Source organism: Gorilla gorilla, chromosome 13 (genome assembly GCF_029281585.2).
Source record: "Gorilla gorilla gorilla isolate KB3781 chromosome 13, NHGRI_mGorGor1-v2.1_pri, whole genome shotgun sequence".
In the NCBI taxonomy this organism is placed as follows: Eukaryota; Metazoa; Chordata; class Mammalia; order Primates; family Hominidae; genus Gorilla; species Gorilla gorilla.
Genome location: NC_073237.2, coordinates 27,074,674 through 27,212,972, shown reverse-complemented (window position 1 = coordinate 27,212,972; position 138,299 = coordinate 27,074,674). Strand labels below are relative to the sequence as shown.

At 46.1% G+C, this 138,299-nt stretch overlaps 7 protein-coding genes and 1 pseudogene across 19 annotated transcripts; 2 read left to right on the top strand and 6 right to left on the bottom strand.

Annotated features, from left to right (window-relative positions):
- Positions 1 to 30,296: 30,296 nt before the first annotated feature.
- On the top strand, positions 30,297 to 48,975 carry NPR2 (natriuretic peptide receptor 2). 4 transcript variants are annotated; one of them, XM_004048004.5, is made up of 22 exons: positions 30,297 to 31,793; positions 32,616 to 32,821; positions 38,348 to 38,461; positions 38,755 to 38,890; positions 39,122 to 39,216; positions 39,442 to 39,574; positions 39,803 to 39,887; positions 40,375 to 40,495; positions 40,658 to 40,732; positions 40,938 to 41,015; positions 41,234 to 41,338; positions 41,463 to 41,534; positions 44,795 to 44,954; positions 45,114 to 45,269; positions 45,349 to 45,517; positions 45,676 to 45,822; positions 46,304 to 46,427; positions 46,611 to 46,679; positions 47,792 to 47,966; positions 48,038 to 48,136; positions 48,400 to 48,491; positions 48,624 to 48,975. In XM_004048004.5, the coding sequence occupies exons 1-22, from the start codon at positions 31,127 to 31,129 to the stop codon at positions 48,687 to 48,689; spliced, it is 3,144 nt and encodes a 1,047-aa protein (XP_004048052.1). In that variant the 5' UTR covers positions 30,297 to 31,126; the 3' UTR covers positions 48,690 to 48,975. The 4 variants fall into 4 exon arrangements, with proteins under 4 accessions (XP_004048052.1, XP_018888860.1, XP_018888862.1 ...); XM_019033315.3 differs by having other exon boundaries at positions 40,366 to 40,495; XM_019033317.3 differs by lacking the exon at positions 40,658 to 40,732 and having other exon boundaries at positions 48,624 to 48,970.
- SPAG8 (sperm associated antigen 8) lies at positions 47,326 to 51,542 on the bottom strand. 2 transcript variants are annotated; one of them, XM_055351589.2, is made up of 7 exons: positions 51,371 to 51,542; positions 50,425 to 51,268; positions 50,126 to 50,300; positions 49,879 to 49,924; positions 49,681 to 49,795; positions 49,489 to 49,551; positions 47,326 to 47,589 (listed from the first exon to the last, which is right to left on the bottom strand). In XM_055351589.2, exons 1-7 carry the CDS (start codon positions 51,412 to 51,414, stop codon positions 47,569 to 47,571), a joined length of 1,308 nt encoding a protein of 435 aa, XP_055207564.1. In that variant the 5' UTR covers positions 51,415 to 51,542; the 3' UTR covers positions 47,326 to 47,568. The 2 variants fall into 2 exon arrangements, with proteins under 2 accessions (XP_055207564.1, XP_004048055.1); XM_004048007.4 differs by having other exon boundaries at positions 47,326 to 49,374; positions 51,371 to 51,541.
- A 679-nt stretch (positions 51,543 to 52,221) lies between these two features.
- Positions 52,222 to 54,525, bottom strand: HINT2 (histidine triad nucleotide binding protein 2). Its single transcript, XM_004048008.4, has 5 exons — positions 54,161 to 54,525; positions 52,906 to 53,046; positions 52,707 to 52,811; positions 52,528 to 52,600; positions 52,222 to 52,407 (listed from the first exon to the last, which is right to left on the bottom strand). The coding sequence occupies exons 1-5, from the start codon at positions 54,239 to 54,241 to the stop codon at positions 52,316 to 52,318; spliced, it is 492 nt and encodes a 163-aa protein (XP_004048056.1). The 5' UTR covers positions 54,242 to 54,525; the 3' UTR covers positions 52,222 to 52,315.
- A 1,717-nt stretch (positions 54,526 to 56,242) lies between these two features.
- FAM221B (family with sequence similarity 221 member B) lies at positions 56,243 to 68,057 on the bottom strand. 4 transcript variants are annotated; one of them, XM_004048009.4, is made up of 8 exons: positions 67,680 to 68,057; positions 66,002 to 66,152; positions 64,773 to 65,370; positions 64,442 to 64,585; positions 59,089 to 59,199; positions 58,397 to 58,594; positions 58,090 to 58,209; positions 56,243 to 57,706 (listed from the first exon to the last, which is right to left on the bottom strand). In XM_004048009.4, exons 3-8 carry the CDS (start codon positions 65,368 to 65,370, stop codon positions 57,669 to 57,671), a joined length of 1,209 nt encoding a protein of 402 aa, XP_004048057.3. In that variant the 5' UTR covers positions 66,002 to 66,152; positions 67,680 to 68,057; the 3' UTR covers positions 56,243 to 57,668. The 4 variants fall into 4 exon arrangements, with proteins under 4 accessions (XP_004048057.3, XP_018888858.2, XP_018888859.3 ...); XM_019033313.3 differs by having other exon boundaries at positions 58,575 to 58,594; XM_019033314.3 differs by lacking the exon at positions 58,397 to 58,594.
- Positions 68,058 to 68,121: 64 nt separating this feature from the next.
- On the top strand, positions 68,122 to 93,742 carry TMEM8B (transmembrane protein 8B). Of its 6 annotated transcripts, none has more exons than XM_063696250.1 (13): positions 68,122 to 68,179; positions 73,656 to 73,845; positions 74,206 to 74,413; positions 80,416 to 80,549; positions 80,808 to 81,076; positions 81,679 to 82,004; positions 85,266 to 85,359; positions 85,548 to 85,671; positions 85,759 to 85,901; positions 86,107 to 86,285; positions 92,140 to 92,286; positions 92,454 to 92,570; positions 92,818 to 93,742. In XM_063696250.1, the coding sequence occupies exons 5-13, from the start codon at positions 80,857 to 80,859 to the stop codon at positions 93,151 to 93,153; spliced, it is 1,686 nt and encodes a 561-aa protein (XP_063552320.1). In that variant the 5' UTR covers positions 68,122 to 68,179; positions 73,656 to 73,845; positions 74,206 to 74,413; positions 80,416 to 80,549; positions 80,808 to 80,856; the 3' UTR covers positions 93,154 to 93,742. The 6 variants fall into 6 exon arrangements, with proteins under 6 accessions (XP_063552320.1, XP_063552318.1, XP_018888850.4 ...); XM_063696248.1 differs by lacking the exon at positions 68,122 to 68,179 and adding an exon at positions 68,444 to 69,171 and having other exon boundaries at positions 93,293 to 93,742; XM_019033305.4 differs by lacking the exon at positions 68,122 to 68,179 and adding an exon at positions 68,444 to 69,171 and having other exon boundaries at positions 92,822 to 93,742.
- A 4,567-nt stretch (positions 93,743 to 98,309) lies between these two features.
- LOC101127774 (olfactory receptor 13C7-like) lies at positions 98,310 to 100,775 on the bottom strand. The gene is made up of 2 exons (XM_004048034.5): positions 100,727 to 100,775; positions 98,310 to 99,271 (listed from the first exon to the last, which is right to left on the bottom strand). The coding sequence occupies exons 1-2, from the start codon at positions 100,773 to 100,775 to the stop codon at positions 98,310 to 98,312; spliced, it is 1,011 nt and encodes a 336-aa protein (XP_004048082.3).
- An 8,026-nt stretch (positions 100,776 to 108,801) lies between these two features.
- Positions 108,802 to 109,740, bottom strand: LOC101148218 (olfactory receptor 13J1). Its single transcript, XM_004048011.4, has one exon. The coding sequence runs from the start codon at positions 109,738 to 109,740 to the stop codon at positions 108,802 to 108,804; it is 939 nt and encodes a 312-aa protein (XP_004048059.2).
- Positions 109,741 to 113,989: 4,249 nt separating this feature from the next.
- Positions 113,990 to 116,541, bottom strand: LOC101148585 (NADH dehydrogenase [ubiquinone] 1 alpha subcomplex subunit 5-like; annotated as a pseudogene).
- Between the last annotated feature and the right edge of the window lie 21,758 nt (positions 116,542 to 138,299).

Here is a 138,299-nt window from a genome sequence, read left to right as displayed (position 1 = left end):
AATAAGGAGGCCTCAGGTTACCAAGACAACTGGAGCACAGGAAACTGTACGGGCTCAGTGCTCCCACAGGCATCATGGACTGTGACTATGCTGGCTTGCTTTCTCCTTAGGGACTCAGCCATACTTCCTTTTCCCCATCCCCAAAACTACCCAGACTGGCAGATACTGAGGCCCAAGCCACAGATCCTGATTTCACAGACCTGGTAGTAGATTTATGGGGTGGGTAGGATAAGGAATGGTGAATGAAGCTTTCCTTCTAGCATTGATATTTCATGTCATTTTGGTGATAATTGAATTTGTAATCATGAGAACTACCTTTCCCTGGGAGTTGGTTGTTAGATGCAAGCTTTGGAATCAGGATGCTTATCTTTATTTATTATGTTATTTATGCCTGCTTCACTGGACCTTGAGTCTTAGATGTTTTTGCATCCCTAGCTAAATGTCTTTACAATTTGCTTTGGGCCAAAAGGTTTGGCAATCTACTTCTAGTACACTGGAAGCAGCTAATGTTCAGTAAGAAAAGAATATTTTTAGGGCCAGGTGCAGTGGCTCATGCCTGTAATCCCAGCACTTTGGGAACATGAGGCAGATGGAGTGCTTGAGTCCAGGAGTTCAAGACCTGCCTGGGTAACATGACAAAACCCTGTCTCTACAAAAAAGAATACAGAAATTAGCCAGGTGTGGTGGTTCACTCCCGTAGTCTCAGCTACTTGGGAGGCTCAGGTGAGAGAATCACTTGAGCCTGGGAGGTCGATGCTGCAGTGAGCCATGATTGTGCCACTGCACTTCAGCTTGGGTGACAGAGCAAGACCCTGTCTCAAACAAACAAACAAACAAACAAAAAAACCCCCCAAAAACAAAAACAACCATATAATGAATTTGGGTTCTATTTACACTTAGTTATCAAAGCTAGTCATTTTTTAAAGGAGGATCATCTGGCTTGATTAAATTAAGTTTCTTTAAAGCCACAAATAAATGAAAACCTACTTGCACTTAGATGCTTAAAAATACTGACTCTGGCTGGGTGTGGTGGCTCACACCTGTAATCCCAGCACTTTGGGAGGCCGAGGCAGGCAGATCACTTGAGGTCAGGAGTTCGAGACTAGCCTGGTCAACATGGTAAAACCCCCATCTCTACCAAAAATACAAAAAATTAACCAGGCATGTTGGCACATGCCTGTCATCCCAGCTGAGGCAGGAGAATCACTTGAACCTGAGGCAGAGGTTGTAGTGAGCCGAGATCAGTGTGAGATTCTGTTGAAAAAAAAATTCAACTTGATCCAAAACAGGAGCAGGCTGCCTCCATGGTATATTCATGTCATGCCAGAGCAAGGGAGAATACAACGAAATAAGGCAGACGTGATAGCTCTCCTCAGACAATTGAAGGACTGTCATGATGAAGGAGCAATTAGATTTACTGGTTTAGTTCCAGAAGATAGATTAAGAACTTTTATTTAATGATGGAGGACAAATTTTGGCTTGATAAGGAAATTTTGACTCATTTGAGGACCCCAAAGTGGAATGAACTGAATTGTTAGGCAGTAAATTTTGGCCATATTGTTCATATAGAGGTTAGATGACCGTTTGCACAAGGGTCGGATGAGGTTTTAGACATTAAATTGGGTTCAACCTGCAAGGAGAAGCAGGCAGATTTAGGAAAAGTCAATTCGCCCTTTCCGTCATGTGATTCTGTGGCACTATTAAATTCATTATTATTTTTCTAGGCACCTCTGTCAATTTTACCCCCTCAAGTAATTGATAATAGAGTTGATAGTAAAGTCTTTAGAGATTTCTCAAACTTTGTTCCTCAGCCCTCTGGAGATTTCTGAAGGATGCCTCAGAAGTGGCTGAGAAGGGTGAAATGAAGGCTAGCTGGGGCTCTGAGCCCTTTTACCTATGCTTCAACCAGAACAATCTTGCTTTTATTTGTTTTACAAATTAAACGTACTGGCTTCCTTGAAGATTTTCTCTTTAACAGAGAAAAAAAAAAAACAGTTCTGCTGTTAAAAAAAAAAAGTTAAAGGCTCTGATATTTCAAGGTGTTCCTTTTATTGACAGGGAAACTGAGATATGGAAGAAGTGTCTTGCCAGAGGTCACACAGCTAGTAAATTTCAGAGCTGGGATTCAAATCTAGCTCTTCTAGTTCAAATCTTTTGTTTCTTCCACTCTACAAGTCTGCCTTGTTGGAATTCAGTGAAAGCTTCTCTCAATTCTACTGGCCACCACTGTAATCCAGAATCTCATTTCTTCTAATTTACTATTCTGTATTAGCCACTTAACTAGCCTCCTTGCTGTCTAATTCTGTTCTATATTATATATACTGTTGCCATTTTATTCTTCTTGGAACATTGTTTTCATCCTGAGATTTCCCTGTTTAAGAACCTTCTCCCTATCTCTTAGAACTTTTCAGGCTAGCCTTGTGTTAGCATTCTTTAGGATCCTCATTGTTCAGCTGAATGTGAGCCTAAATCCATCCTATTATGAGTAATTAATGGGCTATATAATAGTGAGATTAACGGAGTCCCTCCCTATTCCTAGACTTCACCTTTGGCAGAATTTTTATGTGTACAGTTTTAATCAGGCATGACAAGAAGATACAAAAGAAATAGAAAATCACAGCCCATAAAAAGCAAGTTACATAATAATATGAATAATATAATCCTATTTATATCTCACATGCATGCATTTTTTAAAACAAGAATGAGATATATGGAAATTGCCTGGAAGAAAACACATCAGACTGGGCGCGATGGCTCACGCCTGTAATCCCAGCACTTTGAGAGGCCAAGGCAGGCAGATCACCTGAGCTCAGGAGTTCGAGACCAGCCTGGCCAACATGGCGAAACCCTGTCTCTACTAAAAATACAAAAATTAGCCGAGTGTGGTGGTGTATGCCCGTTATCCTAGCTGCTTGGGAGGCTGAGGCAGGAGAATCGCTTGAACCTGGGAGATGGAGATTGCAGTGAGTCAAGATCTTGCCACTGCACTCCAGTTTGGGCAACAGAGTGAGACTCCATCTCAAAAAAAAAAAAAAAAAGAAAAGAAAAAAGAAAAAACTCATCAGACTGATGACAGACATTAACTCTGATAAGAGAGATTGAGAAAGGAGAGAGAGGAGGGGAGGAAGAGGGACTTCCTTTTTTTACTCAGGAGGCTGAGGTGGGAGGACGGCTTGAGGCTAGGAGGTTGAGGCTGTAGTGAGCCATGATCATGCCACCACACTCAGCCTGGGAGACAGAGTGAGACCCTGTCTTGAAAATAAAATAAAATAAAAAGAAGAAAAAAAAAGAAGAAGTGAAGTGTTTTGTTTTCCCACAGTGGAGATCTTTTGAAGCATTATCCTTTTGGGAAAAGGTTAATTTCAATTCTTAGCACTTGGTCTGATTTTTAAAAATTCGACTTAAGCTAATGATGAGAAGTGTGCATATTCACACTCTTTAACTCCTGTGGATTGGATAACAAATTAATCTCCATTTCCACTGGACAGAGAACTCATTCTTCTGGTATGTTTCAGAAGGCTAATGGAGCAAGGATAACCTTATATTACCAATGGGCTGCTTAATCTCTATAATGATTTGTTGGCCAGCTACTATTGATAACAAAAAATACCTTTAAATAACTGTTTCAAAATACTTTTTTCAACTTTATTGAAATATAATTTATATACAGGAAGATGTACCCATTTAAAATGTACAATTCAGTGAGTTTTAGCAGATGTATATACCTGTGTAATCATCTTCCCAGTCAAGATGTAGAACATCTCTGTCACCACCCCACCACTGCCCCCAAATTTCCTTATTACCCTTTGCATTTACTCCTCACTCATTGCAATCCACACTGATCTGGTTTCTATCACTGTAGATTTGTTTTGTAGAGTTTCATGTAAATGGAGTCACAGAGTATGTATTCTGCGTTTGGCTTCTTTAACTCAGCACACTGTTTTTGATATTTATTCATGTTTTTATGTATATTAATAGTTTGGCCAGGCACGATGGCTGACTCCTATAATCCCAGCACTTTGGGATGCCGAGGTGGGCAGATCATGGGAGGTCAGGAGTTTGAGGCCAGCCTGGCCAACATGGTGAAATCCTGTCTTGACTGAAAATACAAAAACTAGCCAGGCGTGGTGGTGCATACCAGTAGTCCCAGCTACTCAGGAGGCTGAGGCAGGAAGATCTCTTGAACTCAGGAGACAGATTGCAGTGAGCCAAGATGGCGCCACTGCACTCCAGCCTGACAACAAAGCAAGACTCCGTCTCAAAAAAAAAAAAAAAGAAGTCCATTTTTGTTGCTGAGCAATAATTCATTGTATGGACATACAGCAGTTTGTTTATTCATTCATCTGATGATGGATATTTGGGCTGTTTTCCACTTTTTTGGAAGCTGCTATGAACACTCACATTGAAGTCTTTGTGGACATATGTTTGCATTTTTTTAAGATAAATGCCTAGAAGTGAAATCTTAGATCCTGTTGTAAGTGAATGTTTTACTTGATAAATAAAAGACTGCCAGTTTGGTGCAGTGGCTCATGCCTGTAATCCCAGCACTTTGGGAGGCCAAAGCAGGCAGATTGCTTGAGTCCAGGAGTTTGAGATCAGCTTGGACAACATGGTGAAACCCCATCTCTACAAAAAATACAAAAATTAGTTGGGTGTGGTGGCCCAGGCCTGTAGTCCCAGCTACTCGGGAAGCTGAGGTGGTAGGATCATCTGAGTCTAGGAGGCGGAGGTTGCAGTGAGCCATGGTCTTGCTTCTGCACTCCAGCCGGGGTAACAAAGCATGACCCTGTCTCAAAAAAAAAAAAAAAAAAGTTACTGATTTATTCATAAAATAAGATAAATTTTTAAAAAAGAGAAGTGCCATACTGTTTTCCAAAGAGTCTGTACAATTTTCCACTTACCAGCATTATATGAGAATTCCAGTTGCTTTGCATCCTTGTCAGCACTTAGTATTGTCAGTTTCTTTCTTTTTTTTTTTTTTTTTTGAGACGGAGTCTCGCTCTGTTGCCCAGGCTGGAGTGCAGTGGCATGATCTCGGCTCACTGCAAACCCCACCTCCTGGGTTCACGCCATTCTCCTGCCTCAGCCTCCTGAGTAGCTGGGACTACAGGCACCCGTCACCACGCCTGGCTAATTTTTTTATTTTTAGTAGAGACGGGGTTTCACCATGTTAGGCAGGATGGTCTCGATCTGACCTCGTGATCTGCCCACCTCGGCCTCCCAAAGTGCTGGGATTATAGGCATGAGCCACTGTGCCGGCCTTAGTATTGTCAGTTTCTTTAAAAAAAAAAAAAAAATCACTCTAGTAGGTGTGTAGTGCTGCCTCATTGTGGTTTTAATTTGCATTTTCCTAATGTTTAATGACATTGAGCATCTTTTTATGTGCTTTCTTGTCACCAGTATCTCATATTTGGTGAAATCTATTCAAATTATTTGCCCATTTAAAAAACTGGAATGTTTGGCTTCTTGTTACTGAGTTTTAAGAGTTCTTTATATATTCTGGATACAAGTCCTTTGTGAGTATATGAATTAAAAATATTTTCCCCTAATTGGTGGCTTGCCTTTTTATTTTCTTTATAGTGTCTTTTGAGGGGCAGAAGTTTTAAATTTTGGTGAAGTCTAGTGTTTTGCTTTTTTCTTGTATGGCTAGTGTTTTTTGTATCCTGCATAAGAAATCTTCCCTTACACCAGGTCACAAAGATTTTTTTCCTACATTTTCTCCTATATCTAAAAGTTTTATGATTTCAGCTTTTACATTTAGGTCTTTTATGTCTATGATCCATTTTGATCGCATGCTTAATTTTGTTTTCACTGCACAAAAGACAGTAGGAAAGGAAGAATCTGGAATAAAGATGACTGCCTCTTTCAAAAGACAGGTTGTAGAATAGAAATATTAAACTTTTTTTCTGTGTATTATATTATCTTCATCTAATATTGATTAAGTAGTAACTGTTCAGTAGTAAAATATATATAGATTACCTACTCTGAGTCAGGCACTGGAGATACAGTAATGAAAACACTAGACAATGTCCTTGCTCCCTTGGAGTTTATATTTGAGTGGGTGAAATTGTGTTTTTATTATAATGAGCATCCATTGTATATACGGTAAAGTCAAGAAAAATGTTGTTGCCTCTCTGTGATTTCTCAAAACCTCAGTTGAAGGAAGCATTTTAGATTGTTGGTAATCTTCTTAATATTATTGTATGATAGAGCATGAACCTCTTTCCAAAAAGAGTCACTGATCTGCAGAGAAAAGGGAATCTGGGGCTGCATACGGCCAACTATAATACAATGTGTCATGTGATAGAGCAGTACTGCATGCAGAATCCTATCAAATGATCTCATGTTCCTGTTACTGTTGAGGTGTAATGACCAGCCTTAATGCTCTTTTCTTTGGTTTAAGCAAATTGGTTTTTTTTTTTTTTTTTTTTTTGCCAAAAGAGTTCATTAATACTACATTTAGAGAACTCTTAGATCTCTTTTCTGATAGCCAGAGGACCAGATACCTTCTATAATTAGCCATTCATGTGTTCCTTAAAATGAGTCATACTATGTGTTAATGATACCACCATTCTTCAAGCCACTTCAAGTATCAAAAATAAGTTCCATTTACTATTAACATTTATAAACTAATACCAATATTAAATAGCCAAATAATAAATAGGGTTAAATCAGAGCAGGATGAGCTCTATGATCTAGTCTTGGATGATGAGTAGGATTTCAGTAGATACAAATAAAGAGGGCAGACTAATTTATATTGATGGATTTGAGGAAAAGGATTACATCAGCAAATACGTTATTCATGGCTTGAGTCCTTTATCATCTATCCATAGCAGACATCATTAAATTCATCATGGCATTCTTTCTTGCTGAGCCTGGACATAGCCTGGTAAGACTAGAACTAGATAATAGGAAAAGAAATGTAGACATTAAGTGGCCATTTGTTGTTGTTGTTGTTTTGCACTCTGTCACCCAGGCTGGAGTGCAGTGGCACGATCTCAGCTCACTGCAACCTCCGCCTCCCAGGTTCAAGCGATTCTTGTGCCTCAGCCTGAGTAGCTGGGATTACAGGCGCACACCATGACACCCAGCTAAGTTTTTGTATTTTTAGTAGAGACAGGGTTTCGCTATGTTGACCAGACTGGTCTCCGACTCCTGATCTCAGGTGATCTGCCCACCTCAGCCTCCCAAATTGCTGGGGTTATAGGCATGAGCCACTGTGCCTGGCCAGATTTTTTTTTTTTTCTTTAAGACAAGGTCTGGCTCTGTCGCTCTGATGCAGTGGCTCACTGCATCCTCCCACCTCACCCTCCCAAGTAGCTGGGACCACAAGCATGTGCCACCACTCTTGGCTAATTTTTGTCTTTTTTGTAGAGATGAGGTTTCACCATGATGCCCAGGCTGGTCTTGAACTCCTGAGCTCAAGCGATCCGCCCATCTTGGCCTCCCAGAGTGCTGGGATTACAGATGTGAGCCACTGTGCCTGGCCGTGGACAGGTTATTTTGAAAGAGACATCAGTGAGACTTTATGGAGATGTCTGACCCTGGAGGTCAAGATGTGGGGCATTCCCTATGTGCAACAGGGAAGCCCTTGGCACAGAGACTATGAAGGGTTTCTGTTGCATGCATCTGAGGGGTGCAATAGGTATCACAACCACACTCAGAAAAAATAGTGCCAGGGGAAGACGGTGCAATTTATTCTGCCAGAGGGTACCACTCAGGCTATCTCCAGGCTGAGAGAGACCCTGGAGTTATACTAGCACAGAGCTGGACCGTGGTTGCCAGCAGAGTAAGCAGCAAACAGGGGCAAAGGAACATTGGCCTGGAGATCTTAAGAAGCTGGAGGAGCACTTCCTCAAGGGTTGCAACTTTTTCCTGCTGCTATGAAGTCCCCTTCCCCTGATATATCCAGATCCATCTCAGGTAGATAAGCAGGAGAGGGGTTGCTATCTGAGAGACTGAGCAGTTTTTATTCAGGAGAGTCTGAGCAGTACCTAAAAAGACATTAAATGATCAGATAGGACTATGTTAAACTGGTTTAGGGGCTTAAGAGGGACAATGTAGGCAACTGTGAAGATGCACAAGACCTTCATGTGAGTAGAGGGTGCCCTCAGCTCACCCACCACTTTTGATAAAGTGAGGCAGGACTGAATGTGGAATGAGGCAGGCCTGTTTACTGTGTCCAAGAGGGACTGATTGGGCCCATTTGAGATAAGTTAGGTAGCAAGCGGCTTAGCTGAGCAGGGGGCTAGGTGCACTCAGCTGCAGGGGCACTGCGTGCCCATGTGTACCTGCCTCAGCACCACCAGTGTCACAGCCCTGGCTGCACCCATTGCCAAGGAAGAAAGAACCATGTGGTTGAAACACATCTACTGTACCTGGCCCTGTCAGACTTGGGAGGACAGGTTCTTGTCTTGTTGTCCTTGATGCTGTTTCTGTCAGCATCCACCTGTTATCTCTCCTCACCCTGAGGAGCTCAACCCACCCTGATTTTGTCATTCATTTTTTTTCTCATTCACTCATTCTTTTATTGAGTCTGTTATGCCATGTACTGTGCTAGGCACTGAGGACACAGTATTTTGTAGAGATAAGGGAATAAACACACATGAATACAATGAAGTTTGAGCAATATTAAGCTTCAGAAATATTACTGAGAAAATACAGAGTCTTATTGGAGTACACATATTTGGGGGAACATAGTTTGTAAAGGAAGTAGGAAGGTTTGTGCTGTGATCTAATAATGATTTTGAGGTAATCAGATGAAAAGTCGGAAGAAAGTTTCAGGCAGAAGGAACAATATGTGCAAAGATGAGAGAAATTAAAGGAACAAAAGTTCAGTGTGTCTAGAGTGTAGAGGATGAGGAAGAGGGATGTGACGTGAGATGAGGCTGAAGAGAGGCAGGGACCTGACCATGGGGCACCTTGAAATTCAGGATCAGTTGTTTGTATTTCATCCTAAGCACAATGGGAAGCTATTCAAGAGTTTTATGCAGAGGATTGACTTTGCCAGCACTGCATTAAAAAAAATTAATTTAAAAATTTTAATGTAGTTCAAATCTGCATGTCTGGTTCATTTCAGCTCCTTCACTGCCAAACCTGGGGGCAGGGACTGCTTCAGTTTCTCCGCCTAAGATTCTTACCAGTACTGCATTTTGAATGTTTTATAGTGTGGATTGGAGTGGATCAACACTAGATGCTGGGAGACAAGTTAAGGGATTGTTAATTAGTCCAGGTGAAGGATGATGGTGGTTTGAACTGCATAGGGTAGAGGTAGTAGAGAAGATAGATTTGGGGCATATTTTGGAGGTATGTCCAGCAAGGCTTAGATGTGGAGAGTAGTGAGGGAGATGGAGAATTCAAGAATAACTGAGGTTTTTGGCTGAGCACCTATGTGGATGATAGTGTCCTTTGCTGAGTAGGAGAACACTGGGTGGGAAGATATTTTGGAGGAAAATCATGTGTCTTGTTTGGATGTTGAGTTCAAAGTTCTTACAAGACCATCAAGTGAAGATATCCTGTGGGCAATTAGATATATGATTTGAAAGCTGATAGAAATGGACTGGTGATTCATTCTTGGCACATAGAAATTGGTTATTGGAGCAATGGGCATAGGTATTACCATGGAGAGAGAGAGAGAGAGAGAGAGAGAGAGAGAGAGAGAGAGAGAGAGAGTTGAGTGGAAAACGAAATCTAGAATAGATCCCTGAGGATCATCAATCAACCCAGGGGCAGGTAGAGAAGGAATGGTCAGTAAGAGACTGAGAAAGAGCTGCCAGCTGGTTGGAAGAAACCTGGACAGTGTGGTGTCATGGAGGGTGTACAACTACAGTCAGCTGTAGGGGAGTGTTAGAGTGTTTGGCTGCACTCCTGGAGATGCTCAGGTTACTTATAAGAATTGAATGAGTGAGTAGGCTACAGAGGATCAGAGGAGCACACCTGGAGCTCCCAGCCTCCGCTAAGCATCTCCCTAATAAATAGAGCAGCCTTCTGCCTGTCAAATCTGAAGAAAACCTGAACTCCAGGAAGTAGCAGGGGTTCAGAGGAAAGAGCAGGTACTCACACAGGCGTATTGTATCTTCAAGGTAAACCTTTAACCTGGTGAGGTTTGGTAGGATCAGAGTGAATTTCAGTCTCTGGATCTGAAGCATCCCATTAATTTTGTTGCCCTTTTATCATTTCTAGAAGCTGAACTTACTTTTTTCTCTGTCTTTGCCTCTATCTTTGCCCCTCTGATTCTCTAGCCCAGTTGATTCTCCTTGGATCTTGATCTTGGTTTAGTTTGGCTAGCACTCCTTTTCTGAGGAGTAACTTCCATAACAAATATTTATAGTAACCCCTCTGCTTGGCTGGCAAGTCCCGGAACCTGTGTCCTTACACACTGTCCTAAAAAGCAGTCAGCCCGGAGCACAGCCAGCTTTATTGGCCTAGATATGATTAGATGCTTCCTTTACCCCTTCTGGAGGTGTTAGTGGTTCTGAGCCTTGGAAGTTCTGTTCTCCTTAACCATCTCCTTCTCTCCCGTTTTGCTTTTCTGAAACATATTTATTAGCTAGATGTTAAGGTTAGCAGTTCTACCTTTCAGTGAAGATTGATGAAAAATTAGCCCAAAATTGCTGTCTTCTAATTCCAAAAATCTATAATCTCTATGTTCTGTGAATTGGGTCTGAGGCTAGCTCTTAGCTTATTTCAGGACCTAAATTTAACATACCCTGGGTTTAAGTGGTGGGTTGTAATTTCTATGTAGGAGAAGCTTAAGGAGAGAAATCTGATTGGAAGAGAAGGGAGGCAGTTAGGTTTGCCTTAAAGCTGAGTACACAAGAGTAATCTGGCTGTAATCCAGCTGGCTGGGACTGACTGCCAGAAAAATTAAAAAACAAAGATGTGATTGATAAAAATGTGTACTTTGTTCATGTAAGTGAGTTTTAAAAATGTAGACTCTAAGACCTTTTTTCTCTATCTTCCGTTTGCCAATTATTGCATTTACATAGTTTCTTCCTTCCTTCCCCAAACAAGGTATAGCACCATAAACCTGAGAATTTTAAACACATGCTTTGCTCACTTTTTTTCTACTTATGTATTATTTTTATTTGGTTTGCTTTTGGGGGAGGGGAGGCAGGAGTTGCCATTTGTGCCAACAACTCTTTCTCAAATCTTCCAAGCAATCTTTTCCTTGGGGAGTTGTACTACACAGTTCTATTAATTACTGTTGTGCAATATTGAGATACCTTACATATGTAGCAACAGTGACACATATGCCCACACCCAGTGAAACAAGGTCATTTTCTACTGTCAGTTATATGCATCAAGGTGACAGGTGATGGCATGGTTATGGATTAACTCACCAAGGAAATGAGTGTGGAAAGAAGAATGCAGAAATCTGAGGACTAGAGCCTGGAGATGGGGAGCTTCGAGCTCAGAGGAAGAAGAGGATCTTCATCACGGGGAGACATCAGCTGGATATTGAGATGGAAGGATGACTATGAGTATGAGCTATTATAGAAACCATGGTAAGAGTTTTAAGTAGATGACAGTAACATCAAATGTGACTGATGTGTAACTGGAGGAACTTACTGTCATATGCAAACTAACAACTCCACTGTATTCTTCTTCATCCAGATCATTTGTAAAAATTTTATACTAGAGGCTGGGCACGGTGGCTCACAGCTGTAATCCCAGCACTTTGGGAGGCCGAGGCAGGCGGATCATGAGGTCAGGGGATCGAGACCATCCTGGCTAACACGGTGAAACCCCATCTCCTAAAAATACAAAAAATTAGCCGGGCGTGGTGGCGGGTGCCTGTAGTCCCAGCTACTCAGGAGGCTGAGGCAGGAGAATGGCGTGAACCTGGGAGGCGGAGCTTGCAGTGAGCCGAGATCGCACCACTGCACTCCAGCCTGGGCAACAGAGCGAGACTCTGTCTCAAAAAAAAAAAAAAGTTTTATACTAGACTATTCAACAAATATTTTTTGAGCTGCATACTAACTATGTTGGGGTTGTATAAACGAGCTATAAAGTTGTGTTTTAAAGTAATATGTCTTCATAAACAAATATGCTGGTAATTTATACATAAAACTCTCAAACTTTACTGGTGTATTTGTTAAGTGGAGACTACAGACCTATTTCAGTGACATTTACAAAAAGTCCTTTGGTATTCTTTTATCCTTGTGGTACCTTAAAAAAAACCCATATATAGCTTCTTATTGCAAAAGTAATACATAATTATTGAAAAATACAGCCAGGCATGGTGGCTCACACCTGTTATCCCAGCACTTTGGGAGGCTGAGTCAGGAGGATCACTTGAGCCCAGGAGTTCAAGACCAGCCTGGGCAATATAGTGAGACCTTGTCTCTACGAAAAATAAAAAACAAATAGCCAGGTGTGGTGGTGAATGCCTATAATCCCAGCTACTCAGGAGGCTGAGGCAGGAGGATTGCTTGAGCCCAGGAGGTTGAGCCTGCAGTGAGCCAAGATCGCACTACTCTGTCAGCCTGGGTGACAGAGTGAGACCCCGTCTTAAGTAAAAAGAAATAAAATAAAATAAAATAAATATATATGTATAAATTCTAACACATACTATTCCTAAAGAGACAGTCACTCTTAATATTTTGATTTATACTGTTCCAGGTTTCCTTTTTCTTTTTTTTTTTTGAGACGGAGGCTGCTTTGTCACCCAGGCTGGAATGCAGTGGTGCTATCTTGGCTCACTGCAACCTCTGCCTCCTGGATTCAAGCGATTCTCCTGCCACAGCCTCCCAAGTAGCTGTGACTACAGGCACATGCCACTAGGCCTGGCTAATTTTTGTGTTTTTAGTAGAGATGGGGTTTCATCATGTTGGCCAGGCTGGTCTCGAACTCCTGACCTCAGATGATCCACCCACCTTGGCCTCCCAAAATGCTGGGATTACAGGCGTGAGCCACCGAGCCCAGCCCCAGGTTTCTTTTTAAAAATTATTTATTTATTTAATTTTTAAAATAAATAAAAGAGACGGGGTCTTGCTATGTTGCCCAGGCTGCTCTTGAACTCCTGAGCTCAAGCAATCCTCCTGCCTTGGACTCCCAGTGTTGGGGTTGCAGGTGTGAGCCACCACACCTGGCCCATATTATTATTTCTGAAGATGTTTTTATATGTGAAAAAACAATCCATTGTTATTTCAGTTTTATAGCCACTTTAAAAAATGTGTATTGGTGCACAAACTTTATTCTCTGATGATAAATTTCATTAAAACAGTAAAAAATTATTATAAGTTGGTTGAATGAAGTGAATGGTTAATCTGGGTTATTCTGGTTTTGGTTGAATGTGCATGGGACTCTGAAGGGGTCATACCCCAGTTCTACCACTGCTGGGTCCTCAGGAGACTCAGCCTCAGCACCTTGCTCCCCCATGGCAGCAAACGCCTCCCTCCCTAAGAGACTGACTGTGCTCAGCTCTGGTCAGGGCAGGCTGCACAGGTCTTTTGCTGGATGACCCGGTAGGCAGACTAAGTGTGTGCCTTTAGGGTCCCAGCAAAGCAGTGGTACTAAATAGATTTGGAGGAAAGGATGTTGCTGTGTTTTTAAAAACATGGAAGTACTTGGCCGGGCGCGGTGGCTCACGCCTGTAATCCCAGCACTTTGGGAGGCTGAGGCGGGTGGATCACGAGGTCAGGAGATAGAGACATCCTGGCTAACACGGTGAAACCCCGTCTCTACTAAAAATACAAAATAGCCGGGCGTGTTGGCGGGCGCCTGTAGTCCCAGCTACTGGGGAGGCTGAGGCAGGAGAGTGGCGTGAACCCGGGAGGCGGAGCTTGCAGTGAGCCGAGATTGTGCCACTGCACTCCAGCCTGGGCGACAGAGCAAGACTCTGTCTCAAAAACAAAACAAAACAAAACAAAACAAAACATGGAAATAGTTACTATGGGGAAATTTGAATTTATTGATTTTATTTTTATTTCTTTTTTGGAGGAGGGGAGTACTATAATCTTTTCAGTGTTTTTGGTTTTTATACAGGTCAATTCCCCTCTTTGACTCATCCCAAATTTTGGTGGGGGGGCTTCAGTCACATCCTTGTCTTTTTCAGTAGCCTCCTCCCCATATTGTCTCGAGGATTGGGAAGCAGGAAATTTATAATACCCTTTTCTCTCTCTTTTCTCCAAATTCATTTTCTCTCCTGTGTTCCTTTGGGAGAAAAGGGAAATCAGTTCTGTCTCTTCACTCCTCTATATTACTCCATCTGGATGGACCCACACTGATAGCAGTGAACCTTGAACTTGGCAGTTTTGGAGTCAGGGTCTTTGCCCTCAGTGCAGTAAATTCATTTTTTTTTTTGTTTAGCTGCCAGATTTAGGGTCCAAACAGGAAAACAGAACTCACTCTAAGCATTTAAACCAGAGGGCATTTAATCCAGAGAATTAGCTGGCTGTGAATATGGTGGAAGAGCTGAGAAGCCTTTCAAGGGAAGGTGAGGCAACGCAGGGGAAGATTAGCAACCGAACCTTCTATTCTCCCTAGGCTGTGGGAAGGAGGGGAAGTGCAAGGGGCGGGGTAACTTAGAAGCCGGAACTTTGGGGGCCTGTTCTAGGGAAGCTGGGGCCAAAGGGTGCCTGTCCAGATGCTGGCCAAGGCTGGGAGAGAAGGGGAAGAGATAGTCTGGCTTCTCTCGTTCAGTTTTCTGCCAGTGCCTCCCTGACTGAGCTCAGCAGGAAGCCATCTGTGGAGGGAATGGGAAGGAGCGCCACCATTTACTACACACGCTTCCACATAAGCTTGCGTTTGTCTCTTCCTAGTTAGTACACTTCTTAAGGATATCGAACTAAGTTGAACAGTTTCTGTTTTTTGGTCATATACTACTGATCAGCTCTTCTTATTAGACTTTTCAATGAAGAGATGAAAAATTTGAAAACCTTTACACAATGTAAAAACAAGCAAACTCTTTTAAAAAAATTTTTGCTTTACTCTTCCAGAATATGGTCCCAAACTGCTGATGGTGGGATGTAGTTCAATTTTGGATATGACGGACCCCTAATAATTACCATAATAATGGACATTTATATAATGCTTTACAATATACAAGGTGCTTTTACATTTATTGTTACTGCAAATAGGTCTTAATCTGGGGATCTTGGAGCCTGTTTATTTGACCTCTAACAAGTTAGCTTAAGGCCTAGATTTGAAAGAAAAAAACAGTAATGCTCTTTTCTTGTTTTCCTCTGAATTACAGATGATAGGCAAACTTCTTTGACCTTTTTGTTAGACAGCTTAGCTACCCTCAGTAGTGGGAGGTGTTCTTAGCTGTCACTGGTGGGAGAGGCTGGCATCAAATTACTCCTCTGTTTTTCTCTCTTGGTGACCTAGCAGGTGTTTAGGACAATGACGACTACTCATGTGGAACCTTTGCAGTCATATAGATCATGCCTGTTGTTTTTGGCCTATTCTCCTTCTTCTTCTTCTTCTTTTTTTTTTTAGATGGAGTCTTGCTGTGTCATCCAGGCTGGGGCGCAGTGGTATGATCTTGGTTCACTGCAACCTTCACCTCCTGGGTTCAATCAATTCTCCTGCCCTCAGCCTCCTGAGTAGCTGGAATTACGGGCGTCTGCCACCATGCCTGGCTAATTTTTGTATTTTTAGTAGAGACAGGGTTTCATTATGTTGGCTAGGCTGGTCTTGAACTCCTAACCTCAGGTGATCTACCTCCCTCGGCCTCCCAAATTGTTGGGATTACAGGCGTGAGCAACCACATCTGGCCCCCTATTCTCATCTAAATAAATATTTTATTTCTTTATTTTCAAAGTGTCATCCTTGGCCCTCAAGGAAGAGTCTAAGTCAGCCCTACAGTTCATCTTGTCTAGTGTTTGATCAAGATTTGCTTTGTGGGCCAGGCGCGGTGGTTCACGCCTGTAATCCCAGCACTTTGGGAGGCCAAGGTGAGCAGATCATGAGGTGAGGAGATCGAGACCATCCTGGCTAACACGGTGAAACCCCGTCTCCACTAAAAATACAAAAAATTAGCCGGACGTGGTGGCGGGCGACTGTAGTCCCAGCTACTCGGGAGGCTGAGGCAGGAGAATTGCTTGAACCCGGGAGGCGGAGCTTCCAGTGAGCCGAGCTGGCACTACTGCACTCCAGCCTGGGTGACAGAGCGAGACTCTGTCTCAAAAAAAAAAAAAAAAAAAAATTTGCTTTGTGGAAAATCAAAATAATTGAATTTATTCTTGGGCCAGAGATACCCCAACCAATCTTAGCTTTGTTTTTATGACATTATACATGAAGTTATCTAAATCAGGTGTTTTTCTTTTTTTTTTTTTGAGACAGAGTCTTTCTCTGTCGCCCAGGCTGGAGTGCAGTGGCATGATCTTGGCTTACTGCAAGCTCTGCCTCCCGGGTTCACGCCTTTCTCCTGCCTCAGCCTCCCCAGTAGCTGGGACTACAGGTGCCCGCCACCATGCCCGGCTAATTTTTTGTATTTTTAGTACAGATGGGGTTTCACCATGTTAGCCAGGATGGTCTCGATCTCCTGACCTCATGATCCACCCTCCTCAGCCTCCCAAAGTGCTGGGATTACAGGCGTGAGCCACTGTGCCAGGCCTAAATCATGTTTTGTGGTTTTTTTTTTTTTTGTACTTGTTTCTTTCATTTATTTATTTATATATATATAGAGACAGAGGTAGGGTCTTGCTATGTTGACCAGGCTGGTTTCAAACTTTGGCCTCAAACGATCCTTCCATCTTGGCCTCCCAAAGTGCTAGGATTACAGGTGTGAGCCAACGCGCCCAGCCTGGTACTTGTTTCTTGTAAGATGTTCTAGTTCTAACTCTTCTTCTTCAGACCTACTGATCTTGGATTATACTTTTTGTAATACTTTATCTTTTGGTTCCAAATGACTGGTTTTCAGAAAAGCCCTCTTAGCTCTGATGTTGCCGTTCTGCCCTTTGATGTTTTTAATCTCCTTGCTACAGCTATGAGGGATTCACCATGTGTGTTTATCTATTAAGAGAAATCCCATCTTTCCCTTTGAGGTCCCATTGCCATCCTTTAAAACATTCAAGATATCAAGCACCCCATATCAATGACATATTTTTATGCTTTCTTGTTTATGATTAAGATTCATTTTTAATTAAAAATTTTGAATAGGTCATACTTGCACACCAGTTACAAAATTAAAGATATACAAAATGGGCGGGGCGCGGTGGCTCATGCCTGTAATCCCAGTGCTTTGGGAAGCCGAGGTGGGCAGATCACCTGAGGTTGGGAGTTTGAGACCAGCCTGATCAACATGGAGAAACCCCGTCTCTACTAAAAATACAGAAAAATTGGCCGTGCATGGTGGCGCATGCCTGTAATCCCAGCTACTCGGGAGGCTAAGGCAGGAGAATCACTTGAACCCGGGAGACAGAGATTGCAGTGAGCCAAGATCATGCCATTGTTCTACAGCCTGGGCAACAAGAGCGAAATTCTGTGTCAAAAAAAGGTATACAAAATGATAAATAATGAAAAAACTCTCTCTTTCATCTTACCCTTTAGATACCTTGTTCCCCTTCAGGGAGGTATTCGCTGTTAACAGTTTCCTGTCCAAAAGCTACGTTTTAAGGCATAATTAAATTTCTGGCCCCTTCTCTAAAGTCCCTCAATTATTAATCATATTAACTCTGTAGAAGGATGTATCACAACATTATACTGAAAAATAAGCTGAATGTACAAAAGTGTTCAAGCAGTCAGAATACTTTGGAATATAATATGACATGTCAAACTGGTGTCTGACACGGATGGCTTCTGGGTGGATGCAAGTCCCTAAATGTCCAGCCTCCCTTTTGTGCATTTGCTTTGCCTGCCTACATACCCACTCCCTCCTCTCAAATGCACAAATAATGCACATTCGCCTTCCTGTTTGCTTTCTCTTAAGCCCAGGGCTTGTTAATCTGGGATCCTTTAGCTCCTAGATCCACGTGCACCTGAAATGATATGTAAAATGTTGTGGAATAATATGTATATGTGCTTTTTATATTTTAATGGGGAAAAGAGAGTATACATGGCTTTCACCTGATGTTCTATCTCCAGTCTATCTCTGTCTTCTTTATTCTGCCTGAACTTTCAAACTCCTGGTTCCTTCTGTCACTCAAAAGATGACTTTGCTTCCCCATTGAGGAATGCAGTTGAGCTCCTTATTTCGTATAACCTTCCCTTCATTTCAATATATTATAGAGGATGTTGAGTAAGGTTTTTTTCTATTGCCCTGGAATTGGTGACTAGGGTCCAAAGCTGGGACAAAGAGGACTAAATACTGCACGTTCTAGAGAGAGTTGCTAATAATTGGATCAGAGCTCCTCTCCAGGGCTTACAAAGAGGTAGCAGAAGTGGCCCTGCAACTTCCAGCCAACCCATACCTTACCACCCCACCTCCATTCCCAGGCTATATAAGATAAAAGATGACTGAAGGGAGGCTGTCATGAGCCTAGCAGGGAGTACTTTTCCCTCCTTTCCCCCCTTAAAGTAAGCAAGGGAGTATGAAAGAGATCTACATGAAAGAGAGATTGATTTCTCATTCCTTGGTTAAACTATCTGTTTAGACAGTGGATTTGTTCAGCTCTGCACCTGTCTGAGAAGAGGAAAGGCAATTAGAGAAAGGAGGAAGGGCAGAGTGAGGGGATAGTAGTGGAATAGTCTGCATTCATTCTGTTTGGCTTAGCAAGGGTATGTGAGTTTCTGTGATCAAAGGGACACTGAGGAAGATCGCCGGGCTTGAGCCATCATGCTGGTAACCCATCCAAAAGGCTGCCGCTAAACAGAAGTTAGGAGGGTTAAAGAGATGGCTTGGATCAGGATTGTCTGCATTAGGGCACAACTCAGTGGAGAAGCCCAGTAGGACCTTCTAAAGAACTCACATAACTGTCTCATAAGAGAGCCAGCATCTTTTTTTTTTAAGATGGGGTCTGTTGCCCAGGCTGGAGTATAGTGTTGTGATCATGGCTTATTGCAGCCTGAATCTCTTGGGCACAAGTGATCCTCCTGCCTCAGCCTTCTGAGTATCTGGGACTGCAGGTTATGTGCCACCACACTTGGCTAATTAAAAAATTTTTTTCTTAGAGACAGGGTCTCTCTGCGTTGCCCAGGCTGGTCTCAAACTCCTGGGCTTAAGTGATCCTCCTGCCTCAGCCTTCCAATGCCTTGGGCTTACAGGCATGAGCCACCGTGCGCAAGAAAGATAGCATTTTGACATCTGCCAAACAACAGGTTGGCATGGTCTGTCAGCAAACAGTGGTTTGTGATAACTACCTTGTTAAATAAAAAGAGAGTTGTTCTTTTCCTCCCTGCCCTCCTCCTAGTTCTCAACCACCAAGGAGCTAAAACCCTTCTAGAGAACCTTCCAGAGAACTAGAAGAGGAGGAGCAGAATCAATAGAAGGGATCATAATTCTTCTCTCCACCGCAGGTTCCTTAAGCCATGGCTTAAGATGAGTTCTGCATTGGACCTGAGACTGGAGTTTTAAGCCATATTGGACTGAGTCTTTAAATAACCAAAAGGGAGCAGAGTGTTATGGACTCTGACCATGATGTTGTGAAGAGGTACAAAGGAGACATTTGTCATGGCACAGATGAAGACTGTGATGGGTGGCAGGTTATGTTTATACCTGACCAAGCTCAATGCTCAACAGGTAAGTTAAACTTATCTGTCACGAAATCTATCCCTGAATCCATTGTCCCATCTTTCCCTGCAGTCTCAGAGGAATTTCTTTTTCTTTTAAAGTGAATCCCTGGCTGGGCACGGTGGCTCACACCTGTGATCCCAGCACTTTGGGAGGCTGAGGAGGGTGGATCACTTGAGCTCAGCAGTTTGAGATCAGCCTGGGCAACATGGTGAAACTCCATCTCTACCAAAAATACAAAACAAACAAACAAACAAAAAACAACCAACCAGGCGTGGTGATGTGCATCTGTGGTCCCAGCTATTTGGGACGCTGAAGTGGGAGGATTGATTGAGTCTCGGGGGATGGAGGTTGCAGTGAGGCGAGATGGCGCCACTGCACTCCAGCCTGGGTGACAGAGTGAGACTCTGTCTCAAAATATGAACAAATAAATAAAAATAGAGTGAATCCCTTCATCCATACTCATATATCCACTGAGAAAACATTTATTTGAATTCTAAAATGTACTGCCAATGTAAGGTACAAAGATTAAGGACAATAAAATTCCTTCTCATGGAATACACAATCGAATGGGGCAGAAAGTACCTACTTTAAAACCAATGTATTAAATTAAATTGAAAAGTGGCCTGAGTAAGCCTCAAAAAAGAGTAATTAGAACTCAAGGGAAGAGAAAACATTTCAGGCTGACAGAAAACCCACGGGCATAGAATAACATGACCCACTTAGAGGACTATAGATAGTTCTATATGTTTAGAAGGCATATGTGGCTGCAGAGGAGGCTGGAGAGGAAGATGGAGCCAGGACCACCTGGTGGGCTGAGATTCTTGTTCTCCATCCTGCAGGCTAGTGGCTCTGAACAGCAGTAGTACTTTTCCTGGAGGGGCATTTTGGCCGGTGGTGGGTGCGCAGGAGATAGTGGGGGCGGGGGGAGGGGGTGGGGGGAAGGCAGGAGGGGGTGGAGGGGAAGGGACATTTTCTTGGTTGCTATAGTGATGAGAGTGGGTGCTACTGGCATTGTAGTAGTTGGAGGCCGCAGATGTTAGACTCTGCAATGTGAGGACAGTTCCACATAATTAAGAATGTATTCCATGAGAGAAGGAATTTTACCTTGTTTTGGTTGTTAATCCTCATACCTTGACACTGGCAATACCTTTTAGGTGTCAAATAAATGTCCTGAATTCGGCATGATTTAGATATCCTGAGTTCTGCACAGTCTTCAAATATTCCACCAAACAGTTGTGTAGGGTGTTATATATAAATATATATATAAATACATCTGTTCTGTTATTGCTTATCCTAACTAACACTGGTGTTTAATCCAGTATCTTTCTTTATGGAGTGGCTTCGGATCTCTTAAATCAAAATTTATTCATTCCCTGTAATTAGATGGAAACATCTAATTACAATTAGCTGAGTGCCTCCTTTGGTGTTCTATCACAGTTATATCCAACCATTTACATATTGAAATACCTGTTTTTAAAATAAGTTATTGTCTTTTATTTCTCTCATTTTATTTATTTTATTTTTTTGAGATAGAGTCTCGCTCTGTTGCCCAGGCTGGAGTGCAGTGGCACGACCTCGGCCCACTGCAATCTCCGCCTCCTGGAATCAAGTGATTCTCCTGCTCAGTCTCCCAAGTAGCTGGGATCACAGGCGCGTGCCACCACGCCTGGCTAATTTTTGCATTTTTAGTAGAGACGGGGTTTCTCCATGTTGGTCAGGCTGGTCTCAAACTCCTGACCTCAGGTGATCCACCCTCCTCGGCCTCCCAAAGTGCTGGAATTACAGGTGTGAGCCACCACGCCAGGCCAGATAAAGCAGACTTTTAACTATTTCATTGAATAAAGTACACCAACTATGAAATAATTTACTTAATTTTTTTTTTTTTTGAGACTGAGTTTTGCTCTTGTTGCCCAGGCTGGAGTGCAATGGTGTGATCTCGGCTCACCGCAACCTCCCCCTCCCGGGTTCAAGCGATTCTCGTGTCTCAGCCTCCCAAGTAGCTGGGATTACAGGCATGTGCCACCATTCCTGGCTAATTTTTGTATTATTAGTAGAGACGAGGTTTCTCCATGTTGGTCGGGCTGGTCTCTAACTCCCGACCTCAGGTAATCCACCCACCTCGGCCTCCCAAAGTGCTGGGATTACAGGCGTGAGCCACTGCACCTGGCCCTTAATTTTTTTATTCATTTATTCATTTATTCAACGTAGCTGAAGTATTTTTGTGCTTGTAAAACTTTTCAGTTTAATTTTCTCTTTTTATTTTATTTTTGATTGACAATAATTATGCATACTTATGAAATACAATGTGATGTTTTGATACATGTATAGTGTGTAATTATCAAATTAAGACAATTAGTGTCTCAAAAATTTATCATTTCTTTGTGGTAAGAACATTCAAAATCCTCTCTTCTAGCTATTTTGAAAAATACAATAATGTTGTTAACCAAAGTCACCCTACTGTGCAAGGGAACACTGGAACTTACTCCTCCTGTCTATCTGTAACTTTGTTGGCCCACCTCACCCCATCTACCCCTCCTGCTTATGCTTCCCAACCTCTGGTAACAATTATTCTACTCTGTACTTCTAAGAGATCAGTTTTTTTTTTTTTTTTTAGATTCCACATATGAGTGAGATCCTGTGGTATAATGTCCTCCAGGCTCATCTATGCTGCTGCAAATGACAGGAATTCATTCTTTTTTATGGCTGAATAGTATTCCGCTGTGTAAATATACCACATTATCTTTATCCATTCATCTGTTGATGGACACTTCGGTTGATTCCATATCTTGGCTACTGTGAATAGAGCTGCAATAAACATGGGAGTGCAGACATTTCTTCAACATACTGATTTCATTTCCTTTGCATAAATACCCACTAGTGGGATTACTGGATAATATGGTAGTTCTATTTTTAATTTTTTGAGAAACCTCTATACTGTTTTTCATTATGGCTATACTAATTTATGTTCCCACTAGTATAAAAGTTCTCCTTTCTCCACATCCTCATGAGCGTTTGTTATTTTTTGTCTTTTTGATAATAGCCATTCCAACTGGGATGCGATGATATCTCATTGAGGTTTTGATTTGCATTTCCCTGATGATTAGTGATACTGAGCATTTTTTCATATACCTGTTGGCCATTTGTATGTCTTCTTTTGAGAAATGTCTATTTTGCCCATTTAAAAAATCATATTATTTGGGATTTTTTTTTGCTATTGAATTGTTGAGTTCCTTATATAGTCTAGGTATTAACCCCTTAGATGTATAGTTTGCAAATATTGTCTTCCATTCTGTAGCTTGCCTCTTCATTTTGTTGACTGTCTCTTTTGCTGTGAAGAAGCTTTTTAATTTGATGCAATCCCGTTTGTCTATTTTTGCTTTGGTTGCCTGTGCCCAGTCCAATGTCATGAAGGGTTTTTCCTGAATTTTTTTCTAATGCTTTCATGGTTTTCAGTCCTTACATTTAAGTCTTTAATCCATTTTGAGTTGACTTTCGTAAGTGGTGAGAGATAGGGGTGTTTATTTATTTATTTAGAGACAAGAGTTTTGCTCTTGTCGCCCAGGCTGGAGTGCAATGGCACTATTTCGGCTCACTGCAACCTCCGCCTCTTGGGTTCAAGTGATTCTCCTCCTCCCTCAGCCTCTCAAGTAGCTGGGATTACAGGCGCCTGACACCACACCTGGGTAATTTTTGTATTTTTAGTAGAGATGAGGTTTCACCACATTGGCCAGGCTGGTCTCTTGGCCAAGCTGGTCTTGAACTCCTGATCTCGTGATCCACCTGCCTCGGCCTCCCAAAGTGCTGGGATTACAGGTGTGAGCCACCGTGCCCTGCCCTGTCTCTATATATTTTTAAAATAGAAGACAGGGTCTCACTATGTTGCCCAGGCTGAATTTGAACTCCCAGTCTCATCAGATCCTCCTGCCTTAGTCTTCCGAGTAGCTGAAACTACAGGCACACACCACCCCTCTCAGCTGAAAACACCCCATTTCTAATGCCAAGCTTTACTCTTCACAGAATATGGATATGGTGGGGAAAGACAGGAAGCCCCATTCATTTAAGGCACTTTGATTCATCTTCACAAGTTTCCCCAGACCAATACTTGATTTATATATCCTTTTTCTTGGTGCTCCAAAGGTTTTTACACCCTAAAATAATTCATCATAATAAAATTTGGCTTGGGGGAGGGACATGCCTTTCTGTTGTAAACTGGGAGGGTTGTTGTCAGCACAACTGTTGTGAGCACAGGTCATTCTCAGGCAGAACAGTTTTGGGACTGAGTACATAAGGAAGTTCAGGGTCTGGAGATGGATTCCCTTAAAGCCATCTGGACAAACATAGTCCTTGGAAAGCCTTTTTGTGCTACTACTGTTTGAAGGCTGCTGCCCAGAGGTTCCCTGAAGGTGCCTCAGGGGTTCTGTTTGAGAATGAGGTGAAAGCAAGGGGTTTCTGGGCCCACCCCCACTGTTTCATCTGGAGCAGCTGGGCTTTTTTTTTTTTTTTTTTTCTGTTTTACGTGTACATTTTCATTTGAAGGAATGGTTTTGCTGCTAAAAATAACAGTGTGAAAAACATAGCCTCCAAGGGGGACAATTTAAAGATTTTAAGCAGTGATGTGACATAATTAGGTTTTTGTTTCAAAAGGTCGCTTTGACACCTGAACACATCGTGGAGGCTGGACTGGAGGGAAGTGAGACTGGAGAGACCCAGAGAGAAGGCAGAGTAAGAACTGGCTACTCTGGGCTCCATCCCAGGGTCAGCATCCACTTTAGATGGAGCCGGGGTTCACGGCTTGCCAGTCTCCACCTAGCTGCTTCTCCCATTCATATTTCCTGCCTGGCCCATGACCACCTTTGCCTTTGCAACCCCTGCCTTTGACTGTTTTTCATCTTGTATATCCAGTCGGCCACCAAATCCTGTTGTTTCTTCCCTCAGATTACCTCAGATTTGTTCCTCTCTCCATTACTATCCCATCATCCTAGATTAGACACTTCAGGCTTGGGTTTCTCCAGGAACCTCTTCACGGTTCTTCTTGCTTTCAGTCTGTCTGCCCACAAATCTTACATCGCCACTGCTTAGCTTCTCTTGGTTCTTCATGACATATTGCAGTACGGTTTTGTACATTTTTGTTTCAGATTTCTCCTCTTCTTCCCAGTCTTTGGCTTCTGTAGAAAATTCTAAGCAGAGCAGAAGATTAAAATAGTGACTAGTGCATTTCCAGTCTCTAGAAGCAGTGATAACCATGTTTCCTTTGCCTCTTTTTATGCCAGATATTTGTAGAGTTAGCAGGACTTAAAAGGCAAGGGGACACCTTTCCCTCTTGCCACTTGCCTCTTGCCACTTTTCCCTCAGTGAAAGATTTTGTGAAGAAGTGGAATTTCAAATTGAGTGGGTAAGATTATTTCAGGGAATATTATATTTGAGACTTCATGCTATCGGATGCTCCCAAGGGGTGGTAAATAACTACTGGGGTTGGTAATAGTGATGAACGGTGGTAATAGGAAAATAGGGAAACAATCTATGTACCTAGGAAGATTCTTGGGCCAAGTGTGAGAGGGCAGAGAAGAACTGGGGCCTTCCTGGGCACTCACAGAGGTGCTGGTCCAGGCCCGGATGGAGCAGACAGGTGAAATATGGTTCACCTGGAGCTTGACTCATCAAGGAAATAAATGTATGTGGTTGCTTCTCCTGACAATTCTTAAATTCCTCTCTTAGGAATCTTTGGCCATCTGTGAAACAATTTCCATGGGAAAATGACTTGTTTGGACTGTATTTTCACAAAGCTGATATTTCTGGCCCTTAGAATATGATACCTGTTTGTCTAAAAAACATATATCTATTCAGGTAAGTTGGAAACTGAGATCTGATTTGAAAACATTTTGGGCTGGGCACGGTGGCTTACGCCTGTAATCCCAGCACTTTGGAAGGCCGAGGTGGGCAGATCACAAGGTCAGGAGATCGAGACCATCCTGGCTAACATGGTGAAACCCCGTCTCTACTAAAAATACAAAAATAAAATTAGCCGGGTGTGGTGGCGGGCGCCTGTAGTTCCAGCTACTTGGGAGGTTGAGGCAAGAGAATGGCATTAACCCAGGAGGCGGAGCTTGCAGTGAGCTGAGAATGAGCCACTGCACTGTAGCCTGGGTGACAGTGTAAGACTCTGTCAAAAAAAAAAAATTTTTTTTTAAAATAATAAATTAAAAAAAATAAAAAAAGAAAATATTTTGAACTTACAAAGATGTGTATGAATTCAAAGTAAAAACCCTTGAACCTTTAAACAACCACAGCAGCGCCCACCCCTGCCCCCTTTTTTTTTTTGAGACGGAGACTCACTCTTTCCCCCAGGCTGGAGTGCAGAGGTGCAGTCTCGGCTCACTGCAACCTCCACCTCCCAGATTCAAGCGATTCTCCTACCTCAGCCTCCTGAGTAGCTGGGATTACAGGTGCCTGCCACCACGCCCAGATAATTTTTGTATTTTTAGTAGAGATGGGGTTTTGCCATGTTGGCCAGGCTGATCTTGAACTCCTTACCTCAGGAGATCTGCCTGCCTTGGCCTCCCAAAGTGCTGGGATTACAGGCATGAGTCACCATGCCTGGCCCACAGCAGCCCTTTGAGGCTGTTGAATATCTGTGAGAAGATGAACTGGATCTTAGATCTACAACCATACTGTGCACTGCTGCGTGGCTGGGAGGGAAGTAGGAGTTGGAGGGGAACTGGAGGTTTGACCTAATTTCAGGATTCTGTCTCTCCCTTATGGGGTTAAAATAAAGAAAGCAGAATTTGAATAAAGTCTCTATTTGCTTTCTATATACTTTGCTACATTTGTTTTTCTACATTACTTTCTCCTTTTCTATTGAGATGTGTTGTGAAGTGTATCTTTCCTGCCTTATTTGATCTACCTTTCTATGGCTGTTCTCTGCCCTCTGTTGGCAGGTTCTCTTGGACCTGTCCGTCTGTGTGCAGGGGACAATTGCATGGAGTCAAAGCCCATTTCTGCTAGTCAGGTCAGCAGAGAAGATATTTTGTTTTCTGGAATTCTGTAGGCCTGGGAGGCATGATCTGGTGTAGAACAAACCTGAGGATCCAGATTCAGCTGCACAAATAGGTTTGTTATAAAACGTTTAATGCTGTCAGTTTGGGGCATCAGAGCCTATCACGAAAATTAGCATGAGCCCGAATCCCATGGTGGTTGCAGAGCTCAACTAGGGTCTTGAGGCACCTTTGGCCTGAGTGTAACCAGGATTAGGATTTCTTTTGAAGAAGGGACAGGGCAGCTTGGAAACCATAGGAGATTCTAGCAGCTGGCCAATTTGATGCTCTGCAGTTTAGTTCCGGATCAGAAATAAGGTGTTTGGGGCCGGGAGTGGTGGCTTATGCCTGTAATCCCAGCACTTTGGGAATCTGAGGCGAGTGGATCACTTGAGGTCAGGAGTTCGAGACCAGCTGGCCAACATGGTGAAACCCTGTCTCTACTAAAAACAAAAATTAGCTGGGCATGGTGGCGGGCGCCTGTAATCCCAGCTACTTGGAAGGCTGAGGCAGGAGAATCACTTGAACCTGGGAGATGGAGGTTGCAGTGAGCCGAGATTGCGCCACTACATTCCAGCCTGAGTAACAGAGTGAGACTCTGTCTCAAAAAAAGAAAAAAAAAAAAAGAAGAAGAAGGTGTTGATTGACCCTGTCCGGAAGAAATTATAGCTGGTATCTGTTTGTGGATTAGAAGAAGGCCATGACAGTGCTACAAAGAGAAAGTTGGACCCTAGCTGGTTGCTGCTTAGGCCAGTAGAATCTAGATTTCCTAGGTTTTCTATGTATTGCAGCATGGTCACCAAATACAGCCAAAATATTATTGCCCATATCAATGACAGCAGTGATAGCTTGGATAGTGGGATATATACATAACCGAAGGTCTCATTTATTTAATATTTTCAGCTTCCCCTCAAACATGAAAAAATAAACACCAAAAGCCTTTCACTGTGTGTTAATAAAAAACCTCATTAGGGGATTTATCTTTTATCTCCCCACTCCTTCCCACTTCCCTTTTGTCTTTTAAATTTTATTTTTAGTTTTTACTTATGTTTTCTTTTCCTTTCTTTCTTTCTTTTTTCTTTTGAGATGGAGTCTTGCTCTGTCACACAGTGGCGCGATCTCTGCTCACTGCAATGTCCGCCTCCCAGATTCAAGCGGTTCTCCTGCCCCAGCCTCCCAAGTAGCTGGGATTACAGGTGCCCACCACCACGCCCAGCTAATTTTTGTGTTTTTAGTAGAGACGAGATTTCACCTTGTTGGCCAGCCTAGTCTCGAACTCCTGACCACAAACAATCCTCCTACCTTGGCCTCCTAAAGTGCTGAGATTACAGGCGTGAGCCACTGCACCAGGCTCCTCCCACTTCCTTTTTTTTTTTTTTTTTTTTTTTTGAGACAGAGTCTTGCTGTCACCCAGGCTGCCTCTATCCTCTGGGCTCAAGTGGTCCCTCCACCTCAGCCTCCCAAGTAGCTGGGACCACAGGTTCGTGCCACCATATCCGATTGATTTGTTTGGTTTTTAATAGAGATTATAGGCATTACAGGCAAGAGCCACTGTGCCTGGCCCCTTCCTACTTTCTAGTTAACTGGCCAATTGGGAGGAAAAGGGAAAGGCAAGATGCTTGAATGTTTAATCCCTAACATAATGAAGAATTGTCCTTAATGTTCAGAATAATGACATATGATGCACTTGTACTTGCGTAGGAGTCTGGGTGACAGTGGTGGCTGTCCGCACCGAGGGCTGCAGACACGATCCGCACCGAGGGCTGCAGGTGTTCCAGAGAGACTCGCCTGGGTTTGGTGGCTATTATATTGTAAGCACAGCTTTCTACAGTAAGTTCCATGAGTCAGCAAAATATCTATAAAGAGCCTCTCCTTGGAGACCATGAAACCTGCATTTTAATCTCTCTTTTGCAACTAAAAAGCCATGTGGGATTGGGGGAGAGGAGCAAGTAAGGACACTGCGACCTTCCTCTCTGGGATTTGGTTTTCAATTATCTTTAAATGAGAGGGCTAAACAATATATTTATATGATTCCTTTTAGCCCTGCCATTCTGTAATTCTTTCAGGAATTTTGTCATTTTGGATTTGCTTGTCTCATAAAACAATGTGTAGTTGCTTAAAAATCAACTATTCTATTTGGTTGACTTGGTCTAAAGTATTTCTCATGTTGTCTCGTCATTCTTTTGACTGTTCCTTTTTTTTTTTTTTTTTTGCCTTGGCCAGATAGGACAAAATTCCTTTTCACTGCAGTATTGGGAGCCTGGAACTAGGGTTACCACCCCTCTGCGTTAAAGAAGGAGCTGTCCTGAGGCTTCCATCTCTACTGGGCTTGAGGCAAGAACATTGTTAGGGACGGCCTGCTCTTGGCCTCTGTGCCCCAGGGATTGCAAATGCATGTTCCTCAAAGGTAAGGGCTGTATCATTCGGCTTTCTTTGTATTCACAGGTACAGCTTGTGCTAGGCAGCCCGTGTTCAATAAATATCGTGCCTAAGGATAAAGTGGCATTGTCCTTAATTTCCCCCACCAAACCACTAGGTGTCGCCTTCATCTCAGGGAAACCATGCCCGTCCTCGCCCTACACACTCCCACCCCACTCCAGGGCTCCAGGAGCGCTCTCAGCTTGTGATTTCTGGAGAAATAGCTTGAAGTGGGAGAGAAACCGTGGCTCTTAGCGCGGGCAGAGAATGGGCTTATGTGCATGTCCTTTATGACAGTTGGAGAAAAATCCCCAAGGTCCCATAGCAGTCCCTCTCAGCCACCATGAGATCATCCCTCACAAGCTGTTCTTGGGGTCAGATTGGCACTCCAGATATGGGGGCCCTAGGGAGAGCTTCCTAAGGGAAGCTGGGAGCAAGGTGGAACCCCAGGAGAGCGTGGATGGGCTTCCACTGCGGGGAGTGTCCCGCCGGTCCGTTACAGGCTTTCCCCAGGCGCCAGCCTGTGCTGTGCATGAGACAAAAGAAAATCGAGGCCCTGACTGAGCAGATGGTGTGGAGGAAGCCGGGCGGGCTGCGGTGGGCCTCTGAGGACACGAGGAGGGCAGGGGGCATGGAGACAGCGGGGGGCCGAGGGTTGAGTCCCAAGCAAGAAGGAGCCTCGTGGACTTTCTAAGGACTGGTGGGAAGTGTAGCGCAGGGGCCCCTGGCTGCTGGAGGGGCCCGTCTAGGGAGCGGGCATGGTCCCCGGTGGAGTAAGCCGCACTGCCGTCGGGAGGGCGCTATGGTTTGCTAGGTGGGGGGGCTGGTGAGGATACCACACGTCTGGGGATCCTCGACTGCTTCCTGGAGCCTGGAACCACTGAGGGACTCAGGGAGTTCAGAGCGGAGACCCAAGAAGAGCGGGCTGAGCGAGGGGGAGAGGACAAACCCTGGGGTCGCTGGCGTGTGTGAGATGGAAATGGAAGGAGGGGCGGCAGGGGGACCAGGGGCGTGGGGGAGACCAGGGTAGGCCCTGAGAGTGAGGGAGCGCCCGGGAACCCTGCTGGCCGGCGAGGCCTTGGTGCGGAGCCCCTAAGTGCTCACCGGGGTGGGTTTGGGACCTGGCGGTCCCGAGCGCCCGGGTGGGGGGTGGAGGAAGGCAGCCGGCGCCGGAGGGTGGGGCCGGGAGGGAGGAGGAGGGGCAGCGGGGGAGGGGCGGGGGCGGGCGGCCTGCCCGGGGGAGTCGCACTCGGCCGCCGGCGCAGCGAGCGGAGACGGGCCGGGCCGAGGCGACCTGACCCGGACGAGCGGCGCGCGCGGGGCCCAGGCGGGGGGCGGGAGGAAGCGCCGGGCAGCGCCGGCCGCCGGGGCCCAGGAGAAGCGGAGCAGAGAGGAGCGGGGACACGGGCGGGGCCGCCGTAGCTCCGGATGGGACCAGCGCCCGGGCCCGTTAGTCCAAGCAGGAGCTCCGGGAGAATCCTTCTCAGGGAGATTTACCCCTGCCTTCCCCTGCCCTCCGGCCCAGGCCTCGCTTCGCTCCCCGCCTGCCCATGATCCCAGTCCTTCCGCGGCGCGGGCACCCTCCCACCTTACCCCCTTGGTCCTATGTGGCGCAGCGCCCTCCTGCCCTCCCGGCCCTTTCAGCTGTGAGGTTCCCCCAGGCCGTTTCTTTGTACCACCCGCCCCCCACCCCCACCCCATCCCAGTCCCAGATCCCCTTTTCCTTCTCAGCTTTAGATTCATCAGGCTTCTTCGCCTCGCACTGTCCCCATCCTGGCCGCAGGCCCCCTCGGTCCCTCCCTCCCCCTGCCACCCCGCTCTCAGTCCTCAGTCCTTGCCCTAGGCTGGTAGCCCACTCCTTGCCCGCCCCCCGTCTTCCTCCCATCTCCCCCTCCTCTCCCCGGCCCCCAGCACCTTCTGCATCCCAGCCTACCTAGCCTACTCCTCCTCTTCCTGGCCCTCTTCCCCAGGCTCCAGGCTGGGGGGTACTCGCGTCTCCCCTGTAGGCCAGAGCAGCCCCAAGTTCTGGGGGCGGTGGGGCTGCTGCTTTATCCCCATGGCGCTGCCATCACTCCTGCTGTTGGTGGCAGCCCTGGCAGGTGGGGTGCGTCCTCCCGGGGCACGGAACCTGACGCTGGCGGTGGTGCTGCCAGAACACAACCTGAGCTATGCCTGGGCCTGGCCACGGGTGGGACCCGCTGTGGCACTAGCTGTGGAGGCTCTGGGCCGGGCACTGCCCGTGGACCTGCGGTTTGTCAGCTCCGAACTGGAAGGCGCCTGCTCTGAGTACCTGGCACCGCTGAGCGCTGTGGACCTCAAGCTGTACCATGACCCCGACCTGCTGTTAGGTCCCGGTTGCGTGTACCCTGCTGCCTCTGTGGCCCGCTTTGCCTCCCACTGGCGCCTTCCCCTGCTGACTGCGGGTGCTGTGGCCTCTGGTTTTTCGGCTAAGAATGACCATTATCGTACCCTGGTTCGCACTGGCCCCTCTGCTCCCAAGCTGGGTGAGTTTGTGGTGACACTACACGGGCACTTCAATTGGACTGCCCGTGCTGCCTTGCTGTACCTGGATGCTCGCACAGATGACCGACCTCACTACTTCACCATCGAGGGCGTCTTTGAGGCCCTGCAGGGCAGCAACCTCAGTGTGCAGCACCAGGTGTATGCCCGAGAGCCAGGGGGCCCCGAGCAGGCCACCCACTTCATCCGGGCCAACGGGCGCAGTGAGTGTGGCCCGGGCTATTTTAGGGTCAGGGGAGGAGGGTCGCTGTGTCCCTAAAGCTCAGCACTGGGGAACTGTAGATGGAGATAGGCATTGAGCAGCTGTATGTGGTGGTTGGGATCAAGAAGCACAAGTGGACAGAGCACCTGTGAGAGGGCCAAGGCTTCATCATGGGAGCTTGTGAACACCTTAGGCAGATGCAAACAAGGAAGAAGAGAGCATGAGGGGTGAAGCCTTGTATCAAGGTGGAATATGAAAACGAGGGGATATTAAGTTTCGGGAGCAATGTTTGTGCCCTAGAGTAGTGAATGTGATTGACAGCCACTCTGAAATGTGCTCTGTCTATGATCAGAGCTACCACCCAGACTGGGCGCCAAGACCCCTTGGTGGTGTAAAAATAATGAGGGCTCCATGAACGGACTCAGGGCTCAGCAGATTTGGGAAAGACAGATAAAGCTCATACTGAGAAATCTGTGCTGTCTGTGCCTTTGAGCCCAGGGAAGGGCAGGGAAGAGTCAGAGAGCAGGCTGGTTGGGTGGGGAGCAGCAAGGGAGGCTCTGGGAAAGGGAGGGGCTTGAGAGTGACAGCTCCCTTCCTCTGGGGTCTGGACAGGCTCTGACTTCTGCCAGATGGTCCATATGGCCCCAGGGTGCTTATGGTGGACTCCAAGGGGGGTGGGCTGGGGAGCATCTGCTTTGGGGTTGATAGGTTAGGGCACTCTCTTTCTTGCTGAAGAGGGACATCCCAGTGATTCAGAGAGGGGGCTGTGTGGGGGACCTGGATACCTTCTCAGGGTGCTCCTCTGTCATGTACCTGCTCCCAGTTGTGTATATCTGCGGCCCTCTGGAGATGCTGCATGAGATCCTGCTTCAGGCCCAGAGGGAGAATCTGACCAATGGGGATTATGTCTTCTTTTACCTGGATGTCTTTGGGGAGAGTCTCCGTGCAGGCCCCACACGTGCTACAGGCCGGCCCTGGCAGGACAATCGCACCCGGGAACAGGCCCAGGCCCTCAGAGAGGCCTTTCAGGTATCATTTGAGCCAAATCTGAAGGAGGAGGGGGAAGAGGGGCTTCGCTGGAAATTCTCTCTCACAAGACCCCAAAGAAACCCTAGGAACCAGGCAGGAATTGTGAGCCACAGGAGTAAAATGAACAGAGGCATTCTGAGTCTAGTGTCACCCTTTCTTACTTCTCTACTTTTGTGACTCTTAGTGTGCTTGCTGCCAAGACTGACTTTGGCTGCCTCCAAAATCCTAAAACCCTGACTTTCCTAAGTGCCAGTAGTAGGCTATATTGTGGGGGAGAAAAGTTCAGGAAAAGATCTGATCCTAGCCCTTGGGTGGGCTTCCACCCTTTATGGAGAGGTGAGGCATCGTTCTGGTACAGTCAGACAAAGTTTGAGAAAGGATATGATTATGTGTCCTGGAACAGACACTAAGAACTTTAGTGGCTCAGAGGAGGAAGAGTCAGTGTGGGCTGTGTTTAGGGAAGGCTTTTACACAGGAAGTGAGACCCTATTGTGACTTTAATGATAGATGTCATATTCATAGTCAGAGTGGGAGAGGAGATCCAAGCATCCTGAGCAAAGAGAAAAAGATAGGAATGGGCGTGTTTGAGAGACCAAGAAGATACTGACCCGACAAGAATGAGAGGTTCACTTAAAGGAGATACAGGAAATAAAGTTGCAAAGGTAGAATCAGATTAAGGAGAGCTCTAAGTCTTAAGGCACTAGGACTTGAATTTGGGGTCCTTGACTTTTTTTGTGTGTGTGTGTGGAGATAAATATACAGTAGTGACAGAATTCAGGATTAGAAGAGGGGGAGACCTGGGGCAGTGAGACCAACTGTAACAGATTAGAAGGGGGTGAGGTGATATGGCTTGAACTCGTGTGATGATAGCAGGAATGGAAAGAAACGCATTTCAGATTTCAGAAAATTTGTGGGGAATGTTGGCATGACTCTGTTCATTTCACTCCTGCTCAAAACTTTCAGTGACTTGTGTTCTAGAGAATAAAATTCTGACTCCTTATTGTGACATTTAAGACCTTCTGCAGTCTGTTCTCAAACCACTTTTTCAGTCTCACCTCCTGGTACCCTCATGCTGAGAACTGCAGCCTACCACGCCTCTGAGTTCCCCCAACCCCAGGGCCTTCCTGCCCCTGTGCCTTTATGTTCTTTTTCCTTTTGTCTGGAATGCTCTTCCTTCCCTCATCCCAAATATCTGCCTCTCAAAATCATACCCATGAATCTTCCCCTGATTCCCCCGCCACTTTTTTACTAACCTTGCATATAAGTGTTTCCCGTGTATTTATCCATATCCCTCCTTTTTTCCAAGAAGGATTGGAGGTGGCTTATGGGATAACCTTAAAGTCCTTTAAACTCTGGGATTATTTGGTTCTAAGTAGCTGTGTATAAGGGCTGGACCTGGGTGGCCATTCTTCTCCAGTAAGGTTTTATGTGGCTGTGATTATATATTTGGTTGCGACTGACGAGTGTGTGTCTGACTGAGAATGACATAGCTGTTTGCATGCCTGAGAATGAGTCTGTGACTGTCACACTTGAATATGGGCAGTGGCAGGGCAGGTTTTGTTTATGCCATAATGTTTTCCTAAAACAATCTTCTCACCTTTGTCTGGGTAATGCTTCCATATTCTTTAAGACTCATACCAGTTATTTTCCTTTCTAGGAAATGATCCCAGAATCCCTAAGTGGGACTGAATTTCCTACTGTTTTGCTTAACTCCATCTACCATAGAACTAACCATATTATTCAGTCTGTGTTTGATTTATTTGAAGGCTGACTCATTTCATTAGTATTTACTGAGCACCTATCATATCCAGGAACTGTGCTAGGTACTGGTATGCAAGGGAGAGCATAACAGACTTTGTTCCTGCCTTTTTGGAGTTTACATTTGGTAGGATGGGCAGGCAATAAATAAGTAAGCAAATAAATACAAATGTAGGAATATATTGTGATTGTTACTAAAACATAAAGAGGAAAGGAATAGAGTGCTATGAAAAGAGAAGAACAAGGGGATTGTACTTCAGCTGGTGTGGACTGCAGAAGATCTGTGACCCTCTCAGATGGGAGCACTCCATAACCTTCCCGGTTATATCGTTTTTCTTTTTGAGACAGCTCTGTTGCCCAAGTTGGAGTGCAGTGGTGTGATCACAGCTGCTCACTGCAGTCTTGACCTCCCAGGCTGAAGCAATCCTCCCACCTCAGCCTCCCGAGTTGCTGGGACTACAGGCATATGACACCATGCCCAGATAATTTTTTATTTTTTATAGAGATGGGGTCTTATCATGTTGCCCAGGCTGGTCTCGAACTCCTGGGCTCAAATGATCTTCTTGCCTTGGCCTCTCAAAGTGCTGGGATTACAGGCATGAGCCACTGCGCCTTGCTGGCTGTATTCTATTTGTGGAAGAAAAGCCTCACTTTCTTCTGTGAGCATTATTGCCCAGCCAAGGGTCCCCAGCATTAAGGGTAGCGAGAGGAGGGATCTAGTCATCCAATAATCAGTTATATCAATTAACTCTCAGTTCTCCCCCTCACTGTGGGCATTATTCAGACAGAGAAATAAAGAGGGAACCTTTGCTGCAACACAAGAGAAGGGAACTAGGCAGCCAGGAATATGCTGATGGGAAGTTCAAGGCTTTGGGTAGGTGGGGCTGAGGGGTGATGAGGTGCCCCACCGCCCCCCCCCCCCCCCACCTTCCAATGCGGAAGCAGGGGAGAGTCTGAGGGAAGTTGGGCAGTTAGCTACAGCCAAGCAAGGATGAAAGAGCACAGAGCCCTTCTCCCAGAGACACTGGCCCTCTGAGGTCCCAGACCAGGCCAGCCTGGAAAAGGTGGCAATAGAGGAAAGGAGGCCTCGACACAGATGCCCACAGCTTTTCCAGGAGGGTATCATGCTCAAGGAAAGGCCCTAGCTCATGCCGTATCGATACTGGCTACTGGGGAGAGAGCTCTGAAATCAAGTATGTTGATATGATTTTTCGCTCCCATTTAGCCACTAGCTGCTCCAGGTCAGGGATCATGCTCATCTTCATATTCCATATGTCTAGCATGTAGTAGGTGTTTAACACATATTTGCTGAATTGAATTAGGGGTGTGTTGGGGAGAGGGGGATAGGATGAGGAATTCACCTAGACAGGAGTAGAGCTGACAAGTAATGTAAACTAGGTGATCAACCAGGATAGGGAAGAAAAGATTGAGTGGAACTAAATAAGCAATGACCAGGCTCTGAGGATCCAGAAGCCCAGGCTGGTCAATGGAGGACTACAGGGTTAGAAACCCAGGCGGAGGTCACAACCTACATGACCAGCATGAGATTGGGTTACACGCAGGGAGCACCAGCGGCAAGAATGGAAGAAAGCACTAAACCAAGGGCTTGGAGACCACTTGTCTCGTTAGGCCACTGTTGACCACTCTCCAGTTGGCCAGGGCAAGTCTCAGTGGGCGGGTCCACAGATAGAAGCAGGTGCCTCCTGAGGGTGCACATTTCCTAGGTGTGCTCCTGGCACCCACCCACCACTGCACCCATTGGTGGCGGACTTTGCTTGTTTTTTCCACCTGGGGTCCACTGTGAAGTGGGACACAATTATCCTCCTTCACTTTCTCTCAAACCCCTGAGCAAGCACAGAAACTGTTTGAGGTTGTGTTTTTTTTTTGGTTTGGTTTTTCATTTTTGTTTTTTGGTACTACAACTACAACTAGTAACCACAGCAAAAACAGTTCTAGCATAGCAGTTTAGGGGGACCATGGGGTCAAAACTATTTAAAAGTAATACAAAGATCTTATCTGCTTTGTCACGCTTGTTCTTTTGTGATTGTGTAGTGAAGTTTCCCAGAGGTTACATGGCATGATGATGTCATCACTTGGACAGCTATGGAAGGTGTGCTTGTGTGTTCTTGCGTTTTCAAAATTTATCAGTTTTAATTTCTAAGACGGTCAATATTGATAGATATAGTCCACATAAACAAACTTTATTTGGGGTCCTTAATAATTTTTAAGAGTGTAAAGTGATTGTGAGACCAAAAGTTTGATAACTGCTAGCCTAGCAAACCAGCCAAACTTAGTGTTGAGAATTAGTGTTAAAAATGTGTTAAAAACCTATCATCAGCCTTTATTGAAATATAAATTGTGTTGAACCTGATCTTTTCTCGCCCTTTTCCTGACTTTTTACATTGCTTGTCAACAATATTCTACCTCTTTATTTTATTCTTGGAACAGGTGCTACTGAATGAACTATTTCAACCCTTTCCTCAGTTGCCTTCTCTTTTTAAAAAAATTTTACCTGAGACTGGGAGAATGTTAGAAGTGTGTAATCAGGCAGCCAAATGCTCTAGAAAGAATAATGATATCTTGAGGCAAGCTGCAGTCTAATATAATGAATGCATATTAGAAATCGACTTTATTATTTCCTATCTGTAATGAATTGATACATAATAGGCCATATGTGATGTGTCTAGTGCAGCGTATCTCTATGGTCCACATGTACTTTCTATGACAAGAATAAACAAAACTGGGAGAAATGACCGGATTTTAAATTATCATTTCACAAAGTCATGTTTCATAAAATATATTGAACTGAAGTCTTTCCTTGAAGTTGTGATGCCAGTTTCCTGTTGGAGCAGAGGTTGGTCTCAGTGACTATGTGGCCTGAGGCAGGGCCTGAGACTGGGAGGTCCAGCAGCTCAGGAAGGGGAAATGTGTGAGACTAATGGGAGCCAAGCAGGCACTTTGGTGAGAGACAGAGATGCTGACTCATGCGCCAGTGAGATGTGTGCATGTCTGAGATCACATGTGTCATTTGCTTACCTGTGAAATGTGTGTGGGCATGTGACTATGTGTTTGTCCCTGTGACACATCTATTACTCAGTAAGCGGGACAGTGCTATTTGTGGTAGGTGTTCCACACATTAAATGGATGAGCACACAGCTTTTCACAGGTGGAATCACTGTCTCAAAGTATTTCCCTCAGTTGTCATAGGGCCTGAAATCTCTGTAATTCACTGGGCGGAGACACTGTGTTCAAGTGGCCGAAATGACAATGTCAGTATTTTACTGATGACATTAACAGTGATTAACATCTCAGAGAGGAGCTGTTAGTGGGTGTTGTCCTTGGTCATAAGCAGATACCCAGAAAGCAAGGGACAGAGGAGCCGTGTGAGCTGTGGTGGCCTGGCAGAAACCTGGATGCTGGAAGGGAGCTCTGGAAGATGTTGGGCTGGGCTTTGGGGATGGGGTTGACTATTATTTGCCAGTTTCCACCTTCCCAGAACCAGTCCTATCTACCTTTCAGGAGGAGTGCCACTCCCTCTTCCCAGATGTATGAAACACAACACACACACACACACACACACACACACACACACACACACACACACACACACACACACACAGAGGTCAGTAGCCCTTTCAAAGCCTTCAGACTCACCTGTGTATATTTTATATCATGTATATTTTACCAAGTTTCCCTGTCCTGCATCTTCTCTTCCCCTAATGCCTATCTTGAATCCTGTTCACTCTTCCCCATATGCTGCTGGTACAGACTGTATTGGTGATCACGTACCGAGAACCCCCAAATCCTGAGTATCAGGAATTCCAGAATCGTCTGCTGATAAGAGCCCGGGAAGACTTTGGTGTGGAGCTGGGCCCTTCCCTGGTAAGTAGATCTCTCCCTTCCTCAGAGTCAGGTCAAGCTTTGGGGAAGGGCTTCTCTCCCAAACTCAGCATCAAGTCTTGGCTGTGGAGCAAGCCCAACTTTGGGGGGTCTCCGCTTCCGTCCAGGATTTTTCCTTCTGCCCTAGGGAGTAGTTAGGAAGGGATGGCACTTTAGGAATAAGAGGAGGGAAGAAAGCAAACCAGAAGAGAGAATAGGTAGAAGGGAGACCCCAGAGAGAGGGGAAGGGGCCTTGCAGGACATTTGGAGAGTACTGCTGAAGTTGCCACCCCCAGATGAACCTCATCGCTGGCTGCTTCTATGATGGGATCCTGCTATATGCTGAAGTCCTGAATGAGACAATACAGGAAGGAGGCACCCGGGAGGATGGACTTCGAATTGTGGAGAAGATGCAGGGACGAAGATATCACGGTAATGAAGAGGGGTCAATGGGGGTCTGAGGGCTGATGTCAGGAATAGAGTGGGCTGAAGAAGAAACAGATGTTAGGGTCACCACAGCTTTAGTGGGGGTTAGTGAATATGGCAGAGGTGCCCACACCTCAAGATCGGGGAAGGGTAGACTCTGAGGGAGCCGTAGGCATGAGTGAGTGGGAGAGGAGCCCAGGGTAGACCTCAAAGAAAGGACACTCTTTTCTGTCTTAGGTGTAACTGGGCTGGTTGTCATGGACAAGAACAATGACCGGGAGACTGACTTTGTCCTCTGGGCCATGGGAGACCTGGATTCTGGGGACTTTCAGGTGATGGGGGAGGAGGCAGGGAAGAGAGTGTGGCCCTGCAAAATCCAGCTTTCAAGGGTTCAGTGGGGGCAGAACCAAAACTACTAGATGAGGGACTTGTTTTCTCTGCTGGCACTGCATCCTGGCTGGGTGGTAGGCTGGGGAGAAAAGCAGCAAAACAGCTGGGGTCTGGGGAGGAGGCTGGTGGGAGCACGCCTGTGGGCCCAGCTTTTTGCTTCCTTACAGCCTGCAGCCCACTACTCGGGAGCTGAGAAGCAGATTTGGTGGACGGGACGGCCTATTCCCTGGGTGAAGGGGGCTCCTCCCTCGGACAATCCCCCCTGTGCCTTTGACTTGGACGACCCATCCTGTGATAAAAGTGGGTGTGTGCAGGGACCGGGAGCAGCTTTCCTCCCTTTGCTTTCCATTCATGGCCTCCACCCTCACTGACCCTCCACTCTTAACTGTGCTTCTGCCTTTACGTCTGCATCCCTCCCTCCTCATTTCTTCCTACTCCCAAGGAGTCTGTCTATGCACCTATGCACCCCGTTCTCCATTCTGCCAAGTCCGCACACAGTCTTCCTCAGGGTCTCTATTTCCCCTTCAGCTCCACTTTCAACCCTGGCAATTGTGGCTCTGGGCACAGGAATCACCTTCATCATGTTTGGTGTTTCCAGTTTCCTAATTTTCCGGTGAGTTCTGGGTTTCTTGCTGACCTACTCCCTGCCCCCATTGCCACACAACCTCTGGCTGAAGCCAGGTGGTCCCTATAACGTGGGATAGGGTAGTAGGTTTCTTAATTTGCTGGTTGTCTCTTAGATCCAACAGCATCTTCCTCTCTAGCCTTTCTCTTTAATTGTCGCTTAGCCTAGGTGTTTGTTCCACTTTTGGTCCTAGACTGGATATACTAACTAGTGTTTTTCAGTGGGGTTAAGATCAAAGGTGAATTTTCCATTGGTCTTCTTTTAGGAAAGAACTTTCACCCCCAATCTCTGTGTTTGTTAGTGGGCATAGGGCATGTGCCAGATATGCCGAGAATGCAGCCTTATCTTCCAGCCCTGTCTCTCCGGTGTAACAGTTGCAGCTTCAGGAGCTGCAGGAAGCCCCTGCAACCCTGCTGTTGGCTTGGGGGTGGCAGGATTCGGCTTGCCAGTCAACTGAGGTGTGCAGTCCTTACAGAAAGCTGATGCTGGAGAAGGAGCTGGCTAGCATGTTGTGGCGTATTCGCTGGGAAGAACTGCAGTTTGGCAACTCAGAGCGTTATCACAAAGGTGCAGGCAGTCGCCTCACACTGTCGCTGGTGAGCCCTTGTCTCAGCTGTTCCTCTGCCTCCCTCTGAGTTCCTGTCCCTTCTTACCCTGGATCTCTCCCAGCACATTGGCTTGTAATGATAGCCCCTGCACTACCACCATCATCTAATGTTCCTTTCATCCTTCCGCCTCCATGTTGCCCTTGGCCCCAGCGGGGATCCAGTTACGGCTCGCTCATGACAGCCCATGGGAAATACCAGATCTTTGCCAACACCGGTCACTTCAAGGTGAACAGTCATTTGCTTGTTCTGGTCCCCACCATTTCATCCTGTCTCATCCCCATCTGCCACCTCTGCCCCTGAACCTCTGTCCCTCATACCCCCGTCTCTGTGCCCCGCTGAGCTCCTGGGCGCTTCCACTGCTCTCTAGCATTTCCTTGTACCCAGAATTTCTGATATTCACTTTCCTTTCCCCTTTCACTACCACCATCAGGGAAATGTTGTCGCCATCAAACATGTGAATAAGAAGCGCATTGAGCTGACCCGGCAGGTTCTGTTTGAACTCAAACATGTATGTAACAGAGGATGGACTCAAACATGTATGTAACGGAGGAGTGGTGAAAACTATGAAATAGTAAAATTGGCTAGATGGGCAAGGGGTTGATTTATAAATGATTTTAAAATCATAGATACAACTAAGAGAAAGGTCCTCTTATGTAGTGGTAAGTTTCTGTATCTAATTTTTAACTCTTTCAATTTTCTTATCCTTCCCATTGTTTTTTCTGCCAGATGAGAGATGTTCAGTTCAACCATCTCACTCGCTTCATTGGCGCCTGCATAGACCCTCCCAACATTTGCATTGTCACTGAATATTGTCCTCGTGGGAGTTTACAGGTGAGAGATAGGTGTAGGAGATTATGGCAGGGGTGGGAAGGATAGACCCAAAGTTATACTGACTCAATGCCGGGTGATAGCTGGTGGGACCAGGACAGACAATCTATTCCATGTCACTTACCAGGATATTCTAGAAAATGACAGCATCAACTTGGACTGGATGTTTCGTTATTCACTCATTAATGACCTTGTTAAGGTGAGTCTTCCCCACTCCTTAAAAGTTCATCCACTTTAAATCACTTCCACTGTTCTTTGATTGTGGTTTTTCTCCTTCTAGTCCTCTGAAAGTCCTGTTCTCTCATCTCCCCTTATTCCCATGGTCTGGTAATAATGGGTAAACAAGGAGTCTGGGGCTTACAACTGGGACAGTGAGTTTTACCTGCCACAAGGAGTCCTGTGCCTGTAGAGAGTTTCTATCTTTCTGTCTTAAATATCTCATGTCTCTTTCCATCATCTCTTTTACCTCTAAGAACTCATAAAATGAGTGGAGTCTCTGAACATATTTATCTCTTGTTTTTCCTGTCATTATTTTACTCTCTGAACATATTTATCTCCTGTTTTTCCTCTCATTATTTTACTCTCTGACCAATATTTGGCATGTCTGCCCTTTTGTTCAGAAAACTGAAATTTAAAAAAGGAACATTTACTAGTAGAACTAAGAGAAATCAAGGAAGATTGTACTAAAAACCTTTGGTACTCTTCTGTTATACTAGGTTTTAGCTATGTTCAAATGACTCAGAGGCCCATGGATTTGTGGAGCATAAAATAGAATCTTGCATGAGTTGGACAGGTTTTCTGAAATAAGTCTCATAGCCAATGAGCATCCCAGTGGATCACCCCACACTGTATTTGAAGCTAGCTTTGGTTTTCTGCTGAATTCTCATGAAGTTATTTAAAAAGTATTTTTTTGGTGTGTGAAAATTTGCTATCAAATGAGAGATAAAAATATTAGTAAAGCCAATGTCATGCTCAACTAGAGGTGTGATGATAAATATAAGACACGACTCTTGAGAGAACAGTGATTTGGTGGAAAAGTGATTTACAACAAAGCCAGAAGCCTAATCCTGTGATTTTTGAAGGCATCCTTTGCACAGTTTCCACACAAGTAAATTCACAACTTCAGAGATTCCCAAAAGTTTTGTTGATACCAAAAGAAATAAAAAGGAAGAGTTCATAGAGATTAGAGTTATGAAGTAAGTCCAGAGCTAAACATTTAGACGGAAATGTTTTTCGTTAGCATATTGAACCTTGTATCCTCTTTCTGTCTCACCTGAACTGACTTGGGTGGCTCCTAGGGTTTCATTTTTGGGGAGCATCATTAAGACTTTTTTTTTTTTTTTCTGAGACAGGGTCTTATTCTGTCACCCAGGCTAGAGTGTAGTGGCTAGATCACTGCTCACTGCAGCTTCGACCTCCTGGGCTCAAGTGATTCTCCCATCTTAGCCTCCTGAGTAGCTGGGACCACAGCGTGTGCTGCAGTGCCCGGCTCATTTTTGTATTTTTGGTAGAGATGGGGTTTCGCCATGTTGCTGAGGCTGGTCTTGAACTGCTGGGCTCAAGCAATCTGCCAGCCTTGGCCTCCCAAAGTGCTGGGATTACAGGCATGAGCCACTGAGCCCGGCCTTTAAGACTGTCTTTCAGCTCCTTGGAGGCAAAGGTTTTTCCCTCTCTGGACCCACAGAGCCAGCAGTTTTAGGCTTCTGCACTGGCTTAGCAGATTTTGTCCATTTTCCAGGTTTACGATGTTCTGCACTTTCTCTCTGATCCAGCATTCCCTCTAGTAGATCTTGTTCCTCCTCTACCCCGACTCGCCCACCTCCCTCTAGTAGATCTTGTTCCTCCTCTACCCCGACTCGCCCACCTCCCTCTAGTAGATCTTATTCCTCCTCTACCCCGACTCGCCCACCTCCCTCTAGTAGATCTTGTTCCTCCTCTACCCCGACTCGCCCACCTCCCTCTAGTAGATCTTGTTCCTCCTCTGCCCCGACTCGCCCACCTCCCTCTAGTAGATCTTGTTCCTCCTCTACCCCGACTCGCCCACCTCCCTCTAGTAGATCTTATTCCTCCTCTACCCCGACTCGCCCACCTCCCTCTAGTAGATCTTGTTCCTCCTCTACCCCGACTCGCCCACCTCCCTCTAGTAGATCTTGTTCCTCCTCTGCCCCGACTCGCCCACCTCCCTCTAGTAGATCTTGTTCCTCCTCTACCCCGACTCGCCCACCTCCCTCTAGTAGATCTTATTCCTCCTCTACCCCGACTCGCCCACCTCCCTCTAGTAGATCTTGTTCCTCCTCTGCCCCGACTCGCCCACCTCCCTCTAGTAGATCTTATTCCTCCTCTGCCCCGACTCGCCCACCTCCCTCTAGTAGATCTTGTTCCTCCTCTGCCCCGACTCGCCCACCTCCCTCTAGTAGATCTTGTTCCTCCTCTGCCCCGACTCGCCCACCTCCCTCTAGTAGATCTTGTTCCTCCTCTACCCCGACTCGCCCACCTCCCTCTAGTAGATCTTATTCCTCCTCTACCCCGACTCGCCCACCTCCCTCTAGTAGATCTTGTTCCTCCTCTACCCCGACTCGCCCACCTCCCTCTAGTAGATCTTATTCCTCCTCTGCCCCGACTCGCCCACCTCCCTCTAGTAGATCTTATTCCTCCTCTACCCCGACTCGCCCACCTCCCTCTAGTAGATCTTATTCCTCCTCTACCCCGACTCGCCCACCTCCCTCTAGTAGATCTTGTTCCTCCTCTACCCCGACTCGCCCACCTCCCTCTAGTAGATCTTATTCCTCCTCTGCCCCGACTCGCCCACCTCCCTCTAGTAGATCTTATTCCTCCTCTACCCCGACTCGCCCACCTCCCTCTAGTAGATCTTATTCCTCCTCTACCCCGACTCGCCCACCTCCCTCTAGTAGATCTTATTCCTCCTCTACCCCGACTCGCCCACCTCCCTCTAGTAGGTCTTGTTCCTCCTCTGCCCCGACTCGCCCACCTACGCCTGGTTATGCATTAAAGTTTACAACTGGTCTTCCTTGGTATATCCAGCTACTCTTGATACCTGGGTCTCAAGTCAAGTCTTCCTAATTAGTAGCCAGGTATCTGAGGCCACCATGGGTGTTATATCATTTTGGTCTTCACCCAAGTTCTGTTCTCTTCACTAATCAAGAAGATTGACTGCCCTCTCCAGGGCTGTCATTTGTAGCTCCACTTATTCCTCTTTTTAAGCATTTTCCCTGTCCCTGGTGGCTGGGTGCCTGTGTCCTGCTTATGATACCAGGAACAGATGACTCTTCTGTTCTTCCTGCTTCCTTGGGTGGAAACTGCAAAGGATGCCTTCCAAAATCAGCTTATTATTTTTGTGGACCCAAGATCTGTAGACAGCTAGCCAGTGCCCATCTCATGGAGAGAGGGTATTCTAAGCCAGATATGATCCAATCCCATGACTTGATCTGTACCCTGCAGGGCATGGCCTTTCTCCACAACAGCATTATTTCATCGCATGGGAGTCTCAAGTCCTCCAACTGTGTGGTGGATAGTCGTTTTGTGCTCAAAATCACAGACTATGGCCTGGCCAGCTTCCGATCAACTGCTGAACCTGATGACAGCCATGCCCTCTATGCCAGTGAGGCCCACCCCCACAACCCACTTTTTATATTGCTCCTCTTTCCACCTAGGGATGGCGGGAGAGGGAGGTGGAGTGACAGTAATATAGGGATGAGCCCAGATGGGCTTGGGGGTGCCCCATTTTGGGGGACCTGGCCAGCCGGTTTCCTCTTTTCAGAGAAGCTGTGGACTGCCCCAGAACTGCTCAGTGGGAACCCCTTGCCAACCACAGGCATGCAGAAGGCTGACGTCTATAGCTTTGGGATCATCCTGCAGGAGATAGCACTTCGCAGTGGTCCTTTCTACTTGGAGGGCCTGGACCTCAGCCCCAAAGGTAAGAGTCAATCCACTACCCACAGCCTCTTCTTCCTGGGGGAACTCTGTTCTTCATCCAAACCTTTGATCACCCTCAGAGATTGTCCAGAAGGTACGAAATGGTCAGCGGCCATATTTCCGGCCAAGCATTGACCGGACCCAACTGAATGAAGAGCTAGTTTTGCTGATGGAGCGATGTTGGGCTCAGGACCCAGCTGAGCGGCCAGACTTTGGACAGATTAAGGGCTTCATTCGGCGCTTTAACAAGTGAGAGGGCATTATGGGGCAGGGGCTTCCCAGGGATAGAAGACTCATTAGTCCTAGTGCATGAAGTGGGGCAGCTGGGACCAGAGGGTGGGTTGGATAGGAAGTCCTGGGAATCTTCAGAATCTTAGAGCAAGTGCCTTATCCTGGCCTCCCCCTAGGGAGGGTGGCACCAGCATATTGGACAACCTCCTGCTGCGCATGGAACAGTATGCCAATAACTTGGAGAAGCTGGTGGAGGAACGCACACAGGCCTATCTGGAGGAAAAACGCAAGGCTGAAGCTCTGCTCTACCAAATTCTACCCCAGTGAGACTTTGTCCCCCTTCCTGTATTTTCTTTTGGGATTCTGCTCTGTTGGGCTCTGCCTCATCAGGCACCTGAGAACTCGCCTCCCCACCCTCAGAACCCTGCTGGCCACAGGGAGCACCCCTGCTTATAGATTATTTGCTGTCATTCTGTCTCCACATCTGCTATGCTGCCTTCTTACTGGCTGCCCATCCCTTCTTAAGACCCTGCTCTACCACGCCCTTGCTTCAGCAAGTGTATGTAAAACAGTCCCAACTTGAGACAGCCCCCATGCACAGGGATTCCCCTCAAAACCCCCCGCCACTTGTGCGCCTTACCTTGCATTAGACTGTAATGTCTTCCCAGCCACTTTCCTCCCTCCCACCTGAAAAGCCCAGCTTTCTTGTTACAGCTTATCTCTGCTGCAGCCACATACACTTTCCCTCTCTCTTCCACTCCTGCTCTCTTGGAGTTTGGCTCATATGGCACCCTTGCTTCCTAGTTCAGTGGCAGAGCAGTTAAAACGGGGAGAGACTGTACAGGCTGAGGCCTTTGACAGTGTTACCATCTACTTCAGTGACATTGTTGGCTTCACAGCATTGTCAGCAGAGAGCACCCCCATGCAGGTGAGAGCCATGGGTGAGAGGTGGCGGGTGGGGTTGGGTGGGTAGGGACCTGGGAAAGCCTCATTGATAATAGGGAAGATGAGTTTGTTCTAGAGTTCCCACATCTTTTGATGGCTTGTGGGTTAAGAATTCTTAGAAATTTGGGCACAAGTCTCAGGGCCTCTGCTTTTCTATCCCTTCTAGGTAGTGACACTTCTTAATGACCTGTATACCTGCTTTGATGCCATAATTGACAACTTTGATGTCTACAAGGTGAGAGCTGAGGCTGCTGTTCAATAGAAGACCCTTTAATAGAGACCCGCTTTGAAACTCAGTCTCCCTGAACCCCACACACCTTACCCACCCCATGATCAGTTTTCCCTCCAGGGTACTCAGCATCCTGGTGCTAGAGTGTACTTCGTAGACAGATGTAGCTCCAGCACTATAATTGTACACTCCAGTCGAATTTCTTGTGAATCCTTTGACTTCCCTAATCAGAACCATCATGAGATTTAGCTCCTATCTCCCTGGAGTATAAATACAGCCTATCCAACATTTCTCTCCAGTCCTCTCCAGACATGGAAGAATCATATAGGATGTGGGTCCAGACTGATTTAGTGGGGTGAGGGAAAATATATTTTAAAAAGTAAAACTTTTTGTTGAAGTTATTGAATTGGATTTATTGTCCTTGGGAGTAAAAATCATCTGGATTTGAATATTGGCTTGTTGCTAACTGTGTGGCCTTAGGTAAGTCACAGAATCTCCCTGAGCCTCAGTTGTTTTATCTGTAAGATGGGAATAATAGATTTGTTGTATGGAAAGTACCTAACATTGTTTGGCATGTGGCAGACTACTATTTAGGGATAACTACTTTATCCCTAAATACTTAGTGTGTATTTCCTAAAAACTTCACTGTGTATTTCCTTAAAACAATGGCATTTATTCTCTTACATAGCTTTGGCACAATTACCAAAATCAAATGCCTGCTTTCCTCCTCTCTGACAGTTTGGGCTGTCTGGTCCATTTCACTGGGCCTGCTTTACCTCCTCACCAGCCTCTGTCCTCTTGAGTTACCCTGTTTTCTTGCTTCCCATTTCCTGATGGCAGAGCCTATTTGTCCATGTCCTGCTGCAGACAGGGTGTTCATTCATTCCGCAAATGTTTACTGAGTATTCACCAGGTGCTGGGTGGAGAAAGAAGACTTAAAGATTCCCTAGACATCTCCTCTCCCCTAGACTCAGGACCATGGCACTTATTTTCTAGTCAATATTCTGGCCTCCAGGATGTCAGGATGATTAATGATGGTGTCCAGCTTGTCTCCCTCTACTTTTTCCCATCCCCTTGGATATAAATAGAGGTGACCTTTTAATCCCCCTCTCAATCAGGTGGAGACGATTGGGGATGCTTACATGGTGGTATCTGGCCTCCCAGGCCGAAATGGTCAACGCCATGCACCAGAAATTGCTCGTATGGCCCTAGCATTACTAGATGCAGTTTCTTCCTTCCGCATCCGCCACCGACCCCATGACCAGCTGAGGCTACGCATAGGGGTCCATACTGGTAAGGCTGACTCTCACTCCAGCCCTAGTCTCCACCTTTCCCAGACTCTCCCAACCTGTTTCTTCTCATAGGGCCAGTCTGCGCTGGGGTTGTTGGCCTGAAGATGCCCCGTTATTGTCTTTTTGGAGACACAGTGAACACTGCTTCTCGAATGGAGTCTAATGGTCAAGGTAAGACATTAGCCCTCAACCCCACTGTTGGCCTCAATTTATCTTGCCCTTTTCTTCTTTTCATAATTCCTCCAATTTCCTAATCTGAGAGACCACAGTTCCTTAGTGTCGCATCCTTGGGCATATTTTGGTTCTAATAGATATGCATTGGGAGCTTCCCAGGGATGGTTGGTCGGGCATGGTGCTATACAGTATCACCAATTCTTTGATTGCCTTTTCTTTGATTCCTCATTCCACCGTCCTCCCCATTCCACCCACCCCAGCGCTGAAGATCCATGTCTCCTCTACCACCAAGGATGCCCTAGATGAGCTAGGATGCTTCCAGCTAGAGCTTCGGGGGGATGTGGAAATGAAGGTGATGGCAGGCCATGGGGAGGGGGGCATGGAAAGGGAGGGTGAAAGTGATTATGGGAATCATAGGGAAAGAGAGGGAGACAAAGGGACTAACATCGAAGCATCTGAATCATGTCCACTCTCCCACTTCCAGGGAAAAGGAAAGATGCGAACATACTGGCTCTTAGGAGAGCGGAAAGGACCTCCTGGACTCCTGTAAACCCCCATTCTTCCCAAGTCAGATAGTCTTCTGCTGCTGGTACCTGGGTGGGCAATGGCCACCACGTCTGCACACACCAGAAATGGACATTTTCATATGCAATGGAAAACAGCCACAAAAAAACCTACCTTATATGGAAGTTGTAGCCCTCTGCAGCTCAGCCCTGTACATATACCTGTCCCTCTCTGGCTTGGTCCCCTTCCTCCCTACTTTCTGTAAATATCTGTATCTAAACCAGAATATTTTGGTCAAATATAAAACAATAATAAAAAAGTTCTGATGTCATAGTGTGGGATAGGGGCAATCCCAAGGAAAGGTTATGGGGTATGCACACAGTGACTCACAGAATCACTAAATTAGCAGTCTCGGGATAAGAGAGAACCCTTTATGTAAAGCCTCTTCAAGTACAGTGAGATTAACTTCCTCCCGACCTCTCTAGTGCAGACAGAAATAGATTCCATATTCCATACCCCACTTCCGTCCTCACCCTTCAGAAAGGAGTCATTCTCCCCCCTCCACCACCCAGCCTTCCTCCGGGACAGGGAAGGGAAGATATTTCTCCCAATTGGTAGGGGTAATTCTCAGGTTCATAGGGCAAAAGTTGCCCCAGAGACAAGGGTACTGGTGTTGAGAAACTGCAGTTCTTTCGGAATGGTGTGTCCAATGTCCTGATGTTACTGACACCCTGGAGGAGTGCCAGGATGAGGATGGATCCCGCTCTCCCCAAGCCAGAACAAAACAACTCTGCCCTACCTTTCCTGCCCCGCTCTGCCCCCAACACTTAGTCACCCTCACACACCGGTAGCTGTGGTGCCCTCTGTATCCAGAAGGTCTCAGGTTGCTCCTGGCGGTAGTCGTGAGGCTGTGAGGGAGGGTACTGAGTAACTCCTGGCCTTCAGCCCTCTCTCTCAACCTCTGGGCTTGGTACTTGGCCACAGCCTGTCAGAGCCCAGCTGGTGCAAGTGGCGGGGGATGGGGGGTGGGTTCTCACCTTTGTTGGGGCAGGAGTCCCTGCTTGCGCCAGCTCCATTCGGTAGTCATGGTGTGTCACAGACCCAACCTCGAAGAGCTTCCTTGTGGGTTCCTGTTCTGCCTGCACCTCTTTACTACGTAGCCCGAGGGGTGTCAAGGCCATTCTCACCCAATTTTTCTCCTCCCCCTCCCTCTTCCCCTTTACCCAATCCCTTACCAGATCTGATGCTGCAGGAGCATCTCCAGCATGGCTTCACGCTTCCCTGTGAGACAGCGGGGGGTAGGCAGGGTGGGGTCTGGTTAAGAAGGAGGCCCAGAAGAAACTAACTTGAGAAAAGGAAGAAGAACCTTGGGGTTCTGCCCTTATATCCATTGGAGAATCCACAGCCCCACCAGAAATTCCTTCCTCTTCTTCCCTCTGACTAATGGACTCGTTCTGGCCTACTCTGTCTCACATTTCACACCTCGAAGTGGCCAATAGACGTTTCCTGGTGGCTGGTATGAGTCTTTCTGGGTGGTGCTGGAGGGCATGGGTGACTTTAGTTGCATAGTCAGCAGTCCCCGGTGTCCGTGTCGGAAGAAAAAACTCTCAGAGCCATCCTGCATGCTTGGGACTTGATCCAGGTGGTTGGTGGCTCTCTGTGGATCCCAAGTTGAATGACTATAATATCCCTTCTGGTATCCACCCTCATGTAAACTACTGCCTCCCCTAAGAAACTGAGGGCAGCCTTCAAGAAAAGGAAGCAGGCCAAAACTTTAATACCTCTTCCTCCCAGTTGTAGAGGAGGCACTGGCCCCGTGGCAAAGTTTCATAGCGAACCATAGGTTTCCCTTTAATGTCTGGGGGTTTCCATAGTCCTCGGGCACCCGTTTCTAAGACTTGCAAAAATTCCCAAGGTGGTTGTTTCTGGGGCTCCCAGGGGCAGTGCTGACTGCAGGAGGTATAGTTAGGGACCCGATCTGCCACCAGGTTTCTGAACCCTGGAGGAATACAGGGGCTGAGCTCAGAGTCAGGGCCAGTGTCTGGACCAGGCCCAGAGGCAGGACCAGGATGAGAGCCAGAGCCATGACCAGGACCAGAGCCAGGACCAGGACCAGAGCCAGAGCCAGGGACAGAGCCACAGCCAGGACCAGAGCCAGAGCCAGGGACAGAGCCACAGCCAGGACCAGAGCCAGAGCCACAGCCATGGCCAGCACCTGAGCTGGAGCCAAGAACAGGCCCAGAGCTAGAGCCTGGAACAGGGCCAGGGTTAGAACTATGGTCAGTTGTAGTGCAAGGGTCCTGAGCAATACAGGAAACATAGACGGGCTGAAAGCCAAGACTCCCATGGGCTATATTGTGGGTAAAGCCGGTTCCTGCACAGGGCTCCCCAAGAAGGCTGGGGTCAGAGGACGGCTCCATGAACTCAGAACAGGGCGCTGGGGTCTTTGTAGATAATGCAGCTGCTTTGGCAGTGGTGAAGGCTGCAGTAGCTGCAGCAGCTGATGCAGCCGCTGCAGCTGCTGCGGTTGCAGCTGCCAGGGCCGACCTAGGACTGTCATCTGAAGAAGGAAACCGTTCCGAAGTGGGCCCCAGTCCTTCGGAGCTGGGCTGTATGTCTAAAGATCTGAAAGAAAGCAAACACGACATGGCTGTCAAAAGCGCAGCAGAGGAAGTCAGCTGACCTTCCTCGTCCCCTTATGCCTGCAGCCAGAGCTGCGGCTCTCACCGCGACCGCGACCGCGATCCCTCCGTAGACTCGTTGGTCCCCATCTTCAGACTCCAGCTACTGGGTTGCCATAGAGACAGCAAACAACTCCTGGAGCCTGCGCAGAAGTACAGCTGGGCGGACTTGCAGGTGGCGGTGGAGGCAAGTCCTCTGCGGGGCGGAAGTCTTCAGCCTAGTGCTGTCAGGGAGGTCCGCTTTCCGGTCCCGGCGGCATTCCGCCTCAGACGGGGTTTTAGGGTTCCGCTGGCTTAAGACCTCGCCCTCCACGTCCAGTCTTTGCGTGCGGTTTTCTAAGATGATGCTTTATGGGGATATGTTGGAAACAGGCACAGGGTTGTGGCATTAGATTACAGCCTACTTGGTGTTTGCTGAGAGGCAAGTAGCTTCCCCTTAGTTTGCTTAGTTCATTCTCAAAAGTGAGTGGGGTCTTTAACAAATGTTAAGGATGAAAATAAACAAACTAGCTTGAGCAAAATGGTGAGACATGGAATAGTGAAAAGGCAGCCGCTTTTGTTTGGGTGTGATTACTCCCCCTCTAATAAAAGACCCTCATATTGACCACCCTCCTCCTAAGCCCCCTTAGAACTGGTTTGACCTCTGAAGAAGGGCCAGGATTGGCTTTCAGTTTCTTCCTACTCATTTAGGCTCATTCCTACTGTTACTTTTCTAGAAGCTTGACCTAGGGTGGACCACTTGTCAAGAAGACTTACATATCTGCAGGCAACATTTAACCACAGGTTGGACCTCCTCAGTGTCTTTCACTCAGACCAGTCAAGGGGCATCATAGCCCTGAATCAGTTTTCTTTCCCCTTTGTGGTATAAAATTTTATATTAAAGACAGGAGAGCATAATTAAGGGAGAACAGTTTTATTAGCATCACAGGGTCCATTTTTCCCTTTCCATCCAAGCATCCAGAGTCTGGTGTCCTTTAGTCAGTTGGCAGGTTCAACCTGGAGGCCACTGGAGCTGCCGGCCCCCAAGTACATGAATGTGCAGATGATACACAGATTGTGCACCCAGCTTCCCATCGTTGATCACTGAAATTGAGCTTGCGGTTAGGGAGTCAGGATCATAGCAGAGGTCGAAGAATGAAGATCATATTGAGAAGTAGGAATGAGAATTCATAGGTGAGGGACCAAGGGCCAAAAGTCACTCACCAAGTCGGTATCCATCTCCCAGGCCCTCAGCCTTTGCTGTCTGCTTGGCCACAAGGAGTAGGTGTCCTAGAAGCTATAGAGAGAGCGGAGGGACATAGGTGGCTTCATTCATAGGGAGCAAGACCTCTAGCTGGGTCCAGGGGCTCCTCCCAGCCAAACCCTGGCCCTGTTCTTCCCACCTGCTGGTCTTCTTCTTCAGCCTGGCTAATCCGAGGAATGGGCTTCTTAGGAATGACCAGGAAGTGCACAGGAGCCTGAGGGGCCACATCACGGAACACAAGACACTGGGGGCAGTGACAGGCCAGAGGCCACGTTACTTCAACAGGTTGGATGGTATCTACAACATTCCTAAGGGGATAGGTCCTAAGAGCACCCCACCTGCTGGTCCTCATAGAGAATGTCAGCTGGGAGGCTCTTGTCCAGGATCCGGGAGAAGATGGTTGGGGCTGCTCCCCCAGGAGTTGCCTGCTGGGCCTTGGCCACTTCATTCCCATCAGTCACACCTGCAGCTCCTCGGACCTGAAGGTGGATCGACCATATTCAAAGGAGGGAGCTGGCAGAAGCTGGGCTCTGATAGTTGTTAATTTCGTCCTTCTAATAACCTATTCATGGTTCCCACCCAGGAGGAAAGTTCCTGAATTTCAGAGCACCAGCAGCAAAGGGTAGGGCCAGAAGGTGCTGGACCTGGTTAGATAACAGGCAGTATTATTATCAGGATTCAGCAGTGCAATTGATTCCTGCTCATGTGTCCACGAAATATAGCACTGTTTAGGGAAAGGATGTAGAATGAGAGACTGGGGATTTTGGTCTCAGTTCCTACCTTACCATACCACTGAACTACCTCAGATAAATTCCTTCTCTCAGCTTCTAATATAAAATAAAGGGATGGTTTCCATAATCTCTTGCGATGGCTTGAATCTCTTTCCACTCTCACCTTGTTAGTACATTTCCACTTATTTCCGTTACTTGTTTTCTGATCTTTAAGCCTTGTCGCCTGTTTTATTTAAGTTTTAATGCAATCGCCCTGTTTGACACTAGTTGACCCCTCATCTGGGTGTCACATGTGACTCTGTGAATTTTAACTCTTGTCCCTTGAATGAGTGGAGGTAAGAGTTCAGCTAAGTGACCTCTGCTCCCCTAGCCCCAGGGAACTTCGGGTAAGGGATTCAGAGAAGGCTGATGTCAGTGCATCACGTTGGGGGAGAATGGGACGGAATGAATTCTCTGACCTCCGAGCCGCTTCTGGCAAGTGCAGAAAAGAGGTTAACACTAGTGCTCATTAGGAGGCCTGAAGCCTGAGGAGGGCAGAGCACTGGCTCCAAGAAGAGAAAGCTCATTTCCTGCAGGGGGCACCGGGCCAGCTGGGCTGCAGGCAGTGGAAAGAAGGCGGCAGCCGCTGCAGTGACCCTGTCCCGACCTCGGCGCCCCGGCCTGCGCAGGGCGGGAATCAGCACTAGCTCGTTCTCCGGAGCCACCAGTCCGACCTCACCACACAGCCCCGGAGCTTGTGCCTCGGAGGGGCAGAGGCCACAGGCAGGAGCTCTGCGCGGCTCTGCGCGCCTTCGGGACCCCCTGGCCCCGGATGGCTTCGGAGCCCGCAGGACCCCCTACTCGCTCCCGCGCCACTTCTCACCTGCCCCCCGCGCACCCCCGTGGCCGCCACGGCTCTGCGCGCCGCGCGCAACCCAGCAGCCAGCACCACGGCTGCCGCCATCTTCCCTGAGCCGCGGGAACCTCTCACCCGGGTCAGCACTCGGCTCCGCGGCCGGCCGTGGGTGGGGACTCCGGGCGCCGGGAAGCGGAGTAGTGGCAGCCGGGAGAGCCCTGCTATCCCATTGGAGAGCGCCTCTGGGCACGATTCACCCCATTGCCTCTGCAGCCACTTTGGAGGCGGGCTCTTTTCATCTCATTGGCTGCTTCTACCAACGCCAGGACAATTTTCCATTCCATTGGCTTCGTCTTCTAGTCCGTGTGAACGTTCTTTTCCCATTGGATCCCCTTACTAGTTTCCCTGTGAGAGAAACTTCCACTCCATTGGAAGGATTAATGGAGCCTGGAGGTGGGATTTTCTCCTAGTTGAATCTAATACACAACCCTGGCTTCTAGGTTGCGGCTCCCGAGTGGGTGGTTCTTTTCGTTCTTGGTTCGTCCTCTTCAGGTCTGGTTCCTATTGGTGCGCGGGGAGAAGGGGGCGGGGCTCCGTCACCTGCTGCAGAAAGGGCTGTTTTAGACCCTCTCACCGCTTTGGCCAGGAGGAGGGCGGGGCTCTGAGGGCATCCGGCGCTTATTGGCTCCAAGAACCGCCCGGGGTGGGGCTAAGGTGAACGGGCATGAGGTGTGTTTTTTTGTTTTTGTTTGTTTGTTTTAACTGGCGGGGCTGATGCGCAGCATTTTCTCCACAAGGGCAGTTTCAGTCCCTTGAGCATTTTGGAGATTTTAATGTACTTATCTAAGGGAAATTCTTCCTTAATTCTATCTTCTTGTTAACGCATTCACTCCATAGGTTAAAAAGTCTGTGGTTTTTGCATTTTTTTTTTTTTTGAGCAGGCGGAGATAGGAGTGTCCTATCTTTGCCGCACAAGAATTATAATAAGCAAAGGAGTATGTATTCGTTGTTCTTTTCTAATCGGAAAAGGTGTGTGATACAGTTAGCTCGGTGCCTGGTGTTTTCTTTTTTTTTCTTTTTTTCTTTTTTCTTTTTTTTTTCTTTGAGACGGAGTCTTGCTCTGTCGCCCAGGCTGGACTGCAGTGGCGCGATCTCGGCTCACTGCAAGCTCCGCCTCCCGGGTTCACGCCATTCTCCTGCCTCAGCCTCCCGAGTAGCTGGGACTACAGGCGCCCGCCACCACGCCCGGCTAATTTTTTGTATTTTTATTAGAAACGGGGTTTCACCGTGTTAGCCAGGATGGTCTCGATCTCCTGACCTCGTGATCCTCCTGCCTCGGCCTCCCAAGGTGCTGGGATTACAGGTATGAGCCACCGCGCCCAGCCGGTGCCTGGCATTACCAATAAGTCTGATATCACATAGGACAAGTTACCACTGTTTCTTTGGTTTTTCTTTTTTTCTTTCTTTTTTTTTTTTAAACACATGACCTGATACATATAGGTGGTCAGTAATTGTTGAATGAATAACATTTGGTGTTTCCTGTCTTTTTTTCATAATATGTAATATGTATTGCATATGATACTAACCCATGTGTAATCAATTTTTCATATTTTTACAGTCTACGTAGATATAGTTTGTATTGGCTGCTTATTATTTCCTTCAATGAGTTTATCATAGTAATCCTAACTCTATTGTTGACTTATTAGTTGAATTAGTTTTAGGTGAATGGTTATCATGGGGCATATAACCACTGTTGGGGAACTTTGCTTCTAGAGATATAACAATCTCTTTTGTATAGCTATATTATTGTTAGAAAATCCTTTCTCCTCTAAAGGGCAGACATTTGATTCTGTGATTTTCCCCAGGTATCCTAGCAGTCCAGATTGCATTCCTTCCCTTGGAGGAACAGATGGCCCCCCTAATTGTGAGGAAATGTAGAATGGCCTCTTCTCTGGGCCCCAGAGGTTGCAGTTCTCTGTGGTGCCTCTGGGACACTGGGAGACCCTAGAGTTGCCCTGGAGAAGGGCGAGAGATAAGTGGATCTGGGATCTAGGAAGAGGAAGGAAGCCAGTCTGGAGGATAGGTGGATACAAAGCACTTTGAAATTAGTTATTTCTTTGGTTCTTATAGAAAGTAGGCAACACAGAGGTTATTCCTGTTTTACAGGTCCAGAAACTCAGCCTAAAGAGGGACAGTGACTTGCCTGGGGTCACAGAGCCCATTACTGCTGGAATCTCCTACTCCCATAAGAACCTATGGACTCCCTAGTCACTTCCCACATTCACTGATTTTGATCCTTGGCCCACAGTCTTCTCTACTTCAAGCACTTATCACCTTCACTTGCCCTCATCTGAAAGATGTTACGCTCTGCAGCCTCTGAACACTGTCTCTTGTACTCCAACCCCTGCCCCTACGTCTGCTACTGTACCTCATTAGAGACTTCTCTTCCTTTAACTGCTCCCTTTTTCAATCTGTCATTTGCCTCCTGGCATCACTTTCTTTCCCTATTGGTGCTGTATGCTCCCTTCACATCCTCATGCCTTCTTTTGCTTTGTTTTCCTGATCTTCCTCCCTGACACCCTCACATCATCAACCCATTAAATATTTGGATTCTCTGCTTCTCTAACTAGGTTCTCACTTCCAACTGTGCCCGAATCCTGAACTACCCACTGATCAGGTTTTTCTCCAGTTCCCTACATTAGCTTTCCCAAACCTTCCCCTTTCTCTTCTTGTCTCCTGTTCCCTACTCTTATCCCTCTCTCCCTGGACCCCAGCCATTGGCCTTATCTCCTACTTCACAGGGCGTATAGAAGCCATCAGAGGGGAACTTCCACAGGTTCTTGTTCCCTGAAACTCTAGGAAGGCTCCATCCTCTTCCTTCATCTTGGTCATAGGAAGTGGTGTTTCTCCTGTCCAGAGCAAATCCCTTCACCTCTGCTTTGACCTCATCCCTTTCCTCCATCTCTGGGATCTTGTCTCACCAGGCATCTCTTCTCTCTCTTCTGGGTCCTTCAAGGTCCTTTAGTCTACTGGCCTCTTCCCCTTTTCCTTCCTACAAAAGTACTTCCTTGACTCCACAACTCCCTCTGGATATTGTCTGACTTTACTTTTGTACTTTTCATCCAAGCTTCTTTAAGAGACTCCTTGAAACTCACTGCTGTTTGACTCCTCCTCCACTGCACCAGTGTGAAACTGCACTCTCCGATGTTCTCAAAGATCTTCTAATTGCAAAACCCAATGGACACTTTTCAGTCTTTATCTTATTGGTGCCCCAACTGCATCTAACATCACTTCCCACTCTATCCTTCTTGAAACTTCCTCCCTTCTTGACTTCCTTGAAGCCACTTTCCTTCAACAGGCAGCTTGAATGTGGGTGTGATGGAGGCAGATGGCCAGATCCAGGCTTTCTCCTGTGTCTAATAGGTGTCAACTCTAAGTTATTAGGCAGTCTCTCCCTGGGCTGGGATCTACCTGCCCCATATAGAGCCAAGTCAGGTTCCAATGACTCCTCTTTTATTGCTGATCTGGGCCAGACTCACAAAGGCCTGTGCCAGTTGCTGACAGTGTCTGTCCCTGGAGGAAGAAAGAGCAGAGGTGAAAGGGTCAGGTATGGGGGTCAGAAGGGAGGCCAGGCTGGAGACCGTGTAAGCCAGGGAGCCCTGGGGGACTAGGGTAGGAGCTGGGAAGGCCAGAGGGCCCCTGTATCTGCAGGGCCTGGAAGTCAGAGTTGCTGAGGATGGCTTCTCAGAGCACAGGCATCTCTGCAAAAGGTACATAGTCTGCTCCTGGGGGTGAAAACCAGTGCAGATGTGGGATGCAGGTAGGTGGGTGGTGGGGAGGTGGGCTGAGGGAACACGCTAGTCCTGGAAGGGATGGTTGAGGATGGGAGTGCCTTCCTGCCTGGCCTTCTGACTACAGACCCTGGAATGGCCCCCTGTCCCAGGTTTCTGCCTCACCGTGAGGCCTCTCTCCTCGTCGCCGGGTCTTCTGGGTGTCAAAGAAAGTCTCGTGTTCCTCCCAGCGCTGGTCACAGGCCGCACAGAGGAAATTAGACTCAAAACAGCCGCAGCAACAGCCTGGGGCAAAAGTGCAGCCAAGAAGAGTTTAGGAAATGGTGGTATCCCCAGGAGCTGACCACATTCTCATCTCTTCCTCAGTGACCGCATGCCCAAGGCTCTCATACCTGCTCTCCATCATTATCCCCAGGCTGCATCCTATCCCCACCTACCCTGCTCCCAATACATCTCTTGCCCTAGAAGTTACCATGATGCCTGCAGGGATGGGGCCCAGTGGCTGCATGTTCTTCGTGGCTGTGTTTGCAGCGACATTGGGCCCTCCAGGCCTTGGGGTCAAAGGTGACCCGTCTCTTGAGCCAGAACTCACCCACCTCCTCTGGGCGTGATGGGATAAAGCAGAACATGAAGCAGCGGCACTGGCTTACCTTGCAGGGCACCGATATGTCTGTGGGATTGGGGATGGATGGTAGGGTTAATCTGATAGGACCTTGCCTTCTCATGCCAACCCCATCCTCCATCCCCACCACCCCCTATGCACGCAGACATGCTTTTTTTTTTTTGAGATGGAGTTTTGCTCTGTCGCCCAGGCTGGAGTGCAGTGGCATGATCTCAGTTCACTGCAACTTCCGCCTCCCGGCTTCAAGTGACTCTCCTGCCTCAGCCTCCTGAGTAGCTGGGACTACAGGTGCGTGCCACCATGCCCGGCTAAATTTTTTGTATTTATTTATTTATTTTTTAGTAGAGATGGGGTTTCACTGTGTTAGCCAGGATGGTCTCGATCTCCTGACCTTTGATCCACCCGCCTCCGCCTCCCAAAGTGCTGGGATTACAGGGGTGAGCCACCGCGCCCAGCCACATGCTCTCTCTCATACTTCCCAAGACATGACAGAGTACAGTTATTCCTCCACACTCGAGAGGGGCTGGTCAATTCTCCCCTACCTGAGATGATCCGGTGCTCTCTCAACAAGTGTCCACAAAAGCATCTGGACTCATCCCCAATCCGGAAACAGTCCCATAGGTAATGGGGGCAGCGCCAGCCAATGTAGAGACCTAGGTATGCAGGATTAAAAAGGAAAAGTGAGAAGTAAAAAAATTCTAAGCTCCCCCGAAATGTTCTTACCTATCCCTTGATGGAGGTGAGGGGGTGGGGGGAACTTACCTCTCCCCACCCCCAGGTATCTTTATCTCCACCTGGAAGTCCTCACCTCTACCCCTTAGATTTTCTTTTTCCTCAGGGTTTTCTCATTACCCCACAAGTGTCTTCAGTTCTCTTCCTACCCAGGATCCACTCCATCTTTGTCAGCCTGCCAGAGATGACTCAAGAGAGTCTTTGGTTTCTGAGCAGGAAGATTATAGATGAAATTTTGTTTGAGGATGAACATGAATCTCACTGAGTTCTCTGTGACCACGGGGATTCTCATCTCCTCTCCTCATCCCACTAAAGCCCAACTTTGCTTTGTTTTCTTGAAGTGTCTAAGGTGAGGGAAAGGGAAGATGATTGGCCAGATGTACAGACAATGGGATTGACTCCTAAGGAGCATATTTATTGAAGGTCCTGAAGAGGAGGAGGAGGTTGGATAGTTCTGGTGCTGGAAGGTAGGAGGAGGGCTTCGTCTCACGTCTCCAGGTTGGTACCTTAATACCTCCCTCTGTGTTCCTGGTGCTATTGTACCAATGCTCTCTGTGTACCTAAGAAGGGCTGCCAAAAGTTCTTCAAGGGTCAGGAGAAAGGGGTAGGTAGCAGTCATGAGTGGTGAAGACCAAAAATTATACATTGTGAGGCTAAGCAAGGAGGCGTGGAAAGGAAAGTGAGGCTAAGAAGTGTCCCTGAGAGTAGGCACCAGCAAGAGATCACAGCCCTCGAGAGCTGGTGTTCAGCAGTGAGGTCTGAATCCCTGGCTTCGTGACTAGTCTTGAGGTGAGGGTGGTGCTGTGCAACTGAGGGAGGATAACCAGATGGCACCTCCAATTCAGATTTTCTCATTCTCCATGAGAACTGAGAGTATCCCAACTTCTAGCCAAGAATCCTGTATGAGGCCCCATGGAATGGGACCTCCAGGTGTAGGATTCTTAGTCCCAATTAAAGGCTCAACTGAAATGTCACCTCCACCAAAAAGGTGTCACTGACTTCCCCTGTCTGTCTGGGCCCCTCCTATTGCCATCCATAGCTCCTTGTGCTACTCCTGTCGCAGTACACTGCATTATAATAGATCATTCCCTTGTATTCCTATTAGTCCATGAGTTCTTCGAGGGAGCTGTCTTTTCACCCGTATCTCTCATCCTAGCACAAGGCCTGGCACAAAATGGTTGCTGAGAGAACGCAGATTGCCTGATTAAACAATTGAGCTCATTCCTTCAAGAGGAAGAGAGAGCCAGTATTCAGGCATAACCCTGAGGTTCCATAACATGAATAAGGAGAGTGGCATCATCTGGTCTTTGACTGTGGTCAGGGCCACGATTCACAATTCCGTGCCTCAGATTAAGTTTTCTTGTCTTACCCATAGTCTGTCAGGATCTAAAGCCTGTCTAGATGTGGCTTTTGGCTTTGCTTCTTCTGTCTTGATGCTGATTGCCTGTAGTGCCAGTGCCCCCTTACACCAGGGAGGCTTTGTTGAGAGAGCAAGGTATAGGCAGTCACAATGCAGGTGGGCGGGAGCCCGGATTCCACTAGAGGAGTTCTGAATTCTGTCTGGAGTAGCAGGATACATTAAAAAAGCAGGAGGTGAGGCCCATAGATCAAGGCCTGCTCGGAGGGCCGGGGGGGAGTCAAGTCCAAGCACTAGTGTAGGAATCAGTGCCCAGCATTCAGATGAAGAAGACTGGAGTTTGAACAGGGAGACTGGCAACTATACTTCAGATTCTGTTACAAGTGTTAGTGCTCTTAAAGTGGGACAATTGGAAGGTGGCTGTGGATTCCAGTGGGACCCTCTACTCTCTGTCCTGATTCCAAACTCCCTTCCTGTTGTGGGTGGACAAGGCCTGGCGGGGGAGGAGACATTATTTGGGATGCCATTTTGATTCTGTCTAACACAGTCCAGTTCCACAATCACATAATCACATTTGCATGATGACATCTCTTTATGCATAGTATGTCTCCATAAAACACACGGCTGTCTTTACAGGAACAATGTCTCCAGCCTAGCCCTCTCTCCTGAGCTTCAGACCCATATAGCCAGCTGTCTACTAGACTCTTGGGCCAGCATGTTTCATAAGCACTTCAAATATCTTATGCCCAATTATTGCCTCCAAACCTGGCTCTCATCCTTTGTCCTCTGTTCATCCAACACATGCCTACCAAGCATCTACCCTTTTCTAGGCATTGAGTTAATGGCACCATCATCCTACTACTTACTTATGCCAAAAACTTAGGTGGCACTCCAGGCATTTCCCTCTCTCTTATCCTATACATCCACTGTTCCAATGGTCAGTTTCACTTTGTTAGCTTTTCTTTTCTTTTCCTTTCTTTTCTTTTCTCTTTTCTTGTTTCTTTTCTTTCTTTTTCGACAGAGTCTCGCTCTGTTGCCTAGGCTGGAGTGCAGTAGTGCAACCTCGGCTCACTGCGACCTCCACCTCCTGGGTTCAAGCAATTCTCCTGCTTCAGCTTCCCAAGTAACTGGGATTACAGGTGTCCGCCACCACACCCGGCTAATTTTTTGTATTTTTAGTGGAGACGGGGTTTCACCATGTTGTCCAGGCTGGTCTCGAGCTCCTAGCCTCAGGTGATCCACCCCTTGACCTCCCAAAGTGCTGGGATTACAGGTGGTAGCCGCTGCGCTCGGCCTGTTAGCATTTCTTGAACCTGTCCACTTCTCTCCACCTAAGCCCATCTACTTCTTTCCTGGTTATGACCAGTGCCTCACAATGTATTCACTTGCCTTTCCATACCTCCTCTCTTAGCCTCACAACTCCAGTCTTGTCTTTCTCCGGTCTATCCTATTGCCAGGGTGATCTTGCAGAAACAGAAATTCGTTCATGTTATTGTCCTACTTAAAACCTTCTAGTGACTCTCAGTTGCCCTCAGGATATAATTCTAGCTTTTAGCTCGGCACAGAAATTCCTGCACAATTCTGCCCTTCTAGAGCACAGCGGGCTCTTCTCCCCACCACTCTATGCATCAGGCATAGTGCATTGCTATAGATTCCTGCTGTGCCTTGCCCTGTCATGTCTCATCTTACAGCACTCTTTACTTGGCCACCTCTTCTTACTCATCTTACAGATATCAGCTGAGAAGTCATTCCTTCCAAGGCTTACTATTCCTCAAGCACTCCAGATAAGATGCCCCTTTTTTTTCTGCTCATGCAGCAGTCTAGGATAACCTTGATTATAGCAATTATTAGAGTGAATTATAATTGTCCTTGTACTTATTGGTATCTCTCATTAGAGTGCCAAGTATTTTGTCTTTGAACCCCCACCAGCATTACCACTTCCATAGCTAGCTCAATGCCTGGCACATAGTTGGTGCTCAATAAATGTTTGTTGAATGAATAAAAACAAAGGTTACACTTGATATTTCTGTACACATCACATATACTGTTACGGACTACCCAGGACTCAACATCCCCACTATTAGGAGGGGACCTCAAATATAATTGTTCAGGGTTGAATGACACGAATTTCTTTATAAAACTTCCTGTTTAAACAGGAAGATGAAGAAGTTCAATCTGAAGAAGAAAAAGAAATACAGTGGCCTTGAGGAGTAGGGAGTAGACAGGAGGTTCTGAGTAGGGGAGTAAGAGGACTGAACACATCCTGCATTTTTTTTTTTTTTGAGACATTCTGTCACCCAGGCTGGAATACACTGGCACAATCACGGCTCACTGCAGCCTTGACCTCCTGGGCTCAAGTAATCTGCCCACCTCAGCCTACTAAGTAGCTGGGGCCACAGGTGTGCACCACTATGTCTGGATTATTTTATTTTATTTTGGTAGAGATAGGGTCTCACTGTCTTGTCCTCACTGTCTAACTCCTGGGCAATTAAGTGATCCTCCTGCCTCAGCCTCCCAAAGTTTTGGGATTACAGATGTGAGCCACCTTGCCAGCCAGAATTTGCAAGAAAATAAGAGTAACCGAATATGTTAACATAAGCAAACAAAATTGGTGGTGGGGTGGGAGGGCAAGGGTGGGGAGGTGGAGGGTCCCTGCATGGGAAAGGGGAAAGTAAATTTCATGGAGGAGGGATAAGCATTTAGAATTACCTGCTTGTCTTTATGTTTTAGGCCTGTCATCATAGCTCTATTCCCATCATAAAGGGAAAGGAAGTATGAAGGACCAAAATAAATGTCATAACATCTATTGAATTCAGTCTAGAAAGACCAGAATCCTTATAGCAGGTCAGGGTGGCCCTCTTACTGAAGGTAATCCCTATAGACATGAATTTCCATAACACAGGTAGGCATGCTCATGCACAGGATGGCATGTTTTTACAAGTTCATCTGTACGCAGCATGCCACTAACAGGACTGTCAAGAGTGCTAATCACAGGCTGAGGCTTGGAATCAGCAGGGCCAGAGGACACAGGTCTCCCCTTTGGTAACAGAACTCAAAGCTTTTGGGTACCCAGCATGGGCCTGGCATGCAGGGGTGACAGCCTTTTAATGGAGTTCCACCAAAGGGACTAAGGTCTTTGTCATGTCAGAACAGCAAGTCTCCTGGGGACTGTCCAGGGTCCTGGGCCATCTCTGCTTTAGGGTCTGTAGGCTCTCTGGGCCCTATATCTGGGGTGGGCCATGACCCTTCTGTTTTTTTTTTTTTTTTTTTTTTTTTGAGGCAGAGTCTCGCTCTGTCCCGCAGGCTGGAGTGCAGTGGCGCGATCTCGGCTCACTGCAAGCTCCACCTCCCGGGTTCACGCCATTCTCCTGCCTCAGCCTCCCGAGTAGCTGGGACTACAGGCACCTGCCACCACGCCCGGCTAATTTTTTGTATTTTCAGTAGAGACGGGGTTTCATCGTGTTACCCAGGACAGTCTCGATATCCTGACCTCGTGATCCGCCCACCTCGGCCTCCCAAAGTGCTGGGATTACAGGCGTGAGCCACCGCGCCCAGCCGACCCTTCTGTTTTTAATAATTTTAGTTCAGCCACCTGTCTCTACCTAGGCTTTATATGAATCTCCCCACTTTTTGTCTGCATCCACCCTTGTATTCCTTGGCACATTTGCCTGCTCCTTTTCCAGGCAGGTGGTATAGCCATTTCCAAAAGGGGAAGCTATCTGCTGAATGTTCAGGTTCCCAGATCTTTTGGATTAGAGGATGCCCATGGGCCTGTCACAGGCCTCTGAAAGGCCACATGGGCTCACCTGTCTGGATGGCATTCAGGGCTGCATCCTTCTCCCACTGGAAAAGATTGTCCACCTGAGCACCAAACTCCTCTCTATGCATTGCCTTAGCCACTTCCACCAGCTCTGTCTGCCTAGCAGGGAACACTGGGTGGGCTGTGTTACCTAGGATGGGAGAGGATGAGTAACCAGGGGGAAGTGAGAAGGCCCTAAAACTAAGAGAAGGGGCCATGTCCAAGAGTAACCCAGTCTCCTCCTCCTGGTGCAAGTCAAGGACAGTGAATAGTGGTGAGAACAGGACAGGGGAGAGGACAGGTACAATTACAGCTAACTCCTTTCTTCTTCTTCTTGCCTAGTTGGTGTCCAGGTTGGGTTGTGTGAGCAGTGCTGTCACTGGCATCTACTCCCTTTTCAACCTCTCCTGCTTCTTCCTCCTGCTTTTCGGTTGTGTCCACTTGGACCTGGGCTGAAGGGCCTGAAAGAGAGTGTTCTGGAAGGCTCTCAGATTCAGAGAGATGGGTAGACCTCCTTGTCCATGGGACCTCATTGGAAGAAGACTCAGAGGAGAGGTCTTCCTTCAGATTATCAGAAGAAGACAGACAGACATAGCCTCGTGATTGGGGAGGAAGAGTAAGGTGTTTCTCTGGCACCACTGAGATGGGACTATCCAATGAAGCCTCATAGGTAGGGGTCTCTGAAGGAGTCTCAGAGGTGGAAGGCTCCTGATGGGTTTCAGGGGAATGGGCCTCTAAGGGGATCTGGGAAGGGGATGGCACCAAAGGGGATTCAGAGGTATGGGGCTGTAAGGGGGTCTCAGAGGTGGAAGGCTCCAAGAAGCTTTCAGAGATATGGTTCTCCTGTAAGTCCTCAGCAGAGGGGTCCTTTGAAGGGGGGTGCTCCTCTGCATCCATGGTGGTATGAGGCTCTTCTATGATCTCATCTGCTTCCATCTAGTGGTAGAACAGGGTACAGGCTTCATTAGGTTGGAAATTGAGGGCCGGCAAGTCAGGGCAGAGCCCAGGGTTCGCAGTGCATTATGGAATTTGGATAAGGTTATCAGTGCAGCTGAGATATAAGAGGGAAACAACATGAACTTTGGGTCCTAGAGTGTGATGCCAAAAGGTTCATCCATGTGTCCAGACCTCATATGGCATGCTGCTGTGGCTTGTTAGGGAGCTGGAACTTAAAGATTGAAAGACTGAAGTAGTTTGAATCCCATCAGTAGATGGTAGCAGGGAACCATGTCCCAGGAAGGAGTCTGAACAACACCACTTGGGCAGTCCAAGAGCAGGGTCCTTGGCATATCCTAAAACCCTGGAGGTCAGACCATGGAGTTCTAGAGACTGGCAATACCAAGCCAAAGTTGGGGTTGGCTCCTGAAGAGTGCAGGGGAATGCTGTCACATAAGGCAAGACACTGCACGCAGCCTGGTTTTGTCTAGGCACCACACACATCCTCCTCCCTTAATGATGTCATTCATGTTCAAAGCTTTAACTACTTCCAGTTGTGTACCAATGACTCCTAAATTCACATTTCTAGCTCAGACCTTTTTCAACCTCTGTACTTCACACTCATACCCACCTGCCTGCTGGCCTTCTCTTCTCTTCTCTTCTCTTTTTGTGATGGAGTCTTGCTCTGTTGCCCAGACTGGAGTGCAGTGGCGCAATCTCGGTTCACTGCAACCTCCGCCTCCCGGGTTCAAGTGATTCTCCTGCCTCAGCCTCCCGAGTAGCTGGAATTACAGGCATGTGCCACCATGCCCGGCTAAGTTTTGTATTTTTAGTAGAGACGGGGTTTCACCATGTTGGTCAGGCTGGTCTTGAACTCCTGACCTCAGGTGATCTGCCCCGCTTGGCCTCCCAAAGTGCTGAGATTACAGGAGTGAGCCACCGTGCTTGGCCCCTGCTGGTCATTTCTAACTGAGTGTTTCCACAGGCAGGAAAACTGAACTTTGGGAATTATCCTAGTCTTCTCCTTTTCCCTTAGACTCCATCTTCAAATAGGCACCAATAACTCTATTTCCTATCTTCTAAATATTCCCCAAATGCATTCTCTCCTCTCCCTTCCAATTTTATTCAAGTTCTCATCATCTTCAGCCTTTGTGTAATAACTTTGCCCCTCTACTTCCATCCACAGCATTTTAATCCATTCACCCATTCTTTCATGGATTTATATAACTTATACTTTTACAATGAGCCTAATCTGATGCTTTTACTGACCCGCTGTGCTAAGCTCTAGATTGAGTTGAGTCTAGGAGAGAGACCGATTAACCAACAATGGCAATACAAATAAATTGATGTTGTTCTGGGGTGAGTCTAGGATACTGTGGGGAGGGGGATATACGTAATTTATCCTGCAAGGATGTAGTCCTCCTTCCTGACCCAATCAGGATCTTTCTAAAGTGCAAGCCCAACACTGGCACTTTGTGGCTTAAAAACATTCCATGACTCAGTCTAAAGGATTAAGTCCAAATTTCTTGGCCCTGGCATTCAAGGCCTGTCATCATTTTCAACACAGCCTGAGGATTCCTGCCTTAACTTTCCGTGCTCCCTACTTTCCCCCCATGTTCCAGAGATGCTAGATATATCACTCCTTAAACGCATCAGAGCCTTTTTGAAGGGGATGTTTGGGAAGGGAATTTAGGGGTAGAGGTAGGATTACAGGGAGGAAGATGACCAGAGTCAGCTAGAGAGAAAAGGGGCCTAAGGGTGGAGAACCAGAAGATGGGAGGTGAGGAAGGGGAAAGAGAAGGGGAGGAGGAAATTGGGTGGAGGAGGAGAGTAAGGATGAAAAGTACAGAATGTGGGCCAGGCATGGTGGCTCATGCCAGTAATCCCAGAATTTGGGAGGCCAAGGTGGGTGGATCACTTGAGGTCAGGAGTTCGAGACCAGCCTGGCCAACATGGTGAAACCCAGTCTCTACTAAAAATACAAAAATTAGCTGGGCATGGTGGCAGGTGCCTGTAGTCCCAGCTACTGGGGAGGCTGAAGCAAGCAAATCACTTGAACCTGGGAGGCGGAGGTAGCAGTGAGCCCAGATCGCACCACTGCACTCCAGCCTGGGGGACAGAGCGAGACTCTGTCTCAAACAACAACAACAACAACAACAACAACAACAACAACAACAACAACTACTACTACTACTACTACTACTACTACTACTACTACTACTACTACAGAATGTGAAGGGACTGAGGGGTGGGAGAAAGACAGATGTCTTTGGGGGAAGAGGGCAAGGGCCGTTGGAGAAACTACCTACCTCTGGGCTTTGGCTTGGTTGTTATAAGTCCTTAGGTCAAGACCTTGACTTAGGATGGCAGGGGGAGGTGTTGATCCTCAGGGAGGAAAGTCTCTTGGTTGTGGATATGCCTCAGCTGCAGGTGCTGAGCGTTGAAACGCCTTGCCTGAAAGTCTGCTATCTGGGAAGGAGACTTGGATATCTGCAGAACTTCGCAAAGGAGCTCTGGCATGACCTGGGGAAGTGGGTAGGGACAAGGGGTCTAGGGCCAATGAGGGAGGATCTTGACTGAAGCCTCCGGAACCCGGGCCAGGAGAGTAGGCGCCGGTCACCAGGGCAACCGGAACGCCTATTAGTCTCCGTGGCAACGGCGGTCTGGTCACCTCCCCGGTGGGTGAGGTCTCCTGAGGGGCTTGCATTGGGCCTCGAGGGGGCGAGCCCAGAGGGTTTACTTCTGAAAAGTGGGGTGTGTGTTGCGGGATCTCTGTGAGCGAGTGTCTGGGTAGGATCTGCGGAGATCTGTGCGTACGTCCGGGGGAGTCTGGGATTGTGAGGATAGGGTTCCTTTGAGACATCTGTGGGGCGGTCGTTGGGGGCTGTGAGGATCTGAGGGGACCTCGGGCTCTGTGCTTGGGGTGAGAAAGGCAGGGTCTCGGGTAGCTGAGGCGGGGGCGGAGTCTGTGTGTCCTCGAAGCCCAGCAGGACTAAGTTGGGGACCAATAGAGTAGGGCGGGGGCGGGCTTTACTGACAGGGACCAATCGAGCCGGCCGGGGGGCGGGGCGTCCCGCCGACGTCAAGTCGAGGCCGTCGCCGCGGGGCCTGGTTATCTCCGGTTCAGCGCAGCCCGGAGTCGCCCAGGCCTGAACTCCTACCCAGGTCCCCGGCCCCCGCCCCGGGCCCGCGAGGACACCGGAGGCCATCCCCCGGGGGTGGGGAGCGGAGCCGCGGGTCAGCTCTGCGAGCGCCCCGCGCTGGCCTGTCCGGCCCCGCCCCCGCCCCGGGCCATGGCCCAGCCCTTGTCCCGGCCCCTCGTCCTATCCCAATCCCCGCCTTGGCCCCCAGCCCCGCCCTCGCCCCGCTTCCCAAATCGGCCTCAGCCCCTGCCTGGGTCCCCATCCAGGACCCCCTTCCAGTCCCTGCCCCTGGCCTGGCCCCGATCCCGGCCTCGGCCCTCGTTCCACCCCCTGTCACAAATCCCAGCCCAGGCCCTGTCCCAGCCCCATTCCCGGTGTTTGCTTAAGGCCCTGGCTCAACCCCGTCCCTTGCTGCAGTCCCCATCACAGCCCCTCCTTCCATCCCACTCCCTGCCCTTTTTCAAGCCCCAGTGTCCAGCCCAGCCCAACCCATTATCTCAGCCTTTGCCCTCATCTCTGTGTTTACCCAAGTCTCTTCCTCTAGTCCCCCCTATCTCTCATACTCTGCCCCTCTCCCAGCCTAGACTCAAGTCTGGGTTTCAGCTGCCGCCAGCCCTATTGCTGCTGTTGCTGTTCTCTGTCCTTGGCCCAGGGGCTGGTGAGTGCAGAAGCAGGGAAGATTGAGGCAGGAATGGGGTTCCGGCAGGGAGGGGTGGGCTGGAGAGATTCAGGAGAGGTGGGACCTGGGGAACTAGATCATTGGGGAGCAAGTGGGAGAAATAGAGAGTAGAGAGGTCTTACACAACAGGGATTGGCAGGGTCAAAAGAGTGGTAATTAATTGGGTTTGAGGCTCAGCAGGTGGCTTACAGTTTCTAGGACAGAGATTCCAAGATTTTTTCTGGTGTCTGTCCTGACCCCACTTTGACTCTTGCTTTTCCAGGGAAATGTTGTGGGCTTTGCTCCTGCTCACAAAGTTTGATGGGGGAGAGACAGTCCCACACCAGAAGCCCCTAGTGCAGTGTGGGAATATATAGCCCAAATCTTTGAGATATTGGGCATGCATTCAAACGGCATGAAGAAGAGTTTTAAAGATAATATGTAGCAAATAGATGAATATGGATTAGTTGCCATTATAATGAGCTTTCTTCTTGTAATGATTCTTGTTCCAAAGAAGATTGATTTGCCTAGGAATAATTCCTGATACTTTTAGAGCAGGGCTGAAACTCGGAGGCTATTTTACAGATGGGGAAACTGAGGCTCAGGGAGGGAGCAATTTGTCCAAGGTCAGAGAGCTTGTGAATGGCAGTGTGCTGGGGCTAGAAAAAAGGTTTCCTAATTCCTATTTCATACTAGTGTGTTTTTTTTTTATCCACTGCAATGTATACTTAATAGAAAAATAGACCCAAGTGGGGAAAGGCTCAAAGCATAACCTCCCTTCTCCCCGGTCTGCCCACAAGGGGGCTTTATCCACAAACTGTTCCTTATTTGCCAGGCATCAGCCAAGGGCCACCCTCCGGTGGGGAAGTGACTTGGACAGAAGAGAGAGAGAGGTCCGATTTTTTGATGGTTGGAATGTGGGAGGAGGAGGGGGTGTCCTGGTCTAGGGGATGTGCCATGAAGATGGCTCCATCATGAAGTGACTGTAGTCTTCATGGCCCAAGTCCGTAGCCACGTCTGGTGGGTGTCACTCTAGATAGGATGGAGATGTGCCTGATGGAGTCTTTGGAAAGCCAACAGAGCAGCTGGGGGGTGGAGAATGGGTATCAGTGAGCTCTGGGGGCCTGGTTCAGTGTACAAACTTAAGGAGACGAATGCACATGAAAGGTCACAGCCCCTGCAGAGATGTCTGGTCACTTATGTGTCTATGTGTATAACTGAGGAATTGTGGGGAGGCTGGCAGCATGTGTACATGCTTGTGTGTTGGTAAGTGTAGACACGTGCATGTGTGTGGGGTGCATGTGAGCCAGTGTATCTTCTGAGCGCCTGTGTTATGGTATGAAGGGGAGGGGACATGTTGTGGCCCATGTACATTCCTCTTCAGCTCTGCCTTCTCCTCATATGGACAGATCACTGAAGCTGTGAATGGGGCTGGAGACCCTTTCTCAGCAGTTCCAAGGGTGAGGGCAGTGTTGCATGCCTCCCATAACGAATATAAGTTATCCATCCATCCCCAGCCAGTGCCTTTGAAGGAAGGAGCCGTTGAGGCACTCTGTGTTGATTACTGCTGCTAGCAAATTGGACACTGGGCAGAGGCAGTAGCCAGTCAGGTTTTCAGTTTTGGTAAGGGGGAGTTTATGCTGTTGGGCCAAGTTCCTAGCTTCCATCCTCTGCCATCATGGCTTCTTCATGTGCCCATTGAGCAAGCATTGGGCTGGCGAGGGGAGCAGGGTGACCGACAGCCACAGAGCATATACAGCTGAAAGTTGTGGATAAAAACACTGTTGCCCAGAAGCGGATTCAGGTGCTTTGGGGAGAATTGTAATGAAGTTGGAAAAGAGTACCAATACGCCCAAATGGAGGCAGGGCTGCCTTTAGTGCTGTTAATAGTGAATGCCTTGGCAATTTTGGACCAAAGTACAGGGTGCTCTGTGACCTAATGGTGGTGATGGGTTTTGTCTGAGGAGAGGCTGGCAGTGTCATAGGACCATCATGGCACAGGGCTGCACAGTGCATATTGGTTGCTTCGGTTTCATTTCAGGAATGGAAGTTATCTCTTGGGTCTAGTGGTCCCACTCCTGATCCTTGGATCCTTTCCTTGGGCTTAGTTGAGGACTCACACGTGCCTTGCTATTCAAAAAAAAATGGGCTTTTATTCTACCTAGTGCTATTACTAGCAGGGCCAGCCTCAGCCTATGTGTGTAGGTGTAGGGGTGTGTGTGTGTGTGTGTGTGTGTGTGTGTGTGTGTGTATGTGTGTATGGGGTGGGTGATGGTCAGAATTACCCTAGCTTCATCATAGAAATATTGGGGAACCTGGAATAAGTTCATCTGAACTCGGTAAGGGCCTTACTCATGCTTCCTCTGGACACAGCTCTGATAGGCCCTGTTCAAACTGCAAACCAAAGTTTGGAGTGAATGGGGCTGTGGACCCTTTCTCAAGCATCTGCCCTTAGAACTTCTTCCAAGTTCCTCCTAGCATTCCCAGCTGCTGCTCACTCCTTTATCTCACTGGCCTATTCTGTGACCTCTGTAGCCCCTGGCCACTGTGGGGATGGCTTAGCTAGTTCCCCAGTTCTCCAGGCCATACTGTGGTCCTTTGAATTACAAGGATCTTTGTGCTTGTCTGTCCATGTTTCCCAAAGGTCATTAAACTGCTTTTCACCACTAGCCCTCATCTGAGGGTCTGCACCGAGGGACTGACCAACATTTCTCCTAACAGTAGCAATGGTTGATCAGATGACCCATCCCTGGTACCAGCCTTGAGGAGGATCAGCCCTTCCCTAACCCCAGCAGAAGGTGCGCTAGAGTTCTGATTTCTTCTAACAATAGTATCCAGGCTGTTCACCTCTTAGCCTTCTGCCTCCTACTTAGCACAGCTAGGGTTCCTAGGAAACCTGTCTCCCCCATCAGTCAGTCCCATTTCCCTTTATCCCTCTCGGCTGCATCTCTGTCACTCTCTGAATGCTGCACTGGTAGCCTCTCTGGGTTCCTAGGCAGTGCTCAGCTTGCAAGGTGACAGGTTTTCCTTCCTGACAGTTGAGACTGATCATGTGGTCTGAACTGGACAGACTAGTCCTTGAGTGTAACTGTGGCCTCCAATGGCCCCCACCTATGTAGGGCAGCTCTCTGGGGTGACTCCTGGGGTTGCTCTGGTTCAGTGTTCCTCCTTCAGCAGCCTCCCCTTCCCTTTCTTTGTTATTTCAAAAACACCTCATTTTTGGAGTTAATCTCTCCCATCTCCAGAGAGGGAGATGATTGGACTAGGTTAGCCCTGAGGGTATTTCCTGCTTGGCTGAAAATGCCCCTCCAGAGTAGTCCTTATCCCAGCCCCGGGTCTGTCCTGAAGTTCCCCACCTTCTCACCTGTCCTGGAGGTGTCATCTTGGGCTTCTTTTCTGGCTGATCTGAAGTCTCCAGAGCAGTCAGATTCCCTAGAGGTTTACTTTGAGACCTTGCCTGCCATTTGGAACCCTCTTCCCCTGTCCGCTACTGGTTACCTCCACTGTGACAGCTGTTCTAGTCCCTTGCCTGGCCAGCTGCTGACACAACTTCTGCTCACCTTGGCTCTGCTCCTGACAATCATGATCAGGTATCTTGGCATTTTAATGAGGGATGACCACTTCCTCCCCACCTCCCAAGTCGGCCTGTTCTGAATATTCCCAAGGGGCTTGAAATCCACTGGGTCACTAACTCACTGCCTTACTGGGCTTCCCTTTGGGGGAACATTCCCCCGGCCCCCACCTACTAGCTGTGCATTCTGACCTGGGAGGCCTGATGACTCTCCTTTCCTGGGGACTCTCATGGTGGCCTGCCAGCTCCTGTCCTTGCTTTTGCCACCCAAGCAGGCCCCTGGCAGCCGTACCACACTTTCCCCTCCCCTCTCCTGCCCTGAGCCAGTATACAGGCAGTGCTTGTGAGGCTGCTGAGGGTTTTTACTGCTCCTAACCACAGGGGAACAGAAAGGGGAATAAAATCAACAAGGAAGTTACACAGTTCCATGCTGACTCCCAAGCCCCACAGGTGGAGTTTCAGCCTGCTCAGTGGCTTAAGACCCCATGCCAAAATACACACACACACACACACACACACACACCTTCCACACATCTGTTTTTTTTAGGTTTGGTAAGTGGAGAAAATGGCTCCTAAGTGAGGAGGCAGCTGTGAAGTCAAAGGGTCTTAGTTTTGAATTTAGAGAGAGCTAGGTTTGCATCCTCAGTTTGGTCTAGGTTTGAGCCTCAGTTTCCTTATCTGTAAAAGGAGGGTTTTTTTGTTTTTGTTTTTGTTTTATTTTTAAATAAGATTAACATGAGGATTAAACCAGATGATGGCTAGGTTTCAGATCTGCAGCCTGAAACCCAGTTCCTGGCTCAGAGGAGAGCATTTGTGGAGTTGATGCTATTGGTGAGGAAGACTGGCATGCCTGTTGCTTAATGGAAATGCCCTCTGTCCTGCCCCGCTCCTTTCTCTCTCTCCTGCTTCCCAGGAGGCCTTTTCCTGACTGATTACTCCACCTGCTCACCCCGCAAGCTGAGTCCTTTCCGCTCCTTTGCCAGCACCGAGCTCTTCCACTTCCATGTTCCTGAGGACACATTCCTGGCTGTTTGGAACCTCATCATCTTCAAGGAGCAAGGGGGAACCTTTGGGGACCACTGCCCAGACCAAAGTGTGACTGTGTGGGTGTCTGAGTTAATTTCCCAACCCCACTTCCAATCCCTGACCACTTTCCAGACTAAAGTGTGACTTTAACTGACCTCCCGACCCTGACCCCAACCCGCGTCCAGATTGAAGTGTGACTGAGTGAGGGCCATGACCTCTGTCACATGACCACTTCCGGACTACTGTATGACTGTGTGAGTGCTTGAGCTGATCTCTCACCTGTGGCCCCTAACCTGGAACCACTTTGTTGAATGTGTCGGTATAGGGAATCTATTTGTTTTATTGGTGAAGAGTGACAGTTCTTTTCTTTCTTTCTTTCATTTCCTGCCTCCCACCCCATTGTCTGCTTTCCTCCTCTCCTAATTCTGGTCCCCCAGGTATTTCCGGTCCGGGGCACCCCCTGTCATCAATCCCCTGCATACACACTTCCCAGGGGACACAGCTGTGCCTGGGGTTTTCTCACTGACCCTCAGCTGGACACTGCCCAACCGCACCTCAGGCATCTTTAACGTCAGCAGCCCCTTACCTGGGGACTGGTTCTTGGCTGCCCACCTTCCCCAGGCCCACGGCCACATCTCTGTCAAGGTGGGTTGATGTTGCACAGGCTCGGGGGTCCAGAACTGCCCTTCCATCTCTGCTGAATTCCCCCCACAGGCTCTCTGGCACACCAGCCTTGTGTCAGGGTGGGCAGCAGCACAAGGGTGGCTGGGGCGGGGCATGGCTAAAGGCCAGCAGGTCACCCAGTGGGTCAGAGGCCATGATCTGGAGGAGGCAACTTGGCAGCCCCAGGAGGACATGCTGGGTCCAGGTAAGCTGAAGGGAAAGTTGGGAATCTGGAGTCAGAGGCTCTGGCACAGGGGAGTAGTGCCGCCTCCTAGTGGAAGGCACAAGTGTTAATCAAGGTGAACAGAAGCCAACTATGGGCTGGTCCAATCTGCTGCACACACCCAGGACTGGTTTTATTTTACATCTTGATTGACAATAGCCCTGAAGACTCTCTTAGGCCACGGCCCAGTATTTAGTCCATCTGGGAGAATGCATTCCTCTTGCATCATAATTTCAGACAGCTTCCTACACCTTTCAGAAGACCACAAGAGAAGCTCTTTCCTGCTAAAAGGAGGCTTTGGGCAGCTGGTGTCCATCCTGGCCTTTGCCTCACTTTTCTCCAAATATCAGCCACCCCAAGCACTTATTTCACAGAGGTTGTTAAAGACTGAAGGGCAGGTTCAAAGGTCAGATGTCTCTCTGGTTTGGAGTGGAAGGAAATGCTGCAATGTTTTCCTGCCACTCTCATGGATTAGGCCAGACAGGTCTCCTACTCCTGTTCACTGGAGGAGAAGCAGGGGGTGTGCTGAGCTGGCTGTTGTCAGAGTGGGATGGCCATGTGCATGGGACCTGTGGTGAGGGTGAAGAAACGAGCAAGAACAGAGTGAGGATTTAAAGAAGAGGACTCTAGCACTCAGAAATGGGGTGAATAGTGCCTTTGAATGAGCTGAGACTCACATAAGGACAAGGGTGCTGGCACTGCTATTGTCAGAGATGGGAAGTAGGGCTGAGGTAGTGTCTCTAGGCCTCAGTGACAGGGCCGTTTTTCCTGAGAGTGATGTGGATATGCAAGAGAACTCCCCATCAAGGCCTGTGAGCCTGCTGAAGGACAGCATGTTGGGAGCTAGCTTGGAAAGGGCCCTAGGTTCTAGGTAGGCCTTGACTCTCATCAGAACTGAGGGTTCTTCTGTTAGAAGGAATGTCTTCGTAGGTCTTTTGCAAAATCCCAACAGGGATGTTCCTTATCCCAACTCTGATCTTTGACCCACTTTGTAAGAACTGACAGGGAAAATCCTCCTGAAGCCTGGCTCTAGTTATCCAAAAACGTTTCTAGGTGAGCAGGAACCTAGGGCCTAGGCCTGGGCTGGGATTGTGGGAGCTGAGGCCCAGTTAGAAGTGGTCAGGATTGCTTATGGCTACCAGATTGGGACAATGGGGAATAGAGATAGTGCAGAGAAAAGCTGCTCAGACCCTAAAGGGTGATTCAAGTGCCCAGACCAAGGGGGAGCTGGGCAGTGAGCAAATAACTAGGTCTGACATGTGCATTTGCATCTAGACATGGGAAGCGGGGCCTGGGGAACTTGGTACCAAACTGGAACCCTGGTCAGAGCTTCCCCAGGTGTGTGGTAAGGCTAGACAGAAGAGGACCATCCCACCGTGCCCACGAGTGGCAGTGGGTCTGGACGCCGTGAGAGATGTAGTGCTTCCGTCAGCCCTGTTTGAGAGGTTGATGGGGCAAGGATCTTGGGTCTGGTCCTTCTAAGAATTAGATTAACTTCTGTAGTCTTATATGGTCCTCAAAGGGTTCTTCAGCTCTCCAGATCCTGGTTAATTTCCAGGATTCCAGCCTGTGGGTTAATTGTCTAGAGCATTCCTCCATCTTCTCAACTTGTTTCCTTCCCCTACTATGGCATGCTTCCTGTGAGGCTTGAACACAGGAATTTATGTGGGTTTAGGGATATCCTTTGGTGGGAACTGAAGAGTCCCAGCGATAAGAAGGCAGTGTGTTTCTAGGGTCCTTCTCAGCTTTGGGGATGAGCTCAGATCTCCCTTTAGCCTTAGTCCTTTAGTACCTGCTTTGTGCCAGGCCTTGGGTTGTGTGCTGGGGACACAGAGAAAAACAAGATGCATGTTAGATATAGGAAATGTTTTAGGAGTATAAAGGGGAGATGGCTAACTCAGCTTGCTAGCGTGGTGGAGGTGGTATTGGAAACTGTTAAGCGGTGAGGTCTGAGGTTGAGAAGGCAGGGAACGGCATTCCAGGTGGTGGGAGTAGCATGGCCCAAAGTTTAGAAGGAACTGAAGTGGTTCAGTGTGGGCTGGTGTTGGGGTGGTGAGGAAGGTAGAGGGGTGAGCAGAGGCCAGATCACGAAGGGCCTTGACATTTGAACTGTATCCTGAGCGTGATAGGGAGCCCTGAAAGGTTGTAAAAAAGAAGTGACTTACCTGGTCCGGGCCACCCTCGTGAGCTCTAGTCCCACACTTCTGCCAGACCCTGTGTCTGTGTTATTTACTACGTATTCCTAGCCTCCAGTGCAGAGTCTGGCACGTGATGCCTTTTCACCTCCTTTCCTTGTCCCTTTCTTCCTACCAGCCACTCTGTCTTGTCCCCGGCCTCCATCTCCTTGCCTTTCCTGTTTTGGATCGTGTGTTCATTCTAAGGTGCCCAGTTGCCAGTCTGCTCTGAGGGGCTGGCCTTTGGGTTGTGGATACCATTTGGCACCCAAATGGCTCATGAGGGGAAAGTACTCCCAAATGTCTAGAGCGCAGGTTCTAATCCTTCCTCTTCCTGTGTCTAAGATTTGAAAAGGTAGTTTACCTACTTATTACCTACTTATTACTTTATTACCTACTTTATTACTTATTTACTCATAAATTACTCATGAGTAGTTTACTCATTTACCTACGTAAATGAAAGCAACTACGAGGAAAGTGAAGAAGTCGACTGTACAGGAGAAAGGATTCTGTTGAATCCAACTAGGACCACACATGACTCAATATCTCAGCTGAGGTGGTTAGAATCTGCTAATAGTGCAGCTGCTTTTCCTCCTCCTAAATTAGTTTATTTATTTTTTGAATAGGCAATCCGTGCACCTGGTACAACATTCAAAAGGTACAAAAGATATACAGTGGAAAGTAAGTTTTTCTCTTCCCTTCTTCCAGTCTCCAATTCCCCGCCCCAGAGTTAACTAGTAACTAGCTGTTAACTAGTTCCCTATATTACTCTTTTCTTTTTGAAACACCTTCCCTTCTTGGCCTCTGTGACTTTACAGAACTGTCCTGGTTTTCCCACTGCCCACTCCTCTGTCTCCTTTCCTGGCCTCTCCTCTGCTTGATCTCCAGGTTGTAGTGGCCCAATGCTTGGTCCTGGAACAATTCCTTTTTTACTTTTCTATTCTCTTGCTTGGTGTTCCAGCACAATAATTTAAAATACCATCTATATGTTAATGCTTCCACGAGTATTCAGCCAGTCCTAATTTCTTTGAATCTCAGACTATATCCCACTGCTTACTTGACATCTCCAACTGGATGTCTAAGAAATGTCTCATACAGTATTTAGTAAAATCAAATCAAAGTGAAGCTAAAAGTATAAAACTCTTTAATTTCCATTTCAGTGCTCCCAGTCCATGCTTCTTCTTTCTCTAGTCATTGTTATCTTCCTCAGGAAATTGCACTGTCATCCACCCATTGCTCAAGCCCCAAATTAAATGCCCCAAATCCTTGATTTTTCTTGTCTCCTTATTCCTCACAACCAGTCTGTAAAGAAAAAGTCTTGTTGACGCTACTTCTGAGGCATGCCCTGAATGCATCTACAGCTCTTCATTTCCACTTCTAGCACAGCTTCTCTGCTTTCTCCAGGGCTACCACAGTAGCCTCATAAGTGGTCTTCCTGCTTTCACCCTTGCCCCCTGAAATCTGTCCAGCACTCGTTTGCTTCTACACTGATTGGTGCTTTCTGCCTTTGGGCATGGGCTCAGCTGTGCACTTGCTATTCCTGCAGAGAAGGCTAAGTGTCTTTGGGCATCTTCAGTCTGCAAGCCCCACCCAGAGCCTGGCACTGGCCAGCCCACTCAGGCCTTTCTGAAGAAACCCAGCCCATACATATGAGGACATTCTAGGAATCTATCTACGATGCCTTATACTCCAGGATCTTTCAGCCCGTAGCCCATCCATGTCTCACTTTTGCCTCTCCTAGTTTCTTGAGCTTCCTTGCCTGTGCCCTGGGCCTCCCCGACTGCTGATGTTCCTCTGGCCTCTTGGCTCAGCTGGGACTCTCTCACCTGGCGTCTGCCCTGGCAGCTCTTGAGGACCTGACTTCCGGTTGCTCTTTCTCTGGTCCCATCACTGGGTGACGGTTCCCTGCATCTTCCCTGGTCTCCACTGACTAAACACTCCCTCTGCATGAAGAGGGGGGACTGGCTGTGCACATTACACAGTTGAAGGAAGGAGCACGTCTTAACCAAACAGGTCATGTCCACTGATCTTTCATTGAATCAAACGCAAGTAAAACTCCAAAACGTGGAGCAAAGTGTTCCTTCCCTGGACTGTCTAGCAAGGAAGTGGGCCACCACTGGAGCATGAGCCCCCACCCTTGGGACTCATTCACTACAAGATTATTGTGGTGGTGATTCTTGCCATAGGAGGTGGGGTCAGTGCAGTGACTTGTGAGAGTCTTTTGGTTCTTCGGGTTTGACACCAAACCTGAGCATCTAGGTTGGTTCCGGAGCTCTCTGAAGGGACCCCCTTTTTGACACCCATTCTTTAACAGCTATTTTAGAACCTAGTATGTGCCAGATGGTGTGCTAGACACTGGGGATGCAAAAGGCACAGACCTTCCAGCCTTTTGGAGCTTTGCTGGAAGTCAGTGCCTTGGCTGGCTTGTTCTGAGCCATGGAACTCAGTGGGATGTCAGGGCCTGGAACTTTTGTCCCAGAACAGAGTTTGAAGGTATGTCCTAATTAGGAGCCCCCACCTCCCCTTAACTGTGAGGTCTGTAGGGCTCATATAGCTGCATGTGCTGCAGAAGAGGAACTGCGGCAAATGGGACTGAGCTCACTGGAGAGTGATGAGGCTCTGCGAGCCAGGGGGTGTCAACAGAGAAGGAGCTGGGGATTTTCTCCAGAAGAGAAGCTGGGGGAGACGTGGTTGATCTCCTTTAGCAGCAGAAGAAACACAGTCTGAGGCTGAGGGATCAGACAGATCAGTGGGTCCCTTGAAGGCAGAGTTGGGGCAGGGGCATCAAAGATGACAGGATTTGGCTTTAGGAAGGTCAGCGCTTCCCCCAGGTGGGATGATCCATTTATGGATTGATTAATTCAGCAAACATTCATCTGTGAGGTATGCTCTCCATGTGAGGCCCTGTGTCTGGAGGAACAAAAATCAAATAGGACAGGGTTCCTGTTCTCAAGCTGCTTATAGTCTGGAGGTTGCCTGGGAAGTAATGAGTGGCCCTGCACTCATTGCCTGTGTAGGGCCGCTCATTATCTGGGTGTAATGAGTGTGAAAGCAGAGGCTGGACAAGCACGTGGGAGCGGGGCAGGGTGAGGACTAAAGGAAATTAAAGGTTGAGATTGGTGGCGGGGAGAGTGAGGGGGCTGGATTGGAGGCCTTGAAGGAGCTTTCCACCCCACCCCACTTTGCCTAAAAGAGCCAGTGTTCTAAGTTCCTGAGCCTGCTCAGGGAATGGGCTGGTTGGAGATCACAGTGCTGCTGGGCTGGCCCAGAATGCTCAGGGGGAGGGGTTAGATTGGGAGAAGGGGCAAGCCAGGCCTGATTGTCAGGAGGGCCTGGGTTTGAATCCCAAAACCTCAGCCAGTGCTGAGGATCCCAGCAGACCTTGCAGACTGAGGTGGGACAGAGATGACCAGAAATGACTGCTCAGGCAGGAAGGACCTGGAATTTAGACGGACCTGGGTTAGAGGCCTGGGAGTGGTGGCCAGGGCGGGGGTTTCTCCCCAGCCCGCCCAGCAGGTTCTGTTTGCCTTGGTTTAGTCACACCCCTGCTGTCTCTCCCTCTCCTGCCACCCCTGCTTTTGTCCCAGGGTCTCCAGGATGAGTGTCAGTACCTCCTTCAGCCGCAGCTGATTGTCCGGCGTTTGCTGGACGTCGCTGTGCTGGTTCCTGGCCGGCCCTCAGAGCAAACCCTCTCCCCACACAATCGCTCAGCCCTGTACAAGTAAGTCAAAGACTCCCCACACCTGGTCCTTTCCCTCTTCTCTGGCCTCACACAGGCTGCAGGGTTCTCTCTTGGTTTCGCCACCTACCTGCCGGGTCCCTGGGTGGGATCCCTGCCTCCCTCCCTCCCAGCACAGAGCGGGAGACCTGAACAGGCCTCCTTCCCACCCTATGCCCCCTTCTTCCTAGCGCTTCCATTGCCCTGTGTTCCTCTCGCCTCTGTTTGTGCCTTCTTACCCCCAACCTCTCCTCTGCCCAGGGTCTTTGTGCCCAGCTTCACTTACAGGGTTTCAGCACAGCTGGCGTGTATGGGAGGCCGTGGGGTATCTGCCTGCCCCCTGTCACTGCGTCTGCGTCCCAAAGCCCCACCACTGCACAACTCAAGCTCTGTGGCCTGTGGAGGTGCCTCAGGATGCCAGCTGGAGCTGGCACTGCCCCCCTGGGGGCACTGGGTCTACGTGCGTGTGGAAACGTCATCCCGGGGCCCTGGTAGGACCATCCGCTTCCAGCTGTGTGTGCGGTTGCAAGGTCAGAACCCCTGCATTTGCCCCAGTCTGTGTAGACATCTGTGGTTGGGGAGTGACTTGGGTGGCTGTGTTCAGTGGCCCTCTGCCATATCCCTACAACCTCCCCTCCCCATCCGAAGCTCCTTCATGCTCCCTGAAGCCATCACACTTGGAGCTCCAAGTTATTGGAAGGCCTTTAGATAATTTTTTTTTTTTTTTGCATCTGACTTGAGACAACTAAAGGACCTCATTACTTTCTTTGACTTAATCTCTCAGTTTCCTGGGGTAGGCAGGGACATCCAGGACCTCTGGGACACTGTCCTTGCCAAAGCCCTTGCAAGTCAGTGAGACAGCCTCTCATACTTAGTATCTGTTTCAATAGTGTCTTCAATGCCTTTAGGGAGGGATAGATGACCTCAGTTCCCTCCAGTGTGGTACTGCATTAGCTGTCACCATTAGGAAACCCCTATGACCCTGGATGCCCCACACTCTCAAGGGACATCGCATTCTAGTTCTCATCCTTCCCCACTCTTTGCGAAATCCTGTCTAGCTCAGATCTGTTTATGAGTAAGTTCAGGACTGTAAAGGCTGCAGGCCCAAGCTCTGGTTTCCTCTGCCCCACAGAGTGCCCACAGCCCGGCCTGCTCCGAGCCCTGGTCCCTGGAGCTGCCATGAACATGCCCCAGTCCCTGGGCAACCAGCCACTGCCCCCAGAGCCGCCATCCCTTGGAACCCCTGCGGAGGGGCCTGGGACCACGTCCCCACCTGAGCACTGCTGGCCAGTGCGCCCGACTCTGCGCAACGAGCTGGACACCTTCTCTGTCCACTTCTACATCTTCTTTGGCCCGAGTGTGGCCCTTCCCCCTGAGCGCCCAGCCGTGTTCGCCATGAGGCTGTTGCCAGTGCTGGACAGTGGAGGCGTCCTCAGCCTGGAGCTCCAGCTCAATGCGGTACTCTTTATGGAGAGTGGGGAGGTTGCTCTGCCAGGGAGCTTGAAGGGGAAGGTGTCAGGGGTGTTGGGGTGTTTACCTCCTCCAGGAAGCCTGTCCAGGTTGCTCCCACCCATCCTGACAATTAGGGACCATGGCTCAGCCCAATTCTGGTCAACAAACATGTCCTGAGTATTCACTCTGCTACAGATGGGCGGGTCAACCAGGTCAACTCAGTGTCTGGGGTTTCCCAGTTTTGTAGGCTCACTTGCCGCTCATTACTGGCCTTTCACTATGGTAGTTGTTAACCTTTTCTTGCAAATCTCCTTTGATGGGGAGTTTACCACCTCTTGAGGCCACACAGTTCATGTTTGGATAGCGCTGATTGCCAAAGGCATTCCTGACATCCCATCAAAATCTGTCTCCATGAATTTTTTACCCACTCATCTTTGATTCAGTGGGTAAAAGCCATATCCAGAAGCCATTTCCAGTAAATCTATCTCTGTCCTGTTCTTTTTTAAAGCAATAGACTTAATTTTTTTTAGAGCAGTTTTAGGTTGAGCAGAAAGCACAAAGTTCTCATATACCCACTCTCTTACGTTTTCCCCTGTTATTAATATCTTACATTAGTATGATATATTTATTACATCCCAGTCCTATTTTTACAGCCCTTCAGATGTTACCTCCAACCACCCAAAAGCTGAAGAACCTCAGTGTCTTAGGGGTCTTGGTATTTAGATCTCTCCCCTTCCTTCACTATCTCACCTGGTCATACTTCTAGTGGTCACTGTGTCTCTGAAATAAGTAATCTGAGGTGGTCGGACCGGGGTACCAGGTAACAAGACTTGCATTTGTGCTGCCTGAGATTGAGTTGCCTTTTTCAGCAGCTGCATTACACTGTGGGATCACCTAGGGCTTGTGGTGAACTGAGATCCCTGGGTCTTTTTCCTTTACTTCCTTTGTATTTTCTTCAAACCAGTTGTATACATTTACTTTTTTATTATAAGAGTAATAGGATCACATAAAAACTTTGGAAAATAGGGGAAAATATCTCCCTAACGCAACTGTTTAATGTTGTTTTTTTTTTGAGACGGAGTCTCACTCTGTTGCCCAGGCTGGAGTGTAGGGGTGTGATCTCGGCTCACTGCAACCTCCACTTCCCGGGTTCAAGCGATTCTTGTGCCTCAGCCTCCAGAGTAGCTGGGATTACAGGAGTGCACCACCACACCCAGCTAAATTTTTGTATTTTTAGTAGAGACTAGGTTTCACCATGTTGCCCAGGCTGGTCTCAAACTCCTGGACTCAACTGATCCGCCTGCCTCGGCCGCCCAACATGTTGGGTTTACAAGTGTGAGCCACTGTGCCTGGCCCACAGCTGTTTTTGGTTTATGTCCTCCCATTTCTTTTCCACACTAATTACTTTGTTTATCTAGTTGTAATCAAGGGGCATATACATTTTGGTGCCAATTCGCATCTTGTATTTTTGCAGTGAATTTTTGAACCTGAATGGAAGAATTTATGTCCCTCCTTGAGGTATTGCCTAATACTGGTTTGGAACTCGGGCCTTCTCCACTTTGTGTAATTCACGCACTTGCAAAGCCAACTTTTTGTACTTCTTAGTCATTACTGTCAGCGTTAAGACTGAGATGAGGGCGGAGCCCTATGTTGGCCCATTAGAGAATATCTTCAGCTTAGCTGTTCCCTGAGCCAGGGATCCTTTTAACTCTACTATCCTCCAGCCCTGAGGGCAGGGACCACTTTCCCATCAGCCGACCTGAGGCCTGGTCTGTGGCTTCATGTGGTCTTTTATGGGACATGGCTTAGAACTTTCTAGTCGTCCTGTTAGAGCCATTTATTCAACCTGAAGATATTTCTTATTTACATAATCAAATTCTCTCTTTGTTCTAGCTAAGACTGTATGTATTTTGTGTTTGCTTATTGCCATGCCTCTGGGCAATGACAGTGAGATCTTGATTCGACCTTGAAACCGTAGACCCTGAATTAGAGGACAGCCTTACGCATACTTGTTCTTTCCTCCTCAGTACCCTGAGAATAGAAGCCTAGCCCTCCTGCAGCCCCTCACCCTTTCCCTCTCTGCATTCCCATCCATTCACTTTAATGAGCATCTGTTTACATTCCATCCATCTGCATTCTATGACGCGTGCTAAGCACCTCAGCCTGTTCTGTTTATTCTGAAAGGTATTTCCTCCAAATATTTTGATTTTTTTTTTCTCCCCTTGGATCAAGAACTGGACATTTGGATCAGAGAACTGCATATACTTTTTTCTTTGGCTCCCTCCTAGAAAGACTTTCACTGAGTAATACTTTGGCATATTGCCCCAGGCTTGCATTGAAGGAAGTTATATAAGGAAGTTGTATGAAACTCACTCTTGTGGCTGAGGACAGGATGCATGACAACACACAGTGCCGCTTTGATGAGAATTTATCTCAGAACTTCCCCTTTGGATGCTGTGATTCTCCAGAGACTCTGATTAGCTTTTATATTATGTAGTTGCAAATCTGGTAACTCATGATACTTCCTTTGCTTTGGTTGCTTGGAAGTCAGTATCAAATATATGGCCTACCTTAGGGACAGACTTTATTTTCCTGTCCTGATTTTTAAGTTTCCCTCAGGCATTTATTATATTCTATTTTATGTAAGTTGCCTCAAATCCTTCTTGAATGAGGTGAGCTTATGGCATCCTGTTACCTTTATTCTTGTAGACAACCCCTTACATTTACTCTTGCAGGTATCTGGTTTCTTTTAATCCCAGCCAGGTTGCTACATTTAATCTCTTGGGCATTCTGTTACCACTGTTCAGTACCTAGGATCATTTCACCTGAGTTGGAGTGAGTGTCTTCATGCTCCACCTGTCTTGGGGTCCAGGTGAAGATGATGGAAAACCTTACAATTGCCTTTGTCCACAATTAGTTTCTATAACTGGCAACAGCCCTGCTTCTCCTCAATGAGCTAGATAGGACTGAAAAAGAGGGTGTTCTCTCTTGCTTGGACAGAATTGAAACACTTCTGCCCAAAGAACAGATTCAAAATTGGGCCTTGCCGTCTCATCAGTCCTTGAAAGATTTCTGCTGTGGAGGATCTGTTGTTTTTCAGTTTTTCTGTTCTGAGAATGGAGGTGAGAGAGCAGCTTTGGCGTGGAGAGCGCCGGGAGGAATGGGCTGTCCTTGGAAGGTGTGGGTTAACAGGGGTGGGAGTCTGAGGGTGGCGGTGGGTGGAGCTGGAGGATGTGGCGGCCTCACTTCCATACCTGCCCTCCCCAGAGCTCCGTGCGCCAGGAAAACGTGACGGTGTTTGGATGCTTGACTCACGAGGTGCCCTTGAGCCTGGGGGATGCAGCAGTGACCTGTTCCAAAGGTGAGGTGAGGAATGGGGGAGGAGAGGAAGCTTCAGTGTGGGGGTGGTGGTGGCGGGCAGAGATGAAGGTGGGGAGGGATGGAATGGAGGAATGATAGGCTAGGGTCCGGGAAGTGGGAGCAGGTGGGTGAGGGTTCTTGGGTCCTGACCGCTCCTCCCTCTCACTGACTCCTTCCTTCTCCCTTCAGAGTCTCTGGCCGGCTTCCTCCTCTCTGTCAGTGCCACCACCAGGGTTGCCAGGCTGCGAATCCCATTCCCGCAGACGGGGACCTGGTTCCTGGCCCTCCGCTCCCTGTGCGGGGTGGGGCCTCGGTGAGCGGTGCGGGGCGGGGCCAGGGCTGGGACCGGGACTTGGCGGGGGTGGCCCGGGGCCCCAGGTGACTGCGAGTTTGTGCGCAGGTTCGTGCGGTGCCGCAACGCGACGGCCGAGGTGCGGATGCGCACCTTCCTGTCCCCATGCGTGGACGACTGCGGGCCCTACGGCCAGTGCAAGCTGCTGCGCACACACAATTATCTGTACGCAGCCTGCGAGTGCAAGGCCGGTGAGCGGGCTGGCGAGGGAGCGGGCTGCGGTGGACTGGAGGTGGACCTGCTGGGCCTGTGGGCAGGCGGCGGGAGTAGGGGAGTGCGCAGCCTGAATTGGGGACGGGTTTGGCAGAGCCGGGGTGAGACCACCTTCTACAAGCTGTGGCGTAGGCCCGTAGCTGCCGTCTGTTCTCTTCCATTCTGTGCCTTCCCCACCCGCAGGGTGGAGAGGCTGGGGCTGCACCGACAGTGCAGATGCGCTCACCTATGGATTCCAGCTGCTGTCCACACTCCTGCTCTGCCTGAGCAACCTCATGTTTCTGCCACCTGTGGTCCTGGCCATTCGGAGTCGATATGTGCTGGAAGCTGCAGTCTACACCTTCACCATGTTCTTCTCCACGGTATGCGGTGGTGTCTGCATCTTATCACTGGGTGCTTGTGCATGGTGGTGGGTCACAGTCTGTATTTCCACCACATTCTCCGAGGGTTTGGGAATGTCTGTGCCTTCACTGTGTCTTCTACAGACAGAGACAGCAGTGCTTCCCAGACTGTCATGCATAGAAAATGGTCATTTTTGTAAGGCACATTGGAGTAAATGAACAAAACTGTTTGCAACTTAATAAAGTAAGTTTGGGCCTCCAGCTGTTCCACACTCTGTCCACCCTGAGGGCTGAGGGGACCTTTACTCAAATCATGGGCCAAGAAACTGGCCTAAAGTGTGGATTTGTGTCTGCACAGTCACCATATTCTCTGTATGGGGGCAGGAAATCTATGCTTTCCCCCACACCTCTGCACACAGTGTCTTCATCTTCACCACATTCTTCCACGATATGAGAGCTAGCTAGCTACTCTGAGCTCCCCTTCTCCGTCGCACTGGGGACCTGCACATCGTTAGCACATTCGTTCCTGTGGTCTGAAATGGCGTTCCCATTCAGTCACCATGCCACCTTGATTTCTCATGGGAACTTTGGAAAGATAGAGGGGATCTCTCTATTGGGGGATTATAGGACAATCTGACTCTCAGAGTCCTGAGAAGCTTTACAGACTCAACTATGTCCTGAGGCATTGTCGGAAGTGGCAGTGTCATATCACATCCCAGCTCAAAGGAGTGCATTTTGATGAAGATTAATATAGTTTAAAACCCCTCCATTCCCATTGCAGAATCGCCACAATCTCTTTCCTGTGTTTTCCTCACTCCTCCATAATCAGAAAAGTTCATTATAAGCAAGCGTCCAGAAACTATAAGGAAAGGTAGAGAAGTGAGCCTGCTAATGTTACTTAACCCCCAAGTAGACTTTTTACCCCTGAAGTGTCACATCTGGGAATCTTTTCAACTCATCTCTAGGCTCTTGACACCATGTGACATGCATGTGAGCACTGCAAAAACTCTTAGATGGTTTCAGACTGCTCAGGCCTTGTCAGCAAGGATATCACAGAAAGCAAGACAGGCCTTCCTGGCATCCTGCATTACTAGGTCAGACATATGTCTAAATTAGAAAAATCATACTTCTCATCTGGGAGAAAGCAGGGGCAAATGTGCTGAAACTGAGGGGCCTGGGTCCTCCTGGAGATTCATCCAGAGATGAGGAAGAAGAGGCTGCAACCATGCTGCAGAGAGAGACCTTGGCCCTTTAAGCTGGGTGAGAAGCATATACCCCAGTTTTGCTTGATTGGCCGCTTTTTAGGCCTGCCCCCACAGTGCCTCATTCTATTTTTATGTTAGACACTGTTTCTCTTTTGTATTGCCAGATGCCTTTTCTACTGTGGCTCACCAAATCCTCCAGCAACAGCTGTTCCACCAGCCCACTCTCGGCTACATGCAGATCGAATGTGATTCATAATTAGTAAGAATACCCAAGTGTGTCAGGAGCCTGAAGCATGTAGGGAGAGCATATTCACTCTCTGGACTTGACACAAGTATCCTGATTGGCTCCAGAGTGTTCAGTGCTAGATGACTCTTCCTTATCTGGATACAGTGGCTGTCAGCCTGAAAAGACCTTCCCTGTAGCAGGAGTACTGGGAGAGCCTCAAGTGCCTGGCACCACATAAAAAGCTCCCGCTTTCTTTCTTTGTTTTTTTTCTTTTTCTTTCTTTTTTTTTTTTTTGAGACAGAGTCTCGCTGTGTTGCCCAGGCTGGATTGCAGTGGCGTGATCTTAGCTCACTGCAACCTCCGCCTCCCAGGTTCAAGCGATTCTCCTGCCTCAGCCTCCTGAGTAGCTGGGACTACAGGCGCCCGCCACCACACCTAGCTAATTTTTGTATTTTTAGTAGAGACAGGATTTCACCATGTTGGCCAAGTTGGTCTCAATCTCCTGACCTCATGAACCACCCGCCTTGGCCTCCCCAAGTGCTGGGATTACTGGTGTGAGCCACTGCACCGGGCCAAAATCTCACATTTTCTTAAATAAGGCAATAAGGAAAAGCTACTGGCTTTGAGGTGTTGCCTAAAGTCCTGCTCTCACTCCTGTTCTTTTCCACATGGGCCAGAACATAAAGCTATATTTTCTGTTTTCCCTGCAGGTTCTCTGTGGTCCCTCCTTGCCATTCTTAGACTTATTTCATTCTGCAGCAGTGTCCCTTTAAGGACCCCTTGGTCAAATTGCAGTTGTCAGTACTAGGACAGGAGATGACAGTCATCTTCCTTGTCTTCAAATAATCCAGGACAGTCTACACTTGGGAGTAGTAATCCATTCTTATCTGGAACATAGGAGCAGATAGTAGGTTTATAATTCAGGAGTTTACAGATGTAAAATATGTTTTGAAAAAACAAAAACAGGCCACAAACTTAGCATTTGATTTTTGTATATAGGCAAACAATTCAGATAATGATTACAACAAAATGACATACACTGAATATGTGCTGTTTCAGACACTGCTAATTTAATCCTCACAATAGTACTGTAATAGTTGATACATGCTTTTATTCTTGTCATCCTTTTTTTGTAGATAAGGGAAAGTTAAATATTTTGCCTGAGGTAGAAGGTGAGTATCTACCTTAGAATCTGGGTGAGCCTGACTCCAGATCCCTCACATGTAACAGATGAGCTGTATTGCTCCCTTTGCACCAGGGCAGTGAGCATGCATTGATATGCTTTTAACCCAACTTCAGTTTCTCTTAAGTCCTGGAGTATGTAGAAAAAGGCATGGCCCCAGTTTAGTAGTTCTCACCAAATTCTTAAAAGATAAGAGCCGATCAAGAGATCTGAAAATACAACTAAGCCAAATATAAGAAACCATCAGGACAAAGATATCAAACATTTTAATTGTGCAACTTGAACCCGTACTGTTCAAACTGTGTATCCATCACAGTGCTCCTTGAATCCTTGTAATTAGATCTCAGAAGACCCAGACAGAGCCGGCATTCTGGGGCTGTGCAGGTGTCCTTGCTGATCGCTGGCATCCTGGCTACAAGCCCACCTTCTCCTTACGCCTTATATCCCTCAGACCATCCCAGGTCATTCTCACTGTCCCTTGGCAAAATCCCGTAACTGTTTCCAAGAGAAAATGAAAGCAGAAAACAGGAAATAAGGGAGTAACAGCAAGTTCCATTATATTCCAATCTGGGCATGGATTAACTACGTTTGCATTTATAGTCCACATTCTGCAGTGCCTGGATAGCCCATTTTGGAGCATTAGATGCACTGTTACAAAAATGTAAAATTCCACAGGAAAAAAAAACTTTCAGGATAATTTCCCTACATTGCTTCATAAATAATGGCCAAAGCTGAGAAAGTTATCAACTTAGATTAGAATTATATTAATAGAAGTCAGTTTGTAGTCTAATTTTTTTTCTTAAATTCTTAAATCTTAAAGTGATTTTTCTATGTCACTTCTACTCCTTTTTATTGCTGTTGACAAAAGGAATGCCAATCTAAAAATTAGTCCACAATTTTTAGTGGACTAATTCCCTCACACTACAATTTTAATGTAACTCTACTCCTGTGGATTTTTCACAACCTTAAACAATCTCTTTGACCTTTTAGTATACCTGGAAAATAATCAGTCATAAAATATTAGTGAAATGATTTCTTCAAATCCTCTCCACTCTAGAGATAATATCTCCATTTTTCTTTATTCTTCTTTTAGTGCAAATTCCTAGGAGAAAGTCAGCCCTCAATTATTCCCCTAGATGTGTCTTCAATGTTTAGTGATTCAGCTTTGCCTTTTTTCTGCTGATATGTATCTTCCTTTGTCTGAAATATAGTACAAATCTCTCTCCCAGAAACTTCTGGGTATTTCTTTCTATATACTTGAAAGTGAAGCATATGGAGCCAGTGCTTGGTTAAGGCTGGATGTAAAATTAGTTCTTTAAAATAAAATCCAAGTCATAAAACAGTATTGGGTAATTTAGTGGCCTATAGTACTTATGTCTGGTCTTGGAGGCAGAGAATAATCAATTTCCTATAGCTAAAATAGAAAAAGACCAATATATTGATTTGCTTAGGAACTAAATTAACTCCCAGTGAATTAGCACATATAAATAGTTGAAAAATAAACCAGTCTCTTAGACGTATTCAAACATTAATTACTTAACCATTTTTATTTATTTATTTACTTTTGAGGGTCTCGTTCTGTCACCCAGGGCGGAGTGCAGTGGCATGATCACAGCTCAGTGCAGTCTTGACCTGGGCTCAAGCAATCCTCCCACCTCAGCCCCTTCTGCCCCCCACCCCCGCCAATTCCCTGTTCCCCACCAAGTAGCTGGGACTATAGACACACGCTACCGCGCCCAGCTAATTTTTGTGTGTTTTGTAGAGATGGGGGTTTCACCATGTTGCCCAGCCTGGTCTTTAACTCCTGGGCTCAAGTGATCTGCCCACCTCATCCTCCCAAAGTGCTGGGATTAACAGGCGTGAGCCACTGCACCCAACCTACAAAAATTCATTCTAATGTTGATATGGACCTACATGAAAAGTCTGAAAATTTCCCATTAAGAACTCACTTTTTCAATTTAACAGTATATTAAGAGGGAACCATGTCCCCAAAATAACAAGCCCTTTCGAAAGCCTGGAACACCCACTTAAAACATGTTCATCCTTAGGCAGTCTCTTTTTGCAGGAGCAAAATTCTTTACCTCCAAAGTGAAGGAAAAGAAAGAAGATAGATACGCAAGCTTGAGTCTTGCAGCTTAAAATTTAAAGGAATCAAACCCAAAGTTTCCTGATGCCAATTCATATCCCAGGTTTTCGTCTTCATTTTGTTTTCTTTTTCTAAGATCCTAGCTTCTTCCTTTCCAAATTTGTCTGTTGAAGTTGTAATTTTTGCAATTTAAATGATTGGATGACATCTTCAGTAGGGTCAAAGGAAACATTAGCGATTTCTTTTTCATCTTTTGTCTCTAGAGACTGACTTTGGAGTATGTTTTCCAGATTTTTTGGTGGCATCTCTGCCACTAACGAGTTATCCCTAGAAAACTTTTTTCACAAATAATGGAACACAGGATGCTGGAAGCCATGGCATTGTCCAGAGAGACAATCTGGACATGGGTTGGAACTACAGACAAGGGAGCTAACAGCAGACTTTGCTTGGTTACTTAATTAGGATGTCCAGTTGAGTCTGATCCGATTCCACTTCTGTTCCCTGCATCCCCTTTGAACCTCCTCAATAGTCCACTCTTCACTATGTTCTCCAGAGTGTAGGATGGGTGGACACTGTCCCCTCTCCATGTTCTTCCCCATGGTGTGAAGTGCCATGCCTCTCTCCATGGCCTTAGGGACTGCCTTTTTTCTTACCTGCCACACACTCCCCGCATTTGTTGGGAAGGGATGAAGAGGGTCAGTTGGTGGAAGCCCTGAGAGTGAAGCCCAGTTCAGAGTCTGAGCTAGCAGGGGAAACTGGGACATAGCGGGGAGATTTGGTTTCTGGGTAGCTTAGAGCTTGGGCCAGGGATGGGGATTATAGGTGGGATCCATGGTGAGCATAAGGAGACAGGGACAGGATTGGCCTCAGCTTGAGAATATCAGAACCCCCTGGCAGGGCACTCTCCACAGCACCTTCCAGAAGCAGGAAGATTAGGAAGCTCAGGACCAGGGTCAGGGCTGCCAGATACATATTAGTTATGTAGCAGACTGGACCTCCTTACCACATTCTTCTCAGGATTTGGGGAGTCAGGCATTTCCCAGATCTTCTCATCTGTGACCTTTCACCTCTGCTGCTCTGACAGCAGCATACCACCCCTGGGCCCACCCCCTCCGGTTTTGTAGACCTGGACCTCTGCCTCAAGTTCTCTCAATGCCTGTCATTTCTTCCTTCAGTTCTATCATGCCTGTGACCAGCCAGGCATCGTGGTTTTCTGCATCATGGACTACGATGTGCTGCAGTTCTGTGATTTCCTGGGCTCCTTAATGTCCGTGTGGGTCACTGTCATTGCCATGGCTCGTTTACAGCCCGTGGTCAAGCAGGTCAGTCCAGAGTGGGCCCTGGGGAACAACCATGGCCAAGTCTCCTTGAAATCCCCTCCTGACCTCTCCCTGGGGGCATTTCCAAGTGCCTCTCATGATTCTGACCCAGCCCCTGGAGTGCTGTCTGTCACCTGGCCCTAGCCCAGCCCTTGAGTCTCTTTCTCTAGGTGCTGTATTTGCTGGGAGCTATGCTGCTGTCCATGGCTCTGCAGCTTGACCGACATGGACTCTGGAACCTGCTTGGACCCAGTCTCTTCGCCCTGGGGATCTTGGCCACAGCCTGGGTAAGGGTGGGGAGGGATGTGGGGGGAGGGTCCCAGCAGGACTTGGGTGCTGGGCCCCAGGTATCTGGTCCCCAGTTTAAGGTGGGCTTGGCTCTGTCATCATCACCTGCTGCTGGCAGTGTCCGCTCCAGTCTTGGCAGGTGTCTTTAGGTCACAACCAGGGCACAGAGGAAACCTGAGAGTGACCAGCTCTGGCTTGGGTTCCAGGGCTTGGCATTCCTGAGCCCCACTTCTCTGTCTCCCCCAGACAGTACGCAGCGTCCGCCGCCGGCACTGCTACCCACCCACGTGGCGCCGCTGGCTTTTCTACTTGTGCCCTGGCAGCCTTATTGCAGGCAGTGCCATCCTGCTTTATGCTTTTGTGGAGACCCGGGACAACTACTTCTACATTCACAGCATTTGGCATATGCTCATTGCGGGCAGTGTGGGCTTCCTGCTGCCTCCTCGTGCCAAGACTGACCACAGGGTCCCGTCTGGAGCCCGGGCCCGGGGCTGTGGTTACCAGCTATGCATCAACGAGCAGGAGGAGCTGGGCCTCGTGGGCCCAGGAGGGGCCACTGTCAGCAGCATCTGTGCCAGCTGAGAGGGGCTTTGGGCCTGGCCCTGAGGGGATATGAATGCTTCCTAGAGTTCTTTCTGGGGGTGTGGAGCCCTCTTAGAAGGAGACAGGCTGTATTTCTTGAGGACATGGAGTCTTTCTCAAGGACACAAAACTCTTCCAGGGACCTGGAGCCCTTCCCAGGACATGGAGAACTTCCTGAGGGCCTGGAGTCCCCCTGCATCATGGAGTCCTTCTTAAGGACTGGAGCCTATGCAGGCACAGAGTCCCTCAGGACCAAGGAGTCCCTCCTGCAGGTGTGGAGCCTTTCCTGGGATGCAGAGCCTTCCCAAGACATGGATTCCTTCCCAGGGAGACAAAGCCCTGTCAGGAGCACAGCATCTTACCAGAGGAGGTGGAGTCTATCTTGGGGAAACCAAATTTCCAGATTTTCCCAGAGGCTCAGCAACTCTGGCCTCAGGCTTCCTTTCCAGAGGCAGCGTCTGGGCTGTGCTGTGCTGTGGAGGAGGGATTGCAGGATGGATGGAGCTGGAACTGGGGCTGTCTGGGTGGCTGGTATCCTCGTTTGATACAGGTGGAGTCTGTGTGTCTCCAATGATTGATTGGTTCAGAATGGTTCTGTGCTGCCTTTTTTCCCCCTGGGGTCAGGGGTGTGGGGAAGTGGGGAAAGAGGGCCCCTCAGGGAATCAGCAGGGCTGATGGGAGCTGCTGGAGGGTTTTGTCACGCCCTGTACACAGTCTGATCCCGCTCATCTGGGCCCTGCATTCATTTCTAAACAGTTTCTAATGCCTATTCCCCAATTCCTATTGAGCCCGGTTTGCAGTAGCTGAGAGGGGTGTGTGTGTGTGTGTGTGTGTGTGTATATGTGTATATATGTATGTATGTATACGTACGCTGAGATGATTTAAATCAGTGAGACAGACTTTCCTTATGATGCCCACACCCAACACAGAAGGAAGCTGAGGTCCCAGGAAATTGGAATAGCAGGTACACATCTCAGGTGTGCAAGAAATATCACAAGAATGTAACTTCTGTTTTGAGCCCCCATTTTTCCTGAGTGCCAGAAAAGATCATTTGTCCATTTGGGATTCCTTCTCTTTCCATGAGGGTCATAGCTGAGTTCTGAGGGTCTTACATAATGCCAAGAAGTTGGGAGAGCATTCTCACTGATCACCAGTGTCCATACTTCATCCATCCCCGGGATTTCCATCATTCCATCTGGTCCCCAGTCAGAGGTCCAGACAGTTCATCTGGGATGCAGAGAGATTTCTTGTTCCCATTTGCATTACTCTCTCAGTCCTAAGGTTCTCTCTGCCACTTCTGGGCCATATGTGGAGACCCGTGAAGTTGTCTACGGCCTTGGCTATGCAGACACACCTTGAAGCTGTTTCTGCTCTGGGTTTTGACAGACAAGGCATGAGTTGCTGCATCTTTTAAAACCTGCAAATCTATCTTGGCCTGGGGTGTGGGGCTCAGGGACTCTTCCTCTTGGGACCCTCTGTGTCAGTATTCTCACTACATCCTCTCCTCCTCTCTCTTCTTTCCCCCTTTTGTTAATATTGGAGGTGAGGAAGCCTTACTTAATGTTTTCTCCTGAATCTTTTTTTTTTTGAGACGGAGTTTTGCTCTTGTTGCCCAGGCTGGAATGCAATGGTGCGATCTCAGCTCACTGCAACCTCTGCCTCCCGGGTTCAAGTGATTCTCCTGTCTCAGCCTCCCGAGTAGCTGGGATTAGAGGCGTGCACCACCATGCCCAGCTAATTTTTGTATTTTTAGTAGAGATGGGGTTTCTCCATGTTGGTCAGGCTGCTCTCAAACTCCCGGCCTCAGGTGATCCACCCGCCTCGGCCTCCCAAAGTGCTGGAATTACAGTTGTGAGCCACCACGCCTGGCCTCTCCTGAATATTTTATCTATGCCTTAAGCCTTTTCTGTTCCCTTCAGGATCTAGGCTTTTGAAACCCAAAAGCCAGGAAAACATGCCTTTGTTATCTGCTTTCTGCAATCACGTCTCTTCCATGGGGCACTGAGCAGAGAATGGTGTGGCCAAGTGAGTAGTGAGAAGCAGTGAGGAGGTGTGAGCTAGGTGTCTGTTCCCATTTTAGAAAATACTGTTCCTACATCAGAAATACCACATTAAGATGTATAGAGCCAGGTCACTGGGATGCTTGAACCCAAATAGCTGGGATTCTGGACAGAGTCAGCAGAGTACAGAAGGCTCTGAAGTGGGAGACGGAGCTGGGGTGCATCCCACCCAGTGAGGAGGGGTCATAAGGGGCGTCTGGGAAGAGGGACATTTGAACTAGGATTAGCTGAGTTGCCATGATGCTAAGATAATGGGAGAGTGTTTTTTGTGGTCACCAGTGTCCACATGGCATCCCTTCCCTGAGATTTTCATCATTCCATATGGTCTTCAGTCAGTAAAGCTCTTAGAACACTTGTATAGTGCCTAGTCTGGTATGTGATGTGGTCCAATATATGTTAGCTTAAGGTCACCACGTGTTTGGACATGGAGAGGGAACAGCAAGGGGGAATGCAGAGGCAGGAAAGACTGATATTTACTTCGGGCACTGAATAGTTCAGTGTGCCTGGGCCAGTGCATGTGCGCATGCTTTTGTGTGTGGAGTGGGGTGGTGGAGGTAAGCAGCCAATGATATGATTAGATAGATAAGTGGAGGTTAGGTCTCTATTCTATGGGAAATGAGGAGCCATTGGAGAGATTTAAGCAGGAGAGGAACATCAGATTGGGGTTTTGATGGCTGGGGCAGAGGATGGACTTTGGGAGACCTTGGAGGACAAAGTACAGTGACCACAGCTATTGGAACATTTGAGAGAGAAATGGTGAAGCCTTCTTAAAGCAATGTCGGTGGAAAGGAGGGGACTCTTTAGGACTTGGTGACTGATTGGGTGTGTGGGGTGGTGAGGTATGAGAGAGCCTAGGATGATGGTGATATTCTGATTTGGGGGTGGTGGTGCCATTCCCTGAGATGGTGACACCACTTTGGGTGGGGGGAAGATGAGCTCCACTTTGGACAGTTTGAGGTGCATGTGGGATTCCTGGAGGGAAGGGGGCCAGCAATATGACAGTGCTGGACGTAGCCGCTGAACCAGGCCTGTCTCCAGGCTCCCAAAATGGGAATCCTTGGTTGTCTCCTGACTTGTCTCAGTGGGGGAGATCCCAAGATTCAAACAGCCCTTCCTTGCCTTGAATACAGGGCTGTGGCTGGCAGATATTGCTGTACCCTTGCATGTATCTGTACATACGACTGGACTGAGACCCCTGAGCACTTGCAGCTGCCTGGGGCATGTTCAGCAGCACAGGGCTCAATCCCCACAGGGTGATGTTCTGAAGGCTTCTGAGTGACAATTCAGTCCCGCAAACCTTCCATAGGGAACATGCTGTGGGAGCTACAGAGATGAGCCAGACCTGACTGAATCCTTCCCTGAAGGAGCTCACACAGTGGTGAAGTGTCATGAATGCAAGTTAGATGGGACAAGTGTGAAGTGGAAGATCCTGACAAAGTGCTGTAGGATGTAAAGAGAGCGATCTCAAAGTGCAATGGGAAAGGATGCATGAGAGAGATGGTGTCTAACCTAGCTTTGAAAACTAGTCCCAGCTGTTATCAGAGAACAGCACAATACATACAAGGGTGCAAAGACATGGGGGTGCAGCAGTACAGATAATGTAGCGAGGGGACAGCTATGTGAAGGGCGTAGTGGAAAATCAGGCTGAAGAAGCAGGTGGGGGCAGATTCTGGAGGGCCTTGAGAACTCAACTGAAGAATTTGGACTTAATGGTAATGGGAGCTGTCAAAAGTCCTTGATCAGAAGAGTGATGAATCAATCCAGGTTTGACCAAAGTAACAGAACCACTATGAGTGATAAAAAGATTAGACCTTTACAGTCATGGGAGCAGTTGGAGAAATCTGTGCAAAACTGTTACTTCTGCATTAGGTGTTGGGCCTGAAGCTGTTACAGCTCAGCTGGGCCAGCAGTTAGGAAAGAAGGCTGAGTGTGAAGTGAGGGGCAGTAAGGGCACACTAGAATCCAGAAGGACAAACTGGAACCTGTGCCTGGCTCTTATGCCTTCAATCTCAGTGACTGGTGACCTGCAGGAGAAGCTGTCACCTTTGCCATGGAGCTTGCACTTGGCCCAGCACTCAGCACAGTGGAAGGAGGTGACCTGGTGGGGACTGGACAGGCTGTGCTAATGGGGAGCCAGCAGATTAGCAACATGTGAGTGCCCTCACTGTGTCTGGTGCTGTTCCATTTTTTTTTTCTTTCTTTTTTTTTTTTTTTTGAGACGGAGTCTCACTCTGTTGCCCAGGCTGGAGTGCAGTGGCGCCATCTCAGCTCACTGCAGCCTCCACCTCCCAAGTTCAAGCGATCCTCCCTAGTAGCTGGGATTACAGGTGCACCACCACACCTGGCTAATTTTTTGTGTTTTTAGTAGAGGCAGGGTTTCATCACATTGCCCAGGCTGGTCTCGAACTCCTGGCCTCAGGTGATCCTCCTACCTCGGTCTCCCAAAGTGCTGGGATTACAGGTATGAGCCACCACACCTGGCCCACTTTTGCCTTCCAAATCACATGCAAACTTCTCTGTGGCCAACCCTAACCCACACCCTCTAACCTAGTTTGGTTGACTCAGTATAAAGCTACCACACATGAGCTAACCAGAGCTTTCTTGGGATGATTAACCTGGCAGCAGCCCGTGAAGGATAGATGGTCAGGATAAAGAAAGCCAAACCTCCAATAGCTCTTGGGTTGACACTGTCAGCTGGTGTGGTAGTCATTAGGCCATTCACAAATGTCTCTGTCCCTCTCGTTTGCCATCCAGACACACGATAGTGTGCCTTTCCCCCTTAACAATAGGTGTGGTCCTGTGCCTTCCTGTTGCCATTGTGTTGGCCACTGAAATGTAGGTGGAGGCAACACAGCCACTTCTGAGTAGAAGCTTTAAGAGTCAGTGTAGGCTTTGTTACTATCCCTTTTCTTTTTGTCATGGTGACCAGCAGTGTTCCCAATGGTAGCTGTTTTGTCATCCTGAGTCCCAGAGGGGTGAAGACCATGATGTGGAGCAGAAGCCCCACCAGCCTCTGGTGGACGTGCATCAGGAGCAAGAAACAAACCTTAATGGCTTTAAGCCTCTGAAGGTTTGAGGTCATGACCACAGCACAACCTAGCCTATGCCGGCTGACAGGGGCAGAGGGCAGCAGTAGCAGTGGGATGCTTTCTTGGAGAGCAAACCTCCTCTCAGCAGAGTTAGGACGGCAGCTTTCACCTCTGCATTCCTCAGGCTGTAAATGATGGGGTTCAGCGAGGGTGTCACAACCCCGTAGAACAATGCGACAATCTTACCCACGTTGGGGTCCTTGGCCTTGGGTTTGAAGTACATGAAGGAGATTGTCCCATAAAAAACCACCACCACTGTGAGGTGGGCTGAGCAGGTGGAGAAGGCTTTGCACCGGCCTGCAGCAGAGGGTACCCTAAGGATGGCAGACAGGATGAAAAAGTAAGACAGGCAGATGAGCAAGAGGGGGGCCAGTGTCAGGACGGCTGTGGCCACCATTAGTGCCAGCGCATTGAGGGAGATGTCCCCACAGGCCAGTTTTAGCACTGCCAAGATCTCATAGAAGTAGTTGATGACGTGGCCACAGAAGGGAAGGTGCCAGACAAGGATGGACTGTAGCAGTGAGTTGGCAAAGCCTGTCCCCCAGCTCAGCGCTGCCATCTGCATGCAGGTCTGCCCACTCATGAGCTCTGGGTACCTAAGCGGCTGGCAGATAGCCACATAACGGTCATATGCCATCACAGCCAGCAGCAGGCACTCCGTTGATCCCAGCGCCAGGGTCAGGTACATCTGCAGGGCACAGCCAGGGAAGGAGATGGTCCTCTGGGCTTCCAGGAAATTGTCTAGCATGAGAGGCACAAAGGAGGAGGTGCCGCAGATGTCCATGAGGGAGAGGTTGCTGAGAAAGAAGTACATGGGGTTGTGCAGGCGAGGGTGCAGCACGTTCAGCCCTATGAGGAGGGCGTTCCCCAGCACATTCACGGAGTAGATGCCCAGGCAGAACACAAACAGGACCACCTCCAGGTTACAGTGCTCGTGTAGCCCCATCAGGACGTATTCCTCACAGCTGTCTGGTTTGCCCCCTTCATCTCATTCTCTCTTCTTTTCCATCTGGACCACCCAGCTTTTTGGAAAAAGCTCCAACTGGCCTGGGAGCCCAGTGACCTGATGTCTGAGCTGCAGCAGGTCAGCCTCCCTCTCTGGAATTTAGTTTCACCATCTGTATAATGAGGGAGTTAGACTTCAGATCTGCAAGCTGGCCTTCTCAGCGCTGCAGTTCTGTGGACGTCACTGAGGGGAGGATGGGGCACATTCTAGTCCCCTAGGCTCCTCTCTGCTCTCCCCAGGATGGGGTCAGAGGAGACAGCAGAGAAAGATTCATGTTTAAAATGATCGTTTGGAATCCAAAGTGTTTTTGGTCATTAACAGGAAGCATCTTTTCTACATTACGGCTTCATGTGACCAAATTATGGCCATAGTATTTCAGATTTATTCATCCACTAAGTATTTATTAAGTACCTATTCTATGCTAGGTATCAGGTGCTGGGGCTATAGCAGTAAGGAAAGTAAGTGGACAAAAGGATTCCACACCTGTCACGGGCGCTGCCCCACTCCCTGAGTCAGGTGAGATGAGCTCCGGAAGGCAGGTGGGTAATGGATGATGCTCACCTAGTGTTCCTTGGGCCATGAAGATCAAATATTTCAGCCCCATAGGATGTGTAAGCTTGATTTCTGGTCATCTCTCCTTAAGGAATCATGGACCATTCATTATTTTGTTTAAAAGGACACATAAGAACATACATGTCTCAGTAGAGTTACTGGTCACAGGACTGAACTGTGGTCATGAAAGCCAAGCGACTTACTTTCTGGCCTCCATATTGCTTTGTAGGAGAAATGATACTGACAATGATGTCACACGAGGAGGGAAGCCAGGCACGAATCTGGTGGAGGTGCAGTCAGTTGTGACCAGCTTTGCAAAGGGAGCAGTGGGCGAGGCTGTGGTCTCTCCCAGGTGACCTCCATCGCCATGCAGAGCTGCTCTCACTTCTCCTCGGGAAAGGCCAGCGTCAGGTATCCTAGGAGGAAGCCCAGGTGTGCCCAGAGAACAGTAGTCTTGTTAGGACTGGAAAAGTGTCTTATGGCCAGGTGGCCCCTGGTCTGAAGGAAAAATAGGAGCTGAGTGTGAACTTTTATCACTCAGAAGATATAATCCACCTCTCCCCTCCTGCCCTTCGCTCCTGGGTTGGTTGTGAGGACAGTGCTTTGTGACAGCAATGGAGCCCTGTCTGTCCTTCCGGGCTAGATTTCTTCTTTCTCTTATTCCTCTTGTTTCGTTGTATCCACGATTTGTCGAGTTGCAGGGCTCACCCTTTCCTGAAGAAACCATCTCTTTTCCCAGCTCCGCACCTTTGTCCGAGATGGAGGCGTGTCCTCCCGCCCATCCCCAGCGGGGGGTGTTCTGCCCATTCTCCAGAGCCCAGCACTGCTCCATCTCTTTTCCTCCCTCTCCTTCCCCTTGCTGTTACCTGCTGCCTTCTTGTGCTCCCACTGCCCTTGGCCATCCCTCTGTGTCATTGTGCGCTGTGTGGTGCACCTGTCTTCTCTACTACACCTGAAGAGCAGGACTCTGCCTCCTTCCTACCAGCACCTCATGCAGCAAGTGCTGCCAATGGCAGGCACCCAGCAGATAGCGAATGCACAACTCCAAAACCCAGCTTTGCCTCCTGGCTGTAGTTCAGACTAGCTGTGTGATATTGACCAAGACACTTGACCTCTCTCAGACTCAGCTTCCTCCTTGAAGACTGGGATGCTATGTAGCTCAGAGGAAACATACACCTGAAGGTGCTGCCCCGGGGGGTGCAATGACCTGTTACTGAGGCTGGGTGGAGGATGGCATCCATCATCAGCTACAGGTGCCTGCTCTATCTACAGGTGCCTGCTCCATCTATACTAGCCACCTCCTGGACAAGGGCTCCAGTGTCCTCCATGACACCAGCTTTCTCCAGAGCCTGTGCAGGATTTCCTTCCTCTACCCTGAATCAGGGTGATTCTTAAAGGACAGTTTCAGGAACATATAGGGGCACTTGGGTAATCTTGGTCAGTAACTGACCTTTAACTATCATCCATGTGAACATCTACAGTTAGGGATTTTCTTGGTGAGGTTTGGCAAAAAGTAAAGAATTCCCCAAGTGTGAAGCCTCATTCATTCACTTATTCAACAAATAGTTATTGAGCACCTACTATGTGTTAGGCCCTGGGCCAGGTGCTGGGAATACAGCAGAGACAGACCTGGCTCCTGCCCTCATGGAGTTTGCAGTCATTCATTCACTCACTCAGTGACTTTGGACACCTCCCCCTCCTCTCTCCAGGCTTTAGATGTCTGAGATTCTCTCTGAGTCTGGGGTGTAAAGACAAAGTAAAACCTGAAATCTGGAAAGCAGAACTATAAGAGCTTTGTTTCTGATGGGGGTGTTGCTGCAGACAGAACTATGTCCATCTCAAATTCTGACACTGGACACAGGGAAGGGGGTTTCAAGCAGGCCAAGGGTGGGAAACCACCTGACTGCATTTTTCTTCATCACTCACACCTCTAACAGTAAGACCAAGTGGGCATGGCGGAGGCATTTGAGGGCTTTTGTGTGTGCAGGCTCTGGCCCGTCCTCCTGCCTTGCCTCCACCGCATCCCTCACGCACACCTGCTGCAGCCTCACCAGACCACTCCCTGTCTTTTGGACAAAGCCTGTGTGCTCCAGTCCCGTCCCTCTTCTTGGGCAGTTTCTTCAGGCTGGAGTGCCTTTCTTTTCTACTCATCCTTCAAGGCTCAGTTCACACACCACTGTCTTGTGCAGCCTTCTCTCAGACGGCTTCATAAAACTGACCACCCGGACAACAGGATGGTCACACAGCTATTAGTGGAGATTAAGTTCATTTTTCCTTCATTATAGTTCCTTTTTCTTGTATATCTCTCTCTGACTAGACTATGAGCTATTGCAGTGAAAGGGCTGTGTCCTTCATCACTGTCACCCTCCAGTGACCCGCAGCCAGGAGGTGTCAGTGATTGCCATTTGAGTTGAACTGTTTATTGACATCCAGTGTTGTTCTGCCAAAAATCCTGATCCTAGGCACGGTGGTTTGCACCTGTGGTCACAGCTACTCAGAAGGCTGAGGTGGGAGGAGTACTTGAGCCCAGGAGTTCGAGGTTACAGTGAACTGTGATCGTGCCACTGCACTCCAGCCTGGGCAACAGAGTGAGACCCTTTCTCTAAAAAAGCAAGCGAAGAACGCTGAACCTAAGGTCTTGCCTCAAAATCAATTCCCCCTTCCCCCTCCAACACATACACTGCAACAGAATGATACAGCTATTGTGATTGCTAGAAGAAGGGCTTTGGGGGGTGCCAGTCTCCTGTTTGCAGTAACACCTGCTCTTTCTGAAGAGCTACATCAGTAACATGGTGGGTTTTCCTCACAACTTAAAAGTCTGATCGTAACACATTCATGGAAACTAGAACCAGCACACGAAACCATTGGCTTGTGGCCCTAAAGAAATAACTCTGTGTCCAGAAAATGCCATGTTACCAGGTTGCCTACAGCTTTGCCTGTAACATGGGCACAGGCTGGGACATCAGATAGAAGCTGGTTCCCATGGTGGCTGGGTTGGGATGGGCTAAGTTATGTTGCAGTAACATACAACCTCATCATTTTAGTGGCTAGCATGACAAAGTTTTATTTCTCATGCTACATGTCTACTGTGGCTTTCCCGGTGGCTCAGAGTTCTCAGAGCCCCTGGCAGATGGAGGCTCCACCCTGTGGGACATCACCAGTTGTTATGGCTGGGTAAAGACACACTGGAGGCTCTTGCTGCTCTGAGCCACAGGAGACATTTGTCATATCTGCACACAGCCCACTGGCCCTGTGGCATCCTACCACCTGCCCAGAAGGAGGAGAACCAGAATTACTGCTGAGCAGCCCCTCTGCATGTGGGTGCAATGGCATCTTATGACTCTCAGAAAGCTACTCTAGTGGCCATCTACCAGTGTCACGCAGTGTCACGCTCGGTCATGGCCTGGAAGATCAGAGTCAGAGGGATAGGACCTGGAGTGTCTCTGAAAATAACTGCCTGGTTTCACTCCCCAGTTTTACGCCTCTTGAGAGGCAGAGTGATGCCTAGAATGAGCCTTGGACTGGGAGGGCACGTCCCAGGTTTGAATGGGGGCCTTTGTTCCTCTTCTGCTGTATGACTTTGGTCAGATTTCTCCTTCTGAGAAGTGGAGCCAATTAAGCGATCTCTGGTATGCTGTAATCTCTGAAACATTTCCTCATATGTTTCTAGCAACTTCCAACTTGAGGTCTGATAGACCCAGGGTTACTTTGCAAGCTAACTGACATATCAGTCTCATTATCTGGTAAATCTAATTTTAACCACTTAATACTTATTTTAGGCTTCACAAATTATTTTAAAATAAAAGAAAGGGGCATAACAAGAAGAAAGCTTCAGTTATAATTTCCCCGAAATGCCTGGATCTGGGATTCCTGCTTCACCGCTTCCTGGCTGTGTGGTAGAGAAGATGAGGATGGCCCTGGAGTCAGACGGGCCTAGGGCCCAAGCCCCAGCTCTTCCACTTGTTAACAATGTTCTCAGCCTCAGCTTCCTTACCTGTACCATGGAGACGGCAGTATTTCCTTGTGGGCTTGTTTTAAGGATCCAGTGAGAGGAAGCATGCGAAGCTCTTAGAACAGAGCCTGGCACTGGTAAATAGTCAGTGAGCAGTAGATGATATTATTACCATCCTGTCCCTATCCCTGTCCCCCAGCAAATATTTTGGCTTTTAAATGTTTTAAATGATTTCTTGAGAATAAGCAATGGGTCAGATGAATTCTCCTTACCTCTCACCTACTGGCCATGGCCTAAATGTCTGTAGGGAGCTGGAGCCAGGTGAGGGGAGCTGTGGTTTGGGAAGTGCCGAGTTCATTACAAGCAAGTGCATGGTGCTGGGATGGGCTAGGTTGCCCCCACCTCGCCCTGCCACTGCCTCCCAGGACCTGCCTCTTGCTCCCCTGCCACATAGACAGTCTGCTTGCCCCTTGCTCTCAGGGACCTCATGGTCCCTGCCCAATTTAAAGTTCAAACTCTGCAACTGCACAAAGTTGCAGGCTTGGCAGCTGTGGGACCTGGGCTTCAGAGACTCCAGGTTCCTTGGCCTGCCCCAGGAGGGCCCTGCTGAGGTGAAGTGGGCATAGGAGAGAGAGTGGACAGAGAATCTGAAGACTGGGTCACATTGCAGTTCTGCCCCTTGGATGCCATAGGCTCCAGGCCCGTAAGCCCGGCTTCACTAGGCCTGTGTGTCTGGGTTGTGAAATGGGGTGTCTCCTTCCAGGGTTGCCGTAAGGACCTGGATTCATCAAAGCTTAAAGCAAATTGCTTTGTAAGGTGGGAGACGCCGAGTACAGGTGAGGGACTTTATTAGGTCAGGGATTTAATCAGGCATCTGTTTTTACAGATTTCTTTATTCCTGTTCCCTCCCCTCCCCTTCCTGTCCTTTCACAATGAAGAATAACAACTTGACACAGCTTAGAGACTAAAAATCATCCTTCAATAAAGCAGCAGAAGTTGCAAAGTTTCCTATGATGCTATAATTTGTCTTCTGGAATTTTTTATCAAGAACATAGGTCGAAGTAAAAAATGGAAAAGTTGTTACTGTTTATTTTCTATCTGCTCATAGCATATTGTCCTCTTGCTGCCCCACAGATACCCTGAACTCAGCAGGTCGAGACAAACTCACCATCTCCCCACTTCCCCCATCTACTGTGCTCATCCTCCCCATGCAGTGTCTCAGTCTACCCCAAATAAACCAGAAACTCAGGACCAGCCCACGTTCCTCACCTCTCCCTCCTCCACCTCTATAATCCCAAAATCTCTCCCAAATATTATTTTACATATATATACAGTTGACCCTTGAATAACATGGATTTGAACTACATGAGTTCACTTATACTTGTATTTTTCAAAAAATATATTGGGAATTTTTTTTTGAGATTTGCTACAATTTGAAAAAACTTGCAGATGAACCGCCACCCCTGAGACAGCAAGACTAGTCCCTCCTCTTCCTCCTCCTCCTACTCACATGATGTTGACAATGATGAAGACCTTTATGATGATCCATTTAATAGATAGGAAATCTATTTCTCTTCCTTATGATTTTCTTAATAACATTCTCTTTACTCTAGCTTTATTGTAAGAATACAGTATATAAAACATATAACATATAAATTATGTGTTAATCGACTTTATGTTATTGATAAGGCTTCCAGTCAACAGTTATACATGGATTTTTTTTTTACAGTGAGGAGAGTTGGCACCCCTCACCCCCGTGTTGTTCAGGGGTTAACTGTAATCCCAAATATTATATCTCTAGCTCCCAAATGTTATTTTGCATCTATATCTATCTCCCCAATATTTCTTGGGGCCACCCTCTCCTTTACTGCCCAGCCAGCTCAGGCCTCACTGAGGGCCTGGGTGACTACAGCAGCTTCCTCCCTTCCCTGCCCTCAGGAGGAAGCCTTTCTCATCTGTCGTCTACTGCGGGCAAGGTGGTCTTCCACATACCATTATTTTTTAAGTTCAAAGTCATGGTCATCATAGAAATATTGGATAATACTGAAAATAATAATTTAAAAAACAGTACTTATCTGTAACCCTATCACCCAAAGGAAACAACTTAGTTTCCTAATTAATTAACTTAGTTAATATTTGGTCATCGTTTTCCGGTGTTTCCTAGATACCGACTTATTCATAGATCTGTAAGAAAAATGCTTAAAAAGTTAAAATTGAGATCATACTAAAATACAATGTTATGTGTTCTGCTTTTTTTTTTTTTCTAGTTACATTACGAGTATTGCCCATTATCATATACCCTTCAAAAAATAAGATTCCTGGCCAGGCATGGTGGCTCATGCCTGTAATCCCAGCACTTTGGGAGACCGAGTTGGGAGGATCGGTTGAGTCCAGGAGTTCAAGACCAGCCTGGGCAACATAGCGAGACCTCGTCTCTATTAAAAATAAATTAGCTGGGCTTGGTGGCACATGCATGTAGTCCCAGCTCCTCAGATGGCTGAGGTGGGAGAATTGCTTGGGCCCGGGAAGTTGAGGCTGCAGTGAGCCAAGATTGTACCACTACATTCCAGCCTGGGTAACAGAGTGAGACCCTGTCTTGAAAAAAAAAAAACAGATTCTTAACGGCTGCATCACATACTATCACTGGACTCCACCGGGATTTGTTTAAATATTCTTCTATGGCTGAACATTAAGATTATTACAGTTTTTTTGTTACTACAAATAATGCTGTTATTAATATCCTTATGTCCAAATCTTTGTGCCCTTTATTATTTACTTAGACCGGATTCCTAGAAGTAGAGGTGTTGGGTCAAGGGGTCTGGAAGTTTTGAAGGCCCTTGATTCATATTTCCAACTTACTTTCTAGGAAGTTCATATTAAATTATCCCCATTTCCACCAGCAGTGTATGACACTGCCTACTTCACCGCACGGTACCTAACAGTGGACATTGTGTTAAACAAGAGAGAGAATGGCATCTAATCAGTGACCTTGCTAAAAGTCAATCTGATTGTAAACCCCCAGAGCCCACAGAATAAAACCCAAACTCCTGTGATGTATCCATGGCCCAGCAGAATGGCATGGCCACTGGCATGGCTACTGGCAGCCTTCTCTCAGGCGTGGTCAGAGAGGCTTGGGTATCTCTCACTCCTCCAGCCATGCTTCTCTGTGCCTCTGTTCTGGCCAGCAGAGGAAGAAGGGAGAAAGCCCTGGGAGGGGAATTCAGGCCTCATGCAGGGGCTGTGCTTACCTGTAGCCGGGGGGGAGGAAAGGTGGACTGCTGCTTGCAGGGCAAGCCCAGTGCTCCCATCGTACAAATGGTACCATGGAGGCCAGGGCAAGGCAGGGAATGGAAGTGCTCCGTGAATCTAGGTCAGTGTCCACTGCCTGTGCACTGAGTTATCAGAAAGAAAAGCTGGAAGAGGCTGAGCACCAGGCAGGGGCAGCTATGGCAGGGTCCCAGGGCATGAGGTGAGGATGGGTAAAACAAGCCTCCTCAAGCCAGGTGAGGCCTGGATCCCAGGAAAGGGGGCACTGGAAGCTGCTGCTGCTGCTGTTGCTGCTGGGTGGGGTGAGGTGGGAGGAATGGGGAGGCTTCAGGCTTTGGGCTGGATGATTGGTGTCCCAGGGCCTGACAGGTCTGGGAATCTTGGACTTTGGGCCTTGTGATGGTTAATACTGAGTGTCAACTTCATTGGATTGTGAGATACAAAGTATGAATCCTGGGTGTGTTCTGTGTGGGTGTTGCCAAAAGAGATTCACATTTGAGTCAGTGGGCTGGGGAAGGCAGATCCACCCTAATCTGTTGGGCATGATCTAATCAGTTTCCAGTGAACATAAAGCAGGCAGAAAAACGTGAAAAGGAGAGACGAGCCTAGCCTCCGAGCCTACATCTTTCTCCCGTGCTGGATGTTTCCTTCCCTTGAACATTGGACTCCAAGTTCTTCAGTCTGGGGACTCGGACAGGCTCTCCTTGCTCCTCAGCTTGCAGACGGCCTATTGTGGAACCTTGTGATCGTGTAAGTTAATACTTAATAAACTCCTCTATCCTATTCGTTCTGTCCCTCTAAGAGAACCCTGACTAATACAGGCCTCATTGCTGCCTCTACTGTCACCTACCAGGGAAGCTGGGCCATTCCCGTCATCTGTGGACTCCGTCTCAGCTCTGCTCAGATTTGGGAAGAACTCTAGGCTCTGCCATTGTCACCCCTACATTGACATGTTAATATCTCTATTTAAGAAACTTGTGCAGGGCCTAGAGTTGGGCAAGGCTGGACCTTGGGAGAGAGTAGAATCTGACACTCCCTGCTCTTGGAGTAATGCTGAAAACACAGAGGGGCACAGCAAGAGGAGCAAGGTGGGGTGGCTTCCTGGTGGAGGTGGCATTTGAGCTGGGCCTGAAGGGTCAGGCAGTCAGTCCTTTTACATATGGAGAAGTGTGCTGGGGATAGGGGAGGGGGTGCTGCCTCGTGGGGAGAAACAAGGAGAGCACAGAGCTGGGTGGTGCAGGGCATGTGGGGGCCACAACTGGCTGGTGTGTGTGGCTGTGAGGAGGGAGATGGGGTGGGAGGGGAGGAAGGCTGGGGAGCCAGTCAGGCAGGGCCAGCTTGTGAGGGCCTCAAATGCCCCACTGAAAAGTTTCCACTTTGTTCTGAGAACAGTGGGGAGCCACCTAGGGATTTCAGTGAGAAGAGTGATGCAATCACATGTGCATTTCAAAAAGATGCCCCATGAAGGAGAGATTGGAGGGAGGAACAGGACTGAAGTCTTGGGGCCAGCCAGGAGGCTGGTGTGAAGGCCAGGGTGATGCTGAGAGCAGAGGGTGATTTGGGGGCTGTTCTGTGGCAGGATCAGCGGGACTTGGTGCTGCCTTGCTGGGATGAAGATACCAGACCTGTAGCCCTAGCCCTGCCATGTCTTCACTGGCATTGGCATACGATGGCCTCAGCTACTAACCTGAGATCTGCGTCTGTACAGAGCTCCGCCCTCCCTCACCTGGAGGCCCGACTCCTGCCCCACACCTTCCTGGCGGCCTCCTTCACCTCCTTGTTCCTCAGGCTGTAGATGGTGGGGTTCAGCATGGTCGTGACCATGGCGTAGAGGACTGTGAAGACCTCATCAGAGATGTGGGCTTCCTTACTCTTGGGCTTCAAGTACATGAAGATGATGGTGCCGTAGAAAAGCAGCACTACAGCCAGGTGTGCCAAGCAGGTGGAGAAGGCTTTGCAGCACCTGGCGGCCGAGGGCACCCTCAGGATGGTGGCCAGGATGAGCAAGTAGGACAGGCAGATGAATGCCAGGGGTACAGGCAGCAGCAGGATGGAGCCCGCCAGCAGGAAGGCTTCGCTGACCGACGTGTTGCCGCATGCCAGCTTCAGCACTGCCAGGATCTTGCAGGTGAAGTGACTGACCACGTGGTGGCCACAGAAGGGCAACCTCATGGAGATGACCATCTCAGTCACCGACTTGAGGAGGCAGAGGACCCAGGCAGCTCCCATCAGCAGCACGCAGAGCCGGTGGCTCATGAGCACGTGGTACCTGAGTGGCTGGCAGATGGCCAGGTAGTGGTCATAGGCCGTGATGGCCAGTAGCAGGCACTCCGTGGAGCCCGTGGACAGGCTCAGACACATCTGGATGGCACAGACAGCAAAGGAGATGGTCTTCCGGGATGACAGGAGGTGGACCAGCATCAGAGGCACAAAGGTGGGCGTGTAGCAGATGTCCAGGGTAGAGAGGTTGCCCAGGAAGAAGTACGTGGGCGTGTGCAGGTGGATATCTAGCACGCTCACCGCCACGATGGCTGTGTTCCCCAGGAGGGTCACCAGGTACATGGCTGAGCACAGAGGGAAGAGCAGATGCTCCAGGGCTGGGTAGCCAGAAAATCCTTTCAGAAAGAACTCGGACACCTCTGTTCTGTTGAGCGGCTCCATGCTGCAGAGTTCTGAAGAGATGGTCCACAGCTGGGATGGAAGGAGAGAGGGTACAGGGCGCGGGGAAGCTCACAGAGCCCTTTCTGGGACGAGGTGGACTGTCAGGATCTTTTCCAGCACTGCCACACACACTGTCTGTGACGTTGGGCAATCCCTTTATCCTCTCTAGGCCTCAGTTTATCCATGTGAAAAATGAGGATTGATTTAGATCAGCATTCCCTGAGAGAATGTTAATGAGAACATTAGTAAGCAATCTGAAAAATCAATTTGAGACAACATTGGATTAATAAAAAATAAAGCTCTTTACTGCAGGACTTCTCAGAGCGTTTACTATGCTAATGTGATCTATGACTCCTGCAAAGCAATGTAGAACATCTGTACCCCAAACTTATTTGATCATGGATCCCCTTTTACAGAAAACCCATTAACCTACTGCAGATAAGTGTCCTATGAGCATAGTCTGGGAAACAGTAGGCTAGATCAACAGTTCTCAAATTTTAACATGCACCAGAATCACCTGGAAAGTTTGTTAAAACAGATTGTTGGGCCCCAAACCCAGTTTCTGACTCGGTGGGTCTGGGCGATGCTTCTGCTGCTGATGTAGGTACCACACTTTGAGGAACTATTGGGCTAGGTGGTCTCTGAGCAGGTGGAGATTCTCCTGGCTTTAAGGAAGCCTCTGAGCCATCGCATTTGCTGTTCCTTCTGTCTGGAATGTCCTCGGCCTGCAGTGGTCTGACCTGTCTCTTCAGGCCTACTCTAGTATCCATGAACAAAGCATACACCGTGCTGTGTGTTGGAGGGCTGCTGACCTTGAAGCCTATCGCTGGGCATGTTCCCCTGTCCCCTGCCCAGGGCCTGTTTCATTAGCTACCCTGTGTGGATTGGACCTTCACAATCTGCCTTCCTGTGGGTTTCCCAGCTAAAATCTGATGGAGCTTTTGGCCCAGCTCCAAACCCCTATGTTCTGTGGGCCAGCGCGAGGGCTGCTTTGACTTCATGAACTCCTAGGGTATTAGCATGGAACATGACCAGAGGCCAACTTGTTGGATCTCCCATTGTATAGATGGGGATGCTGAGGTCACACAACAGGTCTCTGGTGAGGTGAAGCTAGAATCCAGCCCTCCCAACAGTGTGACCCCGATACCATGCTCAGAGCAGGTGTATGCTTCTATTAGGTTTCAAACAATGCTTGTTCTTTTACCATTCTAGATGGATATCAGTGCCCCAGGTGCTGCCACAATCGTCTCACCAGCAAAAGAGCAAGAGTCACCTCTCCTTAGTGTTCCAGGGTATCTGGCACGGTGTCGTTAATCCCATGGGACACGATGCCAAATCCTGGGCCGGGGCGGAGCACAGTTCCTCTCAGTGCCTTCCTTGCAGGAGACCATTTTCGTCTTTTATTCCACCCTCACTTACTCATCCCAGAACCTAGAAGTAACTGAGGACCTGCTACATGTCAGGTGGTGCCAGATGTGAGGGAGCACTGATGACAGGTGTGCTCCCAGGCTGCTGAGTGCAAACCCTTCCTAGGCAGAGAGGACCCCCAAGTCTTCCATACCCAGCCTCACCCTCCCCCCACTCTCCCATACCCAGCCTCCCCCTCCCCTGACTCTTCCATACCCAGCCTCACCCACCCTTCCCACTCTCCCATACCCAGACTCACCCACCCTTCCCACTCTCCCACTTTTCCAAAAGTAACTATTGTTATTAGTTTTGTGTATATCTATCCAGATACTTTTCTGGCAATTTGCATATGTATATCTATACATGGAAACAGGTCTTGTGACTTTTTAGTATGCTTTTTTGTTGCAGCTTTATTGAAGGATGGTTGATGTACAACTATATTTAAATCATATAATTTGATTAGTTTTAATGTATACAGTCATGAAACCATGACCACAATCAAGATAATGAACTTATCTAATATACCCACAATTTTTCTCATGCCCCTTGGTAATCCATTCCTTTCTTCCCCAACCAGGCAGCCACTGATTTGCTCTCTGTAACTGTAGATTACTTTCATTTTCTAGCATTTTACATAAAGGGAATTATGCAGAATGTACTCTTTTTAAAATCTGGCTTCTTTCACTCAGCGTGATTATTTTGAGAGTCATCCATGTTGTGTGAATCAATGGTTAGTTCTTTTTAAAAATAGCATCTTTATTGAGCTATAATTCAAACACCATGCAGCCGCCCATTTAAATTCACCCATTTAAAATGTACAATTCAAATACAAAACTATTGCATTGTACACTTTAAATGGGTGAGTTTAAAGTGTACAATGGGTGAATTTAAAGTGTACAATGCAATAGTTTTGAGTATCACCACAGTTGATTTTAGAACATGTTTATCACTTCCAAAGGAAGCCCATACCCTTTAACAGTCACTCCCCTTTTCCCCTCAACCTCCTCCAGTCTTAGGAAACCATTAATCTACTTTTTGTCTCTTTTGAGCTGCCTATTCTGGACATTTTACATAAATGAAATTATAAAATATGTTTCCCTTTGTGACTGGTTTCTCTTACTTAGCTTAATGTTTTCAAGGTTCATCTATATTGTAGCATGTATCAGGACTTACTTTCTTTTTATTGCTAATTAATATTCAGTTGTATGGATATACCACATTTTATGTGCCCATTCATCAGTTGACAGACATTTGGGTTGATTCCACTTTTTGACTGTTATGAATAGTGCTGCTATGAACATTTGTATACAAGCTTTTGTGTGGATGTATATTTTCGTTTTTCTTGGATATTTTCTTAGGAGTGGAATTTCTAGGTCATATAGAAACTCTATGTGCATATTTTTGGGGAACTGCCATTTTCCAAAATGGAGAGTATCATTTTACTTTCCCATTTTACATTTCCCCAATATATGAGGGTTTCAATTTCTCCACATCCTCACCAACAATTGTTATTATCTGCTTTTTAAATTATAGCCATCTTGGTTGGGTGTGGTGGCTCACGCCTGTAATCCCAGCACTTTGGGAGGCCGAGGTGGGCAGATCACTTGAGACCAGGAGTTCGAGACCAGCCTGGGCAACATGGTGAAACCTCATCTCTACAAAAAATACAAAAATTAGCCGGGCGTGGTGGCATGTGCCTGTAGTCCCCGCTACTTGGGAGACTGAGGCAGGAGAATAGCTTGAGCCCAGAAGGTTGAGGGCTGCTGTGAGCCATGTTCACACCACCCTACTCCAGCCTGGGTGACAGAGTGAGACCCTGTCTCAAAAAAAATTTTATGTATATATATAACCATCATAGTAAGAGTGAAGTAGTATCTAATTGTGATTTTGATTTGCATTTCTCTAATGGCTAATGACATTGAACATATTTTCAAGTGCTCGTTGGGTATTTGTATATCTTCTTTGGAGAAAAAAATAGGCTCTTTAGCCTATTTTAATTTTAATTTTTTTCTTTGAGATGGGGTTTCGCTCTGATACCCAGGCTGGGGTGCAGTAGTGTGACCTGGGCTCACTGCAACCTCTGCCTTTTGGGCTCAAGTGATCCTCCCACCTCAGCCTCCCGAGTAGCTGGGATCACAAGCACACACCATCATACCCAGGTAATTTTTGTGTATTTTTGGTAGAGATGGGGTTTCACCATGTTGGCCAGGCTGGTCTCAAACTTCTGATCTCAAATGATCCAACTGCCTCAGCCTCCCAAAGTGCTAGGATTACAGGTGTGAGCCACTGCACCTGGCCTAATTATATATTTAAATTTTACTTTACATACGTAAGATCACAGCCAAGGAGGTTAACTATAATTTCAAATTTTATTACCAGCCACTTGTGTTATTTTATCACATTTGAAAATATTCACTCTTACTATATTTACTTTAAACAGTGATCTATAAATTTGTTTAGACAATAATAATTAAGGACCTTTTCTTCTTCAGAATGATAAAAAAATTAATGATGTATTGAAGATACTACTAAAGAAACTTTACTTTTGGATTATGGCCTCTGCATCGAAGATCTGTAAGATTTTTTAAAATTAATTTTCAAGTCTTTCCATGACCTCTCTGTTCTAAGAAATATCATCTTTGTAATAATTTGTGTGAATACTTTACAAATCAAAAATTGATTCACAAGACTGTACTACCATAATCACTAATTTTAACAGTCTCTTAAATATTTTCTATATTAGTTTTCTTGATTATAAAATGTCAATAATATGGGCATGCTCTTAATATAACAGAATATTTAATTATATTATTTTCCCGTCAACCCACCAGTCATTTATTAATTACATTGGCCATTTCCATTGATTGGCAGGAGGCTCTTCCATGAACATCTCCTATCATTTCCACTGTATCATTTTTCTTGCCAGACTTAGTTCATTTTCAGCCTGAAGAATCACCTCTTTTATTTGAACACCTTGAAGTTGGTCTTCTAATTTTTTAACATCTGGTTCTGCTTTAACCATAGCCAGCTTCTCATCTGCAATCTGTTCTGTATACTTTCTATATGCTGCTTTTTAAGGGGTTTGCTTAAGAACATCAAAGATCTTTGTGTACAATATTCTTAGCCTCTTACATTTTAGCAGACTGATTTTAGTTGCTTGTCTTGTGTGGACTCTTGCATACAGCCAATCCCATGAGGCCAGTGGTCTTCTTCAGCACACCTGCCATGAAAGCGCCAATGAGCCAGTCTGATCTTCTTTAATTTCTTTCAACAATATTTTGTAATTTTTAGAGTATACGTTTTTTCCAAGAATATAATTATATACATATTGTTTTACATGATTTCTTTGAAAAATAGGAGAAGAAATAAGAAATATGCACTTAAAACTGCCTTTTATAATTATATAATTACCTTTATCAGTGCTCTTTGTTCTATCATGTGGATTTGAATTTCCATCTGTATTTGCTTGCTTTCAGCCTAGAGGATTTCTTTTAGTATTTCTTGTAAAGTGGGTCTGCTAGCAATGAATTCTCTTAGTTTTTGTTTATGTAGGCATGTCTTTATTTTGCCTTGGTTTTTGAAAGATAGTTTTTCTGTTTTTAATATTTTTGGTTGGCAGGCTTTTCTTTCAGCATTTTGAATATGTCAGCCTGCTGCCTTTTGGCTTCCACTGTTTCCGATAGGAAATCAGCTGCTAATCTTATTATCATTCCCTTGTATGTGATGAGTTATTTGTCTCTCACTGCTGTCAATGTTTTCTCTTTGTCTTTCAAGCACTTTTACTATTATATGTCTGGGGTGGATTTCTTTGAGTTTGTTGAGCTTCTTGGATGTGTAATGTTTTTCAACAAATTTGGGAAGTTTTCTATCATTATGTCTTCTAATACTTTTTCTGTTCATTTCTTTCTCTCCTCTCCTGGTAATCCTATCTCACTCGTATGTTAGTACACTTAAGGGTGTTTCACATTTCCCTGAGGCTATGTTCATTTTTCTTTATCCCTTTTTCTTTCTGTTCTTCAGATTGTATAATCTCTATCGATCTATCTTCAAGTCTGATGATTCTTTTGCCAGTTCAAATCTACTGTTGAACACCTCTAAGTGAATTTTTCATTTTGGTTATTGTATATTTAATTTTGGAATTTCCATTCAAAATAGTTTCTCTTCATTAATGTCTCTATTTGATGAGAAATTGTCATCATAGCTTCCTTTACTCCCCTACCCCTCACCAGAGGTAGAATTGCTGAATCATATGGTAATTTTATTTTTAACCTTTTTGAGAAACTACCATACTGTTTTCCATTTTATATTTCCACCAACAGTGCACAAGGGTTCCAATTGCTTCATAGTCTCACCAACACCTGTTATTTTCTGTTTTGTTTTTTTTTTTAAATAGCAGCCATTCTAATGGGTGAGATGGACTATCTTATTGTAGTTTTGATTGCATTACCTTAATGATTTAGTGGTAAACATTTGTTCATGTGCCTATTGTCCATTTGTATAGATTTTTGGAGAAATGTTTATTTAAGTTATTTGCCCTTTTATTAATAGCACTGTGTTTTTTTTTTGTTTTGGGTTTTAGGAGTTTTCTCTATATTATGGATGTTAATCCCTCATCAGATACATAATTTATAAATATTTTCTCCCATTCTGTGGGTTGCCTCCTTACTCTGTTGACATAGTCTTGTGATGCACAAAATTTTAATATTTTCATGAAGTCTAATTTGTTGATTGTTTTCTTTTTGCCTCTGCCTTTGGAGTCATATCCAAGAAATTATTGCCAAATTCAAATTCATGAAGATTTTGCCCTGTGATTTCTTCTAAAAGTTTGATAGTTTTTGGTAGGTCTTTGGTCCATTTTGAATTTTTTTTTTTTTGGTATTTGGCACTACGTAAGAGTCTCTTTTGCATGTGGACATCTAATTTTCCCAGCATGATTTATTGAAAAAAACTGTCCCTTCCTAAATAGATAGTCTCATTGCTCTTGACAAAAATCACTTGATATGAGGGTTTATTTCTGGGCTTTTCATTCTGTTCCATTGGTCTGTGTGTCTGTCTTTATGCCAGTACCATACTGTTTTGATTACTGTAGCTTTGTAGTAAGTTTTGAAATCAGGAAGTGTGAGTCCTTCAGCTTTGTTATTATTCAAAGTTGTTTTGACTACTCAAGGTCCCTTGAGATTCCATATGAATCTTAGGATGATGTTTCTATTTCTGCAAAAACATCATTGGGATTTTGATAGGGATTGCACCAAATATGTAGATCCTTTAATTCTTTAAGCATGAATTCCTTTAATTCTTTGAATATAGTTACAGTGGATGCTTGAAATCTTCATAGGCTAAATATGACTTGAGGCCTTTTGCAGGCAGTTTCTCTTGCCTGTGTTCCCCCTTCATGTATGCATACTTTCTTGTTCCTTTGCATGATTCATAATTTTTTGTTGAAACTGTATATTTTTGGTAATATATGGTAGCCACTCTAGATACCGATCTTCCACCCCTCTTTGTAGCTTGCTTTTGTTATTTTTTACTTCTTTATTCCTGACTTGGCTAGACTATTTAATTTAGTCTATTATCCCACAGCATGAAGCCTCTGTCTTTCCTCAGAGGCTGTATGTAGCCTTGGATATGTGCACATTCACACCCTGGGATAACAGTGGTTTTAGCAGAGCCATTTGACTGTTGCTTTTCCTGATCTATTTGTAAAAGTATCTACTTCTGCTGGTATCACAGCCAGTGTTAGGCTCCACAAATTGTCATCTGATTGCTTTATTGTTTTTGATCATGTGCTGGGGAATACATTGTGCCACAGTCTGATCCAATTAAATTTGGGCAGGAGTATTTTTGAGGCCAGTCTTTGAGGTTTGTTTTGACCCCAGGAGGATTCTCCTTAGCTGTCTTTTTCCATGGTATTCTGCTGTTATTAGGTGAAGGGTTTTATAAATATCAATTAAGTTGGATGAAAGTATTGTCCAAGTCTCCTATATTCTTACTAATTTTCTGTCTACTTATTTTTCAACTACTGAGACAGGGATGTTGAAATCTTTGGCTGCAATTACAGATTTGTCTATTCCTCCTTTCAGTTCTATCAGGTCTTGCTTTATGTATTTTGAGGCTCTGTCATTAGATATATAAGCTTTTAGGACTGTTATGTTATCTTGATGAACTGACATCTTTGTCATTTTCAAATGACCCTCTTTATCCCTGTTAATGTTTTTGCTCTAATATCTACTTTGTCTGCTATTAATATAGAATTGGAGCTTTAATTTTTTTTTTTTTTTTTTTTTTTTTTTTGAGATGGAGTCTTGCTATGTCGCCAGGCTGGAGTGCAGTGGTGTGATCTCGGCTCACTGCAAGCTCTGCCTCCTGGGTTCACGCCATTCTCCCGCCTCAGCCTCCTGAGTAGCTGGGATTACAGGCACATGCCACCAGGCCCAGCTAATTTTTGTATTTTTGGTAAAGACGGGGTTTCACCATGTTGGCCAGGATGGTCTCAATCTCCTGACCTCGTGATCCGCCTGCCTCGGCCTCCCAAAGTGCTGGGATTACAGGCATGAGCCACCGTGCCTGGCCGGATCTTTAAAAATTTAATCAGACAATCTCTGCCCTTTAATTTAGATGCTTAGACCAATTGCATTAAAAATGACCAGGGACGTAGTTGGATTTAAATATTTCATCTGGCTGTTTGTTTTCTATTGTTCCATCTGTTATTTGTTCCTCTTTTAATCTACCTTTAATTAATGTAATACCACCTCTATAGTATATAAATGTTGCAACAATGCCCTTTCACTTCCCCTCATCTGGGTTTTGAGCTATTGTTATTATATATTGTAATTCCACATCTGTTAAAATTCTATAATACCTTATTACTTTTGCTTCCAATAGTCAACTATGCCATATATTCCTTCCTTTAAAAAAATTATTAGCTTCCTATTGGCCACATCCAAGCTATGTTTTAAAAGGTTTAAAAATTAGAGTAAAAATATTTTATATTTATTCACATATTCACCATTTCTAGGGCTCTTTATTGCCTGGTATAGATAGGTATTTTCTTCTGATAACATTTTTCTTCCACCTGAAGGACTTCTTTTAACATTCTTATAGATCTGGACTGTTGGTAATAAAGTCTTTCAAATTTTGTATGTCTGAAAATATTTTTATTTAACTTCGTTATTGAGAGGTATTTTGCTTAGTATAGAATTCTGACAGTTTAATTTTCCTTTTACCATTTTGAAGATATTGTGCTACTGTCTTCTGGCTTGCATTGTTTCTGACAATGACTGCTGTCATTCTTGTTTGTTCCTCTGTATATAATGTGTCTTTTTCTATGATTGCTTTTAAGATGTTCTCTTTACCACTGATTAAAGCAATCGTATTATAATATGCCTTGGTGTAGCTGTCTTCATGTTCTTCTGCTTGGGCTTTGTTGAGATTCTTGGATCTATGATTTTGTAGCTGTCTTCTTGTTCTTCTGCTTGGGCTTTGTTGAGGTTTTTGGATCTATGATTTTGTAGGTTTTTTTAAGTGTAGAAAAATTTTGATCATTTTTTTTCTGTCCATTGCTTCTTTTCCTGAGATTCTAGTTGTACCTATATTAGGCTACTTGAAGTCCCAAAGCTCACTGATACTTTGTTTATTTATTTATATTTTTGTCTATTTTATTTTGGTTAATGTATATTGCTATGGTATCAAGTTTACTAATATTTTCTGCTGTAGGTTCTAGTCTGCTATTAATTCCATCTAATATATTTGAAATTTGTTTTAAATTTTGAAATAATTTTCGATTGGCAGAAGAGTTCTAAAGATAGGATGTAGATTTCCTGAATAACTTTCAACCAACTTCTCCTAATGTGAACATCTTATATAGCCATGAAATGTTCATCAAAACTCAGAAATTAGCAGTGACACAACTAAACATAATTGGCACTATTAATTAAACTACAGGCTTTATTCAAATTTTCCCAGTTTTCCCACAAATATCCTTTTTCTGTTCCTGGATCCAATCCAGGATATCATGTTGCATTCATCCATTTGATTTTTTTAATCTCAAAAATTGTATTTTTTTATTTTTAAAAGTTTTATTTGGGTCTTTAAAAATCTTCTGTGTCTTTCTTTAATATGTGAGGCTTGCTTTTAACAATATACCATGTCTTGTGTATATATATATGTATATACAAATATACATATATATACACTCTCTCTCTATATATACACACACACATATATACACACACATATATATACATATACACACACACACACACACACACATATATATATATATATATAGAGAGAGAGAGAGAGAGAGAGAGAGAGAGATTGAGAGAGAGAGAATGGAGTTTCGCTCTTGGTACCCAGGCTGGAGTGCAGTGGCGTGATCTCGACTCACTGCAACCTCCGGCTCCCAGGTTCAAGCGATTCTCCTCAGCCTCCCAAGTAACTGGAACCACAGGCATGCACCACCACACCCAGCTAATTTTTGTATTTTTAGTAGAGACGGGGTTTCACCATGCTGGTCAGGCTGGTCTCAAACTCCTGACCTCAGGTGATCCACCTGCCTCGGCCTCCCAAAGTGCTGGGATTACAGGTGTGGGTCACCGTGCCCGACCGTAGATATTTTTATATAATTGTTTCTTTGTAAGTTATATGTAATATTCTATTGTGTGAATATATTATAGCTTATTTGAGTATTTCCTGTTGTTAGACATTTAGGTTATATGTAATGTTTTCTTTGGCCATGCAAACAATGCTGCAAATCATATCATTTTACATGACTCTTTGGCACATGTACAGATACTTCTCTAGGATAGATATTTTGATGGGAAGTTATTGGATTGAAGGTATGTTTATTTAAATTGTTGAAAGATGCCCTAAATTGCCCTCAGAAATGTTGTCTTAATTTAAATCTCCACCAAGAATGTAACAATACCCATTTCTCCATATCCTGACTGATACTGGGTGTTATCAGTCTTTTATTTTTTATTTTTAAATTTAAATTAAATTAAATTAAACTTTGAAAGAGACGGAATTTTGCTTTGTTGCCCAGGCTGTAGTGCAGTGGTGCAATCATAGCTCACTGTGACCTTGAACTCTTGGGCGCGAGTGATCCGCTTGTCTCAGCTTCCCGAGTAAGCAGGACTACAGGAGCATGCCAGCGCACCCTGATGATTATTTTAATTTTTTTGTAGAGACGGAGTCTTGTTATTTGCCTAGGCTGGTCTTGAATGCCTGATCTCAAGTGATCCTCCCCCCTCAGCCTCCCAAAGTTCAGGGATTACAGGCTTGAGCCACCTCACCTGGCCTCAGTCTTTTAAATTTTGTATTACAATGGGTGAAAAAGGATATCTTGCTGTTTTATTTTACATTTCCCTGATCACTAAAAATGTTAAGAATAATTCTATTTGTCATTTTTTGCCATTAAAATTTTTTTCTGTTGATTATCTCTTCATATTTTATGCTCATTTTTCTAATTTTGAAAATAATGATTTCTAGAAGTTCTTTATATGTTCTCTATAGTATTTCTTTGTGTATTATATATGTGGCAAACATTTTATGTCAGTTGCCTTTTTTATTTGTGTATGATATCTTTTGTTATATAGAAGTTTAATTATTTGGGGTAGCAAATTTCTTTTTCGTTGTCTCTTGTGTAATATCCCCAAGGTTTTAAGTACATTTGCCTTTCTGTATTTTCTTCTAATGATTTAAAAGTTTTACTTTTCAATTTAACTTTTATTTTATCTGGAATTTACTTATTGAATGAGTGAGGTAGGATAAGTAAACTTATTTACTTGCCACAATAAAATTTATTATGGAGGTCATTCTTTTCTCATTGATTTAAAAAATGCCACCTTTCTCATATACGAATTTCTCACAAATTTATTAGTCTCTTTCTGGACCCAGTGTTATGTTCTAAAGAAATTTTATTGTCTTTCTGTCCTCATGTCACACTGTTTTAATTACTATGGCTTTATAGTGATTTGTAGCTTTATGTTGATATCTGCTAGGCCAAATCCTCTCTTACCAGCCTTTTTCAATCATTTTTTGGCTATTCTTGCACATTTTCTTTTCCAGATAAATTTTGCAATCAGCTTGTCACATTTCACAAAAATTCTCCTGGGATTTTGCTTGTAACTTATTGGCTAATTTGGGATAGAATTGACATCCCTACAAAATCAAGTTTTCTCATCCAAGAACATTGTTTTTTGTCTTTCCATCAATTCAGGTCTTTACTTTGTCATAACCATATGGCTCCTCTCCTTTTAATATGTTAATAAAGTGATTTATATCAATGTGTTTTTTTTCCTAATGTTGAATTATCTTTGTATTTCTGGGATAAACCCTTCTTCTTATGTTTTTTATTCTTGTCATGCATGGATGCTGGATTGATTTCAGGTGAGCTGATCTGCTTCAGCTCCTGGGTTCCCCCTGGTGGCCTTCAGGCCATTCTCTGTGACCTTTGGGGATGGGGTTTGGAATAGCTGTGAAATCCTGGACTCCAGGGCTCAGGCAGCAGGATCACAGATCTAGGAATCTGGTAGACATAAAATCTGTGTGCCCGAGTTATGTAACCATCTGTTTTGCCTCCTTGGGTTCTGTTAGTTTTTCTTTGCTAGGAGACCCTGAGGAAAGAGACCATATCTGTGTTAAAAGAATCTACCCTCTCAGAATCCAACAGTCCATTCACTGACCTGTCCCTTTCTCTAAACTTTATAATTACCTTTATGTCATTTTCAATGAAGGGAAACCCTCAAATATAGTTTCACTTTTACGAATCTGGATGGCTTTTCATATCAGTAAACTTATAAATCAGAAATTATGTCCCAAATTTGGTCCAGAAAGTAAAATCTTGCATCTCTGGTATTTTGACAGGGATTGCATTTAATATGTAAGTCGCTTTGGTAGTATGGTCATTTTCACAATATTCTTTCCATCCACGAATATGAGTTTTTTTCTATTTTTTGTGTGTCCTCTTCAATTTATTTCATCAACAGTTTAATAGTTTTCCTTGCAGAGATCTTTCATCTTCTTGGCTAAATTTATTCCTAGGTATTTTAGAAAATAAATTCTTAACAGTACTGAAAAGCAAGAAAAAGTGCTATCAGCCAACAAGAAATGTTCAGGAATTCCTGAAAAATGGTAAGCAGATGAGGTTGAATTGTTGGAAGAAACCACAGCCAAACAAAGTAAGGAAGGGATTACTGCAATAAGGCGAGTGGTTCTGGAGGCGTTCTTAGTTCAGAGGCAACAGTTACAAGGAAAAGAAGGAGGGACCTGAGGCAACCATCGCGATGACTGGTTAGGGGCTCTAATTGGCAGCAAGTGGGCAGGTTGAAGCAGCGAGCATCAGAGATATTGGCCCTTAAGCGGAGTCAGTCATTGCCAATGCTTGAACTTGAAACTCAGAGAAATCTCTGAAGGAATGAGGAGCACAGACAATATCCTCCCATTATAATTTCTGGAGATAGTCAATGAAAACCACATCCACAGACAGGCCAATATGGAATCTTAAATAAAAAGATAAGCCTGACAATAAGAATAAGCACATGCTGAAGGAAAACTGACATCATAAAAGTGAGAAACCAAACCCAACAAAGAGAAACTAACATTGAAGAAAACCATGAATAAAGTAAACGAGACTTTGAAAGAAGTGTGATTTATACCATTGGAAGGACAAGAAAGGATTTTTCATCCATGGAACAATAACAAGTTTATATGAAAACAAAAACCAATTAGAGATTCTGCTGATTGTTGAAATAAAGACAAAAACAAAAACCCTCAGTGAATTAGTTCCTTTAATGATAATATGCTCCTCAAATGTGTTCATTTATATATATATTCATATATATATTTATATATATTTTCATATATATTCATATATATATTCACATATATATTCATATATATTCATATATATATTTATATATATTCATATCTATTCTATATATATTCATATATATTCATATCTATTCTATATATATTCATATATATTCATATATATTCATATATATATTCATATATATATGACAAATGTGTTCATTTGAGGAGCAGATTATCAAGCCAGAAGGTCAAGTTGAAGAATACTCCCAAATGTGATATAAAAGGGCAAATATATGGAAAGAAATATTAGATAATGTGAAAGATATATTCATCATTTCCAATCCAGATAATAGAAATTCCAGGTGGATAGAATGGAAAGAATAGAGCCTGGCCCTTGAGTTCTTTATTGTGGGAGATTTGTCTATCACTGCGGCAATATTGTACTGTCTTGATTACAAGAGCTTTAGAATAATTCTTGTTATCTGGTAAAGCAAGTATGCCCGCTTTGGTATTCTCTTTACATGAACACTTTGATGATTTCATACAAATTTTAAAATTAGCTTGACAAATTCTAAAAAAACTTTTCAGAAATTTGATTGGAATTTCTTTGAATCTATAAAGCAATTTTGAGATAACTTCTATCTTTATTATATTGAGTCTTCCAGTCTATAAACATGGTATATTGCTCCATTTACTTTCATTTTCTTTAAATGTATATCATTAAATTAAAAAAATTTTCTCATTAAAGGTTCTACACATTTGTTATTTTCGGAACTGCTGTTTTATATATTTTAATGTTATTGTAAATGGGATCAGTTTTAGAAATAACATTTTCAGTGTTTATTGTTGATATATTGGAATGTAATTAATTTTTGTTATTTTTGTTTACTGATTTTAAGGCCTGGAATATTGCTCCACTATCGCATTAATTGTAGTAATTTATCTATAGTTTATTTTGGATATTCTTGTAGACAAACATCATCTGCAAATAATGACAGTTTTGTTTCTTCTTTTTCAATCCTTATTCCTTTTTACATATTTTATTATGCCTCTGTGCTGGCTAAGATTTTTGAGAATAATGTTGAAAAGAAGTAGTAAGAGCAGCCATCTTTGTCTTGCTTTTTTTTTTGTGTGTGTGTGTGAGGGAGTCTCTGTCACCCAGGCTGGAGTGCAATGGTGTGATCTCGGCTCAATGCAACCGCCACCTCCCGTGTTCAAGTGATTCTTCTGCCTCAGCCTCCTGAGTAGCTGGGACTACAGGCACGTGCTATCATACATGGCTAATTTTTGTATTTTTAGTAGAGCCGGGTTTCACCATGTTGGCCAGGGTGGTCTCAAACTCTTGACCTCAGGTTATCCACCTGCCTCGGCCTCCCAAAGTGCTGGGATTACAGGTTTGTCTTGCTCTTGATCTTTAATGCTTTCAAGTATCTTTTATTTATTTATTTATTTATTTGACACAGGGTCTTGCTCTTTCACCCAGGCTGGAGTACAGTGGCATGATCATGGTTCATTGTAGCTTTGATTTCCCGGGCTCAAGTGATCCTCCTGTCTCAGCTTCCTGAGTAGCAGCAGGGACTACAGACACACACTATCAAGCCCCAATAATTTAAAAAAAAATTGTTTTTGGTAGAGACAGGGTCTCATCATGTTGTCCAGGCTGGTCTCGAACTCCTGGGCTCAAGGGATTCTTCCATCTTAGCCTCCCAAAGTGCTGGGATTACAGGCATGAGCCAGCATGCCCAGCTGCAAATATCAATATTAAGAATGATGTTTGATTTTAGATATTCTTTACTGGATTAAGGAAGTTTCTTTCTATTCCTAATTTGCTAAGCATTTTTTACAAATGTAATTTAATTGTTAAGTTAAAATTTATTTTTAATAGTCTGTTCATTTTTGCGGCACAATATTCAAAAGGCAGAAAAGGATATGTCGACAAACTCTCCCTTCCACTCATGTCACCTCATAACCTAGTTCTCTGCTCTGGACACTGTAACGAGGGTCATCACACACACACACACACACACACACACACACACATTCCCCCTTTATTTTTCACGCAAATGAAGACATAATATATTACTGTTCTTCATTTGGTTTTTTTTCTCTAAGAGTTTTAAAATCAAAAATGAATGTTAAATTTTGTCCAATAGTTTTCACATCTATTGGGATGATAATATAATCTTTCTTCTTTATTGTTTTAATATGATGAATTATGTCAATCGATTTTCTAATGGTAAATCACCCTTGTATTACCGGAAGAAATCTGGCTTTGTCATGATTTATAAGGTTTTCCATACACGCCTGGATTTAATTTGTTAATATGTTTTCAGGATTTACATATATATTCATAAAGGTTGTTGTGTCATAATTTTCCTTTTCTATAGGGTCTGGTCAGGTTTTGGTTTCAAGGTTATGCTAGCTTATAATATTTTTCTATACGGGGATAGTTTGTGCAAGTTGGACCTATTTGCAACTAGTCTTCACCTTGTGGGAGGATTTTCACTACTGACAATTTTTTAAATGGTTATAAGTTTTCTATCATATCACAAATCAGTTTAGGCAAATTACGTATCTTTAGGACTTTTTCTACTTCATCTAGGTTTTCAAGTTAATTTGTTATATTTTCTTTTTTTGGGGGGGAACAGCTTTATTAGATATACCATACAATTCAGCCATTTTAAGTGTACAATTCAGGGCTGGTCGCAGTGGGTCATACCTGTAATCCCAGCACTTTGGAAGGCTGAGGTGGGCAGATCACCTGAGATCAGGAGTTCGAGACCAGCCTGGCCAACATGGTGAAACCCTGTCTCTATGAAAAACACAAAAATTAGCCAGGCATGGTGGTCTGTAATCCCAGCTCAGGAGGCTGAGGGGGGAAAATCACATGAATCGGGGAGGCGGAGGTTGCAGTGAGCCAAGATTGCGCCATTGCACTCCAACCTGGGCAACAGAGTGAGACCCTGTCTCAAAAACAAACAAACAAACAAACAAATAAATAAAGAGTATAATTCATAGGTTTTTAGCATATTCACAGAGTCGAACTGCCATCACCACAAGCAATTTTAGAACATTTTCATCACTTCAAAAAGAAATCTGGTACCCTGTAGCTATCCTCCTGTGCTCCCATCCTCCAATCCCTAAGCAACCACTAACCTACTTTCTGACCCTACAAATTTGCCTAGTCTTCACGTTTCATATAAATGTAATCATATAATATATGATTTTTTGTAACTGATTTTCTACTTAGCATGCTGTTTTTAAGGTTCATCTGTGTTCTAGCATGTATCAATACTTCATTCCTTTTCTGGCTGAATAATGTTTCATTGTCCGGCTATACTACATTTTATTTATCTGTTTATCAGTTGATAGATATTTGGGTTGTCTCCACCTTTTAGCAATTACAGATAGTGCTGCTATAAATATCTGTGTACAAGTTTTTGTGTGAACATAGATTTTCATTTTTCATTTCTCTTGGGTGTATATCTAGGAGTGGAATTGTTGGGCCATGTGGTAACTCTATGTTTAACCTTTGGAGGAACTGCCAGGCTGTTTTCCAAAGCAGCTGCACAATTTTACATTCCCACCAGGAGCGTATGAGGTTTCTGACTTGTCCACATCCTTGTGAATACTTACTATTACCTGACTTTTTGATTTTAGTCATCCTAATGGGTGTGAAGTGGTATCTCATTGTGGTTTTGATTTGCATCCTGATGCTTAATGACATTGAACATCTTATTCATGTGCTTATTGGTCATTTTTATTTCTTCTTTGAAGAAATGTCTATTCAAGTTCTTTGCCTATTTTTAAGTTGGGTTGTTTGTCTTCTTATTAATGAGTTGTAAGAGTTATATATTCTACATATAAGTCCCTTATCAGATATATTATTTGCAAATATTTTCTTCCATTCTCTGGATTCTCTTCTCACTTTTTTTTTTTTTTTTTTTTGAGACAGAGTCTCACTCTGTTGCCCAGGCTGGAGTGCAGTGGCACAATCTTGGCTGACTGCAATCTCCACCTCCCGGGTTCAAGCGATTCTTGTGCCTCAGCCTCCCAAGTAGCTGGGATTACAGGCACATGCCACCTCGCCTGGCTAATTTTTGTATTTTTAGTAGAGACGGGATTTCACCATGTTGCCCAGGCTGGTCTTGAACTCCTGACCTTCAGCCTCCCAGAATATCCCTTCCTGGGATTACGGACGTGAGCCATCATGCCCGGCCTCTTCTCACTTCTTAATGGTGTATTTGGAGCACAAAACTTTATTTTATTTTTATTTTTATTTATTTATTTATTTATTTTTTGAGACAGAGTCTCGCTCTTTCGCCCAGGCCGGAGTGCAGTGGCACTATCTCGGCTCACTGCAAGCTCCGCCTCCCGGGTTCATGCCATTCTCCTGCCTCAGCCTCCCGAGTAGCTGGGACTACAGGCCCACGCCACCGTGCCCAGCTAATTTTTTGTATTTTTAGTAGAGACGGGGTTTCACCATGTTAGCCAGGATGGTCTCGATCTCCTGACCTCGTCATCTGCCTGCCTCGGCCTCCCAAAGTGCTGGGATTACAGGCATGAGCCACAGCGCCCGGCCAAAACTTTATTTTTAATGAAGTCCAATTTATCTAGTTTTTCTTTTATTGCTTGTGTATTTGGTATCATATTTAAGATTCCATTGCCAAAGTCAAGATCATAAAGATTTATGATTATGTTTTATTCCCAGAATTTTATAGTTTTAGCTATTACATTTAGATCTTCGATCTATTTTTGTATTTGGCGTATGGTAAGTGTCCAACTTTATTCTTTGCATTTGGATATCCAGGTGTCCAAGCACCATTTGTTGAAAACACTATTCTTTTTCTATTAAATGTTCTTGGTATCTGCTTCTAATTTTTTGCAGAGTTTGTGAAACATTCATATTAATGCTTTAAATGTTCGGTAAAATTCACCAGTGAAGCTATGTAGGCCTGTGCTTTTCTTTGTAGGGTAGTTTTTAAAATTACTAATCTAATCTCTTTATAGGTCTATTTAGATTTTTAATTTATTCTTGAGTCAGTTTTGGTAATTTCTGCCTTCCTAGAAAGTTGTCCATTTCATCTAAGTTATCTATTTTTTTGGCACACATTTGTTATAGTGTTTTTTATAATTTTTTTTTATATCTGTAAGATTGGTAGTGATGTCTCTCATTTCTGGTTCTAGTAATTTGAGTCTTTTCTCTTTTTTTTCTTGGTTAATCTAGCTAAAGATTTGAAATTTAGTTGACTTTTTAAAATATCCAACTTGGCTGGGCACGGTGACTCACGCCTGTAACCCCAGCACTTTGGGAGGCTGAGGTGGGTGGATCACCTGAGGTCAGGAGTTCGAGACCAGCCTGGCCAATATGGCAAAACCCCATCTCTACTAATAATACAAAAATTAGCTGGGCATGGTCGTGTAGGCCTATAGTTCCAGCTCCTCAGGAGGCTGAGGTGGGAGGATTACTTGAGCCTGGGAGGTGGAGGTTACAGTAAACCAAGACTGTGCCACTGCGCTCCAGCCTGGGTGACAGAGTGAGACCCTGTCTCAAAAAAAAAAAAGAAAGAAAGAAAAGAAAAAAAAATCCAACTTGTGGTTTTGTTAATTTTCTCTAGTTTTTCTATTATCCATTTCATTAGTTTCTACTCCAATGTTTGTTATTTCCTTACTTCCTCTTGCTATATCTTTTCATTTGTTTTAAAATATATGAAGTATCTGTGATATTCTTTTTAAAAATTTTTATTTGTGCTTTCACTCTTTTTGTTTCTTTCCTTTCCTTCTTTATTTTATTTTATTTTATTTTATTTATTTTCTTGCTTTTGAGACAGGGTCTTGCTCTCCCACCCAGGCTGTAGTGCAGTGGCATGATCACAGTTCACTGCAAACTCAAACTCCTGGGCTTAAATGATCCTCCTGCCCCCGCCTCCCTAGTAGTTGAGACAGCAGGCAGGTGCCACCATGCCTGGCTAATTAAAAAAATTTTTTTTTTAAATTTTTTGTGAAGATGGGGTTTCACTATGTTGCCTAGGCTGGTCTTGAACTCTTGGGCTCAGGTGATTCTCCCACCTCTATCTCCCAAGATGCTGGTATTATCAGTGTGAGTCACTGTGCCTGGTTTCTTTTTGTTTCTTAATAAATATTTCCCAAACTTTCTTAATTCTATTAGGCTTTTCAAAGAATCAATTTTTGGTTTTGTTAACTGCCCTTATTTTAATTATTTCCTTTCTTTTATTTTCCTGTATTTATTGTTGGTCTTTTTTCAATTTTTAAACTCATTAAATCCTAGACTTTCTTTTTTCCTAATATAAATGGTCATTTCATTTAATTTTAATTTTATGAGCTTTGACATATAGTATTTTGTGTCTGTCAGGTTCCAAGTAATTTCTAATTTCCATTATTACTTCTTTTAATTATTTCAGAAGTATTTTTCTTAATTTCTCAATGAATAATATTTTTGTGTAAACCTTTTAATTTTTAAAATTGATTTTAGCTGAATTTCTAATGTAATTTCCTTGTGGCCAGAGAATGTGGTTTGTATGATATCCATCCTTAAAAAGGTTTTTTCTTTTTGTTATTGGTTACAGCAGCAACAGGAAAAAACATTTTTATTCTTGCTTTACGACTTGCTCTCTGGTCATTTTTCATAAACATATTCTGTGTGCTTGAAAATCGTGTGTCTTGTTTGTTGAGAGTAATATTCCTGTATATGTTCATTTTATCAAACTTTATAATTAATTTGTTTAAATCTAAATATCTGCTGACTTTTTGGCTCTGAATTACTTAAAGATATGTGCTAGAATTTTTTTATTCATTGTGAATTTGTCAAATTCTCCTGATAGTTCTAGAAGTGTTTGCTTTATATATTTTGAGACTATGTTTTAGGTGCATATGAGACTAGAATTGGTATATCTTCCTGGTGGAAATTATCTTTTATATTTACATACAGACTGTCTTTATCTCATTTGGCCTTAAAATTTACTTGGTTTATTATTAATATAATTATACCAGCTTTCTTTTCATTAGTATTTGCCTTATATTTCTTTTTTCTTTTTCTTTCTTTCTTTTCTTTTGTTTTTTCTTCCTTTTGAGACAGAGTCTTGCTCTGTCATCCAGACTGGAGTACAGTGGCAGGAAGATGGCTCACTGCAGCCTTGACCGCCTGGGTTCAAGCAACCTTCCCACCTCAGCCTCCTGAGTAGCTGGGACTCTGAATGGCATATGCCATTATGCCTGGCTAATTAAAAAAAATTTTTTTTGTAGAGACAGGGTCTTGGCATGTCGCCCAGGCTGGTCTCAAACTGCTGGTCTCAAACTCCTGGCCTCAAGTGATCTTCCTGTCTCAGATTCCCAAAGTGCTGGGATTACAGGCACGAGCCACTGCACTCAGCCTACATTATATATCTTTTGTATCCTTTTGCTTTCCACTTTTCTTTAACTAATCTTGTGTTTTAGACTTTTCTAGTACATAGCACATAGGCTTAAAATTTTTTTTTTTGGCCAGGTGCAGTGGCTCACGCCTGTAATCCCAGCACCTTGGGAGGTTGAGGCAGGCAGATCGCTTGAGCCCAGGAGTTCGAGACCAGCCTGGACAACATGGTGAAACCCTATCAACACACACACACACACACACACACACACACACACACAGACAGACACATCCAGGCATGGTGGCACACACCTGCAGTCCCAGCTATTTGGGGGACTGAGGTGGGAGGATTGCTTGAGCTTGGGAGGTCGAGGCTGCAGTGAGCTGTGATTGTGCCCCTGCACTTAGCCTGGGTGACACAGCAAGACCCTGTCTCAAGAAAAAAAAAAATTTAATATGGGTATAAAGAGAGAGAGAAGTGAGGCCCAAGGAGGGTCATGTCAAGCTTCTAGAAACCGGGAGACTCATGACATTGGGTATTGAGACAAAACATCAACCTCAAAACATCCTACTCCACCTCTCCCTGACTCTAATTCCTCTCCCTTCTCTGGGGACCTCATTCTGTGAGTCCTGACCCTCTCCTCTGGCGACTCTACTGAGAATATAAAGCTCAATCTTCTTGCACCTTTAAAGTAAAAATCTTCTTTGGCATAATTCTCTCCTTCAGCTGCTGCCTCATCTCTCTCTTCGCCTGCACTGGCAAGTTCCTCAAAAAGTTACTCCTGCCTGTTTTACCACACAGTTGCCCAATCCAGATACATAGGAATTATGCTTGGCTCCTGCTTCCCCTCAGTTCTCCTCATCAAATGACTCAGAAAGTCTTTTTAATTCCATCTCAAAAATAGCTATGGATTTGAAATCTGTTCCACCTGCTGCTGTCTCTGCCACTGCTGTGACATGGGTACCCATCATCTCTTGCCCAGACCTCTGAACCTCCTCCTGGGAATGGATTTCTGATCTTTTCGCAAGCTGACAGTGATCCTCTTCTCCTCTTGGAGTCCTCCCACCCTTACCTGTTCCCCAGCCAAAGCTTTCTGGGATTTGCTGAGGTTTGGGAACTCCAAGTCCTTCAACTTGAGTTACACGGGACACCCACACACTCTCCAACTCCCATAGCTCCAGCTCCTGAGATTAGGCCAGAGAAGTGACTCATTTTCACTGGGTACTGTCCCCAGAAATGCTCTGCCACCATGGCACTTTAGGGTCTGATGCTGGAGGCTGGCATGCTGAGCTCTGGGGACAGCCTCCCAGAAGCCCAATTAGTCTGGGTTAATTGAAACTTGCTATTGGCAGTCTCCATAATCAGACAGGTTTCCTGCTGGGAGGCAATCCCTTGGGTGTCCCTGACTGTCCCAGGTGTTTTTCTTACCCTTAAGGAGGCATGGAATTGGATTATGTGACTCAGTATCCCAAGAAGTTCCTTGTTCTTGACTCCATAGAAATAATGATATTGCTGGCCATGTGCGGTGGCTCATGCCTTTAATACTAGCACTTTGGGAGGCCAAGGTGGGTGGATCACCTGAGTCAGGAGACCTAGACCAGCCGGGCCAACCATAGTGAAACCCCAACTCTACTAAAAATACAAAAAAAGTCAGCCAGGTGTGGTGGCAGGTGCTTGTAATCCCAGCTACTTGGGAGGCTGAGGCACGAAAATCACTTGAACCCGGGAGGCAGAGGTTGCAGTGAGCCAAGATGGCGCCACTGCACTCCAGCCTGGAGGACAGAGTGAGACTCCATCTAAAAAAAAAAAAAAAGAAGAAATAATAATATTGCCCTAATGTGGGATGGAGAACAGACCTCAGAGTCCTCAACCAGAGGAAAGAAAGGCGAGTGTTACTTTTCCTCTACTTTTGGGTTTCTCAGCAGATGCACTACTGATGTTTTGGGCAGGACAAGTCTTCCTCCGATGGGACCATCACACTCATTGAAGGATATTTGTCATGCTTGGATCCTGCACACTAAATACTTACACAGTCATCCTGATAACGCCAAATACCCCCACATATTTCCAAATATTCTCTAGGAAGGTAGTTATGCCCCAAGCCTAATCCAAATGCACCTAGTGGACATGCACAAGCAAGAAAGTCACTGAGATTACAGTGTGCTGAAATCATCTGATGATTTTTAGGCTTGTTTTGTCCACAGGACCTAGACCTTCTGCTCTCTGAGATCAGTGACTACGTTTGATTCATCTAGGTGCGAGGTGTGCCACTGTTCAGTAGAAATACAACGCAAGCAACAGAACTTAAAATTTTCTAGTAGCCACACTAGAAAAGTAAAATGAAACAGGTGAAATGAATTTCAATAACATTTTATTTCACTCACTATATAAAAAATACGATTATTTTAACATGTAGACAAGATTTAAAAGTTACTGATGACATATTTTACATTCTTTTGTGTACTAAGTCTTTGAAACCTGGAGTGTATATTATACTTACAGAAATCTGAACTCAGACTAGCCACATTTCAAGTGCCCAGTAGCCATGTGGCTAGTAGGTACCATATTGCACAGCACTAGAAAGCTCTATTCACTTACTTTCTCCCACAGCTATTGCCTACTTTTTTCTCCCAACATTTTTTTGTGTGTTTTCTTCTATTTCAAACATATAGAAATGTTGAAACATAGAGAAAAGTTCAAACATATTTCAAACACACAGAAAGGTCGAAATAATTGTACAGTTGAATAGCCATATACTTAACACTAGTCTCTATAATTAACTACTTGCTACAGTTATCAGATATCAATTTGTCTATCCAACCATCTCTCCGTAACATTTTTTGATTATTGTCTACTTTTTACAAGTGTTTCTTTTTATGTGTGTGTAGGACAGGTTGAAAACCCACTCAGGAAATTATTATCTCTTTGAACATTGTTCTACAAAAGCTTAATCAGGAGCTTTTTCAAATTTCAGGGCAAAAGAACTTGAAAGCTTCTCTCCTTTTCCTCTTTATTATCCTCTTCTGCCTGTGTCCTGATTTTCCTCTCCTGTGGATTCTCGGAGACATGACTTCTCTTTCCCATCAGAGAGCAAGCTTTCTGAGTGAAGCATCATGCTCGGTTACATCTCTCAGCCTAGCACAATATTGTTCTGGGTTAGAGGTAGGCTTTGGGGTCAGACAGGTCTGCACTTGATTCTGGCTCTGTCATTTACTACTGCGTGACCCAGAATGGGTGCTTTAATTATTTATTTGTTATTTCTGGAGACAGAGTCTCACTGTATCCTCCAGGCTGGAGTGCAGTGTCACGATCTCGGCTCACTGCAACCTCTGCTCCCAGGTTCAAGCGATTCTCCTGCCTCAGCCTCCCGAGTAGTTGGGATTACACACCCAGCTATTTTTTGTATTTTTAGTAGATTTGGGGTTTCACCATGTTGGTCAGGCTGGTCTCGAATTCCTGATCTTAGGTGATCCACGCACCTTGGCCTCCCAAAGTGCTGGGATTACAGGGGTGAGCCACCGTGCTGGGCAACAGTGAGAGCTTTAACTCTCTAAGCCTCCTATGTAATGTGAGGACAATAGGTTTGTTGTGAGATTTAAATGAGATACATTTGTAAAGTGTAATTATTCTAGCAATTATTAAAATAGTTGGGGAGGAAAAGGAAAGGAGATTATTGCTTATGAATGACTCCTTTTGTGCTTTCCTTGTGAACACTTAGGTCCCAGAATTTACCCAGTGTGTTGTAATAATTTATATTTCTGTCTCCTGTCCTAGGTAAAAAGCTCTTGGAAGGCATGGATTGTCTTTTTTCTACCCAGCCTCAGCACCAGGCACAGAGTCTAGTTCAACAGATGTTAGTTATATCAATCAATATAATTCTAAGTGTCACAATTATCTTTAGATAATGATTTCAGAAAATTACAGAGACTTGAAAATCCAGAGAGCAATAAATCTTAGATTGCACAGATTCAATCTGTCTCCAGTTCTTCCCTCGTTGTGCATGAGGGCAAACTTAGGCTCAAGAAAGTTCACTATGTTTACTGCATATACATGTCTCAAAGCCCATGGGCATGCTGCCCAGGGAAGGCAGGAGAAGCAGTCCCCTTGGATTAATCAGCTCCCACACATCCCCAAGGACAGTGAATCTAGGACACCTCTTCCACTTGTTGGCTTCTTCTTTTTTTTTTTTTTTTTTTTTTTTGAGACAGAGTCTCACTCTGTCACCCAGGCTGGAGCACAGTGGCGCGATCTCGGCTCACTGCAACCTCTGCCTCCCGGGTTCAAGCAATTCTCCTGCCTCAGCCTCCTGAGTAGCTGAGACTACAGGTGCACGCCGCCACGCCTGGCTAATTTTTTTGTATTTTAGTAGAGATGGGGTTTCATCGTGTTGCCCAGGCTGGTTGCGAACTCCTGAGCTCAGGCAATCCGCCGCCCTTGGCCTGCCAAAGTGCTAGGGTTGCAGGCATGAGCCACCGTGCCTGGCTGGCATCTTTAAAATGACACCAATGAAGCTTATGATTCTGGGGTCTAGCTGCTCTCTTCGTTGGTGAATAGGTGGATCACTTTGCAGACCTGTTCTACTTGGTGGGCATGCTTCTGAATATTTTTCTAAAGGTGCTGTAACTTTTGTTGCTTTCATTATTATACAAGTAAAATGTTTATTGTTGCAAGTTTTAGAAATGTAGAAATGCCAAATAAAAAGCAGTCACCTGCAAACTCACTGCTCAGAGGAAGCCCTATTAAGATTGCATCGTGTAGCTCTTCAGACTTCTGTCTGTGCGTGTTTATATGTGTAACACAAACATTGCCAGCACTAACCACCCTGCATGTACAAATGAGGTCACATTTTCATGAATACCTAGATTTTGCAGACCACACTCCCCATCCAAATAACATCAGTGCCTCAGTGTATTCACCTCTAGCCCTGTCTTCCTGTAGCCTTCCCCATTTGTTTTTGAAGCTCCCTAGCAGCTGCTGCACACATTTTGCACTTCATGCCTTTCTTCTCTCTCCTTCCCATCATCCTTTGGGGCCAGAAGGAACCAGGCTTCTCCCAGGCCTGGATATCATGGCCTCCATCTACCTTAGAGCTTCAAACTTCGGCTACATGGCTGTCGCATGTGGAATGGAGGAGCTTTCTACGTTATAGGAGATCTGCGTGGGCTCGGTCCTCGTTTGGTCCTTGATTCAGTGTGTTGAAAGGGAGAGAAAAAAGAATTTCGAAAATCCTCTTAGGAAACTGGCTTGACTTACAGGGCAAAGTCCAATTTTGAAGGTCAAAGACTGCATGCATATTAAAGTCCTTCTCCTTGCATTCTTTTTGTAATAATTCAACTCTCTCTCCAGACAAACGCTCTGGAACAACTTGGAAGAAACTTACATATTTGGAAAAGTAACTTTAAAGAGCAGTTTATCAGTCTAGGCAACATAGCGAGACCACGTCTCTACAAAGAATAAAAAAGTTAGCCAGACGTGGTGGCACACACCTGGAGTCCCAGCTACTTGGGAGGCTGATGCGGGAGGATTGTTTGGGAGGAGGTCGAGGCTGCAGTGAGCTGTGATCATGCCACTGCACTCTAGCCTGGGCAACAGAGCAAGATCCTATCTCAAAAAAAGTATATTACTACTTTTCAAAAATATTACCTCTATAGCATATAAGAATTTATTTAACAGATGCTTGTGGCAGGTTGTTTGCAAGTCTCACAGGATCCATATCCCCTGAAGTGCAGCCTGGACTATAATGCGGGCTCCTCCCTTTCAGACACATGGTGTGGCGCTTCAGTTAGTCAGGTCTTCTTTCACAGCTCTCAGTGAAGACTTGCTTTTTCTTTTGTTCATTGGTCTTCCACATCTCTTGTTAAGTTTATTCTTGTTTGTTCTTAGAAGTTTTATAATTTTTGTTTTAAATTTCAATAATGCCTTCATTCTGTCTTTGAATTAGTAATTACTGTTATGCAGGAAAATCACTGATTTTGTATTTTTATTTTTAAATTTTAGAATCTAAATTTATTATTATTATTATTATTATTTAGAGATGGGATTTCACCATGTTGGCCAGGGTGGTCTTGAACTCCTGGCGTCAAGTGATCTGCCTGCCTTAGCCTCCCAAAGTGCTGGGATTATGGGCATGAGCCGCTGCTCCTGGTCAAAAATTTAAATTAAGTTTTATTTAAAAATTCGAATTTTTAAATTAACTCTTATTAGTGTTAATAGTTCTCCAGTATATTCTTTCAAGTTTTCCAGATATGTAGTCACATCATCTCTAATATTTCTACCTTTTATTATACGTTGTTATTGTATTAAGCTAACTAAAAATGGTGGAAGTAAGCATTCTAGCTTGTTCCTGGTTTCAACAGGAATCTCAAAGTGCTGGGATTACAGGCCTGTTTTTTTTTCACCATTAATCATGATGTTGACTACTGGTTTGAGATATTTTTCCTTTTAATAATGTTAAGAGAGTATCCTCCTAATAGTACACTTTTTTTGTTTTACTCATTTGCAACACAGGAGTACTTTGGAGGTACTGCAGGTTCAGTTCCAAATCACTGCAATAAAGTGAGTCATATCAATTTTTTGGTTTCCCAGTGCATAAAAAATTATGCTTACACTATCCTATAGTCTATTATGTGTGCATTAGCATTATGTCTAAAAAGTACATATCTTAATTTAAAAATACATTATTGGCTGGGTGCAGTGGCTCATGCCTGTAATCCCAGCACTATGGGAGGCTGAGGTGGGCAGATCATGAGGTAAGGAGTTTGAGCCCAGCCTGGCCAACATAGTGAAGCCCCGTCTCTACTAAAAATACAACAACAACAAAAAATTAGCCGGATGTGGTGGCACGCACCTGTAGTCCCAGCTACTCCACAGGCTGAGGCAGGAGAATCGTTTGAACCTGGGAGGCAGAGGTTGCAGTGAGCCGAGACCACGCCATTGCACTCCAGCCTGGGCAACAAAGTGAGACTCCATCTCAAAAAAACAAATACCTTATTGCTAAAAAATGCTAATGATCACCTGAGCTTTCAGTGATTTGTAATATTTTTGCTGGTAGAGGACTTTGCCTTGACATGGATGGCTGCTGACTGACCAAGGTGGTGGTTGCTGAAGGTTGAGGTGGCTGTGGCAATTTCTTAAAATAAGTTGTTAATAAATTTTGCCATGTTGATCAAGCCTTCGTTTCACAAAAGATTACTTTGCCCAGATTCATCAAAGGAATCACTATGTATAGCAGCTATAGCCTTACAAAATGCATTTCTTAAATAAGATGACTTCAAAATTGAAAATTACTCCTTGATTCATAAGCTGCATTATGGAAGTTGTGTTAGCAGCTATGGAAACAACATTTATCTCCTTATACATCTCCATCAGAGCTCTTGAATGACCAGGTGCATTGTCAATGAGCAGTAATATTTGGAAAAGAATCTTCTTTTCTGAGTAGGAGGTGTCAACAGTGGGCTTAAAATATGCCATAAACCATGCTGTAAACAGATGTGCTGTCATCTGGATTTTGTTTGTTCTTTTATAGAGCACAGGCATCTATAAATCTACAGAGTAGATTTAGCATAATTCTTAAGGGCCCTAGGATTTTGGGAATGGTAAATGAGCATTGGCTTCAACATAAAGTCATCAGCTGCAATAGCCCCTAACAAGAGAGTCAGCCTGTCCTTTGAAGCTCTGAAGCCAGACATTGACTTCTCTCTAGCTATGAAAGTCCTAGATGGCGTCTTCTTCCAATAGAAGACTGCTTCATCTACACTAAAAATCAGTTATTTAGTGTAGCCACCTTCATCAGGTATTTTAGGTAGACCTTCTAGATAACTTGCTGTAGCTTCAACGTCACAAAAGTCCAAGTGCTGCCTCTCCTTGTACTTTTATGTTATAAATTTGGCTTCTTTCCTTAAGCCTCTGCTAGCATCCAACTTTTCTTCTGCAGCTTCCTCACCTCTCTCAGCCTCCACAGAATTAAAG

Bases quoted from the DNA above. Each gene is read 5' to 3' on its own strand.
- SPAG8 (XM_004048007.4), bottom strand. From the start codon at position 51,414: ATGGGGACCAACGAGTCTACGGAGGGATCGCGGTCGCGGTCGCG. The intron at 50,301-50,424 runs GTATTAAAGTTT...TGGGATCCACAG, and splicing joins TCTACAACTGGGAGGAAGAG to AGAGCCACCAACCACCTGGA. The intron at 49,796-49,878 runs GTAAGGGATTGG...CGGGCTACGTAG, and splicing joins CTCCTGCAGCATCAGATCTG to TAAAGAGGTGCAGGCAGAAC.
- FAM221B (XM_004048009.4), bottom strand. From the start codon at position 65,370: ATGGAAGCAGATGAGATCATAGAAGAGCCTCATACCACCATGGATGCA. The intron at 64,586-64,772 runs GCAAGAAGAAGA...CTCCCATCCTAG, and splicing joins CCAACCTGGACACCAACTAG to GTAACACAGCCCACCCAGTG. The intron at 59,200-64,441 runs GTGAGCCCATGT...CTGCATACCTAG, and splicing joins CCTGAATGCCATCCAGACAG to GTCTCTACATTGGCTGGCGC.
- LOC101127774 (XM_004048034.5), bottom strand. From the start codon at position 100,775: ATGACACAGAGGGATGGCCAAGGGCAGTGGGAGCACAAGAAGGCAGCA. The intron at 99,272-100,726 runs GTAACAGCAAGG...GGGGCAAACCAG, and splicing joins GGAGCACAAGAAGGCAGCAG to ACAGCTGTGAGGAATACGTC.
- TMEM8B (XM_019033305.4), top strand. From the start codon at position 68,664: ATGGCCCAGCCCTTGTCCCGGCCCCTCGTCCTATCCCAATCCCCGCCT. The intron at 82,005-85,265 runs GTACTCTTTATG...TGCCCTCCCCAG, and splicing joins TGGAGCTCCAGCTCAATGCG to AGCTCCGTGCGCCAGGAAAA. The intron at 85,672-85,758 runs GTGAGCGGTGCG...GTTTGTGCGCAG, and splicing joins CTGTGCGGGGTGGGGCCTCG to GTTCGTGCGGTGCCGCAACG.
- NPR2 (XM_019033315.3), top strand. From the start codon at position 31,127: ATGGCGCTGCCATCACTCCTGCTGTTGGTGGCAGCCCTGGCAGGTGGG. The intron at 32,822-38,347 runs GTATCATTTGAG...CTGCTGGTACAG, and splicing joins CCCTCAGAGAGGCCTTTCAG to ACTGTATTGGTGATCACGTA. The intron at 45,270-45,348 runs GTAAGAGTCAAT...GATCACCCTCAG, and splicing joins CCTGGACCTCAGCCCCAAAG to AGATTGTCCAGAAGGTACGA.
- LOC101148218 (XM_004048011.4), bottom strand. From the start codon at position 109,740: ATGGAGCCGCTCAACAGAACAGAGGTGTCCGAGTTCTTTCTGAAAGGA.
- HINT2 (XM_004048008.4), bottom strand. From the start codon at position 54,241: ATGGCGGCAGCCGTGGTGCTGGCTGCTGGGTTGCGCGCGGCGCGCAGA. The intron at 52,601-52,706 runs GTGGGAAGAACA...CTCTCTCTATAG, and splicing joins CTGAAGAAGAAGACCAGCAG to CTTCTAGGACACCTACTCCT. The intron at 52,408-52,527 runs GTGAGTGACTTT...GCTCAATTTCAG, and splicing joins GGGAGATGGATACCGACTTG to TGATCAACGATGGGAAGCTG.